Genomic DNA, 144,179 nt, shown 5'->3' on the forward strand with positions numbered 1-144,179 from the left:
AAAGTGGCCTTACCATTTTGCGTTCCCATTAGCAGTGAATGACTTCCTGTTACTCTACATCCTCGCCAGTGATTGGTATCGTCAGGTTTTGCATTTTAACTGTTGTAATAGATGTGCAGTGATGCTCATTTTAATTTACAGTTTTCCCTAATGACAAAGGATGTTGAGCATCTTTCTATCTGTATTTCTCTTTTGGTGAAGTATCTGTTTAGATATTTTGCTTAATTTAAAAAATCAGGTTGTTTTCTTACTGTTGCATTTTAAAAGTTCTTTGCATATCTTGAATACAAGTCCTTTCCAGAGCTGTGTTTTGCAAATATTTTTTCCCACTTTGTGGTTTGTCTTTTCAGTCTCATAATAGTGTCTATCACAGAGAAGATTTTATTTTAGTAAAGTCCAACTTATCAATTTTCCCTTTCTTATCTCATGCTTTTTGTATTATGTTTAAAAGCTCATTTACAAACTCAAAGCCATCTAGATTTTTCTCTTATGCTTTCTTGTAGAGGTTTTATTGTTTTTCATTTTACGTTTAGATCTATGATTACTTCCTAGCTAATTTTTGTGAATGATATAATACCTGTATCTAGGTTCATCTTTTTTCATATGGACACCCAATTGTTATAACACCATTTGTGGAAAAGACTATGCTTTCTCCATTGAATTGCCTTTGCTCCTTTGTCAAAAATGGTCAACTATATATGTGTGGGTCTATTTCTGGGCTGTCTGTTCTGTTAATCTACACGTCTACTCTTTTACCACACTGTCTTGATTACTGATGCCTTGATTACTAAGCCTTGATATCAGGTAATGTGAGTCCTCCATCTTTGTTCTTATTTTTCTGTATTACATTGGTTATTCAGGATCTTTCATCTTTCCCTTTAATCTTTAGAATCAGTTTGTCGATATCTACAAAATAATTTTCTGGGATTTTGACTGGGATTGCTTTGAATCTATAAGTCACATTGGAAATCTTAATAATTTGATATAATAATCTGATATCTTAATAATATTGAATCTTCCATTTTGTGAACATGGAATATCTCTGCATTTATATAGATCTTATAATTTCCCATATAGAGATCCTGTACATATTTTGTTTGATTTATATGTATTTCATTATTTTGGTGCTATTATAAATGATATTTTTAAAATTTCAAGTTCTAATAGTTATTGTTGGTATTTAGGAAAGCAATTAACCTTTGTACATTACCCTTGTGTCTTATTCCTTGTTATCATTATTTTTTAAATTCAGGAATGGATCTTGAATTTTGTTAAATGCAATTTTGGCATTTATTGAGATACTCATGTTTTTTCTTCTTTTACCTATTAAAATGGTGAATTATAAGAATAGACTTTCAAATACTGACCCATTTTTGCATTCATGGGGTGAAGTAAATATCCATTAAAGATAACAGCTTGCTAGGATTTTTGGTCTTTATGATTTTCTTTAATGTTAACCTGGCTTTTATAATACTTTCTTTAAGTCACAGGTTCACTAGTAAGACTAGATTTCTGCCAAAAGTTGGGTTATTTCTTCCTTTGTTATTAAGGGTACTCACTTCTTCCTCTGCATTAGTTTGTGTGCTGTTCTTTTTGCATTTTATAATGTAGTATTTGGTCCATACAAAAAGGTATGCAACACATATGTAAGCCGAAACTTAAAGGGACTTGTGTAAACTCACATCAAACTTAAGAAGAAGAGTATTACCAGTACTATTGAAACAATCTTCTGTGTTATGTTTAGTGTGTGTCCTCTTTATTTTCCTCTTTTGGAAGTCTTAGAGATATTCTTCTCTAAATTCCTCTAAAGTCTTATTTTTTTCTTTCATATTTAAATACTTAATCAATCTGAAATTTTTGGAGTGTGGTATGAGGAAGAGATCCAATTGCATTACACTTCACATACATTGCCAATTGTCTCAGCGCCATATGCTGCAAAAAGAAAGTCTATTCTTTTCCCAGCAATCTGTAATAATACCTCTGAAATGCATCACATTCCCATATATGTGTGACACTATTTCTAGGCCCTGCTATTCTATATCATTGTTCAATTTGTGTATCTCTGCATCTGTATCACACTGTTTTTATTACTAAAGGTTAATAGTAAGTCTTGAGATAGTAAGGCAGATCCCCTAATTTGTTCTTCTATGTGTTTGTCTTGGGTATTTATTTTTCTATATAGATTTTAGAATCAGCTTGTAAAGTTCCATGAAAAACTGTTGGAACTTTGATTGTTATTGTGTTAGATTTATACATTAAATTGAGGGATGGAGGAAGTGGACTCTGAGTCTTCCTATCTACGGTATAGACCTCACTTAAAGTCTTCTCTGATACCTTTCAATAAAATTTTATAATTATCTGCATACCAGTATTAGACATGTTTAGTTATATTTATTCCATACACATATACACATATTCAGTCTCATATATCTCATGAAAGTGAAAGTGGTCCAGTTGTGTCAGACTGATTGCGATCCCATGGACTATAGAGTCCATGGAATTCTCCAGGCCAGAATACTGGAGTGGGTAGCCATTCCCTTCTCTAGGGGATCTTCCCAACCCAGGGATGGAACCTGGGTCTCCTGCATTGCAGGCAGATTCTTTACCAGCTAAGCCACCAGGGAAGCCCAAGAATACTGGAGTGGGTAGCCTATCCCTTCTCCAGTGGATCTTCCCAACCAGGAATTGAATTGGGGTCTCCTGCATTACAGGTGGATTCTTTACCAGCTGAGCTACCAGGGAATCTCCCTACTATATATTCCTATATATATCTTTAATATTCTTTATATAATTTTGTTGATTTTAAAATTGGCTTAAAAACTTACATTTCCTGATTTTCTTGTTGTTGTTATATAGAAGAATTATAGAATTCTTATATATATATTAAGAATTAATTCTTATATATGAAGAATCATAGAATTAATACACAATTTTTGTGTTGATTTGATATCTATTCTCTGTCAAATTCTTTGTGTATAGACTACTTTGAGTTTAGCCAAATAACTATCTCTTATTATCTTAAGGTATAAGCTAGGGATTCTTGGAGTACAGTGTTAAATAGAAGTGGTGGACATCCCTGTCTTGATCTTACAAGGAATACTGATTTTTCACAACTAGGAATAATATACGCTATAGATTTCTGGTAGATTCACTTCTTAACAAATGTTTTCAATTTTGTCCTTACAAATAGCTGTGTTTTATGACTTGTGTTTTCTGCATTGATTAGAATGATTGTATGACTTTCCTCCTTTATTTGTTAATATAGTACACTGGTTATCCATTTCTTGCCTCTCAGCTCCAAATTAATGTTTGGCCTAATCTGTGAAAATAGTCCATTTCTCTTTTTTTTCCTTATAGCAGTTGTCACAGAAGTTTGTCTGTAAAGGGCGCCAGAGACATTGTAAGGGGAAGGTTTTGCTTCTGGGTCCTGGGTTGCTGACACAGCTGGCTTCTGCTGGGCAGCAGGCTTCTCCAGCGCTAGGCTCTGCCCCTCACAATACTTCTCCAGGGCCCAGCTGGTGAAAGGCATAGTGGCCAGCAACTTCCCTTGAAACCCTCTCAGCCAATAGTATACGTCAAACTGCTTCTGATGAGACATCTCTGTACAACATTCTTAGATACCCCAGAGGCAGGTTTCTAGACATTTCCATTAGTGTGGTACCACAACAACTTTACCACCATTCTCTGAGTTGCTTCTAGTCTCTTCCAATAAGGTCAGGATTTCGACCCTTGAGCAGCAGGAATACTTTTCTTTGGGTACTTTGCCTACAAGGGAACTATTTCTTGGGCGTTCTCAGTCTAGGGGGTGGTACTCTTTCTTGGGGGATCTATCTCACCTTGGGAGGCGGAAGTCTTCCTTGGGTACTACAGATAAGCTGTGGGCTGGGGAGACTTCCCTGGGTGACCGTCAGCACTGTAGGAGAACTTTCCTTGGGGTACTCTCTCAGCTTTGTTGATGAGGGGGCTTTCCTTTAGTGCTCTATCTTAGTCCATTTAGGAGGATGTCTTCCTTGGGTGATTATCTCAGTGTTAGGGGAGGACTTTCCTGTGGGTGGATGCTCTCCATCTCAGCTATTTTGGGGAAAGGGATTTTCCTTGCTTGCTTATCAACCATATAGTGGGGAGTCTCTTCCTTGATTGCTCCATCTCAGCCCTGGGTTTGGGGATGTTTCTTAGATTCTGTTTCTCAGTCCTGTGAGGAGGGACTCTACTTTGGGTGCTTTACATTAGCCCTGGGGCCAGGGTTTTTCCTTGGATGCTCTGTCTTTGCCATGGGTGGGAGGTGCTTTTACTTGAGTGCTCTGTCTCAACCCCATGGAGGCGGGGAGGAACTCTTCTTAGGGCCTTCTACCGAAGTAGTGTTAAAGGAGGGGCTTGTCCTTACATATTTGATTTCAGCCCTAGCCACAGGGATTCTTCCTTGGGTGCTACACCTCTAATCCCAGAGGGTGGGTTTGCAGCACCACAAAAATTCTCTGCCATACATTGCTGGGTCTCTCCAACAAGTTCTGGACATTGACCTTTCTTTTTTTTTTTTTGGTGGGAGGGTATCTTCCTGTTAAGTTCCCTCTAAGCCCTGGAGAGGACTTTTCATTGGGTACTCTATTTTCAGCCAAGGTATGGCATTTTTTCTTGCATATTTATGTCAGTACTGGGGAAGGAAGTTTCCTTGGGGACGCTATCTCAGCTATACAGTAGGAAGGCTCTCCGTGGGAGCTATATCTTAGCCTTTGTGGGGATATTTCTTTGGATGCTCTAACTGTCCTGGGAGTGGTGCTTTGCCTTGAGTGTTTTCCCAGCCTTGAAGGGTGGTTCTTTTTTGGAACTGTATCTCAGTCCTAGCAAGGATGGAAGAGGCACATTACATCTGTACTCATGGAAGAGACCATTAGTATTAAGGCACAGAACATGCAGTAATCTTCTAAACTGTATTCCACCTTACCCCAATCCTCAATTAATTAGTTTTCCTTAATCTTTCTGTGCCTTGGTTTCTTCATTTATAACAATGAGAATGGTAATCATACCTAATTCATAGGATTCTACAGAGGATTAAGTGAGGTCATATATGTTAACCATTTAGAATAGCACCTGGCAGGCAGCAAATGCTCAGTGAAATGTCTTCACCCTCTTTGTTTTCTTCTATTATAAGAAATGTAAATGTTATGGAAAAATTCTTTATCATGATTCTATTCAGATTATGGGAGGCATAGTCTTTGTTATCTGATGATAACAGCTTAAAGATAAGCTTCTATGCTTCTGACCCTTATCCCCCTCAATCCAGCACCTAGGTGGGCATATTTGAATCTCCCTGTGTTTGGGGGTGAGGGGGCTTATATTTTCAAACTACCCTACCCTTTACCATCTGTGTGTAGCATTGGGTAAAATGGTAATCAATATTTGTTAATGATGAATTTAAAGCATAAAAGGACACACACAAGAGAATGATTTTCCCTAAGAAGGGTTGATAAAGGATGAATTGTACTTCTTCAGTGGGTAATTATGCATTTGTCCCCTTTTGGTTGATGAGAGCCACTCATCCCCTCCATGGTTTTTTGGCTTTGGATAACACCACATATTTTAACTGCCTTATTTCATTTAGACTGGATTAAAATTAAATTGCATTTCTGAGAACAGAGTGTTTCTTGGGGGATGAATGGCAAATTTTTCCCTGTGATTAAAACCATATTAATGGTGCAAATGCATGATTATACATACCTTTGAAGACTTTACAAAGTTGTGATGGTTGTATTTTTGTCATTAATGGAATAGGTTGATTTTTTTTTAGTGAATGATGACTAATGAAGCTGTTGAGTTTGCTTCTCAGCTTGAAAGCAAAGTGAAAAGTCCCGGAGAATCCAACAGTCCTTCCTCATCTAAGAGATGGTAGACTATGGCCTTTCTGTTGATAAACTAGGAAGGAAGATGGTAATTATATCTTTGAGGAATGGAGAGAGATAAACATTTTTGCAAGTGGAAGAGAAAGAATCTAATATGGTGCAACAAATCGGAGTTGCTGCAAGAATTGGAAGGATAAAGCAGGTTCCCGAGGCAGTAAGATATGATGGGCTCAACAAGAGGGTAGGTCTGAATTTTGCCACCTCCTGTTCATACTTTAGTCCAGAGGAGTCTGAATTCTGCATCCTTTACTCCACTGAAACTGTCATATCTAGTCCCTTGTCTGCTACACATTGCCTTTAACTTCTCAGCAGTATGTGACACAGTCAGTCACTCACTCCTCCATGGAAACCTTGGGTTTCCAGAAACCACATTTCCCTGATTTCTTCCCTGTTTCATTCTCCTTTTTTAGTTGCTTCTTTTCATTACCACCACTAAATATTGCAGGGCCCCAAATCTGGATCCTGGGCCCTCTTCCCTTGAATATACTGTCTCCCTAGATGATCTCACATAGCCTTAGAGCTTTAAATATGATGTGTATTTTAACAATTCCTAAATTTATACCTCAAAACAACAACTTACTCCTGAACTCCAGACTCAGATTCAAATGCATGCATGTTATCTCCACTTGCATGTCTAAGAGACATTTAAAACTTAAATCATTACATGTGTTTAAACTGGACTCCCTCTCCTGCACTAGCCTTCTCAGCATTACAGCATTTGTCTATTTTTTCTTTTGTTGTCTGTGCTTTTAACGTGATATCCAAGAAATTATTACCATGTCCAATGTCATGAAGCTTCTCCCCTGTTTTCTTCCAGGAGTTTTATAGTTTTAGATCTTACATTTAGGTCTTTAATCTGCTTTGAGTTAATTTTTCTATATGGTGTAAGGTAAGGGTCCAGCTTCATTCTTTTGCATGTGGATATCAAGTTTTCCCAACACCATTTCTTTTTAAAGCACTCATTTCTCCAATGAATAGTTTTGACACCCATGTAGAAGAGCATTTGACCATATACATGAGGGTTTATTTCCACAATCTCTATTCTGTTCCATTGATCTATTTGTATGTCTTTATACCAGTAACCATACTGTTTTAATTACTATAGCTTTGAAATATGTTTTGAAATCAGGAATGTAAGCCTTCCAATTTTATTCTTTAAATTTTTTTTGTCTGTTTGGTGTCCCTTGAGATTCCATAGGGATATTAAAACCTAATTTTCTATTTCTGTAAAAGATGACTTTAGAATTTTGACAGGAATTATATTGTAGATTACTTTGGTTAGTACGGGTGTCTTAATAATATTAAATCTTCCAATCCATGAACATGGGGTGCCTTTCCATTTATTTGTGTCTTCTCTAATTTCTTTTTTATTTTTTTTTCCATTTAATTTTATTAGTTGGAGGCTAATTACTTTACAACATTGCAGTGGTTTTTGTCATACATTGAAATGAATTAGCCATGGATTTACATGTATTCCCCATCCCGGTCCCTTCTCTAATTTCTTTCAGTGATGTTTTGATAGTTTTCAGTGTACAAATCTTTCACCTTGTTTGTTAGGTTTATTTTTAAGTATTATTTTTGCTGCTCTTGTAGATGGAATTGTTTTCTTAAGTTCCATTTGAGATTGTTCTGTTAATGTATAGAAATGCAACTTATTTATGTGTGTTGATTTTGTACCCTGTAACTTTCCATGAGGTTTCATTTTATAATCCCACATGCACTGTAAGCTCCTTTTTGTATCCCTCACAATGTGTTGTACCACATAGGTGTTTTGGCATCTTTGGTTAATGAAATACCTACTTATTTTCAGATTTAGAAGAGGATTCAGGACCTTGAGAGTATACTAGAAAAATAAAGTCCCACTATCTTCACAACAAAGGTAATTACATAAAAATATAATCCTATTAAAACTATCAGTGAGAAACATTGACATGTTTGCTGTGCTTTAGGGTGGTGCTGGGTATTGCTGAAGTTCCCTAGAATATGACATTCAAGGGAATTGCCTTCCAGAGGTTAAAAAAAAAAACAGTGGAGCTTTAATGCTATGATTCTATGTCAGTAAAGTCTGGCTTTGGTCCTAAGAATTTTCTTTGAAAACATAGTTTGCTTTCTTATTTATTTGTTTTCCCCTTGAGGAAGGATATGTTATTAACTCATCAGGCTAAATACTATTACAGTCCTGGTTTGTGCAGCAAGTCACTTTGCTGGTATTTATAACTACCTTGTTTTAAAACCCTTGTCCTCAACCAGTACTCAGCTATTCATGGTTCTTTTCCTGGGAAGGTGACTCAACATTCATTCTTAAATGCTTTGGCCACTAGACATTCTGCTTCAATTAGATTTACAATTATCCACTGTTAGTTGTTCAGTCACATCCGCCTCATTGGGGACCCTTGGACTGTAGCCAGCCAGGCTTCCCTGTTCATGGAATTCTCCAGGCAAGAATACTGGAGTGGGTAGCCATTCCCTTCTCCAGAAGATCTTCCCAACCCAGGGATCAAACCTGTGTCTCCTGCATTGCAAGCAGATTCTTTACTGTCTGAGCCACCAGGGAAACCAAGGGAATTCCAGAAAAACATCTATTTCTGTTTCATTGACTATGCTAAAGCCTTTGACTGTGTGAATCACAACAAACTGTGGGAAATTCTTAAAGACATGGGAATATCAGACCACTTTACCTGTCTTCTGAGAAACCTGTATGCAGGTCAAGAAGCAACAGTTAGAACTGGACATGGAACAACAGACTGGTTCCAAATTGGGAAAGGAGTACGTCAAGGCTGTATATTGTTGCCCTGCTTATTTAACTTAAATGCAGAGTACATCATGTGAAATGCTGGGCTGGGTGAATCATAAGCTGAAATCAAGACTTCTGGGAGAAATATTAACAGTCTCAGATATGCAGATGATACCACTCTAATGGCAGAAAGTGAAGAGGAACTAAAGAACCTCTTGATGAGGGTGAAAGAGGAGAGTGAAAAAGCTGGCTTAAAACTCAACATTCAAAAAACTAAGATCATGGCATCTGGTCCCATCACTTCATGGCAAATAGATGGGGAAAAAGTGGAAACAGTGACACATTTTCTTGGGCTCCAAAATCACTGTGGATGGTGACTGTAGCCATGAAATTAAAAGACACTTGCTCCTTGGAAGAAAAGCTATGACAAACCTAGACAGCATATTAAAAAGCAGAGACATCATTTTGCCAACAAAGGTCCATATAGTCAAAGTTATGGTTTTTCCAGTAGTCATGTATGGATGTGAGAGTTGGACCATAAAGAAGACTGAGCGCTGAAGAATTGATGCTTTTGTACTCGCATAAGTGAGTCTCCCAAAAGTTATTTTACTTCAGGAATGTGGGAAACACAAGACCAATGAATTCCATGAACACTGCTCCATTTCTGCACTCATTTCCTCTGAAATGGGCTCCTTATTTAGAAGTGATGCTGCTTGGAATACCATGATGGTGAATAAGGCATTTTTCAAGTCTATAAATGTTGGTTTCTCAAAAGCACTTCAGGAGGGAAGGAAAATCCATTTCTAGAGTGTTTAAGCATAGACAAAGCACTGCCCTTTCCTTAATGGAAGTGAGCCAATGTAATCACCTGCCACCTGGTAGTAGCAGGCAGACTCTAGAGACTGGTGTCATATTGTTGGCCTCTGCTTTTTGCAGATTGGGCCTTCAGCAGTGATTATAGTGAGATCAGTCTTGCTGAGTAGAAGCCCATGTTGCTGAGCAAAACCTCCATTCTTGCGATTTGGCCACCTGGTTCTTGAGTTCATTGGATTATGACCTGAATGCTAGAGAAAGAGGCTGATTGATGTCTAGATGATGAATACCTATCCATCAGACTATTACAATTCTGCTCTGGTAAGCTTATTTACAGAGAATTCTCACAAGACACAAGTATCTTCATATCATGTATCCATTTGGACAGGTGTATCCACATACTTTTCCCCTGGACCTCCTTGTCCCAAATGTTCAATTATGCATCCTCAAAGTCCTTGACCCTTCAGCCAATGAAATGGACATGACCTAGGCATGGATATGCACTCATACTTGTGGCTGACTCTCCTGGCAGAATGAACGACAGGTGCACTGCTCAAAGTTCTTCCCTGGGAGGATTACCCTTCACCATGTCTTTCCAGGCTGTCCCAAAGTGGACTGGACTGATGCAGCTGTCCACTTTTGGCTTGAGTGGTAGGCAGGATTCTCAATGTGCCCTTCAAGATTCCAGTCTTCGGGTTATTTAATCAATCTCTAACATGGGTACTGCTGTGGTGGGATTTTTTTTTAATGAAAAATGAGTTTTATTTTGGTGGCACTGAAAGGAAGACAAGCAAAACAACAGTATTTCTACACTGAGGTGAAAGCAATGTTTAAACTTTCTTAGCAATAAAATGTATTCCAAAAGAAAGTATGTTTCATGAAGATTCCAAAGTACAGGTGACTCTTAACACAACAGTACAGGAATCTGTAATACTGAAGATGACTCTCTTCTGACAGGATGTTTAACATTTTTTAAAATGATAGAGGCAGTGAAGCAATTTCTTTTAAATAACTGTGCCAAGAGTGATATGGCTTTTTCCATTAATACTCTAACAATTTCTTTCTAATACTTTTTACTGCTATGACAATTTTACAGAAATTCTGTTGTGCTTAAAATAAGCTTTGTTATTAAACTTAAAAGCTTTTGCACAGCAAAGGAAACCATAAACAAAATGAAAAGACAACCTACAGAATGGGAGAAAATATTTGCAAATGATGCAACTGACAGGGATTAATTTCCAAAATATATAAGCAGTTCATTCAGCTCAACAGCAATAACCCCCCAAAAAAATCCAACCCAATTAAAAATGGACTGAATACCTAAATAGACATTTCTCCAGAGAAGACACACAGATGGCCAACAGGCACATGGGAAGATGCTCAGTGTCTCCAATTCTTAGAGAAATAAAAATCAAAGCTACAATGAGGTATCACCTCACACCAGTCGGAATGGCCATCATCAAAATATCTATAAACATCAAATCTAGAAAGAGTGTGGATAAAAGGGAAGTCTCATACACTGAATGTAAATTGGTACAACATCTATGTAGAATAGTGTGGAGGTTCCTTAAACTAAAAATGTAGTTACCATATGTCCAGCAATCCCAATCCTGGGCATAAATCCTGAAAAGATGAAAACTCTAACTCAAAAACGTATGTGCACCCCATCTGTCAGCACTATTTACAATAGCCAAGACATGGAAGCAACCTAAATGTCCATTGACAGATGAATGGATAAAGAAGATGTGGTATATATATACAATGGAATACTACTCAGCCATAAAAAGAATGAAATAATGCCATTTGCAGCAACATGGATGGACCTAGAGATTATCATACTAAGTGAAGTAAATCAGAAGAGAAAGACAAATATCATATGATATCATTTATATGTGGAATCTAAAAAATGATACAAATGAACTTATTTACAAAATAGAAACAGACTTGTAGACATAGCAGTAAAATAAAACTTATGGTTACCAAAGGGGAAAGGGGGTAAGGGAGGGATAAATTAGGAGTTTCAGATTAGTATATGCATACTACTTTATATAAAATAGAAGAAGAACAAGGTCCTATTGTATAGAACAGGGAACTATAATCAATATACTGGAGTGGGTTGCCATGCCCTCCTCCAGGGGATCTTTCCAACCCAGGGATCAAACCCAGGTCTCCTGCATTGCAGGCAGATTCTTTACCATCTGAGTCACCAGGGAACCCAAATGAACTATAATGGAAAAGAATATGAAAAAGAACACATGTGTATATGTATAACGGAACCACTTTATAGTACATCAGAAACTGACACAACATTGTAAGTCAACATTACTTCAATAAAAATAGAAGTAAACCTTTATTTTTGCTTAGCTCTTTTAAAATTTAGTAGTTCTTGCAAGTATGAATGTGCTTTAGGAGACAGATCCAAAAAAATATTGCTACAATTGATATCAAAGAGTGTTCTGCTTATGCTTCCCTCTAGGAGTTTTATGGCTTCTGGTCTTACATTTAAGTCTTTAATCCATTTTGAGTTTATTTTTATATGGCTGTTAGAGAATGTTCTAATTTCATTCTTTTACACATAGCTGTCCAGTTTTCCCAGCCACTTATTGAAGAGACTGTCTTTTCTCCATTGTATATTCTTGCCTCCTTTGTCATAGATTGACCATAGGTGCATAGGTTTATTTCTGGGCTCTTTATCCTCTTCCATTGATCTGTGTGTGTATTTTTGTGCCAGTACTATACTGTTTGGATGATTCTAGCTTTGTAATATAGTCTAAAGTCAGGATGTGTGACTGCTTCAGCTCTGTTCTTTCTTAAGATTTTTTTGGCTATTCTGAGTCTTTTGTGTTCCATACAAACTTTAAAATTATTTATTCTAGTTTAGTGAAAAATGCCATTGGTGGGTTTCTTAATTAATTTTTTATTGAAGGATAATTGCTTTACAGAATTTTGCTGTTTTCTATCAAACCTCAACATGAATCAGCCATAGGTATACATATATCCCCTCCCTTTTGAACCTCCCTCCCATCTCCCTCCCCATCCACACCCCTCTAGGTTGATACAGAGCCCCTGTTTGAGTTTCCTGAGCCATACAGCAAATTCCCATTGGCTATCTATTTTACATATGGTAATGTAAGTTTCCATGTTACTCTTTTCATACATCTCACCCTCTCCTCCCCTCTCCCCATATCCATAAGTCTATTCTCTATGTCTATTTCTCCATTGTTGCCCTGTAAATAAATTCTTCAGTATCATTTTTCTAGATTCTATATATATGTGTTCAGTTCAGTTCAGTCACTCAGTCATGTCACTTTGCGACCCCACAGACTGCATCATGGCAAGCTTCCCTGTCCATCACCGACACACGGAGCTTGCTCAAACTCATGTCCATCGAGTTGGTGATGCCATCCAACCATCTCATCCTCTGTCATCCCCTTCTCCTCCTGCCTTCAATCTTTCCCAGCATCAGGGTCTTTTCCAATGAGTCAGTTCTTCGCATCAGGTGGCCAAAGTATTGGAGTTTCAGCTTCAACATCAGTCCTTCCCAATGAACACCCAGGACTGATCTCCTTTAGGATGGACTGGTTTGATCTCCTCACAGTCCAAGGGACTCTCAAGAGTCTTCTCCAACACCACAGTTCAAAAGCATCAGTTCTTCAGTGCTCAGCTTTCTTTATAGCCCAACTCTCACATCCATACATGACCACTGGAAAAACCATAGCCTTGACTAGATGGACCTTTGTTGGCAAAGTGATGTCTCTGCTTTTTAATATGCTGTCTAGGTTGGTCATAACTTTCCTTCCAAGGAGTAAGTGTCTTTTAATTTCATGGCTGCAGTCACCATCTGCATCTGATTTTGGAGCTCCCAAAAATAAAGTCAGCCACTATTTCCACTGTTTCCCCATCTATTTGCCATGAAGTGATGGGAACGGATGCCATGATCTTAGTTTTCTGAATGTTGAGCTTTAAGCCAACTTTTTCACTCTCCTCTTTCACTTTAATCAAGAGGCTTTTCAGTTCCTCTTCACTTTATGCCATAAGGGTAGTGTCATCTGTATATCTGAGGTTATTGATATTTCTCCTGACAATCTTGTTTCCAGCTTGTGCTTCTTCCAACCCAGCGTTTCTCATGATGTACTCTGCATATAAGTTAAATAAGCAGGGTGACAGTATATAGCCTTGATGTACTCCTTTTCCTATTTAGAACCAGTCTGTTGTTCCATGTCCAGTTCTAACTGTTGCTTCCTGACCTGCATACAGGTTTCTCAAGAGGCAGGTCAGGTGGTCTGGTATTCCCATCTTTTTCAGAATTTTCCACAGTTTATTGTGATCCACACAGTCAAAGGCTTTGGCATAGTCAATAAAGCAGAAATAGATGTTTTTCTGGAACTCTCTTGCTTTTTTGATGATCCAGCGGATGTTGGCAATTTGATCTCTGGTTCCTCTGCCTTTTCTAAAACCAACTTAAACATCTGGAAGTTCACAGTTCATGTACTGCTGAAGCCTGGCTTGGAGAATTTTAAGCATTACTTTACTAGCGTGTGAGATGAGTGCAATTGTGCAGTAGTTTGAGCATTCTTTGGCATTGCCTTTCTTTGGGATTGGAATGAAAACTGACTTTTCCAGTCCTGTGGCCACTGCTGAATTTTCCAAATTTGCTGGCATATTGAGTGCAGCACTTTCACAGCATCATCTTTCAGGATTTGAAATAGCTCAACTGGAATTCCATCACCTCCACTAGCTTTGTTTGTAGTGATGCTTCCTAAGGCCCACTTGACTTCACATTCCAGGATGTCTGGCTCTAGGTGAGTGATCACACCATCGTGATTATCTGGGTCGTGAAGATCTTTTTTGTACAGTTCTTCTGTGTATTCTTGCCACCTCTTCTTAATATCTTCTGCTTCTGTTAGGTCCCTACCATTTCTGTCCTTTATCGAGCCCATCTTTGCATGAAATATTCCCTTGGTATCTCTTATTTTCTTGAAGAGATCTCTAGTCTTTCCCATTCTGTTGTTTTCCTCTATTTCTTTGCATTGATCACTGAGGAAGGCTTTCTTATCTCTCCTTGTTACTCTTTGGAGCTCTGCATTCAAATGGGAATATCTTTCCTTTTCGCCTTTGCTTTCCACTTCGCTTCTTTTCAAAGCTATTTGTAAGGCCTCCTCAGACAGCCATTTTGCCTTTTTGCATTTCTTTTCCATGGGGATGGTCTTGATCCCTGTCTCCTGTACATTGTCACAAACCTCCGTCCATAGTTCATCAGGCACTCTGTCTATCAGATCTAGTCCCTTAAATCTATTTCTCACTTCCACTGTATAATTGTAAGGGATTTGATTTAGGTCATATCTGAATGGTCTAGTGGTTTTCCCTACTTTCTTCAATTTAAGTCTGAATTTGGCAATAAGGAGTTCATGATCTGAGCCACAGTCAGCTCCCAGTCTTGTTTTTGCTGACTGTATAGAGCTTCTCCATCTTTGGCTGCAAAGAACATAATCAGTCTGATTTCGGTGTCAACCATCTGGTGATGTCCATGTGTAGAGTCTTTCTCTTGTGTTGTTGGAAGAGGGTGTTTGCTATGACCAGTGTGTTCTCTTGGCAGAACTCTATTAGCCTTCACCCTGCTTCATTCTGTACTCCAAGGCCAAATTTGCCTGTTACTCCAGGTGTTTCTTGACTTCCTACTTTTGCATTCCAGTCCCCTATAATGAAAAGGACATTTTTTGGGGGTGTTAGTTCTAGAAGGTCTTGTAGGTCTTCATAGAACTGTTCAACTTCAGCTTCTTCAGCGTTACTGGTTGCTGTGTAGTGGAGACACACTAGTGGAACTATCTGGAAATCTGCCCTCTGGGAGTTGCTGGAAATCTTTCTCTGAGGTGACTGGCAATGTTGTACATGGGCAGGTGTCTTACTAGAAACACTCTTATATATTGGGTTTGCCAAAAAGTTCATCCAGGTTTTTCCATCATAGCTTACAGAAAGAATCAAATGAACTTTTTGGCCAACCCAAATAATACTGCCTGAGGGAGGTCTAAAGGAGGCTTCTGGCAATGGAGTGGTTCTGGCCACATTGCTCTGCACCAGTTGGGCCCTGTAGAAGCCATGTGAGGGGCAGAGCCTGGCGCTGGAGAAGCCTGGTGCCCTGCAGAAGCTGGCTGTGACTCCAACCCAGAACCGGGAAGCGAATCTCTTGCTTTTCACTGTCTCTCCCGCCCTCTAGTGGTCAACGTTAGTAACAACTGCCACAGGAAAAAAATGACAAGGGCCCAAAACATTTTCTCAGAGCAGGACAAATAGGTGAATTTGGCGCTTACAGACAATTGAACCATCACACTTTATTGGCAGATTAAAAGAGGAAGGTCATACGATTAGCCTAATAAATGCATACAGCACATGGGATGAGATGCAACAACTATTCATAAAGAAAAATTTGAAAGAGTTTGTTAAGAAGGTTACACATCAGAAATCCATAGCATACAGTATTTCTATGTGAAAAACTGGATATTCTTTTTAAGATTAAAAACAAGACAAGGATTCCCACCATCAGCCCTTCTATTCATGGCAGGAGCTGCTATAAGGCACCTCTCAGTACTCTCATGCCCACTGATTAAAGTCAATGGAAACTACACCACCCTAATTCATTAGGACTTCTAATGGCCATGAACCTCAAGAGTGAGAGGTTGGGTCACTTCATCAGGAAAAGGACAATCACCAGGGAAAGGACTTGTGAGGGTAAGAAAATGTGGAATGGGAAGTAGAAATAACCACATAACCATATGCAGAAACAAGGACTATAATGATTATGAGTATCATTTATTATTGTATGAATCGACTCACATATACATTAACCAAATAATTTCTAACAACCCTCATCTCCTTATCTTCTGACACAAGATGTGTTAATTTTATTTTTCGGTTTTTAAGGTACATGATATTAAACTGGGGTGTGAATCAGGTAAAGAATGAATAAGATTTAAAAGATATGACTTTGTGCCTTCTTTCAGAGATGCATTTGTGTTCTCTTGGTTGTAGGTGGGAGAAATGTATCCGGTTAGGCAGAATCATGACTTTGTTGTTTCTATTTAAAGATGAAGTATGGTTTAAAAAGATGTTCATAGGTAGCAAGATGACAAGAGGTGCCCGTTGTAAAGTGTCACTTTGGTCAGGTGACTCACATTATAGACACTTCCTGCATATTTTTGGTCAGAGGGTGCCACAGAGGGACTCTGGGAGGTCGGAGACTGGTGGAAAAGAAGCAGCCACCATTTTGCAGCTCCCACATCATGTTGCTGATCTGCAGATTCACCTTATGGCATGAAGCAGCAGCTGGGTCTGCAATTACTTTGTCTTCCCCCGGATTCACTCTCAGTATCTTTATCTTTTGGACCAGGTGTTTATGTTTAACTCCATGAAGTAGAGCCTTGATTTCTGCAGATATTTTGTCACCAGGATCAGAGGCAACAATAATGGAGATGTATTTGTCTGTTCTTCTGGGGTTCTAGATCATGTTTGTGGTTTTAGCCTGTTAGTTTTCCCCCCTACCTCTGTTGAGGTGACAGCACTCTTTTAGTTTTATTTTTTGGTCATGCCGCGGCTTGCAGGATTTTAGTTACTTGACTAAGGATCGAACCTAGGACCCTGGCAGTGGAAGCATGGAATCCTAACCACTAGGCCACCAGGAAATTCCCTAAAGTTTACCATTTTAAAATGTACAACTCAATGGCATAAAGTACCTTCACAATGCTGTGCAACCATTACAGAACTATCTTATCCTAAAACTGTTTTACTACTTTAAGACATAGATGAAAGAAATCAAAGATGACATAAACAAATGGAGAGATATTCCATGTTCCTGGGCTGAAAGAATCAATATTGTGAAAATGACTATACTACCCAAAGCAATCTACAGATTCAATGCAATCCCTATCAAATTACCAATGGTATTTTTCACAGAACTAGAACAAAAAATTTCACAATTCATATGGAAACACAAAAGACCCTGAATAGCCAAAGCAATCTTAAGAAAGAAGAATGGAGCTGGAGGAATCAAATCTTCCTGACTTCAGACTATACTACAAAGCTACAGTCATCAAGACAGTATGGTACTGGCACAAAAACAGAAATATAGACCAATGGAACAAGACAGAAAGCCCAGAGATAAATCCATGCACCTATGGGCACCTTATCTTTGACAAAGGAGGCAAGAATATACAATGGAGAAAAGACAGTCTCTTCAATAAGTGGTGCTGGGAAAACAGGACAGCTATGTGTGAAAGAATTAAATTAGAACCCCTCCTAACACCATACACAAAGATAAACTCAAAATGGATGAAGGGCCTAAATGTAGGACCATAAACTATACAACTTTTAGAGGAAAACATAGGCAGAAGACTATATGACATAAATCACAGCAAGATCGTCTATGGCCCACCTCCCAGAGTAATGGAAATAAAACCAAAAATAAAGTGGGACCTAATTAAACTTAAGAGCTTAAAGAAAACTATAAACAAGGTGAAAACAAATGAAGCAACTGACAAAGGATTAGTCTCCAAAATATATAAGCAGCTCATGTAACTCAATACCAGAAAAACAAACAACCCAATCAAAAAGTGGGCAGAAGACCTAAACAGACATTTCTCCAAAGAAGACATACAGATGGCTAATAAACACATGAAAAGATGCTCAATATCACTCATTATTAGAGAAATGCAAATCAAAACTACAATGAGATATCACCTCACACCAGTCAGAATGGCCATCATCAAAAAGTCTACAAACAATAAATGCTGGAGAGGATGTGGAGAAAAGGGAACCCTCTTACACTGTTGGTGGGAATGTAAATTGATACAGCCACTATGGAGAAGTATGGAGATTCCTTAAAAAACTAGGAATAAAACTATCATATGACCCAGCAATCCACTACTGGGCATATACCCTGAGAAAATCATAATTGAAAAAGACACATGTACCCCCAATGTTCACTGCAGCACTATTTACAATAGCTAGGATATGTTAGCAAACTAGATGCCCATCAACAGATGAATGAATAAAGAAGCTGTGGTACATATCTACAATGGAATATTACTCAGCCATAGAAAGGAACACATTTGAGTCAGTGCTAATGAGGTGGATGAACCTAGAAACTATTATATAGAGTGAAGTAAGTCAGAAAGAGATAAACAAGTATCACATGAACTCATGTATATGGAATCTAAGATGTGTGTGTGCTCAGTCATGTCCGACTCTTTGTGACCCATGGACTGTAGCCTTCCAGGCTCCTCTGTCCATGGAATTTTCCAGGCAAGAATACTGGAGTGGGTTGCCATTTCCTACTCCAGGGGATCTTCCCAACCCAGGGATCGAACCTGTGTCTCTTGCATCTCCTGCACTGGCAGGCAGATTCTTTACCACTAGTGCCACCTGGGAAGAAAAGCTACGACAAACTCAGACAGCATATTAAAAAGCAGAGACATCACTTTGTTGACATAGGCCCATATAGTCAAAGCTATGGTTTTTCCAGTAGTCATGTATGGATGTGAGAGTTGGACCATAAAGAAGGCTAAGCGCTGAAGAATTGGTGCTTTCTAATTGTGGTGCTGGAGAAGACCTCTAGAGAGTCCCTAGGACTGCAGAGATCAAACTGGTCAATCCTAAAGGACATCAGCCCCGAATATTCTTGGAAGGACTGATGCTGAAGCTGAAACTCCAATACTTTGGCCACCTGATGTGAAGAGCTGACTCATTGGAAAAGACCCTGATGCTGGGAAAGACTGAGGGCAGGAAGAGAAGGGGATGACAGAGGATGAGATGGTTGGATGGCATCACCAACTCAGTGGACATGAGTTTGAGCAAACTCTGGGAGATAGTGAAGGACAGGAAGCCTGGCATGCTGCAGTTCATGGGGTTGCAAAGAGTTGGACAAGACTTAGCAACTGAACAACAACTACCATCATGACTGAGCGACTAACACTTTACTTGCCATAAGCATCAGAAGCTTATTCACTTGCCTTTTTCTTTATTTTTTAGGAGCATGGGCTCTAGGCACTCGGGCTTCAGTAGTTGTGGCTCCTGGGCTCTAGAGTGCTGGCTCAGTAGTTGTGGCACATGGGTTTAGCTGCTCTGTGGCATGTGGACTTTTCCTGGACCAGGGATTGAATCCCTGTCCCCTGCATTGGCTGGTGGATTCCTAACCACTGGACCATCAAGGAAGCCCATCACTTGCTTTACAATGTTTTTGAGGAACATCCTCCACATAGCTGCTTCTCTAAGAGTTTATTTTTCAAATAAAAAAAAATTTTTTTTGGCTGCACCACATGGCATGAGGGATCTTAGTTCCTGCATCAGGAATCAAACCTGTGCTCCTTGCAGTGGAAGTACAGTCTTAACCACTGGACCACCAAGGAAGTCCTTATAAGAGAGTTTAGAGTTAGACAAAAGAAAAGCAATCAATCCCATTGGTCAGCCCTTCAGGGAGGCCTCTGGACAGGTTTAAACAAACACAATTCCTTGGGAATAAAGTCTATTCTCCTCCCTCTTGAGCCAGGAACCCTCAGTTGGAATGCAGGCTGACATCTTCAAGACCACTGCTATACTGGGGAGGGGAATCAGGCAAGAATAACTTAAAATGCTACCAGATTCTCCTATCACATTTCAATGGGTCTTCCTTTTGACTCAACATTCACTTGGTTGCTGTAAACCTCTATCTTCCAGAGTCCCAGTAAACGTGATTCCAATCATTACCCCTAGTGTTTTCAGTGTTTTTGGAGTACCCCACTCCACCAGTTTCACCAGTATCAGTTCGGTGAGTGACATTTTGAAGTTTACATCATTCTGCTAACATCTTAATTACAGTGGGCACTTTTTTTCTGAAAGGAGTTACAAATCACAAGAAAGACAAAACTAGAAATTTCTCAAGTGTCAATGACCTTGTGAAAAATCAATAAAATGATTTATTTTATATATGAAAAGTCAAAATCTCTTTGTACACTTAAATTTCTGCAAATACAAACATAACAATACTGCTCCATAAAAACTTTTGTATAAACATTAAAGGAAATATCTACATTATTTTTTCTTTTAGTGCTTCTGAAGCACAGAATGCACAAGTCCACCTGAAGCCTTTCTGGTGTCACAAGCAAGAACAAACGCCAGGGGTGGAGGTGGCCTCAGGTGTACTTTGTAATGTCTCTAGACAAAATAGAAGACAGTTGGAGGTAGATCATTTGGTGACTCTCCCTGCCCCCTCCCATGGAGAAATAAGTTATCCAAATAGCAGCTTTCTCACTCTTTGATCCAAACTGTCCTGAATATTGCATGGTTTTAAAGGCACAACTAGGAATTGTTGAAAACTTCGTTCAGAACACACACAATTAGCAGTTGGACTCTGAACCCTTCTTTCTAAATGACATAGTAAGAGCATCAAGTAGTGCTCCACCTGCAGGTGGCCCCTAGTCACTCTGGACGTGCCCAGGATGACCAAGCTCAAGAGTGAACCCTTATCACTTGTGTGTGTTCACTGAACTTAACCTGCTGGATTAATCATATCACCTTCCTCAATTGGGAACAGTAACAATAAAACAACCAGTTAGTACTTTCAAAGAAAACAGGGCAAAGCAAGCTTTTACTGCCAGAGAATCAGAAAATGAAGTGTCGTTGCTTTTTCTTAACCTCTGGAAGCCAGTTCCCTTGACTAAAACATCCTAGGATGTTCAACAATATCCCGCTCTGTCCTACAACACAGAGAACTTGTTCTTTTTTCCTTCTTGGTCTCTGCAGTAACATCATGATCTGCTGTTGATGTGATTAACATTGTTGAGAAGGTGATAGGATTCTATTTTTTCTAGTACCTTCTCAAGGTACTGAATTAAGACTCGTCTTTTGAACCTAAAAAAGAAAGAGGAATTTTATTAACAAAAAGTTCTTAAAGCACTGTGTGGGGTATCAGGTGGAACTGACAATCTACATGGGAAATAGAAAATGTATCTTCATGTAAAGATGGGGCTTAGCTAATACCAAGAGTACCAACTGAGAGCCCAAGCCCACCTAAGACTGTGAAGAGTTCAGAAAGCTCCCAGACTTGGGTGAATGAGTTGGACTTGGACAGTAGCAATCTAAATGCCTCTGGAGATAGCTGTAACTATGCACGAAGGCCAGGGCTTACAAAAGAAAGGCAGGATCAATCCCTCTGCCTGTCTTACATTTGGTCCTTATGCTCACAAAAACACACAAGTGACTTCCCTGGTTGTCTAGTGGAATCTGCTCTGCAATGCAGGGGATACAGGTTTGATTCCTGGTCCAAGAATTAAGATCCCACATGCCTTGGAGCAACTAAGCCCATGCACCACAACTATTGAGCCTGTGCTCTAGAGCCCAGGAGCTGCAACTACTGAACCCAGATGCTGCAGCTACTGAAGCCTGCACACCCTAGAGCTCATGCTCTGCAACAAGAGAAGCCACTGAAATGAGAAGCCTGTGCACCGCAACTAGAGAAAGCCTGAGCACAGAAAGAACACCCAGCATAACCAAAAATAATTAAATAAATAACACAATGAAAAGTTCCTCTTCACACCCACCTTGCAGCTTCCTTGATGGTAAATTCAACAAATTGTTTCTTGACTGCAAGAGGTCCTTGTACTCCTTCAAGCAAAGTGAAAATTCTTTCATACTCTGAAGATATTAAAAATATTATTATTGTTAACAATATGGATGAAAAATAAAATTCAATATTTACACATCCTCAGCAGTCATCAAGACATCTGCACGTATCTGCTAGGGAAACCTGTAAACACTAATCAAATGTGGTCAGCTGAATGATGCCCCACACCCCAAGTTGTCCATGTCCTAATTCTCAGAAACTGTGAACATATTATTATCTTGCAAAAGAGACTTTACTTTGCAGATGGGATTAAGTTATGGATCTGGAGCTGGGGAGATTATCCAGGTTTATACATGGAGGCCCAATATAATCACAAATATCCTTAGGAAAGGGAGGCAGTAGAGCCGGTCAGGGAGAAAAGATGTAAGGGTGGGGGCAGAGGCTAGAGAGAAGCTACATTGCTTGGCTACATTGCTGGCTTAAGGGGCTACATTGCTGGTTTAAGATGGAGGAAGGGGCCATGAGTCAAGGAACACAGGCAGCCTGTGGAAGCTGGAAGAGGTAAGGAAACAGACTCCCCCTGAGCATCCAGAAGAAACGCTAGCCTGCCAACACCTTCATGTTAGCCCAATGAAAAGAATTTCAAATCTGACTTCCACAACACTAAGATAAATCAGTTTTGAGCTACAAAGTTTGTGATAACTTGTTACAGCAGCAAAAGGAGATTATTACAGTAAGTAAGGGGGGGAAAACTTCAGAAAGGTGTATTGAGTTGTTTAGGTAAAACAAGAGGAATCATTTTCAATTATGTGAAAGTTCAATATTTCCCAAAAATGCACCTTAAGAGTTACCCTGAATCTATTTTGAATCTTAAAATGAAAGGGATCTCCCCATTATATTACTGATAGATGTTCTTCTACTACTTACTTCGTCCAAATTTTCGAACTTCCTTCATTAACTGGTGTTTTATATCAGCATTGATTCCTTGTGCCATAGCAGGAGTTATCTGCAATGTACTTGGCACACTTTCCAAAGCAGATGTTACTGAGACTTCTTGATCATCCACAGAGACGCTGCAGTTCTTGGTTTCTCCTATATGTGCATTGCACCCAGGTTTGTGAATCGGGCCATCTTCCCTGAGACTAGTGAAATCATCAGATAGAGAATCCACTTGGTCGGGCAGGATACCATCTCCTGCCATATTCATAAGCTCTCGTGAAGCAGATTTTGACAAGAAGCCATCAGGTGAGATTTGACCATTTTCCATCTTCTCCTCATGAACATCGTGAGTGACAGTAACACCTGGAAACCAAAATGATAAGTTGAGCTATGGGGTAGGTGTGTTATAGTAACCCAAAAGGGATATCATGGTGCTCCTCAGTTTTGAGGAAATGGTTTCATAAAGCAAGAGGATGTACCAGATGGAGCTCAAGACCCCTCAAATTGAGCTCAGGAAGGTAATCTCCATGGCACCAAGAATACATATGGAAACAATACAGAACAACTAATATACAGTCTCAGGTCCTTGGCACTGAGGGCTTAGCTGCAGCTTGTGCTTTACAAGCTGAAAAGCAGCAAGTCTCACTTGATGTCATTTACCTATGAAATGCCATGCTCTAATGAGCTTGACACCAGACTCCGTGTGCCCCCCTCAAACTCCCTCCTCTCTTCCTTAAAACTTCTGAGGAAACAGAGGTGGTGACCACTAGATCTGAAGGCTCTATATGTCCCCCATTACCCCAATTCTCTGCCAATACATGATCCTCCTCATCCATCTTTTCTGTCTCAGAAAAGTGAATTTCTTTTTACTCCAGGTCTGACACCTCTCCTCCTTTGACTCATTGTCCTATGTGCTGGGCACCATGCCAGGAGCTGGGGGCGGTCTCCAACAGCACACATAGAAACAATCCCCACCCTTATGGAATGTCCATGCTCATGGGGAGGCCAGGCAGAAGTGTGCTATGATTCAACAAAATAATAAATCATTACAGTTCAAATTCGTGTTTGGGGAGAAGTACGCAGGGAGGGGAGAGAAAGCAGGAGGGGAAGTCCCAGTGGATCATGAGGTCAGGCAGATCCTTCTGAGCAGGTGTCCTTTGGGCAGAGGCTGGAGGGGCAAAGAGAGTCTGCCTGTGCCCATGCAGAGGACAGGTGTTAGGAGAGGATGGTGGGCCCAGGTCGTGCAGAGCTTGTCAGGAGCTCAGATTGTACTCTTGAGTGCCTAGGAAAGGTAATGAGGTGTTTTCAGCATGGTTGTGGTGTGATCTGATTTCTGTGTTGATATGATCACTCTGGCTGCAGGTCAGAAGATGAGTTAGATGAGGTTGGAAGGTAGAAAAATAAAAAGCTATTGGAGTATCATGGTGACACGATGGCAGCATAGATCAGAGGAATGGAGAGTCATGGTAGGATGTGGGATTTATACTTGGGACCATCGAGTGGAGTGGAGGAGGCTGGGCCAGACTGCGCTGGGCTGGAGTGAGGAGAGGAGATGAGCACAGACAGCACCAGCCTTTACTGACCCAGTGCAGACCCAGCCTTTGCTGAGCCCATTTGCTCCTACTGACTTCGGCAGCAACTCCAAATTGTTGCACCTCCTTCAGCCTTGACTTGACAAGTCAACAGGTACATCTTCCAACATTTCTCCATCTTGTGTTAACTACTATGTAAGTAGGGATCTTCCTCCCCTCGTATAGATGGAGATCCTTGAAACAAGGTCTCTCATCTCACAGGGTGCTTTGTACCTACCACATGGATGATTAATAATGGCTTACTTAATGAACAAAAACTGAATACAAAGAAATGAATATAAAAGAAAATTGTTTAGTGTCTTAGTCCTCTAGGGGCCATAAGGAAATCACAACCACTACTCTATACCTGTATATACAAGGGTGGGTTTTATGAGGTTTGAATAAGATGGGAACCACGAGGCTGAGGGTGGTCCCTTTCCGCCCACATGGTTAGTTACAGTAGGTGGTGTTTGTGGTTTCCTCAACAGCAGGGACATACTCCGCCTTCTCTTGGATGACAAAGGACTGTTGAGTTCTCCAGGACGTTTCACTTTGTTTTGCGGCCCTGCTACAAACTCATCTGCTTCATCGATCATCATTCCCTAGAAAACATCAATGAACATATTCCATTAAAGAGAACATTGCACACACTCTTCACATGCATATATAATCATGTATTATGTCAACAATATAGATCTTAATCATGGGCCAAAGATTTGCCATGCCTCACACAGACTTTTCAGAAAACACTACTCAATCTTAATCCAGTCTAAGTGGAACAAGGAGGAAACTTGTTTTACGGTCAAACATAACACAATCATGATTAACCTGAAAGCCTGGGGACTAAGAAACTCTCATCAACCAAAATGGAAATTAACCCACAGTTACCCTTCTGAAGAAGCTACAAACCAATTTGCATTAAACCTTGGTAAGGAAATCATTCCCTTTTGTGTGATTTAAACGCATCCTTAAGAAATATTGATAATCACTATACAGAATGTTGCATGTAAATGGTGACAGATAGGTAGATGGAAAATGTCATTCCCCCAGTAGCAACCTCACAGAGATTCATATATATTCACCTTGGTGCTGGACACAAATGAAGGAAGGGGCTTTTCACCCTGGGAATAAAATATGAGAGACAGCAGTATAGAAGGTTAACTAAAAGCTGTTCTCATCCAAGGATAGCCCAGGAAGATGCACTCCCATTATTTGAATAAAACCATGATAAATGACTTTTCCAAAGCATTTCCCAAAGCAAAACAGTACAGAAAGAGGAAAACATATTCATTGAGCATGTACCACATGTCAGGTAATGTTCTAAATGATGTACAGGTACTAACTCAATTCTTCACAGAGCTCTATTAGTTAGATGTCATAGTTATCTCCAGTGCTACCAATGACAAAAACCAAGACACAGAAAATTAAGAAGAACTCTAGTTAACTGAGGATTCAGGTAAAGTAGAATACTTTTGGTCCAGTTTTGTTACAGAAGACATTATTACATGCTCTGCACCTTTGTAACAATGGTTTCTTCCATGATTGCAGATATAATTCTCATTTGTCTTCACACTTATATCATCAAGTCAGCATATCTCTCACATATACACACAGAGATACATACACACACACGCATATGCGTGTGCACACACATCTCATGTTTATATCTCTTGTAGGACAAGCCAATAAAGCAACATCACTTAGTACTTCATATTTCAAGAAAAACACTTAATAACTGTCTAGATAGAGCACAAAAGGAAATAAATGGTGATCTCAATATTGAAGGAATTAGTGTGTGGAGCTGGGAGGAAATACAGACTTTGGAGCTGGAAAGATGGAGGTTCAAATCTTGGCTCTAACTGGCTGTGTCACTCAGGATGAATCATTTGACCAAGATGAGCTCTGATTTCTTCATATTATAGGGCAGACAGTTATACTCATTTGCAGAATGGTTGTGTGCATTCAATGTTATCATTTAAAACATCAGCTCCTACTACATATGCAGTAAATGCCAGCTACCATTTTTTAACCAACATACTCTTCCATCAGGAGGCTCCCACTTTCCATTCACAAAGAGCCCTGGAGACATATTTTATCTTTTAAACAAACAGAGGTAAGACCTCTGACTTATATACACCTTACCAAAAAGGAAGGAGTTATTTCAAGAATATCATGATTTACACAGACATAGAACTGGGTATCCCACCTTCTTATCTTGTTTAAATGGATTGCCAAAAGTATGTAGTCTTTTTGGTTGATCTGGATCAATCTCTCGAAGTGGAGAAGCCAATGTCTTTAGATATTCTTGATAGTTACCCATTTGTGCAACTGGAACACTATGAAGAGAATCTGCAAAATCACCAGAAGACAAATAGATGCTCTACACATGTTCTATAGTTGAAGTGTGTGTGGTCCTTCTGAGAAGACATGATCATAGCCTGGTTTAGCATTGTGTATCTCAGCAACCAATAGGCTAAAATCTTGAATCTATCATTCTAGGATCTAAAATCATCTCTCTTCATCCCATTCATCACTCAGTCTACCATCACCACGGCCTACAAGCTCAAATCCCTAGACCAAGAACAACTCCCTCACTCTTCGTCGCAGGTTTGAGAATGGACTGACATTCCTTATACCACATCCCAACTCAAAACCAAATATTTTGTGTTTCGAAGAGCCTAGGCTCTCTGGCTTTCTCTTATCATCGAGAGAATCTTGGTTAGTGGGCCGTACCCTTTTTGGAAAACTTGATTAGATCTACAGGCTTTATTCCTAAAAAAGATCCTACCCCCTCAAAAAAAATACTGACATATAATTTCAGGAGGTTGGCCAGGCTAAGATTTGCTCATTTTAATGGACAAATGATACTGTTTAAAATGAACAAAATGGAGTCAAGGGGAATTGTACATCATCATCAATTATCCTTGACAATATCAGGTTCATTCTTTTCCTGTAAATGAGGAATCTGGATTGAGTTTATCAGAGCAGGCTAGGTGGTACAGTGTTAGGGTGTACAATTTCCAAATTCTGATAGACCTAGTTTCTGCTGCTTTCCAGCTCACTAGAACTGGGGAAGCTATTAAAACGCTCATTCTGAGTTCCAATGTCCATAAAAATGGGCATAAAAACAGTATCTATCTCACAGGGTTGTTTGGAGACTTACAAGAGCTAAAGCATGTGTAGTGTAATATACATGCCAATTAATGCCCACTTCCCTTAGACCCAAGAACAATAAACTTGTGCTAGTAGATGAAGGGATTTAGAGAAAATAGGTATTATAAATATTAAAGTATTACAAAATAACATATGCTTTATGCAATAAACACCTTCATGTTAGTCAGACTTGACATTTTATCAATAAAAAGTACTTCTTTGTTCACTTACCTTCATCTTGTCCAACAATAAACTTGTGTGTTTTCAGCAGATTGGATCGCATTCTGGTTAACTGGTCTAAAAGATCTCTACGTGGAATATCATAAGCATTTCTATATGCCTGAGGTTTCAAATCCTATTTGAAATGAAACAATTTCAGTTACTCCTGAGGCTTTTAATATAGAAATGTAATTCCTAATCCTCTTAAAATCTTAGCAAAGAGAGGGATATTCATTACAACTGACTTCAGTATAATTTTGCAGTGGAAAATTCGCCTTTGCTGGCCCTGTTCTGAATTCTACTACATCCACATAGCTTTAAAGCCACTGTGTATATCTTTTTTCAAGTATACCATTTAAAACATCAGATCTTGATATCTGTGCCTGTGGCAGCCTTGCAGGCCCACTATTCACAATCTAGATGCCGTCCCCTGGCAGTCATGGAGAGGAGCTGATGGGATGTCTGTCCAGGAAGCAATGGCTGATCCACAAGGGGTACAGTGATCTGAGCACCTCCAGCCACAGTACCTTCAGGATCTGGGGCAGCGCTGGAACAGAGGCCGTGCTCTTTCCAGGCTGCCCCCAGCCAGTGACTGAGAATGATGGGGGATGTTCAGGCCTGGCCAGCTCGGTCAATGTGGACCTCCTCTATGGGATCTTGTGGTGCCAGGGTTCCCTGCTGGGCTGGCCAAGACTTTCTACAAGCTATACTGATGCCTGAAGCTCTTCATACCCATTCCTCCTTCCTTCCCCCATTCTCTCACAATGTTAGTTCAGCAGTGTGATCTGAAGTTTAGGAGACATTTGGTCCACCCCAAAGATCCTTGATATTTGGTCATACTTGGTGCTGTCCAAAATGTTCATAAGACATGTAGCACATACCAAGATGTCCTTGATACTTGGTTCTGTCCATTTGGCATTGAACCAAATATGATCGGACCAGATTTCAAGGGCCTTTTTGTGTGGACCACATGTCTTATGGATATTTTGGATAGGACCAAATGTTCTGCAAGGGATCTGAAAGCTCTCCTTGTTCGTTCCCATTCCTTCTCCCCTTTGTCTTTCACAGACCTTATCTTTCCCCACCACCCCCAACAAGCTATTTATGTCATAATTTACCTTGTTTAAGAGCCCTACTTGGAAGCCGGCAAATTCTTTGGTGTTCAATTCTGTCAGTCTTGGTGCAGTATCCCCAATGATTTCTTTCAATAGTTTTCTAAAGTTTTTATTGTGAGTCAAGGAAACACCACCACCAGAATGATTTTTCACTTTGATCCCAATTTCCTGGGGAGGTTTCTTCCCCACTGATGCTAGTATTCGTTCTGACTCTAGTTTGGTCTAAAATGAAAGTACATAGTATGTTATAAAAAGAGCTATATTATCACTGTTGTTTTATTACTTAAGAAAGATGATACTTTAAGAACCCCACTGAACAAATTTAAATTACAAATCACAGAAAAACAGATAATTAAACATTTTCCTGTGCTTCTCTGTACTACCACAAAGAACAGAGGGGGCTAGAAAGACCAATAATGCATTTTTTCCCTCTTCTCTAGTGTCAAAATTATGACTGAATCATGGAAAGAATGAAAACCATGGGTAAGAATTACATTCATAGATAGTTAAAATCAAATTTTGTTACTGTAAAATCTAGTCTAAGTCAACATACTCATTTTGAACCCAGTTATAAAAGGTAAAACTCTGCATTTATAAAATTGCACTAGTGCTGAAATTCAGATTGCATAGATTGGCACTGTATCTGAAAAAACTTATAGTGTTTATTTCTAATGTCAGACCACTCACAAAAATGTGATACTTAATTTAACAAATATTACCAAGTAAGTAATTTGTAATAGTACTCAATGTTTACAATTCACAACAAAAAATCCTCTTAATAGATACTATTATATCATATTGATAAATATTGCTTGAGAGTGTATTATAGCAGTATATTGGGCATATTTTCTGATTTACATACATCTGAGATGGTTCAAAGAACACTGGTGACATAGAATTATTAAATTAGTAAGTAAATTAGTAATTAGAGCTAGTATAAATTAGTAATGATCTTTTTTTTTCTAAAAGGTAGAATTCCACCAATGTCTTGTAAGCCCAAATTAATTTTGAATTTCTTGTGGTTTGGTCAGAGATATTCATTAATTTTCTTTATTTATTAGAATGAGGTATATTTATTATCTTTTTAAAAATTTAGTCATGAAATAGGGGATAAGAGCAAATGAAGAGTCTGTTTCCACAAAGGGTCCTAAAAGCCCATTTATAAAACTATATAAGCAATGTGTCCCAGAAGGTCCCAGAACTTGCATGAGTTTCAAGTCTGTTCACTATTCTTCCTTCTGGCCATACCTTGCTGACACAGCCTTAAAGGCCTAAGGCAAACATCAAATAAAAAAATATAAATCAAGAGATCAATCAATAAATAACCAAAACAAAACATTAACACCAGCAACAAAAATCTACTAGCAGAGAGGAACGGAGTTAAGGGGATGCTTGGTAGGTGAGAAAACTGGGTTTGCTTTACTCTCTTTGCATGTATAAGCACACTGGACTGGTAGGAGCTGGTAAACTCCAGACTATACTTAAGTTTTTGCCAGTTCCTAGCAAGGTGTGTCAGCATCCCAAATTGCAGAGTCATCTATGTTCTTTGGTGTCAGAAATCTGACACTTATTTACTTACTACTCTCTGTTTTCTAAAGGCCCAGCTTTGAAACATATCCAACTTGAAGTATTATTGTCACTGCAAATGCTACTACTAGTCCCTACCTGGGAATACATTTGTGCATAAGAACAAAGTGAAGCTGCTGCATTAATTTGTCATATAACATAACACATTTGTATGGCAGTAAAGCTCTAACTCAGTAGTTCTCAAGCATTTTCACCTTGCAAGAATGGGCTAAGTAGAGGTGAGAAGTATGATAAGTAGGGGTGAGTGGAGGATGAGGTACTAATAGAGAGGGGCAGGCAAGGGACAAGGTGAATAATGGTAAATGAGGTGGGGGTATAAAGGAACAGAGGGAGGGCCTGCCACCCTCCAGTGTGAGGTACACTGGTCTCATCTCCCCCTCTCCAAGAAAAAGCATGCTGATATTTATTGCCTAAAAACGAATTTCAGGCAAGTCATTTAATCACACCATGCCTCAGTGTGCTGACCTAAAACGGGGGATGCTCTAGCCCAATGTGATTTGAGGAGAAACTAGGTTGAGGATAGGCAAAATGTGACCCATGAGATAATTCTATTAAGCCTCTGCCCCTCTTAGGCCACAAAGTATCAACCAGCTTGGGGTAGAACAAACTGGCAAGCAAAAGGAGAAACGGCACAGCATCCGATGATACTGACAGACCCTTAACTGCAGTTTAATGGTGAAGCCAGAAGCCATAGAGAATCACATTACTACTAATTCATAAAGTGTAGAAATATATACACATTTAATTTGAAAATTACAATTACACTAAAGAATAAGGAAATGCACTTCTGAGGGCAAAGGATTTTTGTTTGTTTGTTTTTACCAATACTACCTGTTGGCTGAGTTTTTTAAGGTAAGAGATAACACTGTAACTAAGTCCACAATCTAAATTATCTGATATCAGATTTGGAGCTCCCATCATCCTTAGTGCTTTCTTTAATGGCTATAAGGAAACAAAATACACAACAGTAAGAATAGAATAAATCTTAAAATACTCAAAGTTCAGTTATAAGGGGCAAAGGGACATGATTCATTTCTTAGAAGTCAAGGTGCTGCACATAAAACCAAACATGGAACATTAAAAAGTGGCAATGAAAATAGCAGAGAAGTAAGGAGCAGAAAGTAAAAAAATCAGAAGAGAGTGGGATAAGAAGAGCAAGTAACAGCAAATTCAAACAGGCAAATTGCTTTCAGTCTTAATTTCCAAGTCATAAAATCATTTCTCATTACATTTAATTGTGTACCCCATTCCTGCCATGGTAAATACTAACACACCCCAATTTCTCCTCCCAGTGACACAAATGGTACCACTTGAGATTCTGCCTTTTCACCTCTAGAAACTTGGCTTAAAGTTGACCACATCCACCTCTTGAAATGATTTTGATAATCTTGATTTAGATTATATGACCAAAATAATTATGAATATTTTTCTCAAATTGTAAAAATCCAAATGACACCAAGTCATTTTTTACTTTTTTGGGATTCCCTTCAATCAGTGCCTCTATTTCATGCTGTGCTTAGGACACATTTACCAAGCAATAAGTAAATATAATGTCATCAGGTTTTGTGTTTTTTTTCCAGAGGAAAACCCCATACTTCGAATTTCTAGAGTTAAAAAGGGAGGTTGATATAATACATGAATCCAGTTATATTTTTCTTAAATTCCAAAATTATAATATCATAAGTTTATTTTTTATAAGAGAAATATAGATGTGTTTTATAATGATAACCATGGCAGTTAAAGGAAATAAAATAAGCAGTTCTCTTCTGTGCCGCCATGACATCTCCAAGCTCTTAGGCATAATTTGAAAAGACAATGGCGACTCAAATGTATAAATTAAAGAAAATCTTATTTCAGGGGTGAAGTTTTTGATTCATTGACATTTTTTGTGACAGGAATCATCATGGATAGAGTTAATACATATATATATATATGTACAGAAATACATACTAATAAGTAGTATGGAGGCAGAGTTTTTAAGTAGCTGTCAAAAGCCTGTCGCCACTTCAGATTTGGCTTAAGCTTGTGAACTTTAAACAAGTCATCTGCAAGAGAAAATCCAAGAAAATATTACATTATTCCAGTCCTAAATTCCAAGATCTAAATCAAGCAACACACATCTATTATACCGTTCCCTAGAAATTTCTAGTTTCAATTACATTAGATGAATATTTCATTCAAGTTTATTTGATTTGGGGGGGTACTGTGTACCAAAATTATATATAGTAGTTTTCTAGAAAATGGAATAAATTCTCAGGTTACATATTTATCTTTCATCTGTGAAGCCACATACATAATATTAAAACACTGACTCTGATCTATGTGAAATATTTCTCTGACCTCTTGTTGTTTAGTTGCTAAGTTGTGTCTGATTCTTTTGCAACCCCATGGACTGTAGCCCTCCAGGCTCCTCTGTTCATGGGGTTTCCCAGGCAAAAATACTGGAGTGGGTTGCCACGCCCTCCTCCAGGGGATCTTTCCAACCCAGGGATCGAACCTGCGTCTCCTGCACTGGCAGGTAAATTCTTTATCACTGAGCCACCAGGGAAGCCCTTCTGGCCTCTTATGTATTGGTAATTCTAGTGTAGTCATTTTCAGCTAACGATGAATCCATGGTCACTGGTTGATGGAATATTTATTTATTTTTTTAAAAAAGAGAATGCTAAAACAACAACAACAAAACAAACTCATAGACACAGAGAACAGATTGGTGGTTGCCTGAGGTGAGGGGTGGAGGGGTTGAAATGCTTGAAGGGGTTTAAATACAGACTTCCAGTTATAACAGAAATGTCATGGGGATGTAATGTACAGCATGATTATAGTTAACTAAACTATATTGCATATTTGAATGTTACTGAGAGAGTAAATCTTAATCTTTTCATCACAAGAAAAAAATTGGAACTAGGTACAGTGACAGATGTTAACTAGACTTATTGTGATGATCATTTTGCAATATATACAAATATCAAATCATTATGTTGCACATCTGAAGCTAATAGAATATGTCAATTATACCTCAATAAATATGGTTCTTGAATATCATGTGGATTATTAATACAACTAAAGATACTCTTTAAATAAGCAGATATTCCCTATACTTTCACACTCAGATTTAGTTATTTAAATAATTTAAATGCATTATGTACACTACATGAAGAATTTCCAAAATGTCTCATTATTTCCTTCCAAGGGTAAGAAAATTTTAATATAATAATTCAAAGTTGATATCCCCAGACATCAACAAACATGAATCTGCTACACTTATTATAAATAGCAAGGATATTATAAATTCATTCTCTATATTGTTTCTTCAGGTTTAATTGGCTTTTATCCAAAAAAACAAATGCTTTACTTCTAGGAACAAAACCATCTCTATGCTGTATGCATAATTTCTCTACAAGTAGGGCTATTCTTTGAAATTATGAATTACTCTGGTTAAGAAAGGCAACTACATATTTTCTTCCTTTTACTGCTACAATAAATTATTCACTCCTGCTGAAGCTAATTTAAATGAATTTACAAAGCCATAAAACGTAGGTCTTTTCTTCTTTTGGTACAGGGTAGAAAGAACAAAGGGAAAAAGATCTGAAGAGATTTCTGGCTCATTTCAGCATGCAGGTCCTTAAAGACCATTCACATCTTGACAGAAAGGATAGATAGACCGTGGAAATATCCTGTTATACTGTGTCTTTGTGTGAAGTCTGTGGGCAATTAGGCAGATTTTGGAAACTGACAAATTTAAATATCACCAGACTGAAGAGACATTTAGATATAAATAGATTAGATAATGAGAGTCAATAATAGTCTTAATATTTCTAACAATGCCAATTGCAATGATTCTACTCAGGAGCTAATTTAGTCTAGTTATTTCTTGTTGGATTTATTTTTTAATGGGGGTGAGACGAAGAAAATCTCTCACTGACTAGATTAAGGGTAGAGAGCAGTTAGGGTGACACTGCTTTTGTGACCCCATAGACTGTAGCCTACCAGGCTCCTCTGTCCATGGAATTTTCCAGGCAACAGTACTGGAGTGGGTTGCCATTTCCTTCTCCAAAGGATCTTCCCAACCCAGGGATCAAACCCGGGTCTCCCACATTGCAGGCAGACTCTTTACCATCTGAGCCACCAGGGAAGCTTACACTGCTTTAGTTACTATCTTTGTTGCTCAGAAAATGATTTCCATGGTATTAGATTTCCATTCACATGGAGTCTGCAGAGTGGTAAAGATACCATGAACAATGAGCTCATCCACATTTGAAAGATGAGGAGGTGAGAGTGTGGAATGAGAGTAAAACGACACTGTCAACACTTCAAAAACTACAGATATTTTCTCTTTCGGTTCCTTTCTCCCCATTCCCTGCTTCAAAAAGGTGGGGTTTGAGTCCAAGCTCAGACACATGCTATGTACTTAGCTCAGTGAGCTTCAGTAAATCACTTAACTGTTTTGTGCCTCCATTTCATCCATAAAATGAGTTTAATGACCATCGCCTTACCCCATAGGATTGTTCTGAGGAACTAGATTATGGATGTGAAAACAATATACAAAATTTATAAATAGCATAAACTGCAAAGCACTGGATATACAGTGATAAATAAATATCAAATTATCCTTTTTCAATTATTCTCTTTTCCCCTTCCTGATAATAACTGGTCTTAAGATGGAGATGAACTTTATTCTTTACACAAGTTCCCAGTTCTTAATTTTTTCAAAATAAGTGATTGAATGTGGCATATTTAAGAAGAGGAAAAAAAGACAAGTTGCTACAAATGCTTTAATTAATGACCCTCAATAGAAAAAAAAATTCCTAATTTCCCAGTTGAGAGAGATTCTTTCCATCTGTGATAATCTGGTTACCACCGTACTGACATGATTCTTATGGTAGCTCATTGATCCAATTAAACCTCACCCAGGTAAATTTTAGTGCTTAAATAAACTTTTCTTAACTACTTTTGATGAAAATCTTTAATTAATAAACAGGAAACAGGGGTCACTTTTATGGAAAGTTATTGTATTCTGCAGTACCATAAGGATGTTCCAGACATCAAAGTGTACATGACTTAAATTCACGACTTTTTACTGAACGCCCTGGTGATGGAATCCCAGCTGAGCTATTTCAAATCCTAAAAGAAAGTGCTGCACTCAATATGTCAGCAAATTTGGAAACTCAGCAGTGGCACAGGACTGGAAAAGGTCAGTTTTCATTCCAGTCCCAAAGAAAGGCAATCCCAAAGAATGCTCAAACTACTGCACAATTGCACTCATCTCACACGCTAGTAAAGTAATGCTCAAAATTCTCCAAGCCAGGCTTCAGCAATACGTGAACCGTGAACTTCCAGATGTTCAAGCTGGTTTTAGAAAAGGCAGAGGGAACCAGAGATCAAATTGCCAACATCCACTGGATCATCAAAAAAGCAAGAGTTCCAGAAAAACATCTATTTCTGCTTTATTGACTATGCCAAAGCCTTTGACTGTGTGGATCACAATAAACTGTGGAAAATTCTGAAAGAGATGGGAATACCAGACCATCTGACCTGTCTCTTGAGAAACCTGTATGCAGGTCAGGAAGCAACAGTTAGAACTGGACATGGAAAAACAGATTGGTTCCAAATAGGAAAAGGAGTACATCAAGGCTGTATATTGTCACCCTGCTTATTTAACTTATATGCAGAGTACATCATGAGAAATGCTGGGCTGGATGAAGCACAAGCTGGAATCAAGATTGCCAGGAGAAATATCAATAACCTCAGATATGCAGATGACACCACCCTTATGGCAGAAAGTGAAGAACTAAAGAGCCTCTTGATGAAAGTGAAAGAGGAGAGTGAAAAAGTTGGCTTAAAGCTCAACATTCAGAAAACTAAGATCATGTGGCATCTGTTCCCATCACTTCATGGCAAATAGATGGGGAAACAGTGGAAACAGTGGCTGACTTTATTTTGGGGGGCTCCAAAATCACTGCAGATGGTGACTGCAGCCATGAAATTAAAAGATGCTTACTCCTTGGAAGGAAAGTTATGACCAACCTAGACAACATATTAAAAAGCAGAGACATTACTTTGCCAACAAAGGTCCATCTAGTCAAGGCTATGGTTTTTCCAGTGGTCATGTATGGATGTGAAAGTTGGACTATAAAGAAAGCTGAGCACCAAAGAATTGATGCTTTTGAGCTGTGGTGTTGGAGAAGACTCTTGAGAGTCCCTTGGACTGCAAGGAGATCCAACCAGTCCATCTTAAAGGAGATCAGTCCTGGGTGTTCATTGGAAGGACTGATGTTGAAGCTGAAACTCCAATACTTTGGCCATCTGATGCAAAGAGCTGACTCATTGGAAAAGACCCTGATGCTAGGAAAGATTGAGGGCAGGAGGAGAAGGGGATGACAGAGGATGAGATGGTTGGATGGCATCACCGACTCGATGGACATGAGTTTGAGTAAACTCTGGGAGCTGGTGATGGACAGGGAGGCCTGGCATGCTGCAGTTCATGGGGTCGCAAAGAGTCAGACATGACTGAATGACTGAACTGAACTGCCTACTAAAACTACAAAACTGTCCCATATCTTTATATTATGTTATATATTTATATTATATCCTTATATATAATTAGAATATATAATTACATTATATGGAATATCAGGGCCTTCAAGAGATACTAAGATAACATAGATATTAATAATGACAACAGTATTATCAATCAGACAATAATGACTGATAACATTATTGAACACTTACTTTTTGCCAGGTGAGTTCAATGCAATTTAACTGTATTAAGGGCTTCCCTGGTGGCTCAGACAATAAAGAATATGCCTGCAATGTGGGACACACGAGTTTGATCCTTGGGTAAGGAAAGTCCCCTGCAGAAGGGAATGGCTACCCACTCCAGTATTCTTGCCTGGAGAATTCTATGGACAGAGGAGCCTGGCGGGCTGTAGTCCATGGGATTGCAGAGTCAGACATGACTGAGCGACTTAACACAATTCATTTAACCCCAATGAAATCCTTTTCAGGTTAGGTATTATTATCATCCCCACTTTACAGATGAAATAGTTGAGGCACAGAGAGATTAAGTATCTTATCCAGGGTCATGAAGCTAACAAACAGCAAGCCAAAATTCATTATCAGGGCAGCTATACCCTACAGTTCAGACTCCAAATCTCTATGGAAACCACAAAACCCAGAAAGTGAAGTAATGGCTGAAGTATGGGTGGAAACTATTGCAGAACCTCAATATGAAACCCAAGTTAGGGATTCAAGGGCACAAGGACCTCAGCCTCAAAGGGTGTAAAAAACCCTATGCTCCTTGGAAGACACAGGTTATAGAAAAGCCTAGAAATGGATATTTGAGGCCAAAGGGAAGAATACGAACTGAGTCAAGGATGAGGTGAACCTCAAACGGATGTGTGGGATCAGGGAAAGGGAAGAAATCAAAGATGCCTCTGGGGTTTCTGGTTTGGAATGTTTGCAAAGGGATAATGATGGTCTAGGCAGGGTTGGATAGAGCCCTCCCCCAAATGATCAGATAGACAATTTGCAATTTTTTTCCCATTTCATAGGTTTCCTTTTGCTCTCTACTGTATCCTTTGATCCACAAAAGTCTTTAAGTTTGATGTAGTCCCATGTATTTATTTTCGCTTCTGTTGTCTGCGCTTTTGGTGTTGTCTCTCTCTTTTTTTTTTTTTAATCATTTCTTACAATTGCATATGAATCCACAATTATCTCAAAATAAAAAGTGTACTTAAAAAACAGAAAAATAATACTCTTAACAGTTTAAGTGAAGATTAGCTAGTTTGATCCTTCATTTTATAGCTGTGAAAACCAGAGGTCATAAAGGTATATTTAATAAAACAGGGTAAATAAACCCACAAAATACTTTTTATTGGTAGTACTGTTAATCTCAAAGACATAATCTATATTTTATGTAAGTGACAATCATCTCTTAGAGGATATTTTTAGAGTAGACAAAGAAATAAAGTAAACAGGCTAGCCAAAACAATCATTTATGATGACCCAGTCTTAATTTTCTTCATTTGCAACATTTAAAAGAACTGCTTTATCAAGACATTTGATACATAGACTGTTTATAGCACTAAAAAATCTTACGCTTTTAATGACTATATTAAAACTTGGTAAAGGTTTGATTCTTTTTGCAAAAATTAAGAAACCTCAGCAATTAAAAATGTTCATAACTTTACGACGAGAAGGATACCATGCAGTACTATATTACTCTAAACAGACGTGGCTCCTTAAATGAGAAAAAAAAAATCCCCACACACATTCTCAGTGATGTCTGAGTAACAGCTTCTGGAGTTGTTCCTTTTAGAATTTTGCCATGGAAACCACAGCTTCTACAACTGCAGTTATTGCAGAAGTCACTCTTGTATCTATTTCCTTAACTTGCTACCTTGCTTAAAACAGATGCCTCAAGAGTATTTCATATTCTTTTGTAGAGGAACTAACTGCAATCCAGTAACGCCATGGAAGCCCTACTTTCTGAAAAGACCATCAGATTCTTGAAGTGTTTACCACAATTTTGGGGGTGCCCAAACTAGTTTACCAAAAGCCAAGTGCACTTAAAACCAGAGAGAAGTGGGAATTCCCTGGCTGTCCAGTGGTTAGGACTCTGTACTTCCAATGCAGGGGTCACAAGTTTGATCTTGCATGCCTTGTGGCATAGCCAAAAACACAATAAATGCAAATAAGTGAAACAATAAGAAAACAAGGAAGTGTGTACACACACATATTAAAAAAAAAAAAAGAAGAGGGGTGACAACATTGGAGCTTGCAAACCAAAGAGCAGCATAAGAATCATATCCCCACTCTCCGGAGAAGGGAATGGAAACCCACTCCAGTATTCTTGCCTGGAGAATCCCAGTGGACAGAAGAACCTGGCAGGCTACAGTCCACGGGGGTCACAAAGAGTCAGACAGGACTGAGTGACTAATACTTCCGCTTTCCCAGGTGAAGTGTCTCTTCTGTCTGATGCAAAAACAACAAAAGGAAAACGAACACAACAGAAAGCAGGATGCTAATTCTATCTTTCTGAATCAGTTTTTTGACTTTTATATATCCTGACACCCATTACTCTTTGGATACATTTAAAATGCTTAGTTCATCGTCATCTTTTCTTTTTTGCTGTATTTTAAAGATGACTAAGGGCTTCCCTGGTGGCTCAGCGGTAAAGAAACTGTCTGCAATGCAGGAGACCTGGGTTCAATCCCTGGGTTGGGAAGATCCCCTGGAGAAGGGAATGGCAACCCACTCCAGTATTCTTGCCTGGGAAATTCCCATGGACAGAGGAGCCTGGTGGGTTATAGTCCATAGGGTCACAAAGAGTCAGACCCAACTTAGCAACTAAACTACCACCACACTGAAAAAATGGCTGAATGGCACATACTTGACTTACCTAAAAGAGGGAGTAAAACTGGGTAGTTGTACGGCATCACAAAGAGGTTTACACAAGTTAAAGTCGTACTGGCTTTTAAATAACCAAATGGATATCCAAGTTCATTGTATTTTCCACTGCTAGTAACAAATACCTGAGAAGATCATGAAGTAATGTACAGTTATGGCAACAAGGATTTTATGTCAAATCAAACTCACAGCAATATGCTATACCAGCATCTCTGGCACAATTGTAATTTAAAAATGGGAATACTGCTTTCTCTATATTTATGTCAAAAAATACAATGTTCAGATTGCAATTCTTTTATAAATTGTGTTAGGAAATGAAATAACCATTCGGAGACCACAGGCGGCATCAACAATACCCAAATATTTACTTGATTAGCACAATGGAAAATTAGGCTGAAATACCACTAAGTGATACCAGCCATTAAAACAAATTGACTTCTCAAAAGAACAAGTAGTGACCAGAGTGGAGACTTAGGAAAATGGAACATGGCCCCATGCCTAAAGCATGCAATTACAAAAACAAAGCCCATTTAAAGGATTATGCTAACACTCCTTATGTGAACTACTATTAAGTCTTGCTCTACTTCCCTCTGATGCAACAACTTCCCTACCCATTTATTCATTTTTCATCTAATAAATATTTATTGAGGAGTCTATTACAAGCCAGGCACTGGTGCTAATTATTTTGAGACAATTATATTGAGCAAGGAGATGCTTTGGTTCAATCTGGAAGGCATTTTCTATCGTAAATAATCCTGGTGGAACAAACATTCAATAAAAATGAGAACATTAATCTTTATTCCATATGACTAGCATCTTATTCCTTATTCCTGATTTGACATATATGATATTGTCAGGTCCCATTCACCTGATATGCTATTCTGGAGTCCTCTAGCTATCATGATTTCTCTGTGTTCCACGTTCACTCTTTGGCCAAATCAGGACATTAGTATATAATTTTATGGACCTAGACCTTTACCTTTTCTAACATCCTTCATCAGGGTATTTAAGACAGAAGTCAAACCTTGATGGTGAACAGAACCCACTTACTTTGCTAATTCTTGTTCAACCAGCAACATCACCTACCAGTTCACTGAATTCTTTCTATACTTAGCTGTAGCTCAAAATAAATCTTTCCTATGTAATGGATGCCTCCACAAAACAATGGATTGTGTTAAAACATGACTCATCTACTAGATTTCATCTCTTAATTTGAACCTTAACAGAAACAGACAATTGTAATAAAACATGTTAGGCCCGGGCTTCCCTGGTAGCTCAGCTGGTACAGAATCTGCCTGCAATGCAGGAGACCTGGGTTCGATCCCTGGATTGGAAAGATCCCCTGGAGAAGGGAAAGGCTACCCACTCCAGTATTCTGGCCTGGAGAATTCCATGGACTATACAGTCCATGGGGTCACAAAGAGTCGGACACGACTGAGTGACTTTCACCACATGTTCGACTTCCTCCTATTTCCTAGGTGTGTATAATAGAAAGGGGGAAATCATCATAAAGGATAAAAAAGTTATAGCCAGCAAGGATCATACCTATAACTCCTCTGAAAGGAGAAGCACTGTTTTTTGTTCCTTGCTCACTCTCTTTGTCTTTATTTCCTCCCTTCCCATCCTCATACCTTCCTTCCTTCCCATAAGCCCTTTGAGTTTTCCCAAATTCTTTTATCACCTGCAGATTCACAGAATTTGGGGGTCCAAAGGGATCATTAGAGATCATCTAGTCTAGAGAAAGTGTCTGGTCCAAAAACCACATAGTTGGTGGGAAAGCTAGGGTTAGAATCCAGTTTCCATTATGACTTTCCAAAATTTCCTGGCTCCTGGTTCATCTTATTCTTTTTCATTCCCACTAATTCATCGCATTAAACTACTCTAAACCAAAGTAACATAAGATGCAAGAGAAAGACATATGGCATACTTAAGGGGTGCTGCAAGGATCAAGGACAGGATTTCTTAAGTTCCTTTGGAGAAGATTTACAAGGAAGATGCTATATAGAATAAAGGGCTTATTTGGGGGGAAAACTGTAATTTGTAATTTTATATGCTTTTATTACAAAATGTTTTTCAATTCATAAATTCGAGCTTTTGCCTTGATTTTAACTTAGCATGCTCTCATCCCTATCCCTACATTTCTAACACATTTTGGTGTATTTTATTGAAATATAAACATAATTCAAAAATGCATGAATTATAAGTATACAGTTCAATGAATATTTAAAAAATGAATGTATATGTGTCATCAGAACCCAGATCAAGAAATAGAACCTGACCAGAAAACCCTTCGTGTCTTTTTCTGGTCACCATTCTGTACCCCCAAGAGAAATCACTCTCCTGACTTTTAACAAAATAAAAGGCAATCTTACATCTTTTTGAACTATATAAAGTTGAATCATATGATATGTGATCTTTTATGTCTGGCTTCTTTTGCTCAGTATTATATTTATGAGATCACTCTGTTTCTTGCACTTTTACATCCTTGCTTTACACCTGTTCCTTTTTTTTCTACCAAGTTTTAGCAACTTTGTAGAATTCAAGTAGTTTAAAGACAACTAGTAGCAATGATTTCACATTTTAGGTTGAAACAGATGGTCTGAAAGTGTTCCTTGAGTAAGTAAAAGGTAACAATTACCGATTGCTGTAGTTTAGAAATAGAACAAACATTCTTACAGTGTAGGACTTCCTTATTATATTCAAATAAAATAGCTGTGATTACCACATATGGATTTTCACAAATTAAAATCCAAAGGTGAGTCTATTGACAAATAAGCAAGCCCTCCTGGCTGAACTATACCTCTTGGAAGAGTCAGTGTTGTACATCTGCCTATGCATCTCCTTCATCCAAGGAAAATCCATACCACACACACCAATGTGGTTTGTACTACAAGAAGAGCTTGATTACATAATACTAATACATAAAGTAATTTCAGGTTTATGTTTTTGTTTTGTTTTGTTTGTCAAAAATGTCTTACTGGGAATTCCCTGGCAGTCCAGTGGTTAGGGCTCTACGCTTTCACTGCAGAGGGCGTGGGTTTGATCCCTGGTTGGGGAACTAAGATCCTGCAAGTCATGTGGTTTGGCCAAAACAAAACAAAACAAAACCCTCTGTCCAATCTGTCAAGTTCACAATAAGGACTGAGAACATTGCTTCAGCTGCAGAAGCCATAGCTGAATAGAATTACATCCTTTAGGCTAGGAATTCTTAACCTGGGGTCCCTGGACAGGCTTCAGGGGAGTCCTCCAAATTCTCAAATATGTAGGTTTCATCAGGTTCCTTAAATGGCAATGTATGGTAGGCTAGTGATTCATATCAGCCTGAAGTTATTAGCTTAGCCATGTTGCTTACTTGATAGCATTTGTGAGAAACATTATTAATAGACTCAGCCCAACTATTCCCAGATTAACCTTTGAAAGTTCTTTCAACAATTCCCAGATCTCCGAGTGGTTCCAGACATTTGGCTAACAACAAAGGGGAAGTACCTGCCAGCAAGTATGGGGAGACTTTCGTTCAAGGATGTACTGAGTTAAGGGTGACGGTTCAAGTTCATATTTGTCAAAGGGAAGTTTGTCTATTACCATTGGCTCACAATCTATACAGGAGAACCTCACAACAGGATGAGATGTTCGTGGAGGCTAAAAAACAAGAGGGGAAAATACAATCTGTTATCAAGACAGTTGACATATCTGACAACTCTGAAACTCTTTTTTTTAAGTCCTTGTTGGTCATCCTTTTTTAAAAAAAAAATTAATTGAAGGATAATTGCTTTACAGAATTTTGTGGTTTTCTGTCATACATCAACAAGAATCAGCCATAGGTACATGCAACTCTTTTATGTTTTGTTAAACCATCGCTGAGATACAGATGGCTGCTTTGAGAAAGATGGCTCTTGAGCTCTAAGTGTCATCAATGGCAGAGGGGACTCAGATTCTTTCGCTCTACCATCTACTTGGCATTGGAAAGAAGAAAGGTAAATTTTAACACTCATAACTACAGTTTTAGGGAAGTAAAAAGTAAAACTGCCTTGAATATTAAGAACCCTGAAATTCAGATCCACTTTGTGACATTCAAGGACTATCTTCCCTTCACTACTTTGTATTGTAAGGTTTCAGATAGGTCAGAAACTGCTAGGGAAGAGGAAATCCATGAAGCTTTCTACTGAGGTAATGACAGAGCTGGAGCCACTAACAAGCAAGATGAACAATTATAAAGGAATGGAAAAGGCAAGATAGAGACTGAAAATGAGCCGGTCACAACTCCAGGGCCTGGCTGAAATTTTCTTTGCAGCTGAATTTTTATAGCATTTCTCACATCCAGACACTTTCTGAACAGCTAGAGATGGGGATGCTTTTGGCTGGGCTGAAAGGCCCGTGTACCTGGGGTACCAGAGCAGATTGATGGAGCAGTCATTTTATTAATGGGTTTAGCTTGTGGGGATGGAGAGCACCAGTGAGAGAAATGGTGGCAGCAAGGGCAAATGGAGAGAGAAAGAGATAGGACAAGTCACAGGGTCAAGAGTGAAACATGGCTCTGTGTATTCTTGCTGAGAGATCTGTAAGGCTGATGTGAATATGATAAAACATCTCCTTTTCTTTATAAAAGGGGAAAACATGCTAATTTGCCTTTATGATTTACAAACCTACAAGAGGTTTTGCAGACTGAGAAAAATAGCCTTCCAATGTGCTTTTAAAGCTGGAGGATGGGACTGCCCCTGGTGATCGAGTGGTTGGGTCTCTGCACTTCCAATGTGGAGGCCATGGGTTCAGTCCCTGGTTGGGGAATTAGGATCCCACATGCCCTGTCATGTAGCCAAAATTTTAAAAAAAGAAAGAAAAAAAAAACCTGGAGGAATGGTAACACGAGCTATGTGAGTTACCTGGAATTTCTTCAATTCTGTTTTTTCCCCCTGATTTTAATTTTAATCAAACTTGTGAAATATTTCTGATTTATGAGATTGAAATCTATAAAAGATATGAGTGAAACCCTGTCACCAGCAATAATGATGCAGATTTGTAACTAAAACATTCACTCTGGGGTTTGAAGGAGCTGACAGTAACTGGGCTCTGAGGTTTAACAAGCATGCCACTTCAGCGTCCTGAGGGACAGACAAGGAGATGGAGCCTCACCCACTGCAGGGACTGAAGATGGCTCTTTAGTCATATATTATGGCCTTCCATGGGCACCTCTGAAAAAAATTCAGAGGCCTCAAAATAGCAATCAGGATAAAAATGCAGTTCATGTCAGAAATGTCTAAAATTTATATAGACTATAGATTGGCTGAATCTGGAAGGTAGTGGAAAAGCAGTGACCTTTTTGTGCCTCTTTCCCCGCCCCACCCCTAGCAAGGATTGTTGTTGCCGTTTAGTCACTCAGTCATGTACAACTCTTTGTGACTCCATGGACTGTAGTCTGCCAGGCTTCCCTGTCCATGGGATTTTCCAGCAAGAATTCTGCAGTGGGTTGCCATTTCCTTCTCCAGGGGATCGACTGAACCCATGTTTCCTGCATTGGCAGGTGGATTCTTTGTCACTGAGACACCTGGATGCCCCAAGGATTGCTCTGGCCTTTTTATATTGGCTGGGAGGAGGGAGGAGGATGAAAGGGAGAATAGGTTTCATATGGAGCAACTACAGTATCCAATCCTGTTCCACCAAATATAGTGAACAAAAAGACAAATCTTTGCTTAGAGATCATTTTAAAAATATTGCTTAATTGCTCATCATTGAAAGACTCTTGAGAGTCCTTTGGACTGCAAAGAGATCCAACCAGTCCATCCTAAAGGAGATCAGTCCTGAATATTCATTGGAAGGACTGATGCTGAAGCTGAAACTCCAATACTTTGGCCACCTGATGCAAAGAACTGACTCATTGGAAAAGACCCTGATGCTGGGAAAGATTGAAGGTGGGAGGAGAAGGGGACAACAGAGGATGAGATGGTTGGATGGCATCACCGACTGTGATGGACATGAGTTTGAGTAAACTCTGGGAGTTGGTGATGGACAGGGAAGCCTGGCGTGCTGCAGTCCATGGGGTCGCAAAGAGTCGGACACGACTGAGCGACTGAAATGAACTGAACTGAACTGAAAAGTACACTGCCAAGGAGCTCAAGTCCACTGATTATAAAAATACTGAAAAGTAGGCCCACAAAGTCCCACTACATGTCCAATGGCTCCCTCAGATAATAAATGAATCTCTGCTTTGAAAACATTTCTAGAACCTATACACAGTGTAAACTAAGTTCTAATTTCCTGAGGATGTACATGAAAATCAATGCCTGCCCTTTTTATACATTGTTTTTACCATAGAAATCCAATCAGCAGCTCTGAAATAAAAACTTAGCCACAAATTGCAACAGCATCAAAAATAACGGTATTTTAAAATCTAAAGAGGGTAGATTAAGTGGTAAAGGCAACTGAAAGAAAGAATGCCCTAACAAAAAGGAAGTCCTCTCTTGCTTTTAGGTACAAGCTAGACTTTCCAGTAAGTGATAGAAGGCACAGTTTAAAAGTTTCCAAGCTATTTTAAACAGTTCTCTGTAATCAGCTAATTGAAAATCCAGAATGATGTTTACCTTTTTGTTTTATGACACTTACTAGTGAAGGTAAATTCTGATCTGGCCAAAAAGATTCTGGAATTGGCCAATGTCCAACAGGAACACCAGTCTTAGAGTTAGGCCGCACATAAATGAGCTTATGACAACTATGCCATGGCTGAGCAGCAAATGAATTGCTTGGCCTGGATGAATCCATAAGTCCATCTGAAAGTTAAACAAAAGACAGACTAAGGCATGAATTTCTTTGTATAGCCACTGATCTCCTTGTACAGATTTTTCAGTTAAAAGCAAAGTACAAAACAAGACCAAAACAGTGATTCATGAGAGATGGAAGAAAAAAAGTGACTCCACTAGACTTTCTAAATGTTCTCTCTAGCTACTCTTTTCTATTTTTGTTTTTTGTTTTTATTATTATTATTTTTATTGGAGTACAGTTGCTTTACAATTGCAACTCTTTTATCATCTAATCCAACCCCTCTAATCTGACATCCCATACCCTTCACCCTTAACTATAACCAAAATAGGTAGTTATATGGAAAACTGTCATAAAGTTAGTTTTAATTTTTCTGAGATTTGACACAGATTAAACACACTAAACTACAAGTTATTTTTTCAAATTAGGCATATGAAAATTGTTCATTCTCTGGTATAGTTTCACATTTTTGGAGTCTGACAAAATAAGTCATAAACTCCATTTAGATTTTTTTTTCAACTAGATTAAAAAAGTATTCTTTACTAAACAGTTAGACCCAATGACCACAAAGGCAAATTCACTAAAAGGTAGAAGGAATGATGACAATACAATCAATGTATGTATATAGTTGGGGAGGGAACACAAAGTGAATGCATCAAGTTTATATGGACTACTTCATTACAGTTTCCTTCTTCACCCATATTAAAATCCCATGGAAACTGGGCATCATATAATGCTGAATAATATACCATGAGTGTATTTTAATTATTTGAGCTAGTATATTTCATATACCCCCTGAAAACAGGGCAAGGCAGAGTTACATAACCTTTAATGTTATGATTCATTAGTCTAAATTATAATTGCAAAAAATATGTGATAATGATTCGAGTCTCATGTTTTTCTTAAATTACATATCATTTGATTTACTTATTTAAGCATTACTTTAAACAAGTAATTACTTTAGAGAAGGGGATTTACTGAGGTCCATGGAGCTATAAAGAATACATATAATGGCTTGAGGGAACCAAAAGAACCCCCTCTGAAGTTGAGTTAGTTCACAGTTCTGGGGATGTGGATTTTTCTGAGGAGAAAATTCTTAGCTTTCATCAGAATCTCAAAGGTTAAGAACTCTGGACAAAGGGGAAATGGAGCTAGAAAGAATGTTTGAGGTATTTATATGGCACGATCTAATTGGTTTTCAATAGGAAAGTTCCCAGTTCATGGGAAGGTAATGAACACAAAATCATGGACTTGAATGGTCTATCATTACCAATATAACATGTCCTTCCGTTACAATTAATTACTTTGAAATATGCTGTGAGGCCTCAGTCTTCTACAGCAGGTGTTTCTTAAGGTATTTAGCATTTATTATTTAATTTCTGAATGGACTTTAAAGTTATCTTTTGTGTTTCCCAAAAATCCTGTTAAAATTCTTTAGATCAAAGTACATGAAATATATATATGTATATTTATTTGAGAAGTGACACCTTCACACTATCCATTCTTCCCAGTCAAACACATGGTACACCTCCATTTAATATAGACTTTTTTGTTTCTCTTGGTAGAGTTCTATAAATTTATTCATAGAAGTCCTCGGCCATCTCTACATATGTTTTTTTAAAACTTATATTTTAATTGAAGGATAATTGCTTTACAATGTTGTGTTAGTTTCTGCTGTACAACAACATGAATCAGCTATAAGTATACATATATTCCCTCCCTCTTGAACCTCCTCCCACCCCCCCACCCCATCCCACCCCTCTAGATCATCACAGAGCACTGGGCTGAGCTCCCTGTGCTATACAGCAGCTTCCCCTAGCTATCTATTTTACACATGGTAGTGTGTATATGTCAATGCTACTCTCTCACTTCCTCCCACCCTCCCCTTCCCACCCTGTGTCCACAAGTCCATTATCTATGTCTATAGTAGGTGTTTTTTAATTGGAGTCCAAGAACCCCTGAAATGAAATACAAAACTATGTGTGCATGTGTTGTCCATGTACATTTTTCTGGAGAGAGGGGTCTCTATTTTTCCACTAGCTTCTTAAAGGGTTTTAGAGGCTAAAAAGCAAAAAACTCAGAGACCATAGGATCCACTGCCTCAGCAAGAAATGTGTCTTTCTGCCCCTTTGCACTTACCCTTTTGCCTCTCCAGGCAGCTACCACTAATTGTAGCCACAGCAATTAAAATGTATGAGTCAGATCAGACAAGCACTGTGGTGATGATGGAGTCTAGGTACACATGGGTATGTATGCTGTGCATGAACTGACAGGAATGAAGACAAGTGATGGCCTAGAACAGATCTCTGAGGGAGCCATGCAATGGGGTATGATTCCCTTTCCCAATACAAAAGTAGCTCTGCTTTCATATTTTGAGATGTTGAAGTTTCTGTAAAATCTCATTTGAAGACAAAAGGTTCTGCAGTTAATAAATGGCCAAGAGGGACTTCCCTGGTGGTTCAGTGGTTAAGACTCTGCCCTTCCACTGCAGGGGTGTGGGTTCCATCCCTGGTCAAGGAACTAAGATCCCACAAGCCATGTGGTACCCTCCCTGACTCCCCCTCACCCCCAAAAGAAGAACAGCGGCCAGGAAAATACTGGTGTAGGATCTTATAGAATACTAGCAGGTCCTGGCTAAACATTCATTACCTCTTCCTGATGTGTGGTAACAAATATAGATTTCATCAAGACAGTTTGACACATTGGCGCTCACAAGACCAAAACCATGTGGCTGGTTAAGTGGCACACCATCGTGAATCTCCAGCTATTTCATGACTAGAGAAGTGAATAATTCAGCGTCATCCTAACACTAGGACCAGAAATATGAAATGGGCAGGGAAAGGGAAGAATGTTCTGAGGAAGAATTGACATTGAATTAAAGCTAGAAAGGTAGCCACAGGCAACAGATGAATGGCAGTTGTTTGGATGGATGTTTGTAACCACTTGAATGTGGGTGGCTAATGAAGACAGTATCTCTTGCGATTAGTTCAATGTTTTCTCAGTCTCAGACTGCTCTCCTATGTAACACTTTAAGGTTAAAAAAAAGATGATCTACTGTACCTTCTCCAATAGGAAGTGGATCTGGTCCTGTTTTTTCAAAGTTAATAACTACACCACTCTGAACTTTTTGAACTAAAGATTCTAAACATTGATTCAACATTCTTTGTGTTCTAACACAGTAGGAGCGACCTAAACCAGAAGGAAAAACAAATAGTACAAGTTTGATCAAATAAAATACTACTTAACAATACAAGCATTTGAAATCCTAAAATACAACTCAAAATAATCAAAACTACAAGCCACCAGGGAAGCTCACACTGGGAGCAAATCTGACACTAATGATGAGCTTAAGCAGCAGAGTTAAAAGATACAGAAGGGAAAAAAGTAAAGCTAGGATATGGCATTTACGGAAAGTGGTACTCTGCTGCCCTGAATTCTTTCCGTTAGAAATAGTAAATATCCGCCAATACCTCCTGTGACTTCACACATCTGTGTGATGGCAGATTCATCAGTTGGTACACTCCCTATCTGCTCTGGTTCAGTAGAAGCCAATCCAGGCAAACGCAACACCAGGGCAAACAACCTTTGATCCCAACGAAAAGGTTCTTTAGTTAGTTCACTTCCAGGCAGAGGAGAATTCAAAGGCAGATGAAGCTGATAAGGCAAAATTGGAAAAGTTTCATCATAACAACTCATACAAAAATGAAGACAATTCAAGAGTTAAAGGGTTCACTTTTCTCTGATGTTGTCAATAAAATGAGGCAATCTTTCAAGGATTCCCAAGATGGAACGTTTGATTAAATTTATTCTTAACTGGAAATGTATGCCTCCCACGTGCAGAAATAGCTGCATGTTCTCTGCCATTTAAACGAAATTTAAAAAATGAAATCTCACCTCTTCTTGAACACCAGAAGTACTTGTTAACTTGTTTCCATCTGTGATGGTAATTAAAATAGATGGTTCTAAAAAAAATGGATTTCGTCCCTAAAATACATTTAAAAAGTATTAGAGCCATGTAAAGTAATAAAATTGTATTTCAATTTTTACATTTATCTTGCCTGTGATCTCTCAAGTGTGTGATAAAATTTGCCTGGATAAATAAGAAGGAAAAGATTAGGGACTGAAGTGGGTGGGGATCAAAATAACAATCTCTGCAGAGGTAACATTCAGAATAAACTGAGGAATTCTTATAATTCAGGAACCTCTCAAACTAAAACATCCAAATCCCCCCACCCTCTGCTTTCTAGGTAACCATGAAAGATATTAAAGACATTACAGTGGCAGCATTATCCACACCCATGATTCCATTCAGAATCTTGGCATAGAAAGGGGGATATAAGTGACTTATATCTGTAACCTGGATGGTGACTCCGGTTATTTTGAGCAGTTTTTACAGTAGAAAAGTGCAATGATCGCTGCAGCAAATGCTATTCTGCCTTCTTCTTATGATAGAGCTTTTTCGTTGACTTGGGAGGGATGAGGGACTTAAGGACTCTGAAAATTTCTCTTTAATTGTCTTGTTCCAATATTTTTCAGCAATTTATTCATCCCAGTATAGCTGATGATCTGATGGGTAGGCAATTTTAGCTATTTTATGGTCAAAGCACATAAAAGACTCTCCCTAAAGGATTTTTGTTAAAGTATATATTTAAAATACACATGGACCTCCTTTTGGATGTTATGAAAAGGAGCAGAAAACTTGGTTGCCATGCCCAATTTTAAATTCTTACCCCAAGTCACCAAAATAAATTAGCTATACTCACTCAAAGAATTTTTTACCTGTCCATAATTGTCTATTCCAGATATTAATCTATTGAGATTTAACAAATCAAATGAGGATCTTAGAGCCTGACCAAGAGTAGTCAGTCCAGAAGCCTGAAGATTTTTTAGTTCACTCATGAATGTTGCGTGATTTTCCTTCCAACCAGCCTGAAAACCAAACATTTACAAAAAAATTCCCAGTTATACAATGAACAATATATAAAATGCAAACAACCACTAAATAACAAGCATCAAACCTCTAACAAATCAATAATTCCTTGTGTGCATGTGTGTGCTTAGTCGCTCAGTTGTGTCTGACTCTTTGTGACCCCATGGACTGTAGCCTGCCAGCTCCTCTGTCCATAGAATTCTCCAGGCAAGAATACTGGAGTGGGTTGCCATTTCCTTCTCCAGGGGATCTTCCCAACCCAGGGATCAAACCCACATCTCCTGCATTGCAGGCAGATTCTTTACCCACTGAGCCATTGGGGAAACCCACTAGTTCATTAATTATATTATATCTATATCTTGACTGATCAAGTGGAACTAAAGCAAGCAGTTTGAGAAAGATCTGCCACCCTTAATGATCAAGAGCAAAGATGCAAACAGTGAATTCAGTCCATTATGGCTGTAGGGCTTTGGCTCAAGAAGTCTAGTTTTCTATTCAGGCTCAATCAAACCTACCAAAACACCACAGTATTTACTTTAGTTTGACACTGAGGATGAGCATGGGATAAGGAAGAGAGAAAGGAGTTATTTTTTTTTAACGCATCATCCTTGATACAGACAATCAACTATTATGAGCATCTGACCTAACTGAGCTATTCTAACCAAGATTATTCTTCCCAAACAATACTTTCACTTTAAACAAAAGTATAAGGAGAATTATAGGAATGGAGTCACAAGTATCTGGAGACAACCTGTCTGGCATCTTTAAGCATTCAGAAAGCCCCAAATCTAGAGTAAGGGAGAAAGAAAAGAAACAAAAATATTTGGCAAAGAAGCAGCAGAGCCTAGGCACCCCTAGCTGGTATGAACAGTAGCAAAGAACCAAAAACTCAAGGTCAACAGCCAATATGCTGTGGTTGAATGGTTTGTAGAATAGAAGGAAAGGACCACATTGACTGGTCAGCAATGCGGCTATAAAAACAAAACAGCACAAAATGCCAAGAGGAGAAGCAAAAAGAAGACGGCAGCTAACAGGTCACAAAGGAGTAGACCAGCAAGGTAGAGAGCAGACAGCACAGCTTGGCAACCTGGTGGGACAAACGGCAACCTGAGTCTTGGGAGCCCTGAGGGCAGTCGTGTAATACGCTGAAAGCTGAAGTCATGCCCACCAGACCAGTACAGCTGGAGGTGGAAAGCCAGAGCAAATAATGCAAAGCTAAATGAAATGACTGAAGTTTTATGTTTAGCTAAAGGCCATTATCCATACAACTAGAGCAAACATTATCTTTTCTAGTTTCATAGCCTTCTAAAGCAATCTGGGTCAGAATGACTGAGAGGCAGAAGAGATTGCCTGTACCCTACTATGAAGTACCTGCATAACCTTGAGCAAACTTGTTGGCTCTTAGGACCTGAATTTCATTATCTGAAAATGAAGAGATTTAGATAAACAGGGATACTGTGTGAGGCTGTGTATGTTGTTACAACCCTGGAGAGCCATTCAAATGAGAATGGTGTCCCCTAGGTTTGAACAGTACCCAACCTTCATAACCATTCAAGGTGAAGGTGATCCTGATTTAAGATCCTTTCCAGTCCAACAGTCTGGATTCTGTGAAGTTAAAAATATGCATTGTGTGTTTGTGTGTTTCCTAACATATACTGTAAGTCAAAGCATCTAAAGGTAAAATCTTCCCATGTATTCCTTTGGCTCAAGGAATATCTTATCGAACTAGACAAACTAAATTTTACTTAAAAGCAAGGATTATGATTTCAACTGTCCTCATCAAATACTTAGAAATATCAACAGATGATTATAAATCACACTGAATTCAAAACTTATTCTTTGAAGTAGAAGAGAAGGTCTATAGCTGGGGGTGGGGGAGAGGGATAGTATCAATTCTTTCCTCTATTTATCCAACCAATTATTATGGACCAACTATGCTATGCTGGGAAGAATGCTACATGCTGGAGATATTGAGAGGAATTAGCCCTTGATGAGTTCAAGCAGCAAAGGAATAAGAAATGCAGTTATGGGGACAGAAAGAACAAATAACCAGGGAGTTAGGAAAGCCTGTCACAGAAGATTGGCATCTGAAGAAGTCTAATGGCAGGAAAAGAAGATCACGGGATCCCCACACTGATGTAAGGAGTGGAGGGGGGGCAGTCCAAAGGAAGAGAACAGAGAGTTTATAAAAGGCTAGAGCTTCCTGGGGAGCCACAAGTAATTTGATTATCATTGCTCTGGGTACACGGTGGGAGGCAAAGCTGATAAGCTGGGCTCTGACTGTAATGTGCTTTGTACATTGTGCTCAGTACTTTGGATTTTATGTCGGCCCTAGGAATGACTTGAAGTTTTTAATTAGGGGAGTGGCATGATCATATCTGTATTTTAGCAAGATCATTCTTTTGGGAGTTGGAGAATAAATTGTGGGGTGGAGGGGAAGCTGAAGCTTGAGGTAGGTAAACTGGTTTGGGGAATGTTGCAATAACTTACAAGAAGCGTGATGAAAGCCTGAGCAAGGGCAGTGGAGATGGAGAGGAGGCTGCAGATTAAAGAAGTATTTCAGAGGTGGGTGGAGTCAGAAGGATTTAGTAGCTAATTAGGGGGATGGGTGAGGGATAAAAAGGGTCATACATTAGGCTGAGTTTTCTGGCTTGGGCAAACCTGTGAATGGTGGGGTCTTTCACCCAGAAGCCACTTTATAGACTTTTTTTTTTTCCCAGAATGACTTCATTTAGCAATCTAACTTCTGCACTGCAATCTTAGTTCTATCTGCAGTGAGTGTTGAACTCCTGAGAGCCACCAGATAATTCAAGGCACAACTAAAGAAAAAATAGTGAACTGCTTAATCTGGTAAAGGGTTGGGATAAGGTTTGAGTACCATCTAAGCAAGCACCCTATAACTCATCAGCGTTTCAAATATTGTGTACAAATTGTCACTAATCCACCTGTCAGAATAATTGCTCCTTAAAATTTCCTTTATCATATGAGTTGAAAACGTTTTACAAATTTGTTTCTACACCTGAATCACTGGCATTCAATTTTTAGGCCAATTTCAATCCTTTGCAATGAATTAGATAATACATGAGATTTTAATGCTAGGTCTATCTCAGTACTAAAAGTGTGTGAGCTACATTTACTACCCAAAACAATAAACTTCCTGGTAGCAGTTTAGTTTCTTCTAGAGAAGAATTAATGCCCCTAAATCCAGTCCTCAGAATGCTGAAGGGGAAAAAAGGCCTAAAGAGGAATTTAAATATCTGGAGAGTCTTATTAATGTGAAAAATTCTTCCCAAAAGATAATTATTTAGAGCCAGTGGGAGAAAGTAGATGTTTATATTCTTCAGTCACTACTTGTAGTTGATTTTTTTCATAAATGAATTCAAGACAGCTCATTGTTCTTAATAAAGTCTTTTATTTCAAATTACTCCAAAGATATCCTACTCTTATGTCAGTAAAACTTTTCTTTTTTAAAACTTTTTATTTTATATTGGAGTATAGCAGATTAACAATGTTGTGATAGTTTCAGGTGGACAGCAAAGGGACTCAGCCATACATATACATGTATCTACACATGTATCCAATCTCCCACAGTAAAGCCTTTACTTCTGACAATAATTTTCATATATTTTTATGGAGCTCTACAGCTTACAAAGCACTTTCACACTTCACATTTGCCTAAGACAATCCTATAAAATAAGCATGGTATTACCATCCCTATTTTGTTTTCATAAACCAGGAGGAAGTAAGATGTGGGTATGTCTTGTTTGGGGAATGGGGACAGTCAGAGAGGCACAGTCTGGAGTTGCACTATTCAGCCACATGGGGCCACTGAGAACTTGAAACATGGCCATTCTGACTAGAAATTACTTTTTAATGTGACTACTAGAAAATCTGGACTGCTGTGGATGGCTGGCATTATATACCTATTAGGTAGAGATGATCCAGAGGGAGCTGAAGGTCAGGCAGGAGAACTTGGCCTTGCATTGGCAGAAAATAGACTCATTACAGATTCCAAGGCAGGGGGAGACAGGATCAAACAGCATCTCAGGAAGGTCAGTCTAGCAGTGAATTATAGGATAGACTGAAGAAGAGGAAGCTACTGTAGCTACGAAATAGAAGCTAGGAGAGTTGAATAGGCATCCAGGTCTGAGGGAATCAGGGTCTGAATTAGGACAGAAATTAAGAGGAAGGGGTTAATTGAGAAACATTTGAACCACCAAGATAGGACTTGGTGACAGACAATAGGCCTAAAGGAGACAGAGTAAAAGATGATTACAAAACTGCTAACCCGAGAGAACTGAAGAATAGATGTTTAAGAAAAAGAAGTAAGCTGGGATTGGGGGAAATTCTAAACTAAGACTTTGCTGTCTTCACAGATCAAGCTTTTAAAGTCTCCCAGAAGTCACACCGAGGAAACCAGATCTGAAAGAGACACGTGCACCCCAATGTTCATCACAGCACTGTTTATAATTGCCAGGACATGGAAGCAACCTAGATGCCCATCAGCAGATGAATGGAAGCTATGGTACATATACACAATGGAATATTACTCAACCATTAAAAAGAATTCATTTGAATCAGTTCTAATGAGATGGATGAAACTGGAGCCCATTATACAGAGTGAAGTAAGCCAGAAAGATAAAGACCAATACAGTATACTAATGCATATATATGGAATTTAAAAAGATGGTAATGATAACCCTATATGCAAAACAGAAAAAGAGACACAGATGTACAGAACAGACTTTGGGACTCTGTGGGAGAAGGCAAGGGTGGGATGTTCTGAGAGAATAGCATTGAAACAAGTATACTACCAAGGGTGAAACAGATCACCAGCCCAGATTGGATGCGGGAGACAAGTGCTCAGGGCTGGTGCACTGGGAAGACTCAGAGCGATGGGATGGGGAGGGAGGCGGGAGTGGAGATCGGGATGGGGAACACATGTAAATCCATGGCTGATTCATGTCAATGTATGACAAAAATCATTACAATATTGTAAAGTAATTAGCCTCCAACTAATAAAAATAAATGAAAAAAATAAAGATACAATTAAATTAGAAAAAAAATAAAGTCTCCCAGAAGTAAAATGAGGATAATGATATGATAATAAATAATAATCACAGGCAATAATAATCAGTGCCTATGTGTCAGGAACTCGCTTATGTTAAACAGAACATTTTATATGTATCCTTCTCATCTGAGCCTCATAACCACCCTATGAAGTGGGTAGTATTATTATTTTCCATTTATTAGATGAGCACATTGAGGCTCAGAGAGGATAAGCATCTTGTCCGGGTCAAAACAACTAGTAAATGACACAGCCAGGATGTGAACCCAGGTAGCCTAACTGTGGGCTTCCCTGGTGGCTCAGACGGTAAAGAATCCACCTGCAGTGTGGGAGACCTGGGTTCGATCCCTGGGTTGGGAAGATCCCCTGGAGGAAGGCATGGCAACCCACTCCAGTATTCTTGCCTGGAGAATTCCATGGACAGAGGAGCCTGGCGGGCTACAGTCCATGGGGTCACAAAGAGTTGGACACAACTGAGTGACTAGCACAGCACAACACACAGCAGAGCCTAACTGTAGAACCCACCAATGAAAACCATTATACTAGAGATTCTTCTACATACTCCATATATTCAACCCATAGACGTGTCTTGTTATACTAGCTTAAAGGTTCATAAGTTTAATAGAATTTCCAAATTTCATTTAATTTAAGCCTACTTTCCCTGATGTCAGAATGCAGACCAGTTGGGTGTGGGGAACAGTGAACTGGCACTTGGAAGACCCTGGTCTAATCCTGGCCATAATTAACTAGCGAAACAAGTGGTACAGAGTAAACCGTTTACCCCTTACTGGGGCTGTTTCCTCATTTAAGCAATGAAAATATTGAAAACCAGTTCTAAGATCCTTTTCAGCCTTTATATTCTATTATTCCATACCTTGTATTCATCCTTTACATAAATTTGACTTACAGGGACTTCCCTGATGGTCCAGTGGTTAAGACTCTGTGCTCCCAATGCAGGGGGCATGGGTTTGATCCCTGGTCAGGAAGTTAAGATCCCATACATTGCAGAGCACAGCCAAAAATAAATAAATTAAAAAAATAGCCCCCAGTCACTCTCTATTGGTGACCTTGTTTAAAAAATCTGACTTACAGAAAGAAAAATGCCTCATATCTTACTAAAAATGCTAATTCAGGCCTGGTTTAAATGTGTATAGCCAACTAAAGACATCTTTGACTATCAGCAGAAATAGCATGGGCCTTTTAGTCTATTAGTGACTTGGATTCTCCCCACAGCTCTACAGACTAGCCCACTAGTTGTTTATTTCCCACTAATATCAGCACAGAAAGGAGAGTTTGTATTTCTTTCCTCAGAAAGGCAAAGCCTAAAAGAAATATTTTCTACTACCCTCTGCACCCCTATTTCCATCTTCTTATCTGGTCTGTCCTCTGATGTTATGGTGCTTAAAGGGTAGGTTCTGGCCCTACAACAGACCTTAGTGGAGGTCTGTCAACACATGTGAACTATGTGGAAGTTTTCATGAACACACATCTAGGCTACACCCTCCATTATAGCTTTTATCAGGAATAAGGCTGTTATTTAGAACACTGGCTGGTTCCTGTGTCTGCCTTATTTCTCCATTAGTTTCAATGGAGGAGGGAAAGGTAGGGATGTTATTTAATGGCTCCTCCAAACCTCAGTATCCTAACACTTGTCCTTCCTGAACTCTATCCCATTTCCGCAGGACCATTTCTCTGATTCACTGATGCTTGTTTTATTTTTATGTTTTAAAATGAAGACCCCCTTTCCTCCAAGGAAATCTTGCCAGGAAGTATAAACAAGAAAAAAAGAGAAGAAACAGATGAACTGTCCTTGAAGGGGACGTGGGAGTGGTGTTAGAGCTCGTTCTGTAAACCCTTGTTCTATCTCTAAAGGTTACCTGTAATCCTTTTCCAAATTATAAATGATCGTGTTAGATTTAGCATATAGTGAAGATTTCATGAATGTGTTATTGGTTTCTCCATCCAAGGTAACTGAAAAACATTTTTTTAGGGCAGCTGCATCTAACTTTCCACAGGAGAAATGCCCCCTAAAAGACCTTACAAATGAATATTTATAAATTTAAAAAGTTAAATAGCTAAAATTCTCTAGGGTGACAGCTTCTGAAAGGGAACGAATGGCAGTGAATTTTTTCAAACGGCAAAAATAATCTTTCCATATTACAGATTGTCACAAGCCAGGCTCCCTCTCACTGAAGGAGCATCACGTGTCTGTCCCTCTGACTGGGTGCTGAGCCACTGTGCAAACCCATTTTAGGCACGTGCACCCAAAAACCTATTTGGACCCTGCCCTGAAGAGCAGTTCAATTCAGTCCAAGGCTTCCTAGCTGGTTAGCAAATGCATCACAATGAAGAAAAAGCCTCACTGGATTCCAGAGAGAAAATACATGTTTCCCTCTCTTTGACAAGACTTTTTAACTTTAATGAAAGGAAATTAAATCAGCCTGGTTATATGTGCCCTTCATAAGCCTATACAGAGGACTATCCTGAACTTTGAGCTCTTCTTCTAGGTGGTTACAAATAAGATGATGAACAGATTTGAGTATTTTCCCAGATGTTGCAAGTTAAGGCCAAAGAGTCTAAATTTAGCAGGGCCATCATTTCTCTCCTTGAAAGATAAACTATTTTCCTTTTTCCATCTGCTTTCCACAGTTTGGGAGAAACTCGTTCTGCAACATCCCAGACAATTTGAATAAATCAACTTCAACAGCATTTTTTCAACCAACTTAGCCTTCTTCTCCAATTTACCATTCTATCATCTTTGTCATCACAAACTGTTCTTGTGTTGGTAAACTGATCAGTGGGACAGGATGACATGAAAAATAAGAAGCCCTGCTTTTCTAATCAACTCTGTCTCCTGAGAAGACAAATGACTTTTCCCTTGGTCTTTGCCCTTAGCCTTATATGGAATATTTGTGCAAGTTAAAAGTCTTCAACTTTGAGAATTATCTTCTCACAACTAAAATGGACTCCAATTCTGATACATATAAGATGAGGTGTACTTACCCTCTTAGGTAAACAGAACACGTAACAGCTGAAATCACTTTAATATGCTCAAATGTCTTTTAAAATCATGTTTACAGCTAGAACACCTATAAAGAAGGTTGTTAAACTTGTGAAATACACATTAGGAAGACATTGTATCATTAAAAGAATAGGATTATTTTCCTTCTTGTATCAACTTTGAAAAACTCTCTATTTTGCATTCTATTTTCAGACCCTATCTGATATAATTTTCCCCTTAATACTCTAGTAATTTGGTGTGATTTCACTTTTTTGTGTGAATATGGTTTTCTCACTTGACTCAAGGTACTGATACACTTCTAGGTTCAAAGGAGGCATTCTATTATTCTGTGTTTTATGTGTAGCAATACAGCTTTCTGTTGTAAAATTACTTGTTTTAAGAATATCCAGTTTTTTGGATCCCTTTTCGTCAAAGTTACTTCCCTAGAGGCACTCCTTAGTGTCTTGAACTTGGTAAAATGCCCGAAGTCCATTTTATTTGATTACATCAGTTCTCTCCCAGAGAACTCTGAATGCTATCATTCTGTGGTTCAGTCCATGAATTTTCATCCACAAGCTTCAGGAAATACTACCAGCCAAGACCATGTAAAAGAAATCTGGCTTACTTGAGTCCTCTACTTTTTAAAGAAGTTCTTAGAAACTGACTTCCTAGTATATTGCAGAAATTTATTTGACAGACTGTGGCCTGCTGGATTTTTTTTTTTCAGCAGATGGTTAAAGACTCTCATAACCACAAATTTTTAAGTAAACCAGGCAAAGACATGATTCCATGTGATTCCACCCCTACAAAGTTTACCATTTCTGTGTCACTGGTCTCTTTAAGATACCTAGTTTGAGGGTTTTTTGGTGGATTAACAATCATAGGGATTAGCCTAAAATATTTGCAAAATTCATTTATGACTTTTCAATTCTTACCCCAGAGAATTAAAATAAAATTATAAAGTAGCACACCTCTCAGAGAAAGCATAAGATCAAAAGAAATTTGATCTCCACCAGAGGATGCTAACGTGTAGAAAGCAAATTTTTTCCTCTGTCCAAGAAGCAATTGAACTGCTACTGAAAGAAAAATGCCATAGAGTTGCAAAGAATTTACCAAATGTGGTCAGATATAAATGCTAAGTTTCCTCTTTCACTCCCTGTCCATTTCAACTGTAGCTATTGACCAATAGCCATTATTAGAAAAAGAAAAAAACCCAACCAAACAAAAAAATGCTATAGTGCAAGGCTCATGTTCAACTGTTTAGATTTGGGGTTCTGATAGGAGACATTTTTATGAACACACACACAAGATAAAAATCAACAAAAGTGGCCTTGAAAAAAATACACAGGGACAGGAATGAGATTAAGCCACCCAAACATTACATAAAGTGTTTAACAAAGGAGAGAGCAGAATGGTCATTCCTTACTTTCTAAAGATCTTATGTCATCTCTTTCCTCCAGACTAATTCTTTTTTTTTTTTTTAAGTCATCTGTATTTGTTACAACTTTTTAAAGCAGAATGTGACTTGAGCACTACATTTCCATTCACAAAACTTGCTCCAAGTTACTTTTCCAGCGGCTTTACAACATGCCTGAACAGGCTTATAAGTTTGCTACTCTAAACAATATTTTTCTTTGGAAAACAAGCCCTATGTATGGACAGCGACTCCAATCAAGTTGGTTCAGCTTAACATGAATTAGTCCTCCAGACTAATTCTTTATTTAAAATTCTCTCAAAAAAATTTATAAGCTGTTTTTCACATCATAAAAGTAACACACATTCATCATTAAAAATCCCAACAGAAATACAAAGTTAGTCTATCTCTTCACCAAACTGTCAGTTCCACTCTTGAGAGGTAACCGTGGCTAGGAATCTGTCTTGAACTTTAAATTGTTTGGAAGCAAACAGAAATGACTCCAATAAAATGAAGTGACATTTACCAATAAGTTGGAGTGACTGATCTAACCAGTAGATATGTGATACAGCACACTAACCACTTACAGAAACTGTTTTCTAAAATTTCAAGCAAGGTTGAAATCACCCTGACTTCCCAGCCTGAATTATTCCACTTCCTGCCTTTCAGTTATACAATTCTCTTCTGGACTTTTTTCAGAAGGAATAGTGGAAAAAATCTAGTCTAATCCTTTCATTTTACAGATAAGAAAACTGACACTTTAAAAGGTTAAGTGACTTGTCTCGGGTCATGCATCTAATCAGTAGCAGACTGTGGCTAAAGAACCCTGGTCTCTACCTCCCAGTCCAGAGACACGACTTGCCAGACTTCCTTGACTGTGGATGGTGTGATCTACCAGACAGGCTATCGTATGACCACTTTTTCAAATCTAACTTTTATGAAAGTACCTAGAAAGACTTGAAATAAACTGCTAACATACAGCTTCACTAATGAAATGAAATTTACAATGTCTAAACACACGTCAGCTTCTAAGAAAAATGGAGCACTGGGACTCCAAACATCATACATATTCTTCTACAAGACATACAACAGGAAGGACTCCCAACTTTCCAATGTCAAATGGCTGTAGTAAAAGGCTAGATATTCTCCCTAGAATCCCATTATTCAATGTCTTAGTTGCTTGGGGCTTCTGATTAAACAGCAGGGCTTCCTGGCAACTGGAGGCCAATTTAAATCTAAATATCTTGGTCTGGTTCAGGCTACTCAACCACTAAGGTCAGAATTCAGCTCTCTCCCCCTTCCTACTGCAAATTCTCATCATTACAGCAGCATTTAAAACATCTTCTGTCACATTCTCCTTCTCCTTAAGTCACACCCTTAACTGGTTTCAGGGCATTTTCTCTCCTCCCCTGGGCCTCTGGCTCCTCAGGCTCTCTATCTCTTCTCCCTTTGGTTAACTGATGGTCTAAGAGTTGGCATCAGGAATGGGGACACAAACTCAGGTGGTAGAAAGAGAGGTCTGGCTGAAGGGCAGGGCTCCTGTGGGGAAATGAGGGGAAACACGTTAATACAGATACATGGAGCAGGCCCTAGAGAGCTCAGAACAGCAGAATGAGCAATTTTGACTTGATTCCATAGGCACCAGGGAGTTTCTGAAGGGTTGTGAGCAGGGGAGTGATAGGATGAAATCACCTTTTTTAGAAAGTTAGTCCTTGGTGTGGGTAGAGTAGGAATTTGGGAGGCACTTGGGAGACTCCACTGCTGGGAAAGATTGAAGGCAGGAGGAGAAGGGGACGACAGAGGATGAGATGGTTGGATGGCATCACCGACTCGATGGACATGAGTTTGAGCAAGCTCCGGGAGTTGGTGATGGACAGGGAAGCCTGGCGTGCTGCAGTCCATGGGGTCACAAAGAGTCGGACATGACTGAGCAACTGAACTGAACTCACTGGGAGATTCCAGAAGAAGGTTGTTACAGGCCAAAGCATAGAAGTCAGGACCTGGACTGAAGTGATGGCACCAGAAATTGAGTTGAAGGAACATATATAAGGGGGCTTTCCAGGTGGTGCTAGTGGTAAAGAACCTACCTGCCAATGCAGGAGACATAAGAGACGCAGGTTCAATCTCTGGGTCAGGAAGATCCCTTGGAGAAGGAAATGGCAACCCACTCCAGTATTCTTGCCTGGAGAATCCCATGGACAGAGGAGCCTGGTGGGTTACAGTCCATGGGGTTGCAAAGAGTTGGACACTACTGAAGCAACTTAGCACTAATGGTATTGGACTTGGATGTTATTGAAAAGAAGATTCAAAACATGGAAGTCAGGACCTGGACTGAAGTTATGGCACCAGAAATTGAGTTGAAGGAACATATATAAGGGATATTTCAAAGGCATGGGCCCTAGCAGATGGAAGGACAGGATCAAAGGTGAATAATGCCCAGCTTGCAATCCTGGGTGACTAAAAGATGGGGAATATAGAAGATAGGATAGTTTTAGAGCCATAAGGAGATCTGTTTGACATGCTATGAGCTGATGGAAAGATAGACAGGCAGAGACTTCCCTTGTGGTCCAGTGGTTAAGACTCCACACTGCCAATGCAGGGGGTACATGTTCAATCCCTGGCTGGGGAACTAAGATCCCACATGGCTGTAGCATGTCCAAAAGATGAAAAAATTAAAATTAAAAGATAGTCAAGTGGAGATGTCCCATCATGAGCTAGAGATGCCTGGGTGAGAAGCTGAAGATGGAGAGTAAAAGGAATATTTGAAACCATGAATGATGTAGAATGCATTCACCAAGGGAAAGAATTTTGCATATAGGGACACACTTATCAGAAAGAGGAGTGGAAAAACAAAATGGAGGAGGTGATAAGTTTCTGGAAGGAAGGAGCATTAACAGCTTCAAATACAGGCAAGGACAAAAAGAATAAACATTAGTAAATTAGCCCAAGTAGCTACATAGTGGGCTTCCCAGGTGGCTCAGTGGTAAAGAATCCCCCTGCCAATGCAGGAGACACAGGAGACATGGGTTTGATCCCTGGGTCAGGAAGATCCCCTGAAGAAGGAAATGGCAACCTACTCCAGTATTCTTGTCTGGGAAATCCCATGGACAGAGGAGCCAAGTGGCCCACAGTCCACTAGGCCACAAAGAGTCAGACACAACTGGGGAAATGAGCACACACACAATAAATCCAAAGACCTTAATAAACTATATTTTACTTCCCTCAGTAGTACTACTCCCTACTTGCACAAATAAATGTTTTGAGTCTTCTGTTTAATAACATCCAAGTCCAGAGTACTCTTAGTACTAAGTTTACTGAACTGTGTGTCTTACAGAGCAGGATGTAACTAACAAAAGAGCAAGTGCAATTTATCAGACATATGGTTTAAGATACAGAACTCTACTTTTTCTATGAACATCTGGCACATCAGCACAAACGTCTTGGTATTAACTTTTCTCTTGTTAAGACCCCAGTGGCTTAGTAGGTAGCACCTCCAATCCTCTGAAATTCACCTCTTACCAACCTAACTAAGCAGCAAGGGGGGGGTGGGAATAAAGCTATCTGGCTATGGCAGAGGAGTGGCTTGAAGAGAATGGGAGATCTGGCTGAAATGAGGAGTGAACCAGGAGATGAGACACTGACTGATAGAGAAAACTCTGTGAAGGCAGTAGGGTGCATTCAGGCTTTTTACAAAATCACTTCTGCCTCTCCCACAGGTTGTAGATTAAAGGCAACTAAATGGCTACTGTGTAGTACATCGGCTGTCTTTTGTTCTCCTACAAGAAAAACATTTATCAGGAGACTGACATAATGAAGATGACATATCAGTTTCTGGAGACTATTAAATAGCCGAAGACCACCCTGTTGTTTTTTCAAGCCTATCATTCTTCCTACAGGGCCTGCTCAGCCTAGGCCCCAGCCCTTAACCTCTACTCCCAACTATCTCAAGCTCCATCAACTGAGAGTCCCAACAACTCCATATCTTTCCCTCAGTGGGGGCATAATCAAAGACCAAAGTGTTTCACAGAAAAATGCACCATGATATTCACCTACATAGAGTCAGAGAAATAGTCAAAATGGTAACACTAGCAACAATAACTTTCATTCATCAAGTACTTGCTCTAATATCAGGCTGGCCAAAAAGTTTGTTCGGGTTTCCATATGATGTTACAGAAAAACCTGAACTATTTTTTTGGCCAACCCAATATCACACATTGTTATCAAAAGCAACTATAAACAATAGCATGATAATTCTGTCTAAACTACATGATTCTAGGACACATACCACAATTAGAAAATATCACTGAGCAGTTATTAAAAGGAATATTCTACCATAATTGATACAAAGTGAAGTGGCTCACTACTTAAGACTCTGGAATACAGAGAAACCTAAGTTACTATTCAACCACGTTACTTAACCTCTCTTGGCCCCAGTTTCCTTATCTGCTAAGTGAGGATAATAATAGTACCTGTGATTTAGGTTAGTTGGGAAGATAAATGAAATAAGCACTGTACATTCACTGGCACATTGCCCTGTACATCAGCATTACTCAATAAATGTCAACAGCTATTATTAGAAAGCTATTATATTATTGTTCATTATTACAAGGAAGTAGATATAAGTCAAGTCATATCTGTGAAAGTCAGATAACATCTTTGACTATAAGATAGGTTTCAGGAGGATTTACAACTAGGGCTACAAAATGGCTCCACATCATATACATGTTGTGTGTTAGTTGCTCAGTCGTGCCTGACTCTTTGCAACTCCATGGACTATAGCCCACCAGGCTCCTCTGTTCATGGAATTCTCCAGGCAAGAATGCTGGAGTGGGTTGCCATGCCCTTCCCCAATATACACGTTATTCATCAGCATATCTGTACTCAGATCACTCAGGCTCAGAATTAGATATTGGTATTTATTCCTTAAATGGGACCTGTTACAGTAACAAAAAATAACATTGTCACTCCTATAACCTCCTTAGGAATACTGAGCTTAGAAAAAGTAATAATTATGGGAACCCTCCATTGGCTTCACTTGGACAACTCCCCTCCTTTTAATGCTACTGATGACTTCCCATGATACAAGACAAGAACTTTGCTAGGGAAACTCAAGAAAGCCTTCAACAAGAGCATTGATACAAACCCTTCTTTGTTTCTTAGGTTTTACACTATGCCAAGCTAAAGAATTTATCCTTTATCCTCTTTTTCTTGATGAATACAGTTCTTGGGAATTCTTGGGCCAAGTAGCTATGTAAATCTAATAAGGGATATGTTACATATTTCTAATAACACTAGAAGCATGGAACATTTCGTGCCACTGGTGAGCACATATTACAAACAGAATTCTAAATTACTATAGTTATATTAGGAGTTCACATATATATTCTTTTGTACTTAGCCCAGGGAAAAAACTTCTAACCCAACCAGTTGGATCACCAACTACATCCAAAAGTCAAAGCAACCAAACTGGCTTTCAATACAAACAAGAATGGGATGCTTTCATACTTTTGCCCCAGGGCCAAGGGTTATCAACCCATCAACTCTGAACTGTATGATAACCTTTCATGCACAAATGACTCCATTATGGAAGTGCTAATTTAAAACAGAACTTTGAGAGAGAGGATCCTCCTTCAGAAACAATTTCTAGGACATGAATGTCATAAATATCTGAAGAAAAAATAAAGACCAACAGTGCTGTCTAATAAAAATATAGGGTAAGCCACATATATAGCCACATTTAAAAAATGCAAGCGAGATAAACATTTAACAAAGTACATCAAAAATATTGTTTAAATCTGCTGCTGCTGCTGCTGCTAAGTCGCTTCAGTCGTGTCCGACTCTGTGCGACCCCATAGACGGCAGCCCACCAGGCTCTGCCGTCCCTGGGATTCTCCAGGCAAGAACACTGGAGTGGGCTGCCATTTCCTTCTCCAGTGCATGAAAGTGAAAAGTGAAAGTGAAGTTGCTCAGTCGTGTCTGACTCTTCGCGACCCCATGGACTGCAGCCCACCAGGCTCCTCTGCCCATGGGATTTTCCAGGCAAGAGTACTGGAGTGGGTTGCCACTCCGAACTAGCCACCTATCAAGTGCTCAATAACTACATGTGGCTAGTGGATGCTGTCTTGAATGGTGCAAATACAACCAATCTAACGTGAATGACTGGTATATCTGAAGAGTCATACCTGCCCTCACTGCCACCTCAGCTCTTCACCCTCATTGCTGGAGCTCTAACAGTGTCCCCACCCCTCTCTGGGACCTCTAGTCCACCTGGAGCTATGAGGAAAAAGCGGGGAAAGGATGTGGTTTTAACAAAGCACCTTGGAATCCCAACTCCATTTCCCAGTACAAACAATAGCAAACACAATAGTTCAATGGATAAGTGGCATTAAGGGTTAAATAGGCTTTCCTGGGGAGGAAGGTCTGGGAACCTAATCACCATTTAGAACACTGTATCCAGGAGATAGTGTGTTCCAAGCTTCCAATAGACACACAAAGGGACTGCCTGGATCTCTCATCTACACTCTTGGTAAAAGGGTGCTGAAAGACATGTTTACAAAGACTTTCTCATTTAAGTACTTAAATTAAACCAATTGGTTCCCTTCTTCATCCCTGTCCTCTCTTCCCCACATACAGAGCGTCCTTCAATCCTGCCCCTCTCTAGAAAGCACACTTGTTCCTGAAATGTGGAAGAGCTGTCATTTTGGAACACTCTGTGAAAGTGAGAACCCTGTATTCGGAGCAGTTGTCTTCCTGAAGCAAAGGCAAAATGTAAAGGACATATGTGCCCTTTCCGTATGGTGTCCTGCCCTTCCGCAGTCCCTCCTACCCCCATCCCAATCTCAAAGTCAAAGCTCTCAAGTGACTAGCATTCATGCAAAATGAGGCAACTTCAACTACATATTTTAAATCTCTCCCACCTTTCATCCTCCCCTCTCCCCAGCCCATCTCAACATGGGCTTCTGCCTCATCATCAAACAAGCACACAATCCTCACCCTATTTGTCTTTAAATCCACCTCCTAGCTCTTCCTTTCAGGAGAAATGTACAAACTCTAGCTTGTAGGTTTCAAAGCCCTTTTGCATCCAATCTCAGCTAGTTGCAATCTTGACTGGATAAAACTGAAATAACACTGTGTCTTATCAATCTTCCCTCCCTCACCTCCAATCTGTTGGTTAACAATCCACTGTTGTTGACATCCCCCATACCTTACTCCACATTTTCCAGTCAACTTCTTCCAGTGACTATTCTCAAGACCCTGAGGATTAAGACTATATCTTTTACTACTCCAATCTCCCCTTGGGCCAAGTTTTTCTTGGAGTCACCTTAGGCTCCAAGTATAGTATAGTATAGTCCACAGGGGGTGCTCATTGAACATATGGTTTATAAAAGCCTAGATTGCTGTAGTAGCAGTCCAATGTCAGACTTCTGTTCCAGAAACACTATTTTGGTCATATCGCCACAACAGTGGTAAAAGTCAGACCAACGGCTACCTTCAGGGGAGGAAGTGATTGCAAGAATCAAGCGCATCTTCTGGACTGATGGTTAAGGGATCATAGTGGAAGTTGTTACACTGTTTGCAGTAGGGGTGGGCAGAGGGGCAGGGTGACTTTTGAGAGTGTAGAATGAAGAATTGAGGCATGTCAGGCTAACCAAGCAGAGGGAACAACATAAGCAATGACACAGAAGCAAGAGGCATATTGAGTCTGGAGAAGACGGTCAAGTTCTTATTGTGGTTGGAGCCTGAGGTCCAGGAAAAAAGTGTGAGGGGACACTGTGGGCAAAGCCAAGCTAAGGAGCTGGGATCTTATTCTGAAACATAATGGGGAGTCAGTGAAGAATTTTTAGTGTGGGAATGAGTTTTTATTTTACTTTAAGAATGCAATCTAGTGGCAATGAGGGTGAAGAATCAGAGGTGAGCAAGACCAGAAGTAGGGAGACCAAGTGAGCGGCTGCTGCCACAATGGTCCAGGTGAGGATTGTTGAAAGTTGAAACAAGAGAGGAGCAAATAAGAATGAACGGATAGGGACTTCCCTGGTGGTCCAGTGGTTAAGAATCCACCTACTAATGCAGGGACACAAGTTTGATCCCTGGTCGGGAAAGATCCCACATGCCACAGAGCAACTAAGCCCATACCACAACTACTGAGCCTGTTTGCCTAAAGCTGGGGAGCTGCAACAAGAGAAGCCACTGCAATGGGAAACCAGTGCACCATGACTGGAGAGTAGCCCCGGCTCGCCACAACCAGAGGAAGCCTGCACACACCAACGAAGGTGCAGCACAGTCAAAAATAAATAAATCAAATGAATAAAATGGAAACTTGAAAAAAAGAATGAATGGACACAAGAGAGGTTTAGAATACAGAACAGACAGGACTCCATAATTTTCTCAGCGTTCCGCAGTCATCTTCCAGCTTGTACCTAATCTGAAAATAGCAGTGCTAATTTCCTTGACCACAGATCTAGTCTTCTACCAAAACTTCCCCTACTTTTCTCTCTCTCTTTTAAAACAAGGAATATTTTATTTGCTGCGAAACAAAACAACAAGCAAAAGTGCACATAAATACAGTGGTATACACATGACTGATGGAGGGTTCTCTATATAAGCTTTCACTAAAGTTCTAATGGCAGAAAGCGAAGAAGAACTAAAGAACCTCTTGATGCAAGTGAAAGAGGAGAGTGAACTGTGGGAGAAGGCGAGGGTGGGATGTTTAGAGAAAACAGCATCGAAACATGTATATTATCAAGGGTGAAACAGATCACCAGCCCAGGTTGGATGCATGAGACAAGTGCTCGGGGCTGGTGCACTGGGAAGACCCAGAGGGATTGGATGGAGAGGGAGGTGGGAGAGGGGATCAGGATGGGGAATACATGTAAATCCATGGCTGATTCATGTCAATGTATGGCAAAAACCACTACAATATTGTAAAGTAATTAGCCTCCAACTAATAAAAATAAATGGGAAAAAATAAAATAAAAATAATACTTGGATTAAAAAAATAAGAAAAAGAAAGAGGAGAGTGAAAAAGTTGGCTTAAATCTCAACATTCAGAAAACTAAGATCATGGCATCTGGTCCCATCACTTCATGGCAAATAGATGGGGAAACAGTGGAAACAGTGGCTGACTTTATTTTTGGGGGCTCCAAAATCACTGCAGATGGTGACTGCAGCCATGAAATTAAAAGATGCTTGCTCCTTGGAAGAAAAGTTATGACCAACCTAGACAGCATATTAAAAAGCAGAGACATTACTTTGCCAACAAAGGTCCGTCTAATCAAGGCTGTGGTTTTTCCAGTAGTCATGTATGGATGTGAGAGTTGGACTATAAAGAAAGCTGAGCACCGAAGAACTGATGCTTTTGAACTGTGGTGTTGGAGAAGACTCTTGAGAGTCCCTTGGACTGCAAGGAGATCCAACCAGTCCATCCTAAAGGAAATCAGTCCTGAATACTCATTGGAAGGACTGATGCTGAAGCTGAAGCTCCAATACTTTGGCCACTTGATGCAAAGAACTGACTCATTGGAAAAGACCCTGATGCTGGGAAAGATTGAAGGCAGGAGGAGAAGGGGACGACAGAGGATGAGATGGTTGGATGGCATCACCAACTCAATGGACATGAGTTTGAGTAAACTCTGGGAGTTGGTGATGGACAGGGAAGCCTGGAGTGCTGCAGTCCATGGGGTCGCAAAGAAGAGTCGGACACGACTGAGCGACTGAACTGACTGAAAGTTCTAATTCCTCCATCTTTTACTCTTACATAAAGAAAAAACGCTATCAGTCAGAGTACTTTATTCCTAAAATTCCTTCCAGTAAAATATGTTTAATTTATAGGTTGGATAAAAATCTGGAAGCATTCACTTTTTAGGTATGTATGTGTAATTGATATATAACACTGTATTCATTTAAGGTTTTCAACATAATTTGATATTTGTATACAGTGCAAAATGATCACCACAATAAATCTAGTTAATACTCATTGCCACACAAAGTTACAACATTTTTTCTTTTTTCTTGTGAACTTTTAAGATTTACTCTCTTAGCAGCTTTCAAATATACAATATTATTAACTATCATCACCATACTATACGTTACATCTCATGACTTTTTCATACCTGGAGGTTTGTACATTTTGGCATCCTTCACCATCTTTGCTCACCCTCCAGCCTTCCACCTCTCACAACCACCAATCTGTTCTCTGTATCTATGAGCTTGTTCTATTTTTGTTTTGTTTTCAATTCCACATTTAAGTGAGATCATATGGTATTTGTCTCTCTCTGTCTGACTTACCTCACTTAGCATAATGTCCTCAAGGTTCATTCATGTTGTCACAAATAGTAGGATTTCCTTCTTTTTATGGGTGAATAATATTCCATTGTATGTATATACTACATTTTCTTTATTCACACATCAATGAACACTTAGGTTATTTCCATTTCTTGGTTATTGTAAATAATGCTGCAATGAACATGGGGGTGCATATATCTTTTCAAGTTAATGTTTTGATTTTCTTCAGATAAATACCCAGAAGTAGAGTTGCTAGATCATATGTTACTACTTCCAGCTTTAATCTTTTGAGGAACCTCTATACAGCTTTCCACAGTGGCTGCACAAATTTACATTCCATCCAACAGCAGAGGAGGGTTCCCTTTTCTCCAAATCCTTTCCAACACTTGTTATTTGTTGTAGTTCTGATAAAAGCTACTCTAACAGGCCTGAAGTGATATCCTATTGTGGTTTTATTTGCATTTCCCTGATGATTAGTGATGCTGAGCATCTTTTCGTGAGCCTGCTGTCCATCCGTTTATCTTCTTTGAAAAACTGTCTATTCAGATCTTCTGCCCATTTTTAAAATCACATTGTTTTTTTGCTACTGAGTTATGTGAGTTCTTGTTAATATTTTGGATAGTAACATCTTATCAGATATATGATTTGCAAAGATTTTCTCCCATTCAGCAGGTTGTCTTTTCATTTTGTTGATGATTTTTTTCCCTCTTTTTCAATTTCAAAATAATGCTTCAAATGGCCAGTGAGGAAGGTGAAAAGGAAACATGGTCAGGGAAGAAACAACTAATCATAAAAGTAGATGCATCACCTTTGTAACATTTTGAGTTTTCAATGCAATTGCCTCTGGTAGTTCTCACAGGCTACATTACTGCTGTTTCACCCAAAAGCACTTCCTTAGCTTCCAACCACAATGAAAGGCTCCCTTAAAAGTCACTCCTTTTCCAAATAAGGCCCATAAAATATATTCATGGACATATGAAAAAGTTAAGCCTTAGTTAAAAATACCAGTAAATGTTTTCAACAAAGATCACTTTAAAAAGCATAGGTTCACTTCCTAAATCTGCAAGCCAAAATGCTGCCTTTTGCTGATACATGGTAACAGAGGCACACAGATACCAGTAAGCAAGGCTGGCTATAGGATGTGAAAAAGCAACACTCAAGGGAAATTTTTATTTTTACAAATGCTCTCTGTTTCAAATTACAGACTTGGGATATTTCTTTGAAACATCTCTCCCTATTTATACTTAAAAAAAAAACACTTCTGTCTGCGATGTATACATGTGTTTCAGCTATTTCTAGAAAAATGACTCAGTTTTATGTTTAAAACAATAGTATTGCCTTCAATAAAAAGAAATCACTTTAAGAAAGTAGCTTCAAACATCAAACTATGTTGAACATTTATCTACTCCAGTCTCATGGCTCACTTTCTCCTTGATGCCCTCAATTTGCTTAGACTTAGTAGTAGTGACAAGCTCACCTCTGCTATTCACTGAATAAAAGGAAATTATGACTCATAGCAAAACAAAACATACAAGACAGCAGAACCTCAGCCAAAACTATTAAGAACTATTATACCAAAAAAAGAGAAAAGAAACCCACCCCACTTCTTAAAACCATGTATTAGTCTTATAAGGATACACTGGAAATTTTAAAATATTAAACAGCTTCAACCTAGCTGTGTACACTAGAGATACCATTGTATAAATGTAGTGTTAACACTTGTGACACTATGTATAAAATGTGTCTACAAAGCAACACTTGAAACAGATATAGCACAAAATACTTGCATTTCATATGCCTTTTATATGGTTCCCCAAATCAAACTTACTTCCACCCAAGCCAAGCTGACTGCAAGTAACAGGTATGACTAATTTTAAAGGAGCTGTGCAGTAAGAAGCTACGAAGTCCTGGCTGAAATACTATATTCATATGCTTAACAGTACACTTTAGTGAAGAATTCCAGTCACAGTAACTTTTCACAACAAGATTTATTGTCAGAGCTTGTAAGTGGATATACTGGGAATAGTTCCACGCCTGTTAGGGAATAAACCTTCCAACCAAATGAACAACTCATGCCTGTTACACCACCAATACAATTGAATCTTCTACTAGGAAAAAAATTAGTATTGCAGTGTTTACAGTTAGACATAACCAAGACCTGAGAAATAACTAAGCAGTTTCTTTGACAAGAGATAAAGCCCTCCAACTGTAGAGAAACCCAAAAATACACTTCATGTTATTTTCTGCAGAAAAATAAGTTACAAATAAAACCTCATCTAACATCACTTTGCTGAAAGGACCTCAGACTCCTAGGGAAGAGTGAAGTTTTAAGTAGGAACTAAGACGCCTGCTGACAGTCAAATAAAGACCTATTTGATAATTGGTGTGACAGAAAACAGACATTTATGGCTCCCAGTTATCAGCAAGTGAAAGATTAGATTAAATTTTAAGAAAAATTCACCAGATGTTCTAAAATTTCAGACCTTCCAAAATGGCTAGGTCCTAGAAGCAGAAGAACAAATAGTTACCACATGCTGAGGGGAGGGATGGGGTAGGCAGAAGAAGAGTGACTGAAAGGGACTCAGAGAAAGAAAGTGCTACCAAAATATGGCATATCATTAGCAATTCAGTTATAGACAGCAAAATGACAAGAACATCACTAAAATCAGTAACTGTTCCCTAGCACATGTAGTTATAAGATTAAAAAGAAAAAACCTGAATGACTTTGGAAAAGCATAAGGAAGAGGATAGCTCATGATTAGTAATTGAAAGTATTAATCAAATTGTCTTCACATACCTGTCCACATAAAAAAAAAGATCAAAGCCAGCTTAGAAGAATGTTTTTTACTTCAGGATAAAATGTAGTGTACAAGGTTGCAAGATAAAAAGAGCTGACAGATGAAATTTCCACTAAAAGCAAAATACAACTTTTCCCCTCTGTCCACAGAACTACCTGGAGCATCTAAAACACCATGGGGAAGTTACACGGCCACGAAAAATTTTAAGTATGAAGACTATGTGGCTACTGGGAATAATTCATAGAACAAAACAGATGGAAAAGGTAGAATTCAAAAGTAACACAGTACACTGTGATTACAATGCTAGGTTAAAAAAAAAAAGCTGTGATGATGGTTGTTAAGACGGGGGCCAGACTTTCTTTTTCCTTTCCAAAGATTCTGTAAATATTGCCATAAAAGCTTTATAGATCAAAAATAATTTTTCATCTATGAGTCTTGGCGTTCAGGAAAATGTTAACTAAATTATTCCTTTAAAGAAAAAAAAAGTCTACTGCTTTGTAATTTATCCTGTTTACTATTTCAAAATAAGGAGGATTTCAAATGGCCACAGTACAACAGTGGGTTCTTATCTGTATTAGTACTCCAAGGGTGTAGACTTTCATACTTAGGATGGACAAACATCTGCTTTTCTATGTGGAAAAAAATGGTCACACCCTTGTAGGAAACTGACATGTTTAAAAACTTATGGCATTCTTAAAGATGTCTACTTGCTCCATTTTTCTAAATAGATAAATCAAAAACGAAAAACAAAGCATTAAAACCAGAACGGTTTTCAGGGGAACCTACTAATCAAACTGTTAACTGAAGCTACGAGTTACAAAAGTAAAGTCTCTCTTCAGTTTTACTTCTGAGGAACGCTCTCTTTAGCCAACTATTCAGTTTGGTAGGTTCCATTCTTTTAAACACCTCACTCGGCTAAAACGGATTATAACACATTCAGTGCCTCCTCGGCTCTGTTATGAGAATTCTGAGAAAAAGAGGGCATCTAGCGAAAGACGTCAAGGATTATGGTAATATATGTTTAAAATTTCAATATGCAAGCAGGACTCTTAAGCAGGCTGCATTAATAGTCTGAGTTCTATTTTATCGGGCCACTGCAGGCAAAGCAGTTCTTTATCTCCGCACCATTAGGATGAGGGCTGGAAGGTGAAATGCTCCCTACTTCTCTCCTGCAGGTCAGAACCCCGTGGATCAAGTCATCGAATTTGGCTATTCTAACTGCGCACAGAGAGTCCTCCCCTTCCTTCCTTTCTCTTCCCTGGACAAATCCCTACGTGACCAACACAAACCTAATTTATGATGTCAATAGGTAGGCCAGGTCCCCCAAAAGCTCTGTGCCCGCGGGTTCCGACTAGGCATCTCCCCGCCCCACCCCGTCGCGGCTCGGGTGGAATCTACAATGAAACACTAACAGTAGCTAAGGTAACAGAGCCGGGGTTAACCGGACCGACACAGGAGAAGCAGTGAACAGGGCTGTTTCTGCGGGCCGGGGGGTTGGGAGGCTGGCTCCGCGGACTGATTTTCCATTGGGTGGGGGTGGGTTAGAGACCACAGACGCACAAAAGCAGCAGTCTAATCTTTGAAGGCCGGCGGCCGGCTCTGCCACGCTCTCAGCAGGAAGGGGAGGGGAGCGGGAGGAAGAGAGGGAGGGGAAGCGGCGCAGGGCGGGAGGAGTGGGGAGGAGGGGCCGGGGGCGGAGCCCGGGCGCCAGGAAAACCCGCGCGCGAGTCCGCAGCACCTTGGGGCGGAGTAGCCGGCGCCGTCCGGCCCCTCGGCCTCCACCGCGCGCGGTGCGACCCGAAGGGGCGGGCCCGCCCGCAGCCTCCCTTCGCGTCTCCGGCCCTCCTTCTCCTCTCCTCCCTCCCCTCCCTCCTTTCCATCTCAGCAGCGCCCTCGGTCTCCCTCTCCGGTTCATACAAAAGCAAAATGTCCGCCATCTTCCGAGGCAGCTGTGCTCGTCGCCGCCAACAGCCCGGCTCTCCTGCGGTTTCTCCTCGGGGCCGTCCCTCCCCCGGCCCCCTTCCCGACCCCAGGCGCCGCGGCTCCTCGGAAGCTGCGGAGTCACCACTCCCCCCGCCCTCGCCCCCACCCCACTCCGCCCTGCCCGCCCCGCCTGGCGACGCAGGACCGCCTCGGGCGGGGGCAGGGGGTCTCGACTGCCCAGGCCGACTGGCTCCTGCTTCCCGCCCGGCCCACCCCCTGGATGGCCTTTTACCTTGATGCAATACGGGGGTTCGTCGTAGGTGACCAGCATGTACCTGTCTCCGCGGCTGGCCGGATCCCGGGCACGCAGCTACAGGACGAGGGATGACGGAGGGGGCCGCGAAGGGAAGGGGGTGGAGGGGGCGATACCAGCGTTACAGAAGCACCTAACTCCACCACCAACCCCATCTCTCGGGAACTCTCCCCATCTCTCCCCTCCCCTCCCTTTACCTTCAAGAATAACTCCACAGCGCCTTTGGCAATATCCAAATAGGAGGTGCCCAGGTCAGTGCGCTGGTTCATAGAGGCGGACGTGTCTATGAGGAACAGCAGGATGGGCATCTTCCCCCACACCCCTGGCTCCGCTCCCCACTCTCTTGGCCCTCTTGCCCTCACTGCCGCGTACTGCCACCTGAACCCTCAACTCTCGCAGAGCCAGGGTGCAGGGAGCAAGAGGAAGACGGGACGGGACGGATGGAACTGCTCCTGGCCTCTTTTTGCAGCCCCACCTCTTCTCCCTCCAAGGGAACTTGAAAATGTGAGCGTGTGTAGCCCTCGGGGCCCTCCCCCTTCCTCTCTTCTGGCACCACTACTGCCGCTGCTGCTGCCGCAGAGACTACTACCCGAGCATCCGTCCACGCTCACTGAAGCGCTCGACCCAGACTGAGAGCTGTCTCTGTTCACCGACACACAACTTCTGTCCGCTCACCTACCATGGGCACCATGTGACCAAAACCCACGCCATTGGCTGCCAATTATGTGGTATTTGCATATTCATTAGATGACAGGGCAAGGGGAGGGACTTGGGCGGACCTTGAGAGTTGAAGTTTGAACCCAGGCAGGGGGTAAGGGGAAATGTTAAGGACCCTCCTTTAGAGGACTTGGAAGCTGTTAGGATACTTAGGGTGGCTTGAATGGATTTTTCACTTGCTCTTTAAAGATGATAATTCGAAAAGAAGAGTGAATTTGAGCAACAATTTGCAGAAGTACAGAAACAGATGCTTGGACAGGCTGCACAGAAAACTTTGCTTACTGCAATCGATCAATCCTGCCAGTGGCTCAGACCGAAACATTTCAGAAGCAGCAAACTTCTTTCCTGGCAAGACTTACTTGCATTCCTTCAGATCCCTCCCCACTCTGGGTCAGTATTTGTAAGTCGGTTGCTGGCGTTGCATTCCATGTATCTCTACTTAGAAAGGAAACTAAAACACGGTTACCTAAACTGGCATTTTGTGTGCACAAGCTGCTTCAGTTTCGTTGAGCACTTCGAAGTATTGGCCTGCCTGTAATGGTTCCACCTACTGTTGTGTCTCTGCAGCCTTTACACACCGAAGGTTTGCCAGCCTGGTTTCTGATTCAACTCACATTTATTAAGCACCTATGAAGTGTCAGCCATCCACATGAGTCTCGTTTAGTCTTTGAAATCATTGTGGTAGGTGGCATTATGTTCAATTTTCAGTAAAGGAAAGTGCAGCTCAGGTAAATGAGGACAGCACTGAGGGATGTGCTGAGGTGTGGCTCTAGGGAGAGACTCAATGAGTGGCCGATCACGCTTGGCTGACCGCTTCATGTAACTCAGATTTTAAATATGAAGGTCTGTATTCCTAGCACTATGCTGTGCACTACGTGGAGTCCTGAACTAAAGTGTGTTTATGACTTCATTTGCTATGTTTCTTTGTAATAGACATTAAAAATACATATTCAATAACATTTTCATAAAAATAAGATTTCAGAAGAGGCCACATAAGCAATATATGAATCAGGGACAAAAGTGATACAAATAAAAGGTGAAGTAGAAGCAGTGGTCCAGTGGTCTAGAAGTTCAGGAGTTTTCCTAGATGAGGCACTGAGCAGGAAGGGATTGAACTCCTGAGCTTTTGAACATACTTTCTTCATTTTCCTTCATGTCTCTACTCTTTTATTCCACTTGTACTCTCTAAATCAATTGACTTTAATACTTCACCATAGTCCCTCATTCCGGACCTCTTTCTACTTCATGTCTGAAGTTACCGGACATCTCTCAGGAAGGCATTCCTACAAAGCACTGCTCTCTTGGCCTTCATTCCCTTCACAACGAATGTTAGCATACTTTACCCATGTTTCCATTTCATGTGGCTGACTGTGGTGTGGTCCACTCCCATATAGCAGACTCTTTGTTTTGGTGAGGATTGGTTTAATTTCTGACTTGCCAAAGATTTGTTACCTTGCCTTTAAGCAAGCCCTAATCACCACATCTTGACAAAAAGACCTTACTTAACCTGATTACTATCCCCTCCCAAACTCTACCTTTCATGGCTCAGAGAAGAGTAAAATCTCACTGTCTGGTTTCTCCACCATCTACTCCTTCCTCAAGGCCATGCCATCTGGTTTCTCTCCTCAGCACTCTTTGGAAACTGCTCTGAGGATCCAGAGGAAAGTTCCTGGCCAAATCTAATTGTCTGTTTTATATTTTCTTTGTTGACTGTAGAGCCATTTGTCCCTTGCCTTTCTGAGCTCCCCCTGCACCTGCCACCTTGCCTTTCATCACTTGCCACTTCTCCCAGCATCTTCCTTACTGCTTGGACTATTTGCTTTCAACTTCTCTGGATCCCAAACTTAATTTCTGTCTCGGTCTGTGGCTACTGCTTTTCCTCCCACTGGTCCCACTAAGGACTTTGTTATTTCCACAGTCTTTATTCATTTATCCATTCTTTCTTTATCCAAATATTCCTTGGGTGGATCTTCTATATGAGAAGCAACAAGAATACATTGGTGAACAAGGGACACAGCATATTATATCAGTGAAGAACTTGGATTTCCAGGTTCAAATCCCAACTCTGCCATTTACTAGCTATGTGACCTTGGGCAAATTAGGTTAACTCTGCCTCAGCTTTATCATCTGCATAATGACAATAACAATAGTACCTCATAGAATTGTTATGAGGATTAAATGAATTAGTATTTACAAAATGTTTACAGAAGTGCTTAGTACAGAGTCAGTTCTATGTCAGTGTTAAATAAAAGAATAGATATAGTCCATGACCACGTAGATAACATTCTAGTGGGGAAAATAAAAGTGTAGATAAAATGCTATATTAAGTGCTCTGGTAGCACTGGAAAGAATGTATATTCTAGAAGAATTGGAGAGGTGAGGGGGATATACAGAGAAGGTTTCCCGAAGGATGTGACCTGCAGGAAATGTAAGAAGTAGGCTGGTGATAGAGAGCCGGTGGAGATGAGAACGGGGCAGGGGAGGAGGGAGAATGTTCTAGGTAGGCAATGGTGAGGTGGTCAGATGGTGAGACATTGAAAGAAACCCAGTGGAAAAAAGAAAGTTCTATATTGCTGGAATGTAGGGTAGCTGGGGGTGGGGGAGCAGAATGGGGAGGGAGGTGGCTAGAGATGGATGAGCTTGCAGAGGTGGGAGGAGTCAGGTCGTGCAAGGCCTACCAGGCCCTGTTGAGAAGTTGGAATTTTAGCCTTGGAGCAACAAGGAACCATAGGCTGATTCTGTCGACTGTGTTCAGCATGGTGAATGGGAGAGATGAGAGTAAAAATAGAATACAGAAGACAAGTGAGGAGTCCATTTCTTTCATCTCAATCGGCCAAACTGTTTTGGTGACAAGAGGCTGGAGAGAATATTGAAAGTAAATGGTCAGTCTGCGTGGAAGGGCACAAGTCTCTCAGTAGGGACAAGCTGCCCCCCTCCTCTGGCAGATTTGGGCGGGGGATACACTAGAGTCTTGAGTCCTTCATTTCTTAATCACAGTGTGCAAGGGTAAGCTGTCCTGTAAGGTAAGCCCTATTCTTCTTCCCATTTTGGCAAGGGGGAATACAGATTCCTCAACTGGTCAGCCGCCCAATGGAGAAGCTCAAGCTCCCCTCCCCTCAACGCTGCAGGAATAACACCAGAATGAGAGGGATGTGCGGGATGCCTGAGAGCCCAGACACACTTTCAGAGCAGTGTGGAAGCAGCTCGCCAGCAGGGTGCAGAGTGGCTGGAAGAGAGAGGAGGGCTGGAGGGAGTCTGTTAGCTTCAGGCAGCACCACAGGCCTGGAGACTGCTCTCTCATTCCCCAAAAGACTGGCCTTGGATAAGCCACCCTGTGGGATTGTGAGAGACCTGAATTCACCGTTATCTGCCTCCTGACACCTGTTGATTTTACCTGTGTTCAGGGAACCCTCTTTCTGAAGCCTGATTGGAGGAGAGCTGGTGAGGAGTGATAGCCATGGTGGGGTGCCCAGAGAATTGAGGGCAGTGCCCTATGGAGGTAACCTGGGGCACCAGAGATACAGGCGTATGCCAGTCGAGGGCAGCAAATTTTCCAGCACAAGGCCTAGCACAAGACTTTTTAGCTGCTCCCTTCTGCCCTGGCCCAGGCACAGCAAATCATATGGACATTTATAGACCTGGTGACACTGAGAAGCGGCATAGGCTAAAAATAAAAATAGCTGGTGATGAAACTTGGCCCAGGGCAGCCCCCAGACAAGCTCCCCAGGGCTTTTGCCACTTGGGTAACCTCTTGTCACCAGTCAGGGCATAGGAGCCTCTGGGTGGAGGTTTTTTTTTGTTTTTGTTTTGCTTTTTGTATTTTTTAAATTTATTCAGCAGCACCAGGTCTTAGTTGTGGCACTCAGGATCTTCCATCTTCATTGTGGCATGCTGGATCTTTAGTTGTGTCATGTGGGATCTAGTTCCCTGACCAGGAATTGAACCCAGGCCCCCTGCATTGGGAGCTTGGAGTTTTAGCCACTGGACCACCAGGGAAGTCCCTGGGTGGAGATCTTGGCACCTCCCTCTTTTTCTTTCAGATCTTTTGTGATGTTCCCCTCCTTCTATCTCACCACCCTGAGACCACCAACCCATGTTACCTGTGGTATGGAACTTGTTAGGAACTCACAAGGCAAGTCTGTGGAGCTCCAGGGGGGCACATCACACGTGGGGTTGGGGAGAGTGAGTGCCGGAACAGTGGTGGAGAAGGCAGTGCCCACCACTACCAGCCTCAGCCTGTCTGGCCTCCAGCCACCTGGAACCCTCTGACCCCTCCTTCCCCACATGCACCAGGGCATCAGGTACTGGGGAGTTTCACCTTGCAGGTATTAGTCAAATTCATCTCATTCATTTTCCCTTGGTTTATGCACTTTGCATCTTAGCTCTAGTTTCTTTTTTAACTTCTGGGGAGGCTTAATGCTGTGGAAAATTCTTCAACAGCTCTTGCACCAAGCTATTTCCACTCATAAAAAGGAGAAACATTTCTATTCCTGCTAAGGCACAGATTTCATAATTCCTCCCTCTCCTTCTTAAGGCTGTTTTTTTTTTTTTAAATTGACAGCATTTAAACCATGTTAGAACATATCTTTTACAATGTAACAATGGTAGAACTGTACTTGTACTTAGGTGTAACAAGAAACTCTACAGCTACTTTCTTTGTTGTAAAGCACTTAATTTGTCCTAAATATATTGCCAGGTTTTTCATCCCCCTCCCACTACATGGGGATGGAAGAGCTCTTTTAGGTAGAGCTGCTGGGCCTTGTACCACCACCCAGGAAGTCACTTACATGGTGTTTGATTATCAGAATATTACTTCAGCCTCCTCTGCTTGGCATTCTGCGAAGCACCTGGGGCAAAAAGATGAACAGGACATGGTTCCTGTTCATCTGAGCGTCGCCTCCACTGGGGGAGACTGGTTATATAAAGCAGATACTTTCAATACAATATGGTAGATACTAAGCTCGAGAGACAGTTGCAACCGGTTTTTTGTTTTGTTTTGTTTTTGTATTTTTCAGAGTTTATTATTTAAACATTTGCTACAATACTTAATAAGTGAAATTATTTAGATTTTTAAAATCTTATATATTATAGTGTAGGTCCAAAAAGAAATAGTCAAATTAACATCCTAAGCACAATAATTGATAGGCAGCTCTGCACCTATAATTCTTGTTTAGCTTTAATTAACACTTTTGAATTATTCCCTTTTCTCTAACTGGGAAGTATTTGTTTGAGGACATGTGTGGGGAAAAACATTGAAAGAATTTGTAACTGGATTTTATTTGAGCCAAGAAGGGTAGGCTGCAGTCAGCTAGTTATCAGGGAAGGCCTCCTGGAGGAGGTGATATCAGCAAAGAAAAGGAGAGGCAGTTTTATCTCAGGATAAAGGGGCTCTGAGGCCTTGAAACAGGTGAATGTGTGTTGTGGTGCCCAGCCCAGGTCCCCTTTTGTGAACATGGGCTGCTGCAGGCTCACTGCTGCTTCCCCTACTCCAGAAAATTCCCCTCAGGAGGGAGAGCCGCCTGGGCCCAGAGGTTAGGCACCATGCCACGTGGGCAGCCTGCCCATCTCCTCTCCCCCAGACTGCAGCCAATGACACAGTCCCCTGGCCTCAGAATGGGATCACCCTGTGATGTCATTTGCGCTTCACAGCCTTAGTGATCTGGCCAAAGCTGGACTCCAAATGAGACCACATTCTTGCTTAGCTCCATTCCCTGGCCTACCCTGCTTCTCCCTCGCCCTTCCTCCTGAGAGAGCTCTTTCAGGGAACCTGACCTGGGAGAGTATGTTTGATGAACTTGAAATTTGGCATACTTGATATTTTGACATCCTTCATATTTAGGATGTGAGTGAAGAAATAATTGGAAGATTAAATCTAAGAATTAGGCAAGAGCCAGGTCATAGAGAACCTTGTGTGCCATATTAAAGACTTGGAGTCTTGTTTAATTTTTATATTAAGTCTTTTGATATTGAGTCTTTATGTTAAAGAGAAAAATACTCTTCTTTGAATCATGCTTTAATGATGTAGCCTCCTCACCTATAATGACTTATTCACTTAGACTGAGGCATGGGGAATTACTAGGGTCTTTAGTTACATACAAATCACTCTGAAAGTGATAATTCATTACTTAGAGCCATTAATATTAGTAGTCTCATTCACTTTAAGATACAATGGAGTATGAGAGATTGTATTTTCCAAAGATAGTCATACCTATTATTTATCTCACCTCCATGCTCTTACAATGTTACTAATATTCTTCCCACTGTGAGAGGAGGTCTATGCTTCCTGCTGTTGAATCTGGGGATAGGGGCTTGTGACTGCACTGCTCAATGCCTTGCAATGGAAGCAATGCTGGGAGATATACAAGGCAAGGTCATAAAAGATAATGGCTTTCACCTGGATGGATCCTCTTTCTTTCTGGTAGGGTGATTATCCTTGGAACTCAACTGCCATGTTGTGAGGAAGGCCACATGAAGAGGCCACATGTTGGTGTTCTGGCAAACACTGCCAGCTTGGCCCCCAGCCGACACCAGCATCAGTTGTCAGACATGTGAGCAAAAGAGCCATCAGATGATTCCAGCTCCTAGCAGATGTCATGGGGCAAAAACAAGTTTTCCCTACTGTGTCTAGTCTGAAATCCCAACCTGCAGAAACCGTAGAGATAATACATGATTATTGTTATTTTAAGTCACTAAGTTTTGGAGCAGTAGATAACTAATATATCTGTCTAGACTCTGAAGTTATGATTTTCCCTTCAAAATCAGCTCCTCCAGCTTCCCTCCTCAGGTTACTGGTATCTCCAAATTTTTTCAGTGACAGAGTTATTTCTAACTCACCCTTATCTGTCTACTTACATATAATTAGTTGTCAGTTCCTATACATTTTTCTTTCTACACTGTCTCTGCCATCCATCCTTTTCCTCAGTACTTGTCTCTCTCCACATTAAACCAAAGCCCACCTCTAATCACTTTCATACCCCTGCTCTAAAACTGTCAACTTTCACATAAATACACTTTTTAGGTGAATTCTATAATTCCATCTAGAATATATATATTCTGAATACATACATATTCTGTCTATATATATATATATGTTTACAGAAATAATGCTCTGCTTGTTCATTGTAACAAATTCTGATTTGTTACCATACAGACATGTGCAAAGTGAATGTAATTACTGTTAACATTTGCTATGTTACATTCCAGACATTTTTCTAGGTAAATGTGAGTGTTTGTGTGTATTCTAGGGGTGTATGTGAGTGTGTGTGTGAGAGAGAAAGACAGAGAGGGAGAAAGAGACAGAGATAGAACTCCATGTTATGTAAACATACATGATAGATACTGGAGAAGGAAATGGCAACCCACTCCAGTGTTCTTGCCTGCAGAATCCCAGGGACGGAGGAGCCTGGTGGACTGCCATCTGTGGGGTTGCACAGAGTCGGACACGACTGAAATGACTTAGCAGTAGCAGCAGCATGATAGATACATTTAAGAAACATTGTTTATCAAAACTAGGGTCACAACACACATCTTGTTCTCCAATTTTGTTTTTTACCTGATATGGCTTCCTGTTTATCTTCTCATGACAGCCCAGTGCAGATACACTTCATTTTAAATGTTGCACAGTATTGCACCATAATTTATTTAACCATTTCCCTATTGAAAAACATTTGGTTGTTTCTACATTTTGCTTCAAATAGTGCTGCAATGAGTATTGCTGTGCAAATATCTTTATGGACTTGTGCCAATTCTGTAGATTAGAGTCTAGAAAATGCAACCACTGGATCACAGGGTATGGACAATTTATGAATTGATGAGGAACACTAAATTGTCCTTCTAATGTGGTTGTTGTACCTATTGTTACCCTCGTAGCAGTGTGTCAGTGCCCATTTTCTCACAGTCTAGCCAAAATAGACTATTATTAATTATTTTTATCTGGTTCAAGCTAATAGGCAAACACATTTCTGCATTGTTTTTATTTGTATTTATTTAATTCATGGAGTTGAATAGTTTTTCAACTTTATAGGCCACTTATATTTCCCTTCTCATGAATTGACTCATCCTTTATCCATTTTCCTACTGAATTTTCAACATTTCTTAATACTTTCTATGTGCTTTTTATTCAGTATGACTCATCATTCTGTTGTGTGTTGTCACTATTTGATCCAACCTGCCAATATGAGTTTTAACATTGTTCATGGTGTCTGCTAAGTGTTATAACTTTTCTGCTGTCAAATTTGATTGACGTGTTCTTTATGACTCCTGGGTTTATTGTTGTGATTTAATAAGCTCTCTCTAATCCATGACTATGAAGAAAGTCCTATATTTTCTCCTAATACATTCATGGTTTTATTTTTCAAGTGTTTAAATCTTTATTCCAAAGGCCAAAAAAGAAATCACATTAGCAACAAAATGGATTACAACTTAAGTCTCTCAAAAGGGTAGTGATTAAGTAAACTATAATGTGTACATTCATACTAGACAGCCATTAAGATAGATAAGGTAGACAGCTTTTTAAAAATTGTTTATCAAACTAAGTGAAAAGGACAGAAGGCATAGTATGATTCTATCTTCTTATATATGCATAAAGTGTCTGAAAGTATATATACCATAGCTTTAATAGAAGTTCCTTCTAGGAAGTAAACAGATCTATGTAGAACTTTATAGTTTAAAATTTTGTTCTAATATTTTCAGAAAAGAGAGGTATTTTTCATTCAGAAAAACACTGCATGAATGATGTGTTAACAATGTGCTACACATGGATAAAAGAAAAAAGGAACATGATGGAGGAAACAATGAGAAAGCAATTAGAAATCTACAGTTAACATCAATTCACATCTGTTAACTGTGGGAACTAACTACAGAGACATAATTAGACTTAACATCAAATGGACTTTACAAATACACAGACCATTCCTTATTGTTTAACACAGCTCAAATATAAGAACACTTCCTTGCTCTTTGGCAAACATCTGTAGTAAATAAAAATTCTGATTAAATTAACACTATTCAAAGAAGCTGCTGAAACAATGAGACATTTCAGAAAATAACATAATTTTCAATTAAAAGAGAAAAGAGAACCTTTAGTGACTCCCATCACTTAAGACTGGGAGTTCCAAACTTGTTTGAACATCAAAATCACTCTAGGTTTTGTTAAAAAAATAGATTTTCAGGCACCACCCAAGGCCCGAATCTGATTTTGACCCAGAATCTAAATCCTCATTGAAGGGGTCTGGGATTCTATAATTTTAACAAGCTCTCAGGTGATTTTTCTAATTAAACAAATTAAAAAACTAAATTTGTGATCTATAGAAATAAATACAAACCTTTCACCTGGACACTAAAAACTCTCTGAGACTCCTGTCAGCATTTGCAACTTCATGTGAAGTATAATGCTTCCAGTTGTTGGAACATGTAAGATACTAACCAGCAGGAATGTTTTTTATTTATTTGTTTATTTATTTTTATTTTTACTTTTTTAGGCCACACTATTGCAAGGTATGTGGGATCTTAGTTCCCTGACCAGGAATCGAACCTGTGCCCCCTGCAGTGGAAGTGCAGAGTCTTAACCACTGGACAACCAGGGAAGTCCCAGGAGGAATGCTTTTTAATTGAGATATAATGCACATACCATAAAATTAATCCTTTTAAAAAGTACTATTCAGTGGCAGTTAGCATATTCACAAGATAGTGCAATCACCGGCACTCTCTAATTCCAGAATATTTCATCATCCCCAAAAGGAAACCCCATGGCCATTATTAGCAGTCACTTCCCATTTCTTCCTAATCCCACTGGCTCTGACAACCACTAATCTAAGTTCTGGCTCTATGGATTTGCCCATTCTGGATATTTCATATAAATGGAATTATATAATATATAGCCCTTTGTATCTGACTTCTTTCATTTTACATAGTATTTTCAGGGTTCATCCATGTTGTAATATGTGTCAGTACTTTATTCCTTTTCATTGCTGAATATTATTCCATTGTATGGATGTAACACTTTTTTTTTTACATTTTAATTACTAGTTGATACATACAAACTGTGGAAAATTCTTAAAGAGATGGGAATACCAGACCACCTTACCTGTCTCCTGAGAAATCTGTATGCAGGTCAAGAAGCAACAGTTAGAACCAGACATGGAACAATGGACTGGTTCCAAAATTGGGAAAGGAGTACGTCAAGGCTGTATATTGTCACCCTGCTTATTTAACTTCTATGCAGAGTACATCATGCAAAATGCTGGGCTGGATGAAGCACAAGCTGGAATCAAGACTGCCTGGAGAAATACCAGCAACCTCAGATATGCAGATGACACCACCCTTATGGCAGAAAGTGAAGAGGAACTAAAGAGCCTCTTGATGAAAGTGAAAGAGAAGAGTGAAAAAGCTGGCTTAAAACTCAACATTCAAAAAATGAAGATCATGGCATCTGGTCCCATCACTTCATGGCAAATAGATGGGGAAACAATGGAAACAGTGACAGACTTTATTTTCTTTTTTTTTTTTTCAGAGTTTATTTTCTTGGGCTCCAACATCACTGCAGATGGTGACCATAGCCATAAAATTAAAAGCCCCTTCTCCTTGGAAGAAAATCTATGACCAAACTAGACAGCATATTAAAAAGTGGAGACATTACTCTGCTGACAAAGGTCTGTAGTCAAAGCTATGGTTTTCCAGTAGTCATGTATGGATGTGAGAGTTGGAGCATAAAGAAAGCTGAGCACTGAAGAATTGATGCTTTTGAACTGTGGTGTTGGAGGAGACCCTTGGACTGCAAGAAGATCTAACCAGTCCACCCTAAAGGAAATCAGTCCTGAATATTCATTGGAAGGACTGATGCTGAAGCTGAAGCTCCAATACTTTGGTCACCTGATGCGAAGAACTGACTCATTTGAAAAGACCCTGATGTTGGGAAAGATTGAAGGCAGGAGGAGAAGGGACAACAGAGGATGAGATGGTTGGATGGCATCACTGACTTGATGGACATGAGTTTGAGCAAGCTCTGGGAGTTGGTGATGGACAGGGAAGTCTGGTGTGCTGCAGTCCATGGGGTCACAAAGTCGGACATGACTGAGTGACTGTACTGGCTGAACTGAACATACTTGGGTTATTTCCACCATTTGGCTATTATGCTGCTGTGAACATTCATGTCTGGAAAGCTTTTAAAACTACTAAATTCTCAGTTCTTACCTCAGACCAATGGGATAAAAGTACCTGAGAGATGGGGGGATAGATGGTGAATGGACTTTTTTTTTTTTAATTAAGTTTACCAGGCAATTCTAATGGGTAACCAGAATTGACAATAATAAGGCTAGATACCCCTAAGGGAGTGGTCTTAAAATGTAGTCTCTGAACCAGTAGTATTGGCCAGGACTTGTTAGAAATGTAAATTTCCAAACCCTACCCCACATTCCCCCCTATCAGAATATCTAGAAGATGCACTCAGAAAACTATGCTTTAATAAGTTCTCTGGGCAATTCTGGTGCACACTGAAGTGTGAGAGCCACTGTGCATCCAATTACTATCTTAAAATCCCCCCAAATCTGAATTTCAAAATAGATTTCCAGAAAGATAGAGCAGATGTGCTTTGCTCTATTCCTCCCACAAAACAGCTAAAACCTCCGGACATGTTTTATAAAAACAAACCCAAGAAGTTGTTCAGTTGTTCAGTTGTATCCAACTCTTTGTGACCCCACGGACTCCAGCACATCATGCTTCCCTCTCCTGGAGTTTGCTCAAACTCATGTCCATTGAGTTGATGATGCCATCCAACCATCTCATCCTCTGTCACCCCCTTCTCCTCCTGCCCTCAATCTTTCCCAGCATCAGGGTCTTTTCCAGTGAGTCAGCTCTTTGCATCAGGTGGCCAAAGTATTGGAGCTTCAGCATCAGTCCTTCCAATGAATATTCAGGGTTGATTTCCTTTAGGATTGACTGGTTTGATCTCCTTGCAGTCCAAGGGACTCTCAAGAGTCTTCTCCAGCACAATTTGAAAGCATCAGTTCTTTGGCACTCAGCCTTCTTTATGGTCCAACTCTCACTGACATACATTCATGACTACTAGAAAAACCACAACTTTGACTATATGGACCAAGAAAGGGGAGGGACAAATTAGGAGTTTGGGATTAACAGCACACTGTACTATATATAAAATAGATAACCAACAAGGACCTACTGTAAAGCACAGGGAACTCTGCTCAGTACTCTGTAATAACCTAAATGGGAAAAGAATTTGAAAAAGAATAGGGGTATATGTATAACTGAATCACTCTGCTCTACACCTGAAACTAACACAACACTGTAAATCAGCTATGCTTCAATAAAAAATAAAAATAAAAAAACAAACCCAAGAAGACACTGAAATGTGGAGAGAAAAAGGCAGGAGCGGGAACCTGGGGAATGCAAGGCTCGAGACAATGGTGAATTCTCTGTTTTCTTTTTGGCTCCTAGATCCCAGAGTGGGTGTTGGAGAAGCTGGAGACCCAGAATTCCAAAGGCACAGGCAGAAAATCCCCAAGGAAAGCCTGTTCTCTCCAGCGAAAGGGCAAGCAGAGGGGTAGCCTAGCAAGACAGAAACCTTTTAGACAATAACCACTCTACTCCAGCCAAACCCCACAGAAATTACCGTGGCCCCAACCCACCACGCTAGTGAAGTCCTAGTATAAACCTAGACTTCCACCCTCGACAGGCCATAAAAAGTCATCCTGGTGCCCCTGCTAGGGTGAAGTCAGAAGAAACCTAGTGAAGAGTCAGGACTTTACCACTGCCCAGTAGAAAATCGGTCACTCTACATCACTTTCACCTCCCCGATGTCAGTAAAGGCCACGTGAGGAGCAGTAACAAGGCATTCTGACCTCTCCCAGGAAAAAGTTATCAATAGAGACCATATGAGGAGGCAGAACTAGCATCCCTGCATAACAGTAATGAGGAGCCACCCCAGGTGTCAATACAGGCAAAGCAGAGAACCTATTTCCCTCTACCTGTCCATAAGGAGGAACTGTCTGTGCTTCCCTTGCCAGAGCAGTGTTGGAAGAAACCAGCTAAAACAGAAGGTTCAAATAAAAGCCAGAGTCTCACAACATAATACAAAAATGTCCATAACAAAATAAAAATCACTTGTCATGCAAAGAACCAGGAAGATATTCCACAAGGGCAAAAGATGCCAACACCAAGATGACAGAGATGTTAGAATTAGTCGACCAAGAATTTAAAGGAGTCATCATAAAGATGCTTCAAGGAGCAATTATGGACACATTTGAAACAAATAGAAAATCCTAGAAAATAAATAGATAAAAAAGAAGCAAACTGAAATTTTAGAATTGAAAAATACAAAAACAAAAATAAAATTGCAATTGATGGCCAATCACTAGAATGGGCAGGATAGAGGAAAGAAACATTGAAGTTGAAAATAGAGCAATAGAAATTTCCTTTTATTAAAAACTTGTAACAGACATGTGGCACTATAAAAAAGATCTAAAATTTATGTCAATAGAATCTCAACAGAGAAGAGGGAGGAGCTGAAAAAGTTCCTTATTTTAAAGAAAAAAATGCCAAAAAAGTTTGGCCAAAGAAACAAACCTACAACTCTAAGAAGCTGCACAAACCCCAAACAGGATAAATCCAAAGAAAATCAGGTGAAGATAAATCACAATAAAAACTAAATACAATAGGAAATTTTTGAAACCAAAATGAGAGAAATTGCACCTAACAAATAAGGGAAAACCAATTCAAGGCAATTCAGGTTTCTCATCAGAAACCGTGGAGGGCAGAAGGAAGTGACAACATTTTCAAGTGCTGAAAGAAAAGAAGTGGCAGTTCAAAATTCTATATTCAGCAAAAATATCTTCCAGGAATGAAGATGAAATCGAGACAGAGTTAGATGAAGATAAACTAAGAGAATGTTATGCCAGTGGAAAAGAACGTTTACAGAAACTTGTATAAACAGACAAGAAATAATAAAAGGAGTTTCAGATTATTAGGAAGGAAGAATAATAGCATGAACAAAAAATATGGGTAAATACAATGGACTTTTATCTCCTTTGGAGTTTTCTAAGTTATGTTTAATGATTGGAGCAAAAAGTACAACACTACCTTGATCTGGTTGTCAATTGTTTAAAGCAATTATATTATAGATGGGGGAAGTTAAAGGGACAGAGGGAAGATCCCCTGGAAGATCCCCTGGAGAAGGAAATGGCAACCCACTCCAGTATCCTTGCCTGGAAAATCCCATGGACAGAGAAGCCTGGTGGGCTGCAGTCCATGGGGTCTCAAAGAGTTGGGCATGACTGAGCGACTAACACTTGTGACACGATAAAGGAGCCAATCCGCTAAGAATCCCAAAAGTGTATGCACCAAATGGCAGAGCTGAGAAATTTGTGAAGCAATAAGAGAATAGAACTGAAAGAAAAAATAGATTCACAATTATAGTTGAAATTTCAACATTCTTCTCTCAACAGTTGATGGAACCACCAAGCAGAAAATTTGCAAAGATATAGAAAAGCTCAATACTATCAACCAAAAGGATCTAATCAACATTTATGGACTACTCCATCCAACAACAACAGAATGCATGTACTTTTCAAGCACCCATGGAACATAATACCAAGATAGACCATAAGTGAAAGTGTTCGTTGCTCAGTCATGTCCGACTCTGTGACCCCATGGACTGTAGCACTCCAGGCTCCTCTGTCCATGGGATTTCCCAGGCAAGAATACTGGAGTGGGTTGCCATTTCCTTCTCCAGGGGATCTTCCTGACCCAAGGATCGAACCTGGGTCTCCTGCATTGGAGGACAGATCCTTTACCACAGAACCACCTGTGAAGCATCAAAACCAAAGAGATTGCAGACACAAAAACAAAAATTGTAGACCAATAGCCTTCATGAACTTAGATGCAAAAATACTCAAGAATGTATTAGCAAACAGAATCTTGATATGTAACAATTCTATACCTTAACCAAATGACATTTTTTCCCAAAGATGAGTCAGTAATTTTAAAAAATGACTCAACATAATCCACCATAATAATTGGCTAAAGAAGAAAGACCACATGATCATATCAATCGATGCAGAAAAAATTTGACAATTCAATACCTATTTATAATTTTTTAAAAAACTATCAAGACGTCCTTGGCAGTGCAGTGGTAAAGACTCCAAGCTACCAATGCAGGGAGTGCGAACCTGGCCCCTGGTCAGGGAGTTAAGATCCCACATGACCTGCAGCATGCCCCAAATATATATATTTTTTAAATTAAAACTATAAAAAAATAGAAATAGAGGGTAACTTCCTCAACTTGATAAAGAACATCTGCAAAAGCCTTCAGCTAGCATCATGCTTCACAGGGAAAGAATAAATATTTTCCCCTAAGATGGTGAACAAGGCAAGGATGTTTGCTCTTATCATGGCCATTCAACATAGTACTGGAAGTCCTCTACAATTCAATGAGGTTAGAGAAGGAAACAAGGCATATAGATCAGAAAGGAAGAGATAAAACTGTCTCTGTTTGCAGATGATAAAATTGTCTATGTAGAAAATCCCAAGGAATCTACCCAAAACCTTAGAACTGATAAGTAAGTTCATCAAGTTCCCAGGATACAAGATAGGCATGTAAATTAACTGCATTTCTATATACTAGCAAAGGATATGTAAGCACAAAAATTAAAAATACAGTACCATTTATGATTGCTCAAAAATGAAATAATTAAGTGTGAATCTAACAAAAGGACTGGAATTTGTATTAAAAATTACATAAGACTGATCAAGAAATCAAAGGCTATCTAAATAAGTGGAGAGAAATATTGTATTCATGGATTGAAAGATTCAACATAGTAAATATTTCAGATCCCCTCAATTTGATGTACAGCTTTAACACAATTCAAAATCTTAGCAAGGTTTTTTTGCAAATATAAACAAGATTATTTTTAAATTTGCAAATATAAACAAGATTATTCTTAAATTCAAGATTATTCTTAATTTTTTTTTGAAAATATAAACAAGATTATTCTTAAATTTGTATTCTTGTATATAAACAAGATTATTCTTAAATTTGTATGGAAAGGAAAATGAATCAGAATAGCCAAAACAATTTTGAAAAAGAAAAAGAAAATGAGAGGAATCCATCTATCCAACTTCATGATATAAAATATTTACTTATGGCTGAATTCTATTTGCTAATATTTTGTTGTGTGTGTTATGTTGTATGCTCAATTGTGTTCAACTCTTTGCGGCCCCATGGACTGTAGCCCACCAGGCTCCTCTGGCCATGGAATTCTCCAGGCAGGAATACTGGAGTGGGGTGCCATTTCCTCCTCCAGGGATCTTCCTGATCCAGGGATCGAACCCAAGTCTCCTGCATTGGCAGGCAGATTCTTTACCACTAATGCCACATGGGAAGAACAGTATTTTGTTAAACTACACTAATAGAGCCTGGGTGGTGTTGATTGAGAGGTGGATCGGCAAAACAACATAGAGAACCCAGAAATGGCCCTATGTTAAGTACAGCCTGCTGACTTTTTAAAAACAAATTTGCAAAAGCAATGCAGTGGAGGAAGAATGGTCTTTTCAACAAATGGTAATAGTTCAATCAGATACCCACAGGCAAACCATTAACCTTGATCTAAACCTCATACCTTATACAAATGTCAACTCATGATCCCCAAAACATGATTCATGATTCATAAAAGAAAAAATCAGTAAATTGAACTTCATCAAAGAGAAAAATTTTTTCTCTGTGAAAGACCCTGTGAAGACAATGAAAAGACTAGCTACAGACTGAAAGAAAACATTTACAAAGGCACACATCTGACAAAGGACTAGTGTCTAGCATATATAAAGAAATTTCAAAACTCAACAGTAAAAAAGCAAATAATTTAATTAAAAAGTGGGTAAAACACATGAAGAGACTTTTCACTGAAGAGGATACACAGATGGAAAAATAAGTAAATAAAAAGGTATTCAATATCATTAGCCATTAGGGAAATACAAATTATAACAACAATGATATGTCACCTATAAGAATAGCTAAAATTGAAACAAAAAAGTTAACACCACCAAATGGTGACCAGGATGCAGAGAAACTGAATCACTTATACATTGTGAAGGAGAATGCAAAGTGCTACAGCCACTCTGGAAAATAGTTGGGAAATTTCTTAAAAACATAGACATGATATTACCCATGGTAAGTGCCACTTTTGGGTATTTATCTCAGAGAAATGAAAACTCCACACTTCAAACCAGGCACTATTGAGACCCAATGCACCAAATCAGAAAAGGGGGGTGATGAGGGTGTCTGGGCCTGCCCTTTCCAGCCCTATTTTGCCCTATTAAAGTTTTGCCCATCTTTAAAATGTTTGAATATCAATTTCATGTTTTTCCACCTAAATATCTTTACTATGTCATCCCTAGACTTTCGGCTGTCCATGCCCAGTTTTCCTCTCTTCTACTAGGTTGTGAGGTCCTTAGTATACTCTTTCTTTCTGTAATTCACCATATCACCTAACACAGGACTTTGTACCCACAATTGGTAGGAGTGGTCTATCTCTCGGATCCAAGGTTCTTGGTTTGTAGTGCCTAAGAACCAGGGAGAATGCTTGTTTCAATGCAACCTCATGGCCTTCATCTCAAACTCTGCGTGTAGAATCTAAGTCTGTATTTAACAAGTTCTCTAGCAGATTCAGGCACTCAGAGTACTGCCCATGGAGAACTTCTGGTTAGGGTTGAAATTTGGGCAAGGGGGAGGGCTTATTAAAAATCACAGCTACCCAGGCCTTACGTGTCTTGCAGTATTCTATCTAATGAAGTATCTCAACCTTGACTACACATTAGAATCACCTTGGAAAATCTAAAAAGTCCACATGCCCAGATCACACGCCAAAACAATGAAAACTGAAGGTCTGAGGGAGGAGAGCCCAGTATGTCAGTATTTTTAAGAGCTCCCTAAACAATCTTGTTGTGCCATCATGGTTTGGATACACAGTGAAAACAGAAAGGGAAATGACCTGGTCAGGAATTAGTCTAAAATAGTGAGAAGGCAGAGAGAAGCAACATGATCAGGCCAGGGTGATATTCTCAGTCCTTGCTTGGCTTTTAATTGCAGGAGTGGAGATGGAGGGGAAAGGACCACTGTAACAACTTGAGCACATTGTATTAGACAGTCAGTTGCTCACTAGAATGTGAACTCCTTGAGGGGAGTGACTGTCATCTAGTTCTTTGCTGTTTCCCCAGCACCCAGTGCTAATTACATGTTAATTACACATTAGCTAAAGAACGAGACCTGGGACTTCCCTCGTGGTCCTAGTGGTTAAGACTCCAGCAACAAGATTGAAGATCCCACGTTCTGCCGCTAACACCTGACTCAGCCAAATAAATAGTAAAAAATAATAACGAGTCCCAGTTTAGGATCATCACTGAATCAGTTTAGGATCATCATTGAATCAGTCATTGAAACGATGGATGTCCTTACCTATTGCACTATTGCTCTTTCTACTCTGCCCAGAGTAGTTCTACTAATGTTCTCTTGTCCTTTTCATTAATCCAGTCTTCAAAACCACCGTCCAAATTGCTCCATGACTAAACACTTTCAAGGTAGTTAGCAGGATGAAAGCATTCATTCATTCATTCACCAAGTTTTTACTGATGAATAATCAATAGACCCTGAAGAAACAACATTCTAATAGGTAATACATACAATAAACAAATGAACACACAATAAATATATGCCTATAAATATTGAGAAGTTCTGTGAAAGGAAAGAATGCAATATGCTGTAAGGATGACTATCAGGAAACACTAACAGACTGGAGAATCAGGGAAGGCATCTCTGAGGAAGCAACATTCCAGCAGATTTGCAAATTGTGTGAGAGTTTGTCAGTTGAAGAGGGGCAGAGAAGAGCTTTCTAGGCAGAAGAAATAGCTCCTGTGAGTGTCCAGAGTTAGGAAGAACAATGGTGCTTTTTAATGAAAATAAGGGCAGTAGAGCTGGAACACGGTAACACATGGTGGAGTGGCTAATGAGGAGGACAGGGACAGTTCAGGCAAGGCTTTGCAGGAGAGAGGAAGGAGCTTGGTTACTTCCTGAGTGTGGTGGGAAGCCAGTGGAAGGTCTGCGAGGGAAGCGGGCCGGGGAATGGCATAATCTGATTGGTGCAGCTGCTGTGTAAACCAACATTGTAGCAGGGCAGGAAGGGAAGCAGGGGCTCCCATGGGAGGTTCCTAGTGCACCCTGGTGGGGTAGTGGAGATGGGGAGAAATAGAGGATTTGGGATGCTTTTGGCTAGAAAAAGACTAGTCTTTCCTCCCACTCTGACCCTCTCTCTACTCTGAGAATGAGAAATGGTGCAAAGCTCCATGTTAGAACACAGGGATACATGAACATAAGGTTAGAAATACTCTAGGATGGGGGTGGGGATTGTGTTCAGCACACAAGAACACAGCACAGGGATGACAGCTTTGCTTCAACCATTTCAGTTGGAAAGAAACTAGCATCTTAGGTGAAATCAGTGACAGATCCTTTTTTTTCCAATTAATTTTTAATTGAAGGATAATTGTTTTATAGTATTGTGTTGGTTTCTACCAAACATCAACATGAATCAGCCATAGGTTTACTGGGTTTATTACCTTATTTTCATTTTTTATTGACGTATAATTTTATTCATTTAAAGACATAGACCTTATGTCTTATGACCTTTGAAAAATGTAAATATTCATGTTACTATTACCCAAGTAACCCACGAAAACCCCCTTGTGCCTCCTTCAGGGCATACCACCTCATAAATAGGTACTCACTGTCCTGAATCATATCACCATCAATTATTTCTGTCTGTTCTTTGTGTGCTGTGTCCAACTCTTTGCGACCCTATGGACTGTAGCCCACCAGGCTTCTCTGTCCATGGGATTCTCCAGGCAAGAATACTGGAGTGGGTTGCCATTTCCTTTTCCAGGGGATCTTCCCAACCCAGGGATCAAACCCAGGTATCCCACATTGCAGGCAGATTCTTTACCATCTGAGCACCAAGTGTGGGTTGCTATTTCCTTCTTCAGGGGATCTTCCTGACCCAGGGATTGAAGTCGCTTCTCTTATGTCTCCTGCTTTTGGGTTCTTTACCACTAGTGCCACCTGGGAAGCTTTATGTAAATGGAGTCATACTGTATATATGTTTGTGTCTGGTCTTTTTCACTCATCACAATGTTGTGGAGAGTCATCCTTTCTATTGCTGAATAGCATTCCATCATATGAATGCACTACAATTTGTCACCCATCATCATGTGAATGAAACTTTGAGTGATTTCTCATTCGTTAACTTTCAGCCTGTCTCCAGTTTCATTAGTAGACCAAGATCCAGCTTCAATTCACTATCTCATCATTTCCTACTTCAAATTCCACATCTTATCACCCTTCTATGTATCAATTCCTTTCCAGAAAATATTTTAACCTTTTCTATGGGAATCCTTTTCTGTTTTTATCCTAAGCAGTTACATTTTCCAGGAAGCCTCATATTCTCCGTCCAGTTGTGTCTATCCCTAGAAAACAGATGATAAAAGGCAACTAGAGCCTTATTTAGAATATCTTTCCTTCCAGAATGATGATTCCTAGATGTGATAGTAATCCAGGTAGGCAGCGAGGGCTGTGTCTCATTTGCGATTTTAATTTCATATAGGTATTTTTCAAAACTGGTAAAATGAATTTTTAAAAGTTACATTTTCAAAAATTAAAAAATAGGGAGAAAAGTGACATTGTTTTGCATTTTTGAAAATCTCTGTAATGTCTGGTAGGGCCTCCAAAGTGGCTTAGTGGTAAAGAATCTGCCTGCCAATGCAGGAGACTCAGGTTCGATCCCTGGGTCAGGAAGATCCCCTGGAGAAGGAAATGGCAACCCACTCCAGTATTCTTGCCTGGGAAATCCCATGGACAGAGGAGTCTGTGGGTCTATGATCCATGGGGTAACAAAGAATCGTACATGACTTAGCAACTAAACAACAACAGTAATAATAAAAGACAGCTAGATTATCATATCTGTTTCTGTGTTGAGTCAGTTGTTTTGGTTACATTATGGGAAAAGAATCAAAATTTATATCAACACAAAGTTGGGGAAAAGAGTAAGATTTTAATAACTTTCTCAGATAATTCTGAATGTTCTTTGATACTGCATCATGTGCCAAGTGTTCTGATAGCTCTGGGAACTTTGGAAGATTGGAGTGGTGGGCCTGGCATAATCCAATTGTGGAGGCATTGAAGGAGCTCTGTACCTTCCTATAGATGTTAGTCCAGGGCTTTCAACCTTGCTTTTCTTGATATTTTGCACTGGATCATTCTTTGTTGTGTGTGGGCAGGAGGCATACTGTGCCTTGTAGGATGTTTAGCTGCATCCCTGACCTTTACCCACTAGATAGCACCTCCCCAACCCCTGACAGCAAAAGATGTCTCCAGACAGTGCCAAATATCGTCTGGTGGGGCAAAGTCATCCCTGATTAAGAACCACTGAACAGACATTCCGGAAACACCCTTTTGGCTGGACTGAACAATTCAGGATGAAAGTTGTGTGAGGAATATGGATGTGTAGGTAACTTTACTTAAATTGAAAATACAAATGACAACAACAGCTATCATTTACTAAGCCTTATCAGGCACTTTGTAAACATGAGCCAATTTCATCCTCACAGCAAGACTAGGAGGTAGATATTAATATTCTCATTTTAGCAATGAGGATATGAAAACACAGAAAAGTTAAGTCACATGCCTAGTAGAAGAGCAGAACCGGGATCAGTATCTTCATCTAATTGACGCCTAAGCTCTGCTCTATGCACCATAGTATTAGTTTTGTTAGAAATGTAGTGTCTTCTGCAGGATATTAATATCTAGTGCACATTGTATAATCCTGTCTGATGACCTTATTGGGATCACAGAATCATGCGTGATTTTATGTGGGAAATAGAATAAGGGGTGACTTCTTGACCTAGTACCTGAAATAGCTTTGGATAAACATAATTGAAGCATTACTTTGATGGATTACAGAAACTTCTAAGGTAAGATCAAAGAGACATGTATAAGGCCTCGAGACACCAAATCACCTCATCTCATTGGTTCTAGAAGCCATGGCAATAATGAATCAAATAGTCTTGTGAAGGTGCTGGCAGGACTCTTTCTGATACCTTTGATTATCCCCCTCAAGGGGGACCAGTACCACCTCTGATTGACCCCAGGCCTGGCTGTTAAGTCCTTTGCTTTAGTTGAGAGGAAAAATGTTTGGGGGAATGTAGACTATGCACTCTAACCTCTAACTCAGTGTTCTCCCAAGTGCCCATCACAACCCTTCAGGGGTCAGGAAATCAATTTAGTGGATCCTGAGCAACATTCGAAAACAAACAGAGGAGACCCAAACAGCAAAGATCACACAGCCTCACACATTATAAGGAAGACTGGTGACAGAATTTGCAAAGCAAAATGGAAATGTGGGAGTTCTTGATCAAAAAGTAGGAAAAAAACGTGGTTAAAGGTATTCAAGTATAAATTTTTTTCCTTTCTTCCACAATCTCTCTCTTCACTTATTTTAGTATTTTTTCATTTGCTACTGATTATCATCCTAAATAAAAAAATATTTTTCATTATTAACATGAATTTTACCTTCCATCTTTATGTCTTGCAATGTCTTTATGTCTTGCAAGACCTTTATGTCTTCAATATCTTAAAATGCAAGTGTCAATACTCTGTAATGACCTATTTTTTCAAGTGTAGTTATATAGATATGCATTTATAACTGACTCACTGTGCTGTACAGCAGAAGCTCCCACAACATTTTAAATCAACTATACTCCAATAAAGATTAAAAAATAAAATAAACACAAGAGTAAGAGAATCTAACTTACATGCAAAATCACCAAAATCACATCATTCTTCAGCTCATACAAGCATGTATATTATGTACGTTGTTCTTACCAGAACAGTGGGCATGCTGCACAAAAGTAATTCAATCGTATTTTATTTCACTGCTTCACACACAAGACTTCTACCCACACTCTCCTTTTAGCTGACTGATGTGTAAAGGATGATGAGAGGAAACGGCTTGGCTTATTGTCCCCTTTCCTTCTCTGTCATCATTTCCAGCACAAGAGATTAGCTAATACAGGGAAGTAACACAATAGGATGTGATACGATTCCCTGGCCTTCATGTTTCTCAAAACCCTATTGCATTCTTTCTGCACTGGAAACAAGTTCTGGTTGGAGAGGCAAGGAGGACCTCTTTGGTTTGTTACCACCACCGCTCCCCCACCCTAGCCCAGCCTCCCTCAGAACACTGACCTTGCCCTTCCTTTCAGTCTTGCTGAACTCCCACACAATGTGGGCCCAGACAGTTCCCTGCTTATGGGGCATCACGAACGCTATGTGCCAATGGGGCAGCAAGAGATGGCAGCAGATACATGTTCTACCTGGATGGCATCTGCTCACAGCCATGCTCCACTGTTCTATCTGACTTCCCTTGAAAAGCGCAAGTTCAAACACAAAATTATACAGAAAATCAAGACACAGTGACAGCAGAATATGAAAGTAAGTGTGGGCCCAAGTACAGAGCCCTGCGCTACCTAAGAGGCCACATGCCTAGGTAGCTAGCCCTGATTATAAGGTATTGTCTGTGCCTTGAAAACAAAAACAAATTTATGGTGACCAAAGGGAGAAGGGCATTGTGGGGGGGATAGATTAGGAGTGTGAGATTAACATATACATACTGCATGTGTGCGTGCTAAGTCGCTTCAGTCATGTCCAACTCTTTGCAACCCTATGGACTGTAGCCTGCCAGGCTCCTCTGTCCGTGGGATTCTCCAGGCAAGAATACTGAAGTGGGTAGCCATTCTCTTCTCCAGGGGATCTTCCCGACCCAGGGATCAAACCCTCATCTCTTACATCTCCTGCATTGGCAGGTGGGCTGTTTACCACTAGTGCCATCTGGGAAGCCCCCAACATATACATACTGCTATATATAAAATAGATAATCAACAAGGATCTACTGTATAGCACAGGGAACTATACTCAATATTTTGTAATAATCTATACGGGAAAAGAATATAATAAAGAATGGTGGTGGTTTAGTCACTAAGTCGTGTCTGACTCTTGCAATCCCATGGACTGTAGCCTGCCAGGCTCCTCTGTCCATGGGATTCTCCAAGCAAGAATACTGGAGTGGGTTGCCATTTCCTTCTCCAGGGGATTTTCCCGACCCAGGAATCGAACCTGGGTCTCCTGCATTGCAGGCAGATTCTTTACTGACTGAGCTATGAGGGAAGATGGAAAAAGAATGTGTGTGTGTGTGTGTGTGTGTGTGTGCGTGTGTATAACTGAATCAATATGCTGTACACTTGAAACTATTAATAACATGACATTCAAAATGGATGACACTTCAGTTTTTTAAAGTGAAAAAAAGAAGGTATTATCTTTGGACATTTTGTTTCAGGTGTGTGAATGAGTTTCTCCTATGTGTGTCCTGGAATTGTAATCAAACTTTGAGAGGCCCTGCTTCTCCCCTCTCCCTCCTCTACTAGGGGCTGGAGGTTTCTCTGGAAGGAATAAAGTGATTTTAGAATAGAAGTGAAGCCAGCTCTTCACTGTGGAGTAAGTTGTCTCCATGTTATCCCTTAACCCCTGCATCTCCGGGGCAGTTATGACATGAAAGGCCAGGATCACCTCCTGTTATGAGCAGGCACCTTCAACCTTGCCCAAAGAGGAAAGCAGTATGGGCCAAGCGGAAAAGGGTAGGCCTGGGCTCCAAAATCACTGCAGATGGTGACTGCAGCCATGAAATTAAAAGAAGCTTGCTCCTTAGAAGAAAAGCTATGACAAACCTAGATAACATATTAAAAAGCAGAGACATCACTTTGCTGACAAAGGTCTGTATAGTCAAAGCTACAGTTTTTCCAGTAATCATATACAGATGTGAGAGTTGGACCATAAAGAAGCTGAGTGCTGAAGAATTGATGCTTTCAAACTGTGGTGCTGGAGAAGACTCTTGAGAGTCCCTTGGACAGCAAAGAGATCAAACCAGTCAATCCTAAAGGAAATCAACCCTGAATATTCATTGGAAGGACTGATGCTGAAGCTTTGGCCACCTGATGCAAAGAGCCGACTCATTGGAAAAGACCCTGATGCTGGGAAAGATTGAAGGCAAAAGGAGAAGGGGGCAGCAGAGAATGAGATGGTTAGATAGCATCACTGACTCAATGGACATGAACTTGAGCAAACTCTGGGAGATAGTGGAGGACAGGGAGCCTGGCGTGCTGCAGTCCATGGGGTCACAAAGAGTAAGACGTGACTTAGCAGCTGAACAACAGCACAACCTTAGTTCTGCTGAGGCCTACTTTTGGCCTAAATTCCTTTAATCTCAATGAACAAAACTGCTCTTTTCACCTCACACATAAGGCAGGTCAGTTTAGCAGAAGACATGACTACTCAGTAATTCAGTACTAAGTAGTCTCTTTCCTGGACCCTTTGGTGGTTATATCCTTCCTACTCTTAGGAATCTGTGGGGATTGGCAGCAAGATGAACTTCAGGGATACATAGAACTTTAACCATACCTGCCTTTTCCACTCTTAATATAATTGACCTTGACATTAATTTTACTTTTTATTGTAAAAGTTCTACAAGCTCTCTAGAGAATTGAGAAGATACAGAAAACTATACAGAAGAAAATAAAAATTGCTTATCACCTGTCATTTCCTCATAACTGCTATGAACCTATTTTTAAATTTTCTGCCATTCATTTTTCTATGAGTATAAACTGCAATAAAGGACAATGGACTATTTTGTATATAGAATTTTAAATCTGTTTTTTTCACTTCAGCCAGTTCAGTCACTCAGTCATGTCCAACTCTTTGTGACCCATGGACTTCAGCATGCTAGGTTTCCCTGTCCATCACCAATTCCTGGAGCTTGCTCAAACTCATGTCCATCTAGTCAGTGATGCCATCCAACCATCTCATCCTCTGTTGTCCCCTTCTCCTCCTGCCTTCAATTTTCCCAGAATCAGGGTCTTTTCCAATGAGTCAGTTCTTCGCATCAGGTGGCCAAAGTATTAGAGTTTCAGTATCAGTCCTTCCAGTGAATATTCAGGACTGATTTCCTTTAGGGTGGACTGGTTGGATCTCCTTGCAGTCCAAGGGATTCTCAAGAGTCTTCTCCAGCATCACAGTTCGAAAGCATCAATTCTTCAGCACTCAACTTTTTTTTTTCCTCTTTTTTTTTTTTTTCAGCACTCAACTTTATTTATGGTCCAACACTCACATCCATACATGACTACTGGAAAAACCATAGCTTTGACTATACAGACCTTTGTCAGTAAAGTAATGTCTCTGCTTTTTAATATGCTGTCTAGGTTGGTCATAGCTTTTCTTCCAAGGAACAAGTGTCTTAATTTCATGGCTGCAGTCACCATTTGCAGTGATTTTGGAGCCTAAGAAAATAAAATCTGTCACTGTTTCCATTTTTCCCCATCTATTTGCCATGAAGTGATGGAACCAAATGCCATGATCTTCATTTTTTGAATGTTGAGTTTTAAGCTAGCTTTTTCACTCTCCTCTTTCACTCTTTTTTTCCCTCTTTCACTCTTATCAAGAGGCTCTTTAGTTCCTCTTCACTTTCTGTCATAAGAGTGGTGTCATCTGCATATCTGAGGTTATTGATATTTCTCCCAGCAATCTTGATTCCAGTTTGTGCTTCATCCAGCCTGGCATTTCTCATGATGGACTTTGCATATAGGTTAAATAAGCTGCTGCTGCTGCTGCTAAGTCGCTTCAGTCTTGTCCGACTCTGTGCGACCCCATAGATGGCAGCCCACCAGGCTCCCCCGTCCCTGGGATTCTCCAGGCAAGAATACTGGAGTGGGTTGCCATTTCCTTCTCCAATGCATGAAAGTGAAAAGTGAAAGTGAAGTCACTCAGTCGTGTCGACTCTTAGTGACCCCATGGACTGCAGCCTACCAGGCTCCTCCATCCATGGGATTTTCCAGGCAAGAGTACTGGAGTGGGGTGCCATTGCCTTCTCTGATAAACACCCTTGACGTACTCCTTTCCCAGTTTGGAACCAGTCTGTTGTTCCATGTCTGGTTCTAACTGTTGCTTCTTGACCTGCATACAGATTTCTCAGGAGGCAGGTAAGGTGGTCTGGTATTCCCATCTCTTTAAGAATTTTCCACAGTTTGTTGTGATCCACACAGTCAAAGGCTTTAGTGTAGTCAATGAAGCAGAAGTAGATTTTTTCTGGAACTCTCTTCCTTCTTCAATGATCCAGTGAATGTTGGCAATTTGATCTCTGGTTCCTCTGCCTTTTCTAAATCCAGCTTGAACATCTGGAAGTTCTTGGTTCATGTACTGTTGAAGCCTAGCTTGGAGAATTTTGAGCATTACTTTGCTAGCGTGTGAGATGAGTGCAATTGTGCGGTATGTTTGAACATTCTTTGGCATTGCCTTTCTTTGGGATTGAAATGAAAACTGACCTTTTCCAGTCCTGTGGCCACTGCTGAGTTTTCCAAATTTGCTAGCATATTGAGTTTTTCCACTTAATATTATGAGATTCAGTCTCTCTCTTATTGCTGCATATGTAGCAAAAATATTTCCCTCTCCCCCTCTCTCTTGCTATCATCTATAAAGATACTTTTCTTCAGATGCATTAAGATCATTGATTCAGTTAAAGTTTAAGCAAATTGCTTTGTAACTAGGAAGAATTTTTTCTCACCTGTTAGTTTCCCTCTTAGAGGAGATCCTTATGCCAAATTTCATCAAAGGTGAGGATTCTCCTTTGGAGCTAAAATCAGACTTCTACATTAGTTCAACTTTTTGTCAAAAGAACATATCCTTTTATGTTATTTTCACATATTTTTTGATATTGATTTCTAACATAATTCCATAGTGATAACAGACTCTGTATAATTTCAATACCTTTAGACCATAAAATTTTTGCACCTTGTTTTATGTCCCTGGATATGTTCCAGTGTCTTCTGGTTTATAGTCTATGGGAACTTGAATAGAATTTGTATCCTGCTGTTGTGTGAAAATTATATAAATCTTAATTATGTTGAATTGGTTCACAGTGCTTTTCAGGTCTACTATATCCTTCTACTTTTCTGTCTATTCATTCCATTAAGTTTTGAAAGTTTGATATTCAAGAGAACAGCATCGAAACATGTATATTATCTAGGGTGAAACAGATCACCAGCCCAGGTTGGATGCATGAGACAAGTGCTCGGGCCTGGTGCACTGGGAAGACCCAGAGGGATCGGGTGGAGAGGGAGGTGGGAGGGGGGACCGGGATGGGGAATACATGTAACTCCATGGCTAATTCATTTCAATGTATGACAAAAACCACTGCAATGTTGTAAAGTAATTAGCCTCCAACTAATAAAAATAAATGGGAAAAAAATAAATAAAACAAAAATAAATAAATAAATAAAACTTCCCCTAAAAATCTTAATTTATCTATTTAAAAATAATTGTAATATATAGTGGAACTATATGTAACTTTGTTCTATATTTTCCAAGTCTTATAAATGTGTTACCAAGCTCTCATAACTTAAAAAATAAAAATTAAAAAAGAATATATCCCTTTATGACAAGTTTATAAACACAAAAATTTTTTTAATTAATTAATTTATTTTAATTGGAGGCTAATTACTTTACAATATTGTAGTGGTTTTTGCCAAACATCGACATGAATCAGCCACGGGCACACATGTGTTCCCCATCCAGAACCCCCCTCCCACCTCCCTCCCCATCCCATCCCCCAGGGTCATCCCAGTGCACCAGCCCTGAGCACCCTGTCTCATGCATTGAACCTGGACCGGTGATCTGCTTCACATATGATAATATACGTTTCAACGCTACCCTCTCAAATCATCCCACCCTCGCCTTCTCCCACAGAGTCCAAAAGACTGTTCTTTACATCTGTGTCTCTTTCACTGTCTTGCATATAGGGTCATTGTTACCATCTTTCTAAATTCCATATATATGCATTAGTATACTGTATTGGTGTTTTTCTTTCTGACTTACTTCACTCTGTATAATAGGCTCCAGTTTCATCCACCTCATTAGAACTGATTCAAATGCATTCTTTTTAATGGCTGGGTAATATTCCATTGTGTATATGTACCACAACTTTCTTATCCATTCGTCTGCTGATGGACATCTAGATTGCTTCCATGTCCTGGCTATTATAAACAGTGCTGCGATGAACATTGGGGTACACGTGTCTCTTTCAATTCTGGTTTCCTCGGTGTGTATGCCCAGCAGTGGGATTGCTGGGTCATATGGCAGTTCTATTTCCAGTTTTTTAAGGAATCTCCACACTGTTCTCCACAGTGGCTGTACTAGTTTGCATTCCCACCAACAGTGTAAGAGGGTTCCTTTTCCTCTGCACCCTCTCCAGCATTTATTGTTTGTAGACTTTTTGATAGCAGCCATTCTGACTGGCATGAGGTGGTACCTCATTGTGGTTTTGATTTGCATTTCTCTGAGTGATGTTGAACATCTTTTCATGTGTTTGTTAGCCATCTGTATGTCTTCTTTGGAGAAATGTCTGTTTAGTTCTTTGGCCCATTTTTTGATTGGGTCACTTATTTTTCTGGAATTGAGTTTCAGAGCTGCTTGTATATTTTTGAGATTAATTCTTTGTCAGTTGCTTCATTTGCTATTATTTTCTCCCATTCTGAAGGCTGTCTTTTCACCTTGCTTATAGTTTCCTTCGTTGTGCAAAAGCTTTTAAGTTTAATTAGGTCCCATTTGTTTATTTTTGCTTTTATTTCCATTACTCTGGGAGGTGGGTCATAGAGGATCCTGCTGTGATTTATGTCAGAGAGTGTTCTGCCTATGTTTTCCTCTAGGAGTTTTATAGTTTCTGGTCTTATGTTTAGATCTTTAATCCATTTTGAGTTTATTTTTGTAAATACCAAAACTTTAAATGTAGTGCCCATTAAATCTGTTAACCAAATGTAAAACTTTATTTATATACATCTTTTAGTAAGTATTTGATAGCCCTTTGTCCTTTCTTGACTTTAAAACCTGACCTAAACAATAAGAATTTTTCTTCTCCTTATACCTACCTGAACTTCCCTCCACCTCCTGTCTATGTGCCGACTGGGAAGGCAAAAACAGTGTTTTATTGATATAGAACTGTGGTTTTTAAAAGATGTAAATAGATGAATTATAATAGTAGTGACAAGAAGTAACTACTCCTTTCTCCCAAAATTTGACTTTTGAAACACAGTATACAGAAGAAAAACAGTTTTGAAATAAATACAACAGAGTCCCTTTCCACTATTAGAGACTTTGACTCACTCCATGGTTCTTGAACTGAGCCTCCTCCCCTCATGTACCTCTTCCCCCCAATTCTAAGGATCACTACCCAGTTTCCTCCTAAGAGTTAACACTAGTCAGAGATTCAGGATGATAGGGCCCTTGTGTAGCCCATTATATCCAAACAAGGCAAGAGTATTTGGATAGGACTTCTAAGGAAATGCCTCTGACCATATTGTTATCACAAGAACATTTTAGAATAGATTAGAAATAATGGTGGCAACCATCCAAGGATCTCATAATTCTAGTTATCTTTAGTTTGCAGAGTATGAAAATCATAGAATGTCAGACTATGGAAATCATCCCATCCTACTACTTCATTCTGAAGATACATGGGAACAGATCCAGGAAGTGAAGGAACAGATTTGAAGGTCACATATAGCTAGTGACAGATCTGGAGTTAAAATATCAGGTTATATGACTCTGAGTTCAGAATTTTCATCTCTGCCAAACTATCTTAAACTGAGATTTGCTCCACTTGCAGAGTGATTTTTGACGCTGATGACCAGCAGTATGCTGAACGGTACAAGAGCCAAAGAAGAATACTGCCACCTGCTGGTGGAATGTATGAATGATCGGGCCATTAAAAGGGAAATTCGTTCCTTCAGTTATTCATTCAATTCCATGAATATTTGCTATCACGCTGGCATGTGTAAGCAATATGCTGCGCACTCTGGGGCTTACCTCCATGGGGCTGACATTTTTAGGGAGGTCATTACAAGAAGCTACTCTGTAAGATAGTGTAAGTGTATGCCATGAGAGCAGTGTAGATACAGCTATTGCAGTTCAGGAGAAAAACAGTTTTTAATGGTTTCTGATGGAAATCTGGAAAGGGCAGGGTATTGAGAAAAGACAGATGAACTTGGTTTTTAAAGACATATGGTTTAGGGTTTGTTGAGATGGAGATGAGTCAGAAAATTCAATCCTAGATCTGACTTAACATCTGAAGCCTGGACTCTTAAACATTATGCTGAATAAGTCCTTTGCCTGGGCTGGACATTTCAGGCTGTGAAATAGCATACGGCCTTGAATGCCATGTTAAGTGATTTGGTTTACTCTGTAGGCAACCGGTAGCATGGACGGTTTTAAAGAAGGTGGTCTCATGTGAACTGTGCTCTCATCCCCCAAGGCGCTAAGTGCTTAGAACATTAGGCCCTGAGATCAAAGACAACAGTGCAAAGGCCTGGGTTCCATCAGAAGTTCTGATGGCTGGTAGTTATTCTGAAGCTTTAATTGCTCAGAGCCTTTTGCTAAACTCCACTCTGTTACACTTGGCTGATCAAGTTAAGAGCTGTCAAATCTATTTCCTGAGCTATAGAGTAAACCAGAAATTTCTCAGAAGTTAGCTTTTCCTCAAAGAATGTTGTTATATGTTTTCTCAGAGAAAAGCTTTACAATGTTTTTTTTAAATTAGAAAAAAGTTTAATGTCATTTCCTGATTCCAAAATTTTTCAGCGTTACAGAACTATACAAGTATTCTAGAAAGTGAAAGTGTCCTCTATTCTCTAAATATTTTTATTGTGTGTATAACAGTGCTTATTAAGGTAAAACAATTTTAGATAAGCTATTCATACTATTTTTATCATTTAATATAATTATATTTTTATTATTAATATTATTATTTTATTTATTTTAATTGGAGGTTAATTACAATATAGTGATGGTTTTTGCTGTACATTGACATGAATCAGCCATGGATGTACATGTGTTCCCCATCCTGAACCCCCCTCCCACCTCCCTCCCCATCCCATCCCTCAGGGTCATCCCAGTGCACCAGCCCTGAGCACCCTGTCTCATGCATCGAACCTGGACTGGCGATCTATTTCACATATGATAATATACATGTTTCAATGCTATTCTCTCAAATCATCCCACCCTCGCCTTCTCCCACAGAGTCCAAAAGTCTGTTCTTTACATCTGTGTCTCTTTCACTGTCTCGCATATTGGGTCATTGTTACCATCTTGCTAAATTCCATATATATGCGTTAATATACTGTATTGGTGTTTTTATTTCTGACTTATTTTGCTCTGTATAATAGACTCCAGTTTCAACCACCTCATTAGAACTGATTCAAATACATTCTTTTTAATAGCTGAGTAATACTCCATTTCTGCTTTATTGACTATGCCAAAGCCTTTGGCTGTGTGGATCACAATAAACTGTGGAAGATTATGAAAAAGATGGGCATACCAGACCATCTGACCTGCCTCTTGAGAAACCTGTATGCAGGTCAGGAAGCAACAGCTAGAATTGGACATGGAACAACAGACTGGTTCCAAATAGGAAAAGGAGTACGTTAAGGCTGTATATTGTCACTCTGCTTATTTAATTTATATGCAGAGTACATCATGAGAAATGCTGGGCTGGAGGAAGCACAAGCTGGAATCAAGATTGCTGGGAGAAATATCAATAACCTCAGATATGCAGATGACACTACCCTTATGGCAGAAAGTGAAGAGGAACTAAAAAGCCTCTTGATGAAAGTGAAAGAGGAGAGTGAAAAAGTTGGCTTAAAGCTCAACATTCAGAAAACTAAGATCATGGCATCTGGTCCCATCACTTCATGGCAAATAGATGGGGAAACAGTGGAAACAATGGCTGACTTTATTTTTCTGGGCTCCAAAATCACTGCAGATGGTGATTGCAGCCATGAAATTAAAAGACGCTTACTCCTTGGAAAGAAAGTTATGACCAACCTAGACAACATATTAAAAAGCAGAGACATTACTTTGCCAACAAAGGTCCGTCTAGTCAAGGCTATGGTTTTTCCAGTGGTCGTGTATGGATGTGAGAGTTGGACTGTGAAGAAAGCTGAGCACTGAAAAATTGATGCTTTTGAACTGTGGTGTTGGAGAAGACTCTTGAGAGTCCCTTGGACAGCAAGGAGATCAAACCAGTCAATCCTAAAGGAAATCAACCCTGAATATTCATTGGAAGGACTGATGCTGAAGCTGAAGCTCCAATACTTTGGCCACCTGATGCAAAGAGCCGACTCATTGGAAAAGACCCTGATGCTGAGAAAGATTGAGGACAGGAGAAGGGGATGACAGAGGATGAGATGGTTGGATGGCATCACTGACTCAATGGACATGAGTTTGAGACAAACTCTGGGAGATAGTGAAGGACAGGGAAGCTTGGCATGCTGCAGTTCATGGGGTCTCAAAGAGTGGACATGACTGAGCGACTGAACAACAACAACAAGGAAGCTAGTGTTTACTAGCCTGTGTCAGTCTTCCATATAAGTTGCAAATATCTTCAGAAGGTACCAAGGGCCATTTTTCCAGGACTTGGCACATTAGGTACACACTCTGGGAGCACACATCAGACATTGTATATATTGTATATGTTGTATATATTGTATATATTACTTGTATATACTTGCATATATTGCTTCATAGAGTTTGTATATAGGAATTTTAGATAGAAATGGATGATAGGCATGACTTAGGTTACATACTAGGTTGATCCAAGGAAACAAATTGCCCATCAAAAATCATAGATAAGAAGGCCTAGTGAGTGTAGTGGATCTGTCTTGGATCTGCCACTTAGCTCTTTGTCTTGTTTCATTAATACCATGTACAAATCACATTTTCCAAATAGTGACAGCAACTTCACTAATACTGTGGCTCAAGTAATGTAATCACTTCGCCAAATGGCCTAGCACTGTTGGCTCAAACCCAAAATGAAGGTATAGATTCCAGCCAGAAAGCATAACAACTGTAACAAAACCATCTAAGTCCAAACATTTGGATACTTGACTCCCTGAACACAATAAGCCAATGGACTCACTTAGCACACAAAAATCCTAAGTAATATGTTTAAGAGAAGTCTCACACTCACCTAGCCAGTATTGGTCTAGCCACTGTTAGTCTAGCAGGTTCCTATCATCTTTTGAGCACTTTGGAAGGTTCCACTTCTCTTTTACCCTTTGCCAATGAGAGGGACCCATGTCACTCACTCTGGCCAATAACTTGTGAGATGAAGTGCTATTTCATGACATATTTCAGTTTTTGATGTGAGACCTTTCATTTTCCCTTCCCCCTTTCATAGTGATTGTGGAAGTGTAGGAGAGATACACACAGGTATATCTGTGAGTCTATTTCTGATTTATAAATAAATTCATTTTTATCATATTTTAGATTTCACGTGAGTAGTATCATATGATAGTTTGTTTTTGTCTCACTATACTTATGATAATCTCTAGGTCCATCTAAGTTGCTGCAAATGGCATTATTTCATTCTTTTTATGGCTGAGTAGTATTCCATTGTATATATGTACCATATCTTCTTTATCCATTCATCTGGTGATGGACATTTTGCTTACATCCATGTATTGGCTATATTCACAGATAGTCATAATAGCCATTGCTCTTTAAATACAAATGGAAGGTTTCAATTTCCTTTTTGGTGGTAGTATTTTTTCAACTGGCCAGATGGCCACCCATCACAGTAGAGTCAGGAGATGATGATTGAAATAATTAAGACAAGAATCCAGAAAGAAAAGTCTCCACTGAGGTATGGAAGACCAAGAGCTTTCATCATACTCGCCTATGATTTTTATAATTGACTAGATAAGAAAGCTTTCTTAAGTAAACAATGCAAAGAGATAGAGGAAAACAACAGAATATGAAAAACTAGAGATAGCTTCAAGAAGATTCGAGATACCAAGGGAACATTACATGCAAAGATGGGCACAATAAAGGACAGAGATGGTATGGACCTAACAGAAGCAGAAGATATTAAGAAGAGGTGGCAAGCATACACAGAAGACCTATACAAAAAATATCTTGGTAACCCAGATAACTACAGCAGTGTGATCACTCACCTACTGCCAGACATCCTGCAGTCCAAAGTCAAGTGGGCCTTAGGAAGCATCACTATGAACAAAGGCAGTGGAGGTGATGGAATTCCAGCTGAGCTATTTCAAATCCTAAAAGATGATGCTGTGAAAGTGCTGCACTCAGTATGCCAGCCAATTTGGAAAACACAGCAGTGGCCACAGGACTGGAAAATGTCAGTTTTCATTCCAATCCCAAAGAAAGGCAATGCCAAAGAATGTTCAAACTACCATACAATTGCACTCATTTCACATGCTAGCAAGGTAATGCTCAAAATCCTTCAAGCTAGGCTTCAGCAGTATGAACCAAGAAATTTCCAGATGTACAAGCTGGATTTAGAAAAGGCAGAGGAACCAGAGATCAAATTGCCAACATCCATTGGATCATAGAAAAAGCAAGGGAATTCCAGAAAATATCTACTTCTGCTTCATTGACTACACTAAAGCCTTTGACTGTGTGGATCACAACAAACTGTGGAAAATTCTTAAAGAGATGGGAATTTGAATGCCCAGTCAAGAAACAACAGTTAGAGCCAGACATGGAAAGACATACTTCTTCAAAATTGGAAAAGGAGTACAACATCAAGGCTGTATATTTTCACCCTTCTTATTTAACTTCTATAGAGTACATCATGTGAAATGTTAGGCTGGATGAATCACAAGCTGGAATCAAGATTGCCTGAAAATAATAACAACGTCAGATATGCAGATGATACCACTCTAATGGAAGAAAGTGAAGAGGAATTAAAGAGCCTCTTGATGAAGGTGAAAGACAAGAATGAAAAAACTGGCTTAAACTCAACATTCAAAAAACTAAGATCATAGCATCTGGTCCCATCACTTCATGATATACATGGGGAAAAAGTGGTAACAGTTGCAGACTTCATATTCTTGGGCTCCAAAATCACTGTGGATGGTGACTGCAGCCATGAAATTAAAAGATGCTTGCTCCTTGGAAGAAAAGTTATGACAAACCTAGACAGCATATTAAAAAGCAGAGACATTACTTTGCTGATAAAGGTCTTAAGTCAAAACTATGGTTTTTCCAGTAGTCATGTATGGATGTGAGAGTTGGACCATAAAGAAGGTTGAGTGCCAAAGAATTGATGCTTTAGAATTGTGGTGCTGGAGAAGACTGTTGAGAGTTCCTTGGATTGCAAGGAGATCAAACCAGTCAATCCTAAAGGAAATCAACCCTGAATATTCATTGGAAGGACTGATGCTGAGCTGAAGCTCCAATATTTTGGCCACCTGATGTGAAGAGCTAACTCATTGGAAAAGACCCTGATGCTGGGAAAGATTGAAGGCAGGAGGAGAAGGGAGCAACAGAGGATGAGATGGTTGAATGGCATCACTGACTCAGTGGACATGAATTTGAGCAAACTCTGGGAGACAGTGAAGGACAGGGAAGCCTGGCGTGCTGCAGTCCATGGGGTTGCAAAGAGTTGGACATGACTTAGCAACTGAACAACAACAATAAGTACTGGCTACATTGGTATTCCCTGCTGGCCCAGTGGTTAAGAATCCACCAAGCATTCTCTACCCCTGTGCTTTACCTCACTGCATTCTTTACCTCAGAGATAAAGAATGCAGGAGATGTGAGTTTGATCCCTGGGTCTGGAAGATCCTCCAGAAAAGGAAATGGCAACCCATTCCAGTATTCTTGCTTGGGAAATCCCACGGACAGAGGAGCCTGGTAGGCTACAGTCCATGGGGTTGCAAGAGTCAGACACGACTTAGTGACTAAACAACAACTAAACAACAACAACTGCCTTTTTTTTTTTTTTTTTTTTTTACAATTTACTACCTACTAGGTAACTTTATTGAAAGTATCTTGCATTCATGACGGATGCTTTCTGGGTTATGCCACACATTTTAACATTAAAGGTTAAATTATTTCCACATGCAAGTAGTGTGAATAGTTTTTCCCAATTGGGATCACTGATTATAAAAAGATGACACACCATATAGGCTATCTTTTTTAGCTGAAAAGCTAGCAAACTATTATATCTCCTCCCAAACCACAAACTGAGTAGTAACTGAGCCTTCAAAGCTGAGGATTAAGAATGCAAAACTAAGCCCTCAGAGCCAATTAAGGAAGCCCTGCTACATACAGGCTAATGAATGCCAGGGGTACTTACTCCTCCAGGAAGACTGAAGACACTCTGATAACCCCACTCAAAGCATTTATCTCAAGTAGCCTTTTTCCAGTTGAATAAAGATAATACATTGTTAAATTCTATTTCAGAAGGTTTTTTGCAAGTTGCTTTATTTACAATGCCAACTTTAAAAGTCACTGAACTAAAATTAAGTGGACAATAAACTAGGCAGAAATTGCTTTACAAAAAGGGAAAGCCCAAAATGCCACTTTCTATAGGGAACCCACAGTTCAATTTTATTCAGAGCAAAGAAAAGAAACTTTCAATCATACTAGAAGAAACTGGGCCGTAAGTTTGGGAACTGTACTGAAACTACACATGCAATGAGGACAACATTCTGCTAATACAATTGACTTGCTGCTGCATTTGTTGACTGTTTTTCTAATATTAACAATTATAAACAAAGCAGTGCAACTAGTATTTGGAATAATCCTTACAGTGTTACAGCGTTAGACACGAAATTTCACTTCTCCTCACACCACTGGTTCTCTTTGCGTACCTGGGCTTCCTCTTCCTCAGTAAAATCATTTTTGATATTGAATGTCTTTCGAATCTCCTCAGGAGTTTTCCCCTTGATCATATTAGCAACAGTCTTGCAGGTAACATCAAGCAAACCTTTGATGTCTAAGTAGTTTGCTGCCAATATAAGCTCAAAGAGTGTCCCTTGGTCAACTTTCAGAAATTCTTGATCCCAAACAGGTATATCATCTGTTCGTTTTTCTTTGTTCTCATCATCCTCGGGAGGAGGAGGATCATCCTTGTGGTGGGTGCACCACTGAATGACCTTTTTCAATATTGCTGCATTAACATTTGGCAAGGGGACTGGATCATCATCTCCTTCATCATCCATTCCTAAATCTTCCAACATAGTCTTGATGGTCACAGACTGTTTTGCAATTTCAACATCAACTTCGAATATCTCTCCATCAGAACTCTGCAGCTTAATTGAAGGCATGGTATTAGGTCTCAAAGAGATAGAAGGCCGGAGGCTGAAGTGAGCAGGGAGGCGTCGTCAAACAGCAAAACCTAAAGGCGGAGAACAAGGCCAATATAGCACCAACAACTGCCTTCTATAACAACCTAGTGTACTTTGTTTTTACTTCCTTATTTAATTTTAATTGGAGGCTAATTACTTTACAGTGGCCACAAGACTGGAAAACGTCAGTTTTCATTCCAATCCCAAAGAAAGGCAATGCCAAAGAATGCTCAAACTACCACACAATTGCACTCATCTGACACGCTAGTAAAGTAATGCTCAAAATTCTCGAAGCCAGGCTTCAACAGTACATGAACCGTGAACTTCCAGATGTTCAAGCTGGTTTTAGAAAAGGCAGAGGAACCAGAGATCAAATTGCCAACATTCATTGGATCATCAAAAAAGCAAGAGAGTTCCAGAAAAACATCTATTTCTGCTTTATTGACTATGCCAAAGCCTTTGACTGTGTGGATCACAACAAACTGTGGAAAATTCTGAAAGAGATGGGAATACCAGACCACCTGACCTGCCTCTTGAGAAACCTATATGTAGGTCAGGAAGCAACAGTTAGAACTGGACATGGAACAACAGACTGGTTCCAAATAGGAAAAGGAGTACGTCAAGGCTGTATATTGTCACCCTGCTTATTTAACTTATATACCAAGTACAACATGAGAAACGCTGGGCTGGAAGAAGAACAAGCTGAAATCAAGATTGCCGGGAGAAGTATCAATAACCTCAGATATGCAGATGACACTACCCTTATGGCAGAAAGTGAAGAGGAACTAAAAAAAATCTGTTGATGAAAGTGAAAGAGGAGAGTGAAAAAGTTGGCTTAAAGCTCACCATTCAGAAAACTAAGATCATGGCATCCAGTCCCATCACTTCATGGCAAATAGATGAGGAAACAGCAGAAACAGTGTCAGACTTTATTTTTTGGGGTTCCAAAATCACTGCAGATGGTGACTGCAGCCATGAAATTAAAAGATGCTTACTCCTTGGAAGGAAAGTTATGACTAACCTAGGTAGCATATTAAAAAGCAGAGACATTACTTTGCCAACAAAGATCCATCTAGTCAAGGCTATGGTTTTTCCAGTGGTCATGTATGGATGTGAGAGTTGGACTGTGAAGAAAGCTGAGCACCGAAGAATTGATGCTTTTGAACTGTGGTGTTGGAGGAGACTCTTGAGAGTCCCTTGGACTGCAAGGAGATCCAACCAGTCCATCCTAAAGGAGATCAGTCCTGGGTGTTCATTGGAAGGACTGATGCTGAAGCTGAAACTCCAATACTTTGGCTACCTCATGCGAAGAGTTGACTCATTGGAAAAGACCCTGATGCTGGGAGGGATTGAGATCAGGAGGAGAAGGGGACGACGGAGGATGAGATGGCTGGATGGCATCACCAACTCGATGGACATGAGTTTGAGTAAACTCCGGGAGTTGGTGATGGACAGGGAGGCCTGGCCTGCTGCGATTCATGGGGTTGCAAAGAGTTGGACACGACTGAGTGACTGAACGGAACTGAACTGAACTGAATTACTTTACAATATTGTGGTGGTTTTTGCCATACATTCATATGAATCAGCCATGGGTGTACATGTGTTCCCCATCCTGCCAGTCCCTCCCACCTCCCTCCCCATCCCATCCCTCAGGGTCATCCCAGTGCACCAGACCTGAGCATCCTGTCTCATGCATCGAACCTGAACTGGCGATCTATTTCACATATGGTAATGTACATGTTTCAATGCTATTCTCTCAAATCATCACACCCTCACCTTCTCCCACAGAGTCCAACAGTTTGTTCTTTAAATCTGTGTCTCTTTCACTGTATCACATATAGAGTCATCATTACCATCTTTCAAAATTCCATATATATGCATTAATATGCTGTATTGGTGTTTTTCTTTCTGACTTACTTCACTCTGTATAATAGGCTCCAGTTTCATCCACCTCATTAGAACTGATTCAAATGCATTCTTTTTAATAGCTGAGTAATATTCCATTGTGTATATGTACCACAACTTTCTTATCCATTTGTCTGCCAATGGACATCTAGGTTGCTTCCATGTCCTGGCTATTATAAACAGTACTGCAATGAACATTGGGGTACACGTGTCTCTTTCAATTCTGGTTTCCTCAGTGTGTATGCCCAGCAGTGGGATTGCTGGGTCGTATGGCAGTTCTATTTCCAGTTTTTTAAGGAATCTCCACACTGTTCTCCACAGTGGCTGTACTAGTTTGCATTCCCACCAAGAGTGTAAGAGGGTTCCTTTTTCTCCGCACCCTCTCCAATATTTATTGTTTGTAGCAGCCATTCTTACCGGCATGAGATGGTACCTCATTGTGGTTTTGATTTGCATTTCTCTGGTAATGAGTGATGTTGAGCATCTTTTCATGTGTTTGTTAGCCATCTGTATGTCTTCTTTGGAGAAATGTCTGTTTAGTTCTTTGGCCCATTTTTTGATTGGGTCACTTATTTTTCTGGAATTGAGTTTCAGAGCTGCTTGTATATTTTTTGAGATTAATTCTTTGTCAGTTGCTTCATTTGCTATTATTTTCTCCCATTCTGAAGGCTGTCTTTTCACCTTGCTTATAGTTTCCTTCGTTGTGCAAAAGCTTTTAAGTTTTAATTAGGTCCCATTTGTTTATTTTTGCTTTTATTTCCATTACTCTGGGAGGTGGGTCATAGAGGATCCTGCTGTGATTTATGTCAGAGAGTGTTTTGCCTATGTTTTCCTCTAGGAGTTTTATAGTTTCTGGTCTTATGTTTAGATCTTTAATCCATTTTGAGTTTATTTTTGTGTATGGTGTTAGAAAGTGTTCTAGTTTCATTCTTTTACAAGTGATTGACCAGTTTTCCCAGCACCACTTGTTAAGGAGGTTGTCTTTTCTCCATTGTATATTCTTGCCTCCTTTGTCAAAGATAAGGTTGCAAAGGTGCATCGATTTATCTCTGGGCTTTCTATTTTGTTCCATTGATCTATATTTCTGTCTTTGTGCCAACAACGTACTGTCTTGATAACTGTTGCTTTGTAGTTCAGCCTGAAGTCAGGCATGTTGATTCCTCCAGTTCCATTCTTCTTTCTCAAGATTGCTTTGGCTATTTGAGGTTTTTTGTATTTCCATACAAATTGTGAAATTATTTGTTCTAGTTCTCTGAAAAATACCATTGGTAGCTTGATAGGGATTGCATTGAATCTATAGATTGCTTTGGGTAGTATACTCATTTTCACTATATTGATTCTTCCAATCCATGAACATGGTATATTTCTCCAGTGTTTTATAGTTTTCTATATATAGGTCTTTTGTTTCTTTAGGTAGATTTATTCCTAAGTATTTTATTCTTTTTGTCACAATGGTGAATGGATTGTTTCCTTAATTTCTCTTTCTGTTTTCTCATTGTTAGTGTATAGGAATGCAAGGGATTTCTGTGTGTTAATTTTATATCCTGCAACTTTACTATATTCATTGATTAGCTCTAGTAATTTTCTGTTGGTGTCTTTAGGGTTTTTTATGTAGAGGATCATGTCATCTGCAAACAGTGACAGTTTTACTTCTTCTTTTCCTATTTGGATTCCTTTAATTTCTTTTTCTTCTCTGATTGCTGTGGCCAAAACTTCCCAAACCATGTTGAATAGTAGTGGTGAGAGTGGGTATCCTTGTCTTGTTCCTGATTTTAGGGGAAATGCTTTCAATTTTTCACCATTGAGGATAATGTTTGCTGTGGATTTATCATATATGGCTTTTATTATGCTGAGGTATGTTCCTTCTATGCCTGCTTTCTGGAGGGTTTTTATCATAAATGGATGTTGAATTTTGTCAAAGGCTTTCTCTGCATCTATTGAGGTAATCATACAGTTTTTATCTTTTAATTTGTTAATGTGATGTATCACACTGATTGATTTGCAAATATTGAAGAATCCTTGCATCCCTGGGATAAAGCCCTCTTGGTCATGATGTATGATATTTTTTTTTCTTTTTCAGGGGAAAGTGCGAATGCAGTCCCCCACCACCACAAATTATGCAGTCGAGTTTCCCACACTTGGGGAAATCACAGGGGCCAGCACATCTGGAGTGCAATGGATAAGCCTCGCCCTGGGAAAACCACCTTCGTGATCATGGCATCTCCCCTGCCAGGTAAGTATAGTATGATATTTTTCATATGTTAACAATCTAGTGTGCTTTGAAAAAGCTATGCATATTATAAAGCTTCTATCAATCTGACAATGAACTTCTGTTAAAAATCTTTTCTATCTCAATAATCCATCTTCTTGCTTAAAAATATTGATTTTTATTTATTTATTTGACTGAACCAGGTCTTACTGTGGCATGTGGGATTTAGTTCCCTGACCAGGGATAGAACTGGGTCCCCTGCACTGGGAGTGCAGAGTTTTAGCCACTGGACCACCAGGGAATTCTCAATAATCCATTTTCTCTTTAATGGCTTAGTAATATTCCATTGTGTATATGTACCACAGCTTTCTTTTTTTTCCCCCACAGCTTTCTTATCCATTCGTCTGCTGATGGACATCTAGGTTGCTTCCATGTCCTGGCTATTATAAACAGTGCTGTGATGAACATTGGGGTACATGTGTCTCTTTCAATTCTGGTTTCCTCAGTGTGTATGCCCAGCAGTGGGATTGCTGGGTCATATGGCAGTTCTATTTCCAGTTTTTTAAGGAATCTCCACACTGTTCTCCATAGTGGCTGTACTAGTTTGCATAAAGAATACATTTGAATCAGTTCTAATGAGGTGGATGAAACTGGAGCCTATTATACAGAGTGAAGTAAGCCAGAAAGAAAAACACCAATACAGTATACTAACACATATATATGGAATTTAGAAAGATGGTAATGATAACCCTGTATGCGAGACAGCAAGAGAGACACAGATGTATTGAACAGTCTTTTGGACTCTGTGGGAGAGGGCGAGGGTGGGATGATATGGGAGAATGGCATTGAAACATGTAAATTATCATATGTGAAACGAATCACCAGTCCAGGTTCAATGCATGATACAGGATGCTTGGGGCTGGTGCACTGGGATGACCCAGAGGGATGGGATGGGGAGGGAGTTGGGAGGGGGGTTCAGGATGGGGAACACATGTACACCCATGGCAGATTCAAGTCAATGTATGGCAAAACCAATACAACGTTGTAAAGTAAAATAAATAAATAAATAAAGTAAAGCAAAATAAATAAATAATTTAAGTAAAGCAAACAAACAAACAAAAATAATCCATTTTCTCATTCTATTCCAAAACTCAGAGTACTTAAGTGTGTGCATGCTAAGTCTCTTCAGTTGTGTCCAACTCTGTGACCCCATGGACTACAGTCCACCAGGCTTCTCTTTCTATGGAATTCTCCAATCAAGAATACTGGAGTGAGTTTCCAAGCCCTCCTTCAGGGATCAAACTTGAGTCTCCTGCATTGGCAGGTGGGTTCTTTAAGCCACCTGGGAAGCCCAGAGTACCTAAGAAGTTTTCATTTAAAAAGTCATTTATAAAAAAAATTAAAGAAAAAAAGTCATTTATTTTTACTGTAGTTTAGTTTTAACAGTATGGACTCTGAAACCAGACTACATGGAGTCAAATACCGGACATACTAGATGATAGCTCCATTTTCTTAGGCAAGTTGTGTAACCTCTATGTGCTTTGATTTCCTCATTTGTAAAATGACCACAATAACAGTACCTCCCTCACAGGATTCTTTTGGGGTTTAAATGAGAACATTTCTATGCTACTTTGTATTATTACCTTTCTATCTACATGTTCTGTCTCCCCAACTAGGTTGTAGCACATAACATTGAGAGCAGGAACTGTGTCCTATTTATCTGTGGAGTCAATGTCTGATAGACATTTGTTGTTGATTATCAGGAAACCTGAAGTAATATTTTTTCTTTCATACATCGATTTTGAAAGACAGATTTCTGCAACTGACATGAAATGGATTTTAGTTGACACTTTCAATTTAGACTGAAAGTGGGTCAATGAAATGGGTCACCTGCCATCTTCACTTTACAAAACAAAACTAGACACTCCTCATACAATAACGAGTGTCTTAACAACATTTATAACCCAATATATGGCATGAAATTTTGGCCTTCGTCCTGAAGAAAGTTCAAAGGATGAAAGTGTTATTAGCCAAGTAAAGGATTTCTGCTTTGGGTATAGTATTGTACAGAACTGGTAGATCTGCTTCCTAAAGAAAGTATATTTTTGTGACAAGCATCTAATTAGTTACAGATGAATCCATCTTGATTTGTTGCCTAGTGACGGCCAAAGGAAGTCACACTCTGGTGAACTGAAAGTCTGTTTGCCATTACGTTTTCACACAAAAAGTCTTGTAGCCATGTTTGGTGAGAGCAACAGGGGCTTCATTTGATCCCCAAATGGTTGCCTTGGGGAAGTCCTTTATTCTAAACTCCTAGCTTTCTCTGGGGGTGCCCTAGGACCACCAGCAAAAGTTGGGTTGACATAAGAAAGAGTCTAGTGGTTCAGTGAAGCCCCTAGTTACCTCACATCACCCTTTATAAACTTGCTTTTTTTTTTTTTTGAAACTTCAGGGTAAGTGATCATTCTGTACACCTCCTCAAAGGTGGATTCTTAACCATTGGGCCACCAGGGAAATCCCCAGTCCACCTTTAGCAATTGGCCTTTTTTCTTCCTTCAAGGCCATGCTTCTCAAAAGAATTGTCTGTATTTGCTGCCTTCATATCTGACTTATTTACTGCTCAACTACTTCAATCTGACTTTTACTCCCCATCATTCTATTGATATAGTTTTGATTATATTGTCTTTTTTACTGGTCATCTCTCTAGTATTGAACATTGTTGATTGCAGTCCTCCTCTGCTCCACTCTCAAAATTATCTTTCAGGCATGACTTCTTACTGAGCCTGAACAGCAAGATCCAACCCCTCAATTATTTTCTTGCTACTCTCACTTTCTGGTTCCCTTTACCCTTCAGTGCTACATAGTTGGAAGAACTCCATCACACTTCTTTTACTGAAAGACCTCATTGTTTCTCCCTGTGGTTCTTCTGTCCTCACTGCAAAATGAGTAGAAAACACAAATTATTTGACTGCAGATGTGCTCCTGGTGATCATTGCCTGAAGGGCACACTTTCACATTACCCAAATATTGGAGCATAGGAAGCACTGATAGGCACCAGAAAGACTAAAACTGAAGCATGGAAAATGTCCACTCCTTCACCTCCATGTCATGACCCAGCATTACTTGACACCCATTCAGTTGAATTTACCACAAGAACACAACAATTAGATTTTTTTGTCATAGGCAACTAAAGGATTCATATAGAAACTGGTCCCTAGTAGGGTCTGGCAAAGGAGCAAGTCAAATAATGTAGGATTGTCTAAGCCTAGGTTGGGTGAATGAGAGTGAAAGCCCTCTGTCTTGAGTTGGGAAATGGGCAAACCAGTTATGTGACTTCAAAGCGATATTTTTTTGTGAACTGTGTGTCTAGTAAGGTTAGGAATTTATGGGATTTTGTACAGAATTGAGATACTGGTGTTGATTTAGTTTCTCCTTGTGACATTCAAAAAGGTGCTACAAGCAAGAGACAAGTTTTGGGTGGTGAAGCTGATCCGTCTGGAAGCAGAAACAGAATAAAACACAGCTCTCCTAATAGAAGCCCTGCAGTTGGCACTCCAAGTTTGCTGAGTCAGAAAATTGTGCACAGTGGACAAAGCCCAATTATCTGCCCCAAGGTGAAGATAGGACTAGTGAAGGCAGAGACAGAGACCTGGGAGGTGTCAGAGCCTGATCCTTTCAGCTTTTACCAAACACCTTAGGCTGGACATCCCCAGCCTGGGAAAGACAATGATTACCCTCCTGCAGCCTCTCCATCCCAGAGTATTTCTGTGAATTATCCTAAAGAATAAACCAAGGAAGTCATTAAAATCAGAGATAGGGGAATGGGCTTAGCCAACAAGTACTGATGCTACGAGACAAAATCACCCAGTCTGGAATCTAGTGTTTGGTAAATGTCTGCTTTAGTCATCAGTCTATAGAATTGACTGGAAGAAAAGAGACATCTTGAAAAAAAAGCTGCCTTTACTTTCTTGGGCTCCCAAATCACTGCAGATGGTGACTGCAGCCATGAAAATTAAAAGACACTTGCTCCTTGGAAGAAAAGCTATGACAAACCTAGACAACATATTAAAAAGCAGAGACATCACTTTGCTGACAAAGGTCCATATAGTCAAAGCTATGGTTTTTCCAGTAGTCATGTACAGATGTGAGAGTTGGACCATAAAGAAGGCTGAGCACTGAAGAATTGATGCTTTTGAACTGTGGTGTTGGAGAAGACTCTTGAGAGTCCCTTGGACTGCAAGGAGATCAAACCAGTCAATCCTAAAGGAAATCAACCCTGAATATTCATGGGAAGGACTGATGCTGAAGCTGAAGCTCCAATACTTTGGCCATCTGATGCAAAGAGCCAACTCATTGGAAAAGACCCTGATGCTGGGAAAGATTGAAGGCAGGAGGAGAAGGGGATGACAGAGGATGAGATGGTTGGATGGCATCACCAACTCAATAGACATGAGTTTGAGCAAACTCCGGGAGATGGTGAAAGACAGGGAAACCTGGCATGCTGCAGTCCATGGGTCACAAAGAGTCGGACAGGACTGAGTGACTGAACAACAACAACAAAGAGATGTCTAATCTCCTCAGTAGATAAAGGGATAGTCTTGCTGGAGAAACCTCCAGCTTCACCATCAAGGACTAGTGAGAGCTTACTCCACCACACATGTAGCCTACCAACAAATGGGCTGCTACATCCCAGAAGGGGACTCCTTCCCCGTGTCTTCCTCAGATGTGGCCATGACAAAAATGGACAAGGATGATCTTCTGAGAGAACAGAAGCCAGTGGCAACAGAAAGGTAGCCCAAGAAACTCATGCCTTCTTCAGGGAGCCTCTCCTTCTCCTCTCCAGCAGAACATAAGGTCTGTGAGAATTTGGGGACCACCAAGGGTGGTTTCTCCCTTCCTCCTTTCTAAATGGATATTGCATTGCACATATTCTGTTATCTTATTCTCACTTTGTATTGAGACTATTGGGGATGTTTAATGCCATCCTTAACTGTAGGTCTTTAAATTATGAGGTGTCACGTTCAGAAAGAAACAAGAAGTATCATTATCCAGAGGTGCTGCACCTGAAGCTTGATATAAAACAAGGATGAAACTTCGGGTTGTCTCCTTTGGGAAGGGGGTGAGTGCCCTTGGCATAACACAGGTGACCTGGGCTTCCAAGGTGGCACTAGAGGTAAAGAATCCACCTGCCAATGCAGAAGATGCAAGAGACACAAGTTTGATCCCTGGGTTGGGAAGATCCCCTAGAGTAGGAAATGGCAACCTGCTCCAGTATTCTTACCTGGAAAATTCCATGGACAGAGGAGCCTGGCAGGCCACAGTCTATGGGGTCACAAAGAGTCAGAAACAACTGAGCACAATAACAACAAGGTGACACAGTGATGTTATGATAAGGGGAAATTTTGCAAGTAAATTAATGGAAAGAAGAGGATACATGGGGATGCTAGGCAGCTGGTGGAGGCTGGAATGTGGGGAGAGGTTAGAAGACAGTGAGCATCAGTTGTTTCACATAATTTATGCATCATTTCCCCATATTCTGGTAGGAGCAATGGCACCTTGATGACAGTCTGTGCACAATGAATTTTCAATCATCTGGATCATTTCTTCAGGATGGTATCCAAAATGGGAATTTTAGAAGGTACAAAGAGTTTCATGGCTCTTACTAAATATTTGAAAACTGTTTCCAAAAAGGATTAGAGCAATTGACATTCCTACCAGTAATATACAAGAGTGTTGCCATATATTTCATCAACTACTTCTGAAGTTTAACACTAGTTAGATAGGGTCTTCAGCTTTAAGGGAACAGGTGAGCCTCTGTGGTTATTCTCTACATAGACTAAGAATCACCCTTTCAAGATGGATCTTCTCCCAGTTTCCCTTCGATCAATTTTGCTGCTTCTGCCAGAGGGACTAATGGGTCTAGTTCTTCTTTTCAGGCAGCGGTTTTCAGAGCATCACTACACTTCTTGCCTTTTCCTCTTGGTATCTCATTCAAATCTCCACACTCTAAGATAGCAATTGAGACATTAAGGTCTACTCTAGTGTGATGTGAGGCATCTCAGGGTCCCAGGTAGATACTCTTTATAGGTGATACCTCAGTCACATCTTGCTTTGTTTCAAATTAGCTTCTAAGTCAGGCTTTTCCAAGTTTGGGAAACATAAGCAAAACTTAAAACCCCAAACTCAAAATGATACATGCTTGTGCCATTGGTCCAAAAATCAGTCTGCTGGAAAGGAAATTAGATCTCCAAAAGTTAAGGGTCTTGCCCAAGTGCATGCAATTAGAAAAGGACTCAGATTTCTGGACTGGGTCTATGATGGTGCCTAACATGGCAGTCATTATTCATTGCCTGATCCCCACATCCAGAAAAATTCAGCTTCCCTCTCCTCTTGGCTCCACAAGCTGGCTAAGATTGGGGCTACTCTCAAAGTTGGAAGAGATCTTTCTCCCTGAAGACCCTTTCAGTTTAGGAGCTTGCAAACACCCTTCTGCCATCATCAGATTTTGCTGCCTCCAGCCCTCCCATCAGTGCTTCCATCCTCTGCCTGGATATAATGTCAAAGAAACTTCAGATACATGGACAATCCCAGGCTCAAAGCTGTCTTTGAAGAATTGGGGGGAAGTAGGGGTGAAGGAATGTCTTTCATCAGCTTGCTACTTCCGAGTCCCAATCCAGGAAACCTTTAGATCAGTGGATCTTATATTTTTTTTGGCCACAGGCCACCTTAGGAAACTGATGAAAGTGACAGACACTATCTCAAATCCACATTAGCACAAAATTGTACCTACAATTTCAGGGCCATGAAAGACCATCTGAATCCCATCCATGGTCAACAGGTAATTGTAGGAGATTTGATCACTGGCTACATCCTAGTCTTAAGCAGAGATACTTTCTAATAATCATGGGGAGAATTTGAACCCTGAGGGTTATTTCCTCATATCAAACAAAACATGGATAATTGTGTCTGGAGTGGAAGGTGGGGGATTTTTTTCATGGTAGATTTTTTCCCCTAGGTTCATTCACACAGCCAGCCTCCTACAGAATTGTGAAGATGCTATCACAGTGGACAGCTATCTAAAGTCTTCTTGCTAATGTACCTCTTGAGCACAAGATGCATTATTCTGCACTGATTGTCAAAAATATTTTCAAGCTCTAGGAGGGGCTTTAACATTGGGAACAGAAAGTTGCTTATAATTGCTTTTTGATTAGCTTTTAAGGTTATAGTTGAGTTGGGACTTCCCTGGCAGTCCAGTGGTTGACTCCAAGCTTCCGCTGCAAGGTGCAAGGGTTCAATCCCTGGTCAGTGAACTGGGATCCCACATGCTGTTTGGCATGGCCAAAAATAACCACAACAAAAAACTTGTCCCCCCCCCAAAAGGTTATAGCTGAGTTAACTCATAGTTATTTTTGCAAAGAGTAAGCTTGCCAGAAAAAGCCCTATGCCATAGTCTCTTCATTATTTGCTATGCTTATGTTCCTGAAAACCATCATGGTAAGAGAATTTACAGTTGGTAAACAGAACTTCACAAGGAAAAGTAGAATCAGGAAGCAAAGGTCAAATCTATTCCTATAAAAGCTCTTCGAGAAAGGGAGAATTGAATTGAATCTAAAGTGGAAGGATCTTAGTTCCCTGACCAGGGGTGGAACCCATAAAAAAAAAAAAAGCTCTTAGAAACATATTTTGGTTTTCACTAAAATGAAATGCTAAAGATGGCACATTGAATAAAAAGAACGTTGATGTTGCGTATGTTGTTGTTCAGTCGCCAAGTCCTGTCTGACTCTCTGCAACCCCATGAACTGCAGCATGCCAGGCTTCCCTGTCCTTCACTATCCCCCTGAGTTTGCTCAAACTCATGTCCATTGAGTCAGTGATGCCATTCAACCATCTCATCCTCTGTCGCCCCCTTCTCCTCTTGCCCTCAATCTTCCCCAGCATCAGGATCTTTTCCAGGATCTCTTTGAATCAGGTGGCCAAAGTATTGTTTTATATAAATTTTAAATTAGAAACAGCATGAATAGTTCTGTACAATGTTCACCTACCATTTCTTAATCATTAGAGCTTTTTTAGGAACCCTCTCCTGCTGTTTTATCTTTATCACTGCTATTTATTTTTAAAGTAGCTCTATTAACAGTTTAATTATATAGAAGTGCTATAAAGTAAAAAAGCAAGTCTCTCAAATCTCACTCCCCAGTCATAGTCACTAGAAATGGAAGGACAATTGGGCTGTTTCCATTTGGGCTTCTTTTGGTTCATTTTTCAGGTTGATTTTTTTTATAACTACTGTGATTTCAAGGCTGCTGAATTTTAAGGGTTCTGTGAAGCTGGGGAGAAGTGCACGGGAATAGCCTAAGTTAAAAAGCCACCAACCCTGCTGTTCATACTGGTCTTAAAATATTCAGTAGTTTTGCTTGAATGAAAGCATCTCAGAGTGTTGCAAGTCTTTGGTTAGTTTCCAGAGTTCTGAACAAGTGGACTTTGACCATTTCTGCCAACATTTCTTTGGCTTTATAGAGATCTTCACCCTGCCATTCAAGGCTTCCCATCACTACCCAAGCCTTTAAAATTTCTCTCTTTCAAAAAAATATGGAGGCCACTTGGCAGGAACTGTGGAAAGCCTCAAGGAGCTAAGAGTGACCCCCAGCAAGAAAGTCATAAAACCACAAAGGAAGGCATTCTATTAACAGCCAGGCATCCTGGAAGAGGACCCTGAGGCTCAGATGAAGCTTGCTGCTTTGTTTACATCCATGGCAGAGGACTCAGCTAACCTGTTCCCAAGCTCCTGACTCTTGCCCTATTCTCCTTGGCCTGCCCCTTTCCCTGCCAAGGCCCCAGTTCAGAACAGACACCCTGCTTCCAGGACCATTAAGGGGCTTTGCATTAATGGAATTATTTCACAAATATCTTCAAGGATCCACGGAAATCAGAAGTCTTTCATTCTTGGAAGTTGTGGGAAAGTGACCAGGCTGTGAGGAAATAATTTATTTTTCAGAGTAGCACTTATTATTTACCCCTTCAAATACTAATGGCCCCACATAATTTACAGAGGCCTGGAAAAATTACTTTAATTAAGGGATCACTGTTCCTCAGCTTCATCAAGGGCAGTATAGGTTTCATCAAGCACTTCCCTGTTATTCTCATAAACTGATTTGACTAGATAGACCTTTATGACCAACCTAGACAGCATATTAAAAAGCAGCCAACAAAGGTCCGTCTAGCCAAAGCTATGGTTTTTCCAATAGTCATGTATGGATGTGAGTTGGACTATAAAGAAAGCTGAGTGCCAAAGAATTAATGCTTTTGAACTGTGGTGTTGGAGAAGACTCTTGAGAGTTCCTTGGACTGCAAGGATCTCAAGGAGATCCTTTTTCCTAAAGGAAATCAGTCTTGAATATTATTGGAAGGACTGATGCTGAAGCTGAAACTCCAACACTTTGGCCACTTGATGTGAAGAACTGACTCATTGGAAAAGACCCTGATGCTGGGAAAGATTGAAGGTGGGAGGAGAAGGGGATGACAGAGGATGAGATAGTTGGATGGCATCACCAACTCAATGGACATGAGTTTGAGTAAACTCCAGGAGTTGGTGATGGACAGGGAGGCCTGGCGTGCTGCAGTCCATGAGGATGCAAAAAGTCAGACACGACTGAGTGACTGAACTGAACTGAACCTTTGTCAGCAAAGTAATGTCTCTGCTTTTTAATATGCTGTCTAGGTTGGTCATAGTTTTTCTTCCAAGGAGAAAGCGTCTTTTAATTTCATGGCTGCAGTCACCATCTTAAGTGATTTTGGAGCCCAAGAAAATGAAGTCAGTCACTGTTTCCATTATTTCCTTGTCTATTTGCCATGAAGTGATAGGACCGGATGTCATGATCTTAGTTTTTTGAATGTTGAGTTTTAAGCCAGATTTTTCACTCTCCTCTTTCACTTTCATCAAGAGGCTCTTTAGTTCCTCTTAGCTTTCTGCCATAAGGGTGGTGTCATCTGCATATCTGAGGTTATTGATATTTCTCCCAGCAATCTTGAATCCAGCTTGTGCTTCATCCATCCTGGCATCATATGAGTTACTCTGCATAGACGTTAAATAAGCAGGGTGACAATATAAAGGTGATGTACTCCTTTCCCAATTTGGAACTAGTCCATTGTTATATGTATGGTTCTAACTGTTGCTTCTTGACCTGCATACAGTTTCTCAGGAGACAGGTAAGGTGGTCTGGTATTCCCATCTCTTTAAGAATTTTCCACAGTTTGTTGTGATCCACATAGTCAAAGGCTTTAGTGTAGTCAATGAAGCAGAAGTAGATGTTTTTCTGGAACTCTGCTTTTTTGATGATCCAACGGATGTTGGCAATTTGATCTCAGGTTCCTCTGCCTTTTCTAAATCCAACTTGAACATCTGGAAGTTCTTGGTTCATGTACTATTGAAGCCTAGCTTGGAGAATTTTGAGCATTACTTTGCTAGTGTGTGAGATGAGTGCAATTGTGCAGTAGTTTGAACATTCTTTGGCATTGCCTTTCTTAGGGATTGAAATGAAAACTGACATTTTCCAGTCCTGTGGCCACTGCTGAGTTTTCCAATTTGCTGGCATATTGAGTGCAGCACTTTCACAGCATCATCTTTTAGGATTTGAAATAGCTCAGCTGGAATTCCATCACCTCCACTGCCTTTGTTCGTAGTGATGTTTCCTAAGTCCCACTTGACTTTGGACTCCAGGATGTCTGGCAGTAGGTGAGTGATCACACCACTGTAGTTATCTGGGTTACTAAGATATTTTTTGTATAGTTCTGTGTATGCTTTCCACCTCTTAATATCTTCTGCTTCTGTTAGGTCCATACTGTCTCTGTCCTTTTTGTGCCCATCTTTGCATGAAATGTTCCCTTGCTATCTCTAATTTTTCTTGAAGCTATCACTAGTCTTTCCTATTCTATTGTTTTCCTCTATTTCTTTGCACTGATCACTTAGGAATGCTTCCTTGTCTCTCCTTGCTACTCTTTGGAACTCTGCATTCAAATGGGTATATCTTTCCTTTTCTCCTTTGCCTTTCACTTCTCTTCTTTTTTCAGCTATTTGTAAGGCCTCCTCAGACAGCCATTTTGCCTTTTTGTATTTCTTTTTCTTGGGGTGGTTTTGATCACAGCCTCCTGTACAATGTTATGAACCTCTGTCCATAGTTCTTCAGGTACTCTATCTATCAGATATAATCCCTTGACTCTGTCACTTCCACTGTATAATTATAAGGGATTTGATTTAGGTCATACCTGAATGGTCTAGTGGTTTTCCCTACTTTCTTCAATTTAAGTCTGAATTTTGCAATAAGGAGTTCATGATCTGAGCCACAGCCAGCTCCTGGTCTTGTTTTTGCTGACTATATAGAGCTTCTCCATCTTCAGCTGCAAAGAATATAATCAATCTGATTTTGATATTGACCATCTGGTGATGTCCATGTGTAGAGAGTCTCTTGTGTTGTTGGAAGAGGGTGTTTGCTATGACTAGTGCATTCTCTTGGAAAAACTGTTAGCCTTTGCCTGCTTCATTTTATACTCCAAGGTCAAACTTGCCTGTTATTCCAGGTATCTCTTGACTTCCTACTTCTGCATTCCTATCCCCTATGATGAAAAGCACATCTTTTTTTTTTTTGGTGTTAGTTCTAGAAGGTCTTTTAGGTCTTCATAGAACCATTCAACTTCAGCTTCTTCAGCATTAGTGGTTGGGGCATAGACTTGGATTACTGTGATATTGAATGTTTTGCCTTGGAAATGAACAGAGATCATTCTGTCGTTTTTGAGATTGCACCAAGTACTGCATTTCAGACTCTTTTGCTGACTATGAGGGCTACTCCATTTCTTCTGAGGGATTCTTGCCCACAGTAGTAGATGTAATGGTCATCTGAATTAAATTCACCCATTCCAGTCCATTTTAGTTCACTGATTCCTAAAATGTTGATGTTCACTCTTGCCATCTCCTGTTTGACCACTTCCAATTTACCTTGATTCATGGACCTAACATTTCCAGGTTCCTATGCAATATTGCTCTTTACAGCATCAGACTTTACTTCCATCACCAGTCACATCCACAACTGGGCTTTTTTTTGCTTTGGCTCAGCCTCTTCATTCTTTCTGGAACTATTTCTCCACTCTTCTCCAGTAGCATATTGGACACCTACCAACCTGGGGAGTTCATCTTTCAGTGTCATATCTTTTTACCTTTTCATACTGTTCTCAAGGCAAGAATACTGAAGTTATTTGCCATTTCCTTCTCCAGTGGACCATGTTTTGTCAGAACTCTCCACCATGACCCGTCCATCTTGGGTGGCCCTACATGGCATGGCTCATAGTTTCATTGAGTTAGACAAGGCTGTGGTCCATGTGATCAGTTTGATTAGTTTTCTGTGATTGTGGTTTTCATTCTGTCTGCCCTCTGATGGATAAGGATAAGAGGCTTGTGGATTCTTCCTCATGGGAGGGACTGTCTATGGGGATATCTGGGTCTTTCTCTGATTGAGGGGGCATGCTCAGTAAATCTTTAATCCAATTTTCTGTTGATGGGTGGGCTGTGTTCCCTCCCTGTAGTTTGGCCTCAGGCCAAACTATGGTAGGGATAATGGCAGTAATGGGGACCTCCTTCAAAAAGACTTATGCCAGCACTCCCCAAAGCTCCCAGGAGTGTTGTATTCTGTGTCCCTGAGCCTGCAGCAGGCCATTGTCAACCCACATGTCCACCAGAGACTCTTGGACCCTCACAGGCAAGTCTGGCTCAGTCTCTTGTGGGGTCACTGCTCCTTTCTCCTGGGTTCTGGTGTGCACAAGGTTTTGTTTGTGCCCTCCAAGAGTCTGTTTCCCCAGTCCTGTGGAAGTTCTGTAATCAAATCCCACTGGCCTTCAAAGTCAAATTCCCTGGGGGTTCTCAGTCCCTTTGCTGGATCCCCAGGTTGGGAAATCTGTTGTGGGCCCTAGAACTTTTGCAACAGTGCAAGAACTTCTTTGGTATAATTGTTCTCCAGTTTGTGGGTCATCTGCTTGGTGACTCTGTGGCAGGGATAATGGTAACTTCCTCCAAGAGGACTTATGCCACATGCAATACCTCCCAGGTCTGCTGCAGGCAGAGGCCCTGTCCCCTTGGCAGGCCACTGCTGACTAGTGCCTCCACAGGACACACTCACACATAAAAGCCAATTTGGATAAGTCTCTCACAGGATTCTCTGTGTCTGGGTCATCTTCTGGTAGACTGTTGCAATTCAAATGAGTATGATGAGTCTAATTAAATAAATGTTGCCAGCCTGCTTACAACTGGCCCCAAGGTCCAAGGGCTTTGCAGAAGAATCCATTATTTGAGTCTTGGGCCAGGACACACCAAAACCACCATGATACCCTGCTCCTTGTTTTCCCCATGTCAGTGTGGCCCCATGACAAGAACTATACCAAGCATTCCTATCCTCAGTGGGAGTGTTTCTGGGATTAGAAATCAAGAAATTAAGTCCTTCTATTTAAGAATGCTTTGGTGTATCCAGATATAGAGCATAAACTAGTGGTTACCAGTGGGGAGTGATAGGGAAAAGGCAAGATAGAGGTAGGGGATTAATAGATACAAACTACTATGTATAAAGTAAATAAGCAACAAGGATATATTGTATAGCACAAGGAATATAGCCAACATTTTATAATAACTCTAGATGGAGTACAATCTATAAAAACATTGGATCACTATATTGCATATCTGAAACTAATATCATAAATCAACAATAATTTTAAAAATTAAAGACAAAATTATTTTATTAGGTTTAATTAAAAAAAGAGATTTTTGGTATATCCATTATATTTTAAATTCATCTTTCAAAGGAATAGGGCTGAAATGTGTACTGTATGTGGCAACTGTCCTGCCTAACAGTGGAAGCAGAAGTAATTGGTGATCTCATGTCCAAAGAATTGGACAGAAGTCCCCACATGGCTCATCCCAGTCCTTGCCAGAAGCTGGAATCCTAGCACTGAACTTACACCAGCTTAGTGATATCACAATGACAAATGCCTGCCCTCCTAGACATTTTCCCATTAGGCTACAAGACTCACCAAAGACAGTTTCTAGGAAGGACTGCAGTAAGGGATGTTTTAGGAGAGGGGAATGGTAGGGATTTGGTTTGACCTCAGTTCTGAAGAACTTTGGTGTTAGGTAAGGTAGTAAGTCATGTCCTTTTTTAAGATTTTGTTTTTGATGTTGACCATTTAAAGTCTTTGTTGAATTTGTTAGCGTAGTGTTTGTTTTGGCTTTTGATTGAGAGGCATTTGGGATCCTATCTTTCCGACCAGGGATCGAATCCCCAAACTCTGTGTTGGAAACCAAAGTCTTTAACATTTTTTTTAATTTTTAAAAAGATCTGTTTATTTATTGTTGGCTTCATTAGGCCTTTGTTGCTTTGGTCAGGCTTTCCCTAGTCCTGGTAAGTGGGGCCTACTCTTTGTTGCAGTGCCTGAGCTACTCATTGCTGTGGCTTCTCTTGTTTTGGAGCACAGGCCCTATGGTGCAAGGGCTTCAAAATTTGTGGTGCCCTGGCTTCACTGCTCCATAGCATGTGGGATCTTCCCAGACAAGGATCAAACCCATGTCCCTTGCACTGGCAGGTGGATTCTTAACCACCAGACCACCACAGAAGCCCTGGAAGGTGAAGTCTTAACTACTGAGTCACCAGGGAAGTTCCACAGGTCATGGATTTAGATGCAAAAACATATGACAGGGTGTTTTATCTCAAAAACAAAGCATGAACTTGTCCTCTGTGGCCAGAGAGGAATCTGCCATAGGGTACAACAGAGTAGAATAGTGCAGAAACAACCTGAGCTGAAAGTGAGGCAATTTAGTTGCTAACTTTGGATCTTCCACCCCCTAGTTGTGTGGATTTGGGTACATCATTGTGAGTCTTCTAGGTTTATTTGTAAAATAAAGTTCAATTATGTCAAATTCTTGGTCCCCAAGGTACCAAGGAGTAGTATTTTTCAAACTCTAATGTGCGCTGGAATCACCAGGCATATTATGAAAGTGCAAGTCCTGATTCAATAAGTCTGTAGTGGAGGCCTCAGAGTCACAAGTTCCCAGGTGATGCTGATGCTGCTGGTCCCTGGACCACACTTTAAGTAGCAAGCAGGCATAGACTACAGAAGTGGTTCAAGGGCTCTCACTGCTGGTGAAGATGAAAGGCCAAAAGTAGGCATCTAGTCACCATTCTGTTTCAGCCAGAGATGCTCACCTTTTGAGGTCCTGAGACTGAGCAGTTTGACTGACCAGCTCTAAATCAAGCTGATCACTAACAAAGACAGGTCCTCGTGTACAGACTGTGTCCAGATGTCAGCCACCATTTTTAGTGTTCACTGAATGATGTGGAGTGGGTTGCCAACACAATGTCACCAGGGCTTTCTGATGTAGTTCAAGAAATCCACCTGCAAATGGCTCTGCTCCACTAGATTTTTGAAGTATAAAAGGCTGTATAGCCTCACACTGACATTTACTACCCCAAATCCTTTCCTGTGCCCCAAGACTTCTCTTTCTTCTCTTGTCCATATCAAAGCTGGCTGTGCACAGCTGACTGTCCCTGTCTTTGAAGGCCTTGGCAACACAACTACCTCAGGGATTTGTGATGTAGTTCAAAGAATCCTCCAGCAGAGGGCGCTGCTCCACTAGGTTTTCGAATTATGTGAGACTACATAAAACACGAACAGTATGAAAAGGCAAAATGATAGGATACTGAAAGAGGAACTCCCCAGGTCGGTAGGTGCCCAATATGCTACTGGAGATCAGTGGAGAAATAACTCCAGAAAGAATGAAGGGATGGAGCCAAAGCAAAAACAATACCCAGTTGTGGATGTGACTGGTGATAGAAGCAAGGTCTGATGCTGTAAAGAGCAATATTGCATAGGAACCTGGAATGTTAGGTCCATGAATCAAGGCAAATTGGAAGTGGTCAAACAGGAGATGACAAGAGTGAACATTGACATTCTAGGAATCAGTGAACTAAAATGGACTGGAATGGGTGAATTTAACTCAGATGACTATATCTACTACTGTGGGCAGGAATCCCTTAGAAGAAATGGAGTAGCCATCATGGTCAAAAAAAGAGTCCAAAGTGCAGTACTTGGATGCAATCTCAAAAACGACAGAATAATCTCTGTTCGTTTCCAAGGCAAACCATACAACATCACGGTAATCCAAGCCTATGCCCCAACCAGTAACACTGAAGAAGCTGAAGTTGAATGGTTCTATGAAGACCTACAAGACCTTCTAGAACTAACACCCCAAAAAGATGTCCTTTTCATTATAGGGGACTGGAATGCAAAAGTAGGAAGTCAAGAAACACCTGGAGTAACAGGCAAATTTGGCCTTGGAGTACAGAATGAAGCAGGGCAAAGGCTAATAGAGTTCTGCCAAGAGAACGCACTGGTCATAGCAAACACCCTCTTCCAACAACACAAGACTCTACACATGGACATCACCAGATGGTCGACACCGAAATCAGATTGATTATATTCTTTGCAGCCAAAGATGGAGAAGCTCTATACAGTCAGCAAAAACAAGACTGGGAGCTGACTGTGGCTCAGATCATGAACTCCTTATTGCCAAATTCAGACTTAAATTGAAGAAAGTAGGGAAAACCACTAGACCATTCAGGTATGACCTAAATCAAATCCTTTATGACTATACAGTGGAAGTGAGAAATAGATTTAAGGGACTAGATCTGATAGACAGAGTGCCTGATGAACTATGGATGGAGGTTCATGACACTGTACAGGAGACAGGGATCAAGACCATCCCCATGGAAAAGAAATGCAAAAAGGCAAAATGGTTGTCTGAGGAGGCCTTACAAATAGCTATGAAAAGAAGAGAAGCAAAAAGCAAAGGAGAAAAGGAAAGATATTCCCATTTGAATGCAGAGTTCCAAAGAATAGCAAGGAGAGATAAGAAAGCCTTCCTCAGTGATCAATGCAAAGAAATAGATGAAAACAATAGAATGGGAAAGACTAGAGATCTTCTTCAAGAAAATGAGAGATATCAAGGGAACATTTTATGCAAAGATGGGTTCGATAAAGGACAGAAATGGTAGGGACCTAACAGAAGCAGAAGTATTAAGAAGAGGTGGCAAGAATACACAGAAGAACTGTACATAAAAAATCTTCACGACCTAGATAATCACAATGGTGTGATCACTCATCTAGAGCCATCATCCTGGAATGTGAAGTTAAGTGGGCCTTAAAAAGCATCACTATGAACAAAGCTAGTGGAGGTGATGGAATTCCAGTTGAGCTATTTCAAATCCTGAAAGATGACGCTGTGAAAGTGCTGCACTCAATATGCCAGCAAATATGGAAAACTCATCAGTGGCCACAGGACTGGAAAAGGTCAGTTTTCATTCCAATCCCAAAGAAAGGCAATGCCAAAGAATGCTCAAACTACCACACAATTGCACTCATCTCACACACTAGTAAAGTAATGCTCAAAATTCCCCAAGCCAGGCTTTAGCAATACATGAACCGTGAACTTCCAGATGTTCAAGCTGGTTTTAGAAAAGGCAGAGGAACCAGAGATCAAATTGTTCCAGAAAAACATCTATTTCTGCCTTATTGACTATGGCAAAGCCTTTGACTGTGTGGATCACAATAAACTGTGGAAAATTATGAAAGAGATGGGAATACCAGACCACCTGACCTGCCTCCTGAGAAACCTATATGCAGGTCAGGAAGCAACAATTAGAACTGGACATGGAAAAACAGACTGGTTCCAAATAGGAAAAGGAGTACGTCAAGGCTGTATATTGTCACCCTGCTTATTTAACTTATATGCAGAGTACATCATGAGAAACACTGGGCTGGAAGAAGCACAAGCTGGAATCAAGATTGCTGGGAGAAATATCAATAACCTCAGATGTGCAGATGACACCACCCTTATGGCAGAAAGTGAAGAGGAACTAAAAAGCCTCTTGATGAAAGTGAAAGAGGAGAGTGAAAAAGTTGGCTTAAAGCTCAACATTCAGAGAAAACTAAGATCATGGTATCTGGTCCCATCACTTCATGGCAAATAGATGGGGAAACAGTGGAAACAGTGTCAGACTTTATTTTTTTGGGCTCCAAAATCACTGCAGATGGTGACTGCAGCCATGAAATTAAAAGACGCTTACTCCTTGGAAGGAAAGTTATGACCAACCTAGATAGCATATTAAAAAGCAGAGACATTACTTTGCCAACAAAGGCCCGTCTGGTCAAGGCTATGGTTTTTCCAGTGGTCATGTATGGATGTGAGGGTTGGACTGTGAAGAAAGCTGAGTGCTGACAAATTGATGTTTTTGAACTGTGGTGTTGGAGAAGACTCTTGAGAGTCCCTTGGACTGCAAGGAGATCCAAGCAGTCCATCCTAAAGGAGATCAGTCCTGAATGTTCATTGGAAGGACTGATGCTGAAGCTGAAACTCCAATACTTTGGCTACCTCATGCGAAGAGCTGACTCATTGGAGAAGACCCTGATGCTGAGAGGGATTGGGGACAGGAGGAGAAGGGGACGACAGAGGATGAGATGGCTGGATGGCATCACCGAATCGATGGACATGAGTTTGAGTAAACTCCGGGAGTTGGTGATGGACAGGGAGGCCTGGCCTGCTGCAATTCATGGGATCGCAAAGAGTCGGACATGGCTGAGTGACTGAACTGAACTGAACACAATCCCATCGACATCTACATCCCCCACTCAATTCCTGTGCACCAATAAATCTCTTGTTTTTCTTTCTTTGCCCTTCACACAACTGGCTGTGCTTGGGTGAATGTCCATGTAGATGAAAGTCTTGGTAACATCTCTTCCCCAATGCTCTCTGCTGCAGTACAAGGAACCCACCCTAAGTGGCACTTTTCCACTAGTTTTTTCTGATGATAACAGTCTTAAACACCTCACATTGACATCTGGGCTACCTGCTCCCTCCCTGTGCCACAAGACCTCATTTCCCATATTTCTCTTGCTTATATTATAACTGGCTGTGCATGGGTGAGTCTCCACATCACTGAGTGACATGGTAACACAACACCTCCAAGCCTGTATAGATAGTGGAAGTAATCCACCGTTAGATGACACAGCTGCATCAAATTTTCGAGTTCTATGAGGCACTAGAGACTCACACTGACATTTTCTCCTCCCATTCCCTGCTTGTGCTCAAGACCTACCTTTCTCTCTTCCCTTCCTCGTAAAAAAACTGTCGATGCTGTATGACTATCCCTGTGGTTGAAATGCTAGGCAAAGTAATACTCGAGGGCTTTTTGATGTAGTTCCAGGAATCCACCAGAAGATGGCGCTACGTTTTAGAGTTATGGGATTCTCTACACCCTTCCACTGACATCTGCTGACCCCACTGCCTTCCTGTGCACCGAGCCCTCTCTTATCTATTTTTTCTGGTCCATATCAAAACCGGCTGTGGATGGGTGATTGTCCCTGCTGATGAATGCCTTTGAACCACAACTTCCCATGGAATTTCTGTTAAGATTAAAGGAATTCACTGGTAGATGGTGCTGCTTCACTAAGTTCTTGAGTAATACAAGGTTCTAAATGATCCCTTTGGGACCTACTACTCTACACCCTTCCTGTACCCCAAGATCTCCATTCTCTTATTTCTCTTAACAAAATGGACTGTGCTTGGGTGCTATCCAAGTCACTGAACACCTTGACAACATATCTTTTCCAGGGCTTTGGGCTCTAACTCAAGTAATCCACCAGCATTGGCTCTGCTCCACTAGGTTTTCGAGTTATGTGAGACTCTACATGCTTCCAATGACATCTAGGTCCCAACTTCCTTCCTGTGCCCACACCTCTCTTCTTTTTCCTTCTTTGCCCTTCATACAACTGTTTGTGCTTGGGTGAATCCAGGTTGATGAAGGTCTTGGTAACACCTCTCCCAAAATGCTTTCTGCTGTAGTTCAAGGAATCCATCCTGGATGGCGCTGCTCCAATACAGTATTTGGTGAGAACAGTCTCTAAAGCCTCACATTGACATCTGGTGTACCCACTCCCTCCCTATGTCAGGAGACCTCGTTTCTTGTTTTTCTCTTGCCAATATTATAACTGGCTAAGCATGGATGAGTCTCTGTGTTGATGTATGATATGACAACAAAACACCTCCATGGCTTGTTGAAGCAGTACAAGTAATCCCCCAGAAGATGACCCAGCTCCACTAAATTTTCAAGTTCTATGGGTCACTAGAGCCTTACACTGACATCTTTACCTCCCCCCCCCTTCCCTGCTTGTGCTCAAGGCCAACCTTCGCTTTCTTCTCTTCCTCATAAAAAAACTGTCAGTGCTGGATGACTAACTGGCTAAAATGCTAGGCAAAAAAATTGCAAGGACTTTCTGATGTGGTTCTAGGAATCCAACAGAAGATGGCGCTGCTCTACTACTTTTTCGAGGTTCAGGATGTGCTACACCCTTTCGTTGACTTCTACAACCCCACTACCTTTCTGTGGACCAAGCCCTCTTTTATCTGTTTTTTCTTCTCCATATAAAATATGGCTGTGGACTGGTGACTGTCCCTGCTGGTGAAAGATTTGGAAAAATATATTCCCGTGAGATTTCTGCTGAGTTTCCAGGAATCCACAAGTATATATCACAGTTCTATTATGTTCGTGTTGTAGTACAAGGTTCTAAATGTTCCCAAGACATCTACAGCCGTACTTCCTTCCTGTGCTCCAAGATCTCCATTCTCTTATTTCCTTTAACAAAACATGCTGTGCTTGGGTGACTGTCCAAATCACTGAATGCCTTGGTTACACATCTTTCCCAGGGCTTTCTGCTGTAATTTAAGTAATCCACCAGCAGATGCCTCTGCGTCACTAGATTTTCCAGATATGGGAGACTCTACACTTTGCTTTTGACATCTACTTCCACCACTCTCTTCCTGTGACCCAATAACTCTCTTCTTTTCCTTTCTTTGCCCATCGCATGCTGGTTTTGCTTGTCTAAATGTCCACTTAGATGAAGGTCTTGGTAACACCTCTCCCCAAATGCTTTCTGTTGCAGTTCAAGCAATCCAGCCTAGGTGTTGCTGCTTCACTAGGTTTTCTGGTGATAACACTCCTTACTGCCTCATGTAGATATCTTGTCTACCCACTCCATCCCTGTGCCACAAGATACAGTTTCCTGTTGTTCTCTTGCCGATATTATAACTAGCTGGGCACAGGTAAGTCTCCATGTTGCTGAGTGACATGGCAACACAACATTTCCATCACTTGTTGACTGGAAGTAATCCAGCAGGAAATGATGCTGCTCCATTAAATTTCCGAGTTCTATGAGGTATTACAGCCTCACATTGACAGCTTGTCCTCCCACTCCCTGCTTGTGCTCAAGACCTACCTTCTCTTTCTTCCTTTTATCGTATCAAAACTGTCCATGCTGAATGACTAAACCTGGGAGTGAAATGTTATATTAAAAAAAAAAAAAAAACTTTCGAAGGGCTTTCTGATACTGTTCCAAAATCCACTAGTAGATGGCGCTGCTTCTCCTCGTTTTCGAGTTATGAGATGCTCTACACCCTCCCACTGACATTGACTACCCCCACTACTTTCCTGTGCACCAAGCCCTTTCTTATCTATTTTATCTTGTCCCTATCAAAACAGGATGGGACAGTGATTGACCCTGCCTAGAATGGTTTGGAAACACATCTTCTGATGAGATTTCTGCTGAGTGTCAAGCAATTCACTGGTAGATGGCACCAATCCACTAAATACTCGAGTGCTACAATGTTCTAAATACTCCATTGTATTGGTAGATGGCACCAATCCACTAAATACTCGAGTTCTAAATGTTCACATTGACATGTATTACCTTACATCCTTCCTGTACCCCAAGAGCTCCATTCTCTTCACTCCCTTCACAAAAGGAGTTGTGCTTGGGTTACTGCCAAAGTCTCTGAATGGTATGAAAACACATCTTTCCAAGGGCTTCCTGATGCAGTTCAAGTAATCTTACAGTAATGGCTCTGTTCCAACAGACTTTCGAGTAATGTGAGACTCTACACGTTCTCATTGACATCTACTTCCACAACTTCCTTCCTGTGCCCCGACAGTTCTCTTCTTTTTCTTCCTTTCCCTTTACACAATGAAGTGTTTTGAGGTAAATGTCCACGTCCATGAAGGTCTTAGCAAAAAGTCTTCCCAAATGCTTTCTGTTGCAGTTCAAGGAGTCCAACCTAGGTGGCGCTGCTCCAATAGGTTTTCCTCTGATACCAGTATCTACCGCCTCACACTGATTTTTCTACCCACTCACTCCCTGTGCCACAAGGCCTAATTTTCTGTTGTTCTCTTGCCCATAGTAAAACTGGCTGTGTCTGAGTGAGTCTCAATGTCACTGAATGACATGGCAACAAAACACTTCCGTGGTTTGTTGAAGTAGTGGAAGTAATACACCAGGCAATGATTCTGTTCCATTAAATTTTAGACTTCTATGACCGTGCACGAGTGTGGTGGCTGCAGCGGCTGCGACAGCGCAGGAGTGCGGCCGAGAGGAGCTAACGCGGGCCGGAAGTCAGGGGCGGTGGCCAAGAGGAGCTACCCTGCATCCGAGGTAAGGAGCAGCGGCTGTGCTTTGCTGGAGCAGCCATGAAGAGAGACCCCACGTCCAAGGTAAGAGAAACCCAGGTAAGACAGTAGGCACTGAGAGAGGGGATCAGGGGGCAGACAGACTGAAACTACAGTCATGGACAACTAGCCAATCTGATCACATGGACCACAGCCTTGTCTAATTCAATGAAACTAAGCCATGCCGTATGGGGCCACCCAAGACGGACGGGTCATGGTGGAGAGGTCTGACAGAATGTGGTCCACTGAAGGGAATGGCAAACCACTTCAGTATTCTTGCCTTGAGAACTCCATGAACAGTATGAAAAGGCAAAAAGATAGGACACTGAAAGATGAACTCCCCAGGTCAGTAGGTGCTCAATATGCTACTGGAGATCAGTGGAGAAATAACTCCAGAAAGAATGAAGGGATGGAGCCAAAGAAAAAACAACATACAGTTGTGAATGGGACTGGTGACAGAAGCAAAGTTTGATGCTGTAAAGAGCAATATTGCATAGGAACCTGGAATGTTAGGTCCATGAATCAAGGCAAATTGGAAGTGGTCAAACAGGAGATGACAAGAGTGAACATTGACATTCTAGGAATCAGTGAACTAAGATGGACTGGAATGGGTGAATTTAACTCAGATGACCATTATATCTACTACTGTGGGCAGGAATCCCTTAGAAGAAATGGAGTAGCCATCATGGTCAAAAAAAGAGTCCAAAGTGCAGTACTTGGATACAATCTCAAAAACGACAGGATGATCTCTGTTCGTTTCCAAGGCAAACCACTCAATATCACAGTAATTCAAGTCTAGGCCCAGATCAGTAATGCTGAAGAAGCTGAAGTTGAACAGTTCTATGAAGACCTACAAGACCTTCTAGAACTAACACCCAAAAAAAGATGTCCTTTTCATTATAGGGGACTGGAATGCAAAAGTAGGAAGTCAAGAAACACCTGGAGTAACAGGCAAATTTGGCCTTGGAGTACAGAATGAAGCAGGGCAAAGGCTAATAGAGTTCTGCCAAGAGAATGCACTGGTCATAGCAAACACCCTCTTCCAACAACACAAGACTCTACACATGGACATCACCAGATGGTTGACACTGAAATCAGATTGGTTATATTCTTTACAGCTAAAGATGGAGAAGCTCTATACAGTCAGCAAAACCAAGACTGGGAGCTGACTGTGGCTCAGATCATGAACTCCTTATTGCCAAATTCAGACTGAAATTGAAAAAAAGTGGAGAAAACCACTAGACCATTCAGGTATGACCTAAATCAAATCCCTTATGACTATACAGTGGAAGTGAGAAATAGATTTAAGAGACTAGATCTGATAGAGAGAGTGCCTGATGAACTATGGATGGAGGTTCATGACATTGTACAGGAGAAAGGAGTCAAGACCATTCCAAAGAAAAAGAAATGCAAAAAGCAAAATGGCTGTCTCAGGAGGCCTTACAAATATCTGTGAAAAGATGGGAAGCAAAAAGCAAAGGAGAAAAGGAAAGATATTCCCATTTGAATGCAGAGTTCCAAAGAATAGCAAGGAGAGATAAGAAAGCCTTCCTCAGCAATCAGTGCAAAGAAATAGAGGAAAACAACAGAATGGGAAAGACTAGAGATCTCTTCAAGAAAATGAGAGATACCAAGGGAACATTTCATGCAAAGATGGGTTCGATAAAGGACAGAAATGGTAGGGACCTAACAGAAGCAGAAGATATTAAGAGGTGGCAAGAATACACAGAAGAACTGTACAAAAAAGATCTTCATGACCCAGATAATCACAATGGTGTGATCACTCATCTAGAGCTATCATCCTGGAATGTGAGGTCAAGTGGGCCTTAGGAAGTATCACTACAAACAAAGCTAGTAGAGGTGATGGAATTCCAGTTGAGCTATTTCAAATCCTGAAAGATGACTCTGTGAAAGTGCTGCACTCAATATGCCAGCAAATTTGGAAAACTCATCAGTGGCCACAGGAC

At 40.2% G+C, this 144,179-nt stretch overlaps 2 protein-coding genes and 2 non-coding genes across 12 annotated transcripts; all 4 read right to left on the minus strand.

Annotated features, from left to right (window-relative positions):
• Window positions 1-20,359: 20,359 nt before the first annotated feature.
• LOC110138001 (integrator complex subunit 6-like) lies at window positions 20,360-77,177 on the minus strand. 9 transcript variants are annotated; one of them, XM_020894737.2, is made up of 18 exons: window positions 76,701-77,176; window positions 76,483-76,560; window positions 51,555-51,704; window positions 50,670-50,759; window positions 50,246-50,429; window positions 49,836-49,964; window positions 46,623-46,786; window positions 43,512-43,664; window positions 40,018-40,150; window positions 32,568-32,662; window positions 31,449-31,559; window positions 29,034-29,252; window positions 27,928-28,051; window positions 26,750-26,892; window positions 25,043-25,145; window positions 22,961-23,335; window positions 22,011-22,104; window positions 20,360-21,321 (listed from the first exon to the last, which is right to left on the minus strand). In XM_020894737.2, exons 1-18 carry the CDS (start codon window positions 76,809-76,811, stop codon window positions 21,219-21,221), a joined length of 2,559 nt encoding a protein of 852 aa, XP_020750396.1. In that variant the 5' UTR covers window positions 76,812-77,176; the 3' UTR covers window positions 20,360-21,218. The 9 variants fall into 9 exon arrangements, 7 of the variants coding, with proteins under 7 accessions (XP_020750396.1, XP_020750391.1, XP_070319369.1 ...); XM_020894732.2 differs by having other exon boundaries at window positions 24,911-25,145; XM_070463268.1 differs by lacking the exon at window positions 76,483-76,560 and having other exon boundaries at window positions 24,911-25,145.
• A 9,554-nt stretch (window positions 77,178-86,731) lies between these two features.
• TRNAG-UCC (transfer RNA glycine (anticodon UCC)) lies at window positions 86,732-86,804 on the minus strand. Its single transcript has one exon. It is a non-coding gene; the product is annotated as a tRNA-Gly (tRNA).
• Window positions 86,805-114,751: 27,947 nt separating this feature from the next.
• On the minus strand, window positions 114,752-115,561 carry LOC110133840 (S-phase kinase-associated protein 1). Its single transcript, XM_070463238.1, has one exon. The coding sequence runs from the start codon at window positions 115,495-115,497 to the stop codon at window positions 115,006-115,008; it is 492 nt and encodes a 163-aa protein (XP_070319339.1). The 5' UTR covers window positions 115,498-115,561; the 3' UTR covers window positions 114,752-115,005.
• Window positions 115,562-119,500: 3,939 nt separating this feature from the next.
• LOC139033748 (U1 spliceosomal RNA) lies at window positions 119,501-119,664 on the minus strand. Its single transcript, XR_011486227.1, has one exon. It is a non-coding gene; the product is annotated as a U1 spliceosomal RNA (small nuclear RNA).
• Between the last annotated feature and the right edge of the window lie 24,515 nt (window positions 119,665-144,179).

The sequence above is a fragment of the Odocoileus virginianus genome, unplaced genomic scaffold (assembly GCF_023699985.2).
Source record: "Odocoileus virginianus isolate 20LAN1187 ecotype Illinois unplaced genomic scaffold, Ovbor_1.2 Unplaced_Contig_1, whole genome shotgun sequence".
Classification (NCBI taxonomy): domain Eukaryota; kingdom Metazoa; phylum Chordata; class Mammalia; order Artiodactyla; family Cervidae; genus Odocoileus; species Odocoileus virginianus.

Coding starts and splice junctions, on each gene's coding strand:
- LOC110138001 (XM_020894732.2), bottom strand. CDS start 76,811: ATGCCCATCCTGCTGTTCCTCATAGACACGTCCGCCTCTATGAACCAG. Junction 49,965..50,245: donor GATGTGTGAAGTCACAGGAG/GTATTGGCGGAT, acceptor CTTCTGGTTTAG/GTCGCTCCTACTGTGTTAGA. Junction 32,663..40,017: donor AGTTTTACTCCCTCTTTTAG/GTAAGTCAAGTA, acceptor TTTCTCTTGCAG/ATGACTTGTTTAAAGTTCAC.
- LOC110133840 (XM_070463238.1), bottom strand. CDS start 115,497: ATGCCTTCAATTAAGCTGCAGAGTTCTGATGGAGAGATATTCGAAGTT.